At 37.2% G+C, this 144,179-nt stretch overlaps 8 protein-coding genes, 2 long non-coding RNA genes and 4 pseudogenes across 27 annotated transcripts in view; 3 read left to right on the plus strand and 11 right to left on the minus strand.

Moving 5' to 3' along the window:
* Positions 1 to 11,992: 11,992 nt before the first annotated feature.
* On the minus strand, positions 11,993 to 19,847 carry LOC112762653 (pentatricopeptide repeat-containing protein At1g71210, mitochondrial). Of its 3 annotated transcripts, none has more exons than XM_029294392.2 (4): positions 16,225 to 19,847; positions 12,796 to 15,703; positions 12,473 to 12,666; positions 11,993 to 12,380 (listed from the first exon to the last, which is right to left on the minus strand). In XM_029294392.2, exon 1 carries the CDS (start codon positions 19,657 to 19,659, stop codon positions 17,050 to 17,052), a length of 2,610 nt encoding a protein of 869 aa, XP_029150225.1. In that variant the 5' UTR covers positions 19,660 to 19,847; the 3' UTR covers positions 11,993 to 12,380; positions 12,473 to 12,666; positions 12,796 to 15,703; positions 16,225 to 17,049. The 3 variants fall into 3 exon arrangements, with proteins under 3 accessions (XP_029150225.1, XP_029150226.1, XP_025664302.1); XM_029294393.2 differs by having other exon boundaries at positions 12,796 to 16,776; positions 17,009 to 19,846; XM_025808517.3 differs by having other exon boundaries at positions 12,796 to 19,847.
* On the minus strand, positions 12,377 to 13,943 carry LOC140180456 (putative disease resistance protein At3g14460). The gene is made up of 3 exons (XM_072221627.1): positions 12,873 to 13,943; positions 12,473 to 12,666; positions 12,377 to 12,380 (listed from the first exon to the last, which is right to left on the minus strand). Exons 1-3 carry the CDS (start codon positions 13,941 to 13,943, stop codon positions 12,377 to 12,379), a joined length of 1,269 nt encoding a protein of 422 aa, XP_072077728.1.
* LOC112762652 (putative disease resistance protein At3g14460) lies at positions 13,966 to 15,198 on the minus strand. The gene has a single exon (XM_025808516.1). It carries the CDS (start codon positions 15,196 to 15,198, stop codon positions 13,966 to 13,968), a length of 1,233 nt encoding a protein of 410 aa, XP_025664301.1.
* LOC140180457 (putative disease resistance RPP13-like protein 1) lies at positions 15,974 to 16,525 on the minus strand. The gene has a single exon (XM_072221628.1). The coding sequence runs from the start codon at positions 16,523 to 16,525 to the stop codon at positions 15,974 to 15,976; it is 552 nt and encodes a 183-aa protein (XP_072077729.1).
* Positions 19,848 to 20,569: 722 nt separating the features above from the next.
* Positions 20,570 to 30,092, minus strand: LOC112766422 (proline iminopeptidase). 11 transcript variants are annotated; one of them, XM_072222204.1, is made up of 14 exons: positions 29,656 to 29,839; positions 29,515 to 29,564; positions 29,293 to 29,421; positions 25,857 to 26,213; positions 24,087 to 24,130; positions 23,902 to 23,961; positions 23,750 to 23,812; positions 22,793 to 22,876; positions 22,170 to 22,320; positions 22,022 to 22,081; positions 21,681 to 21,865; positions 21,412 to 21,469; positions 21,275 to 21,334; positions 20,570 to 20,815 (listed from the first exon to the last, which is right to left on the minus strand). In XM_072222204.1, the coding sequence occupies exons 4-9, from the start codon at positions 26,071 to 26,073 to the stop codon at positions 22,225 to 22,227; spliced, it is 564 nt and encodes a 187-aa protein (XP_072078305.1). In that variant the 5' UTR covers positions 26,074 to 26,213; positions 29,293 to 29,421; positions 29,515 to 29,564; positions 29,656 to 29,839; the 3' UTR covers positions 20,570 to 20,815; positions 21,275 to 21,334; positions 21,412 to 21,469; positions 21,681 to 21,865; positions 22,022 to 22,081; positions 22,170 to 22,224. The 11 variants fall into 11 exon arrangements, 10 of the variants coding, with proteins under 10 accessions (XP_072078305.1, XP_072078308.1, XP_072078304.1 ...); XM_072222207.1 differs by lacking the exon at positions 22,170 to 22,320 and adding an exon at positions 23,532 to 23,609 and having other exon boundaries at positions 20,570 to 20,797; positions 23,906 to 23,961; positions 29,510 to 29,564; XM_072222203.1 differs by having other exon boundaries at positions 29,510 to 29,564.
* Positions 30,093 to 39,221: 9,129 nt separating this feature from the next.
* Positions 39,222 to 41,826, plus strand: LOC112766647 (urease accessory protein F-like; annotated as a pseudogene).
* Positions 41,827 to 42,974: 1,148 nt separating this feature from the next.
* Positions 42,975 to 44,936, minus strand: LOC112765109 (probable receptor-like protein kinase At1g11050; annotated as a pseudogene).
* A 130-nt stretch (positions 44,937 to 45,066) lies between these two features.
* LOC112765107 (pentatricopeptide repeat-containing protein At1g15480, mitochondrial) lies at positions 45,067 to 46,976 on the minus strand. 5 transcript variants are annotated; one of them, XM_025810976.2, is made up of 4 exons: positions 46,904 to 46,976; positions 46,752 to 46,817; positions 46,356 to 46,675; positions 45,067 to 46,160 (listed from the first exon to the last, which is right to left on the minus strand). In XM_025810976.2, exons 3-4 carry the CDS (start codon positions 46,533 to 46,535, stop codon positions 45,168 to 45,170), a joined length of 1,173 nt encoding a protein of 390 aa, XP_025666761.1. In that variant the 5' UTR covers positions 46,536 to 46,675; positions 46,752 to 46,817; positions 46,904 to 46,976; the 3' UTR covers positions 45,067 to 45,167. The 5 variants fall into 5 exon arrangements, with proteins under 5 accessions (XP_025666761.1, XP_025666760.1, XP_025666757.1 ...); XM_025810975.3 differs by having other exon boundaries at positions 46,889 to 46,976; XM_025810972.3 differs by having other exon boundaries at positions 46,356 to 46,647; positions 46,904 to 46,971.
* Positions 46,977 to 69,265: 22,289 nt separating this feature from the next.
* LOC112765270 (cyclin-dependent kinase C-2) lies at positions 69,266 to 85,700 on the plus strand. 2 transcript variants are annotated; one of them, XM_072223333.1, is made up of 11 exons: positions 69,266 to 69,554; positions 70,177 to 70,258; positions 70,432 to 70,522; positions 70,599 to 70,628; positions 70,822 to 70,931; positions 71,013 to 71,085; positions 71,166 to 71,286; positions 71,393 to 71,508; positions 71,673 to 71,814; positions 72,834 to 72,906; positions 85,058 to 85,700. In XM_072223333.1, exons 1-10 carry the CDS (start codon positions 69,451 to 69,453, stop codon positions 72,901 to 72,903), a joined length of 939 nt encoding a protein of 312 aa, XP_072079434.1. In that variant the 5' UTR covers positions 69,266 to 69,450; the 3' UTR covers positions 72,904 to 72,906; positions 85,058 to 85,700. The 2 variants fall into 2 exon arrangements, 1 of the variants encoding a protein (XP_072079434.1); XR_003183581.3 differs by lacking the exons at positions 71,393 to 71,508; positions 72,834 to 72,906; positions 85,058 to 85,700 and having other exon boundaries at positions 69,278 to 69,554; positions 71,166 to 71,361; positions 71,675 to 71,803.
* A 15,693-nt stretch (positions 85,701 to 101,393) lies between these two features.
* LOC112762656 (F-box protein SKIP2-like) lies at positions 101,394 to 102,758 on the minus strand (annotated as a pseudogene).
* Positions 102,759 to 120,512: 17,754 nt separating this feature from the next.
* LOC112766503 (urease accessory protein F-like) lies at positions 120,513 to 121,359 on the minus strand (annotated as a pseudogene).
* A 521-nt stretch (positions 121,360 to 121,880) lies between these two features.
* LOC112766504 (uncharacterized) lies at positions 121,881 to 123,158 on the minus strand. The gene is made up of 2 exons (XR_003184402.2): positions 122,973 to 123,158; positions 121,881 to 122,524 (listed from the first exon to the last, which is right to left on the minus strand). It is a non-coding gene; the product is annotated as an uncharacterized lncRNA (long non-coding RNA).
* Positions 123,159 to 137,930: 14,772 nt separating this feature from the next.
* On the plus strand, positions 137,931 to 140,666 carry LOC112764463 (pentatricopeptide repeat-containing protein At1g71210, mitochondrial). Its single transcript, XM_025810089.3, has 2 exons — positions 137,931 to 138,581; positions 138,788 to 140,666. The coding sequence occupies exons 1-2, from the start codon at positions 138,348 to 138,350 to the stop codon at positions 140,558 to 140,560; spliced, it is 2,007 nt and encodes a 668-aa protein (XP_025665874.1). The 5' UTR covers positions 137,931 to 138,347; the 3' UTR covers positions 140,561 to 140,666.
* A 2,989-nt stretch (positions 140,667 to 143,655) lies between these two features.
* The window catches only part of LOC140181035 (uncharacterized), a 7,930-nt gene continuing 7,406 nt past the window's right edge, over positions 143,656 to 144,179 (minus strand). The window contains exon 4 of the long non-coding RNA XR_011875541.1: positions 143,656 to 144,179. This exon is cut by the window's right edge and continues 388 nt beyond it. This is a non-coding gene — a long non-coding RNA (uncharacterized lncRNA).

Genomic DNA, 144,179 nt, shown 5'->3' on the forward strand with positions numbered 1-144,179 from the left:
TTTCCTTCAAATCATAATTCATAATTAGTTAAAAAAGAATAATAAATAGCATATTAAAAGAAGTATAATTTTAACGATATTAAAATATAATTATATATAAACTATTATAAAATAATATAAAAAGTATAAAAAGCAAAAATAATTAAAGTATTTTTTTTGTAAATTCAATTTAAAAATATAATAAATATGTTTGTTTTGTACCTTTTCATCTAATATAATCATTTCTAAGCAAATAGACTCTTCTTCATTTGTGGGTGTTAATGTTTTTCATAGATGAACCACGCAAACTTTGATAAACTAATTGTCTTTTTGTTTAGTGATATTGTCCAAAGAATGATGCTCCATTGAGTAAGTTTGAGATGCTGTGTAATTCGGAAATAAATTTTTTATGCTAATTTGATGTCATTTGAAGAAATAGTGATAAGAGACTTATATAAGTAGTTCAAATAGTATGGAATTTGAATATTTGTAACGTAAAATTTATTATGATTAATAATATTATTATTACATTTGTAATATGAATGTTTATTATATTTAATGAGTTATTTAGAAAAATTAATAAATTAATTATTGGAGTTATAAATTTATTGTATTGTTTATAACGGTAAGCTATAATAAATATATGGATATGGATTCAATGTCTTTGTAGGTTATAAATTTGATTACAAATTTTTGTATATATATATATATATATATGTTACGGCCTGGCCCAAACTCACGCGGGTCAAACCGACCCGAGTTCTCGCCGGCCCAGTAATGCGCCCTCCACCCGACCCGGACACGCGTCCCGTACGGCTTGCACACAGCCGAAGAACAGCGCCCTTGAGGGTATGGGCCTGACCATTGAAGGGGCCCACTACTGACATGTATATAAGGGGGAGACTGGCTCTCCCCCCAAGGTACGTCACATTCTTACACCACCTCCTTTCCGCCTGCACATATTCTGACAAGAGCGTCGGAGTGTCTTTGCAGGTGGCACCCCCCCTCTACATACGAAGTGCTCGGGACCTCGCACACCCGGGACCAGGAAACCACGACCAGACGAGCCTCTCCACCATCCCAAGCGTTGACCTCAGGGTCCTAACCCGAACCGTCCGGTACCCGACCTACCGAACATTGGCGCCGTCTGTGGGGATCGTTCATGGATTTCGTGCTGGTCCAGACTGGGACAGGTTCCGAGATAGCGCCTCCCATACTCGGGGGAGGCGCCGTCGCGACGGAATCCCGGCAACAGCAACGGTCGCCCCCGAGGGATGCGACACAGACTCACGAGAGACGCCCCTTCGGGGGGACGGGTGATAACCACGCCAGGATAATGCAAGAACTACGCCATAGAATGCAGGACTTAGAGCGCCGGCTAGCAGAAAGAGAGCGCGACCAACGCTCCCCAGAACGGAGCCCCACCCATTCCCGTTCGAGGAGCCGCTCGAGGCGCACGCCGAGCCCCCAGTACGAGTCGGAGAGCACTGGGGGGCGAGTACGCCCCAGAAGGAGAAGTCGCGACCCCATCATCTACGCCCGACACGAAAGGCGGCGCGCGTCGAACAGGGGCGACGAGGAAGCCCACCGCGAGAACAATGAGTCGAGAAGAACTACCCGAGGACCCGTCATAATAGGAGCGACCCCTTTCCACCGCTCTGTACTCGAGGTCCGACTACCAAAACACTTCGACAAACCGACAGACATGAAATATGACGGAACGCAAGACCCCCTGGAACACTTGACGGCCTTTGAGGCCAGGATGAACCTAGAAGGGGTGGGAGATGAGGTCAGATGCCGCGCCTTCCCAGTCACCTTAGCGGGCCCAGCAATACGGTGGTTTAACAACCTCTCGCAAGGCTCGGTGACCCAATTTTCCGACATCAGCCACGCCTTCTTGGCTCAGTTCACAACCAGGATTGTCAAAGCCAAACACCTGATTAATTTGCTGGGGGTAACACAGAGACCCGGAGAGCCGACCAGGAAGTACCTGGACCGTTTTAATGACGAGTGCTTGGAAATTGACGGTCTGACGGACTCAGTGGCAAGTTTGTGTCTAACGAACGGACTCTCGAATGAGGACTTCAGGAAACACCTCACCACAAAGCCCGTCTGGACAATGCAAGAGATCCAGTGCGTGGCCAAAGAATACATTAATGACGAGGAAGTCAGCCGGGTTGTGGCTGCCAATAAACGGCAGCCCGCCTACAACCAATCCCGGCACTTCGAAGCCAGAGAAAGACCAAAGGAACACGCCAGGGACGGCGGTCCGAGTAAACCACCCAAACCATTCCCCCGAGTTGGGAAGTTCACCAACTACACCCCCCTCACGGCATCGATCACTGAAGTTTACCAACAGATAGCAGAAAAGGGGATACTGTCGAAGCCCCGACCACTGAAGGACAGGACGGGAGGAAACAAGAACCTCTACTGCGAGTATCACAAGGGTTACGGGCACAAGACCCAAGATTGCTTTGACCTAAAGGATGCCCTCGAGCAAGCTATCAGGGACGGCAAACTCGCCGACTTCTCCCACCTTATAACGGAACCAAGGAGACGCAACCGGGACAACGACAACGAAGACAGATCCCGACCAACAAGACGACGACAAGAACCAGAGGGTGACGACCACGGTCTCACAGTGGTAAACGTGGTGACGGCCAGGAATACCGCCCCGAGGTCGAAATCGGCGCAGAAGAAAGATGCCAAGGTCCTAGCGGTCTCCACCTCACCTGTTAGAAGTCTTAAAGGTCTCCCACCTATCTCTTTCGGCCCGGAGGACCAATGGTTTGACGAGGTGCCGGAAAGTCCGCCCATGGTCATTACGGCTAGGGTCGGAACTGGCCTCGTCAAACGAATCCTGGTAGACACGGGGGCAGACTCAAACATCATGTTCCGAAACGTTTTCGATGCCCTGGGATTGAGAGATTCCGACCTGACGACCCACCAGCACGGTGTGGTAGGGTTAGGAGACCACTTCATCAAGCCAGACGGAATCATCACACTCCCGACCTCTGTGGGACAAGGGCAAAGACGGAGGACAATCATGGCAGACTTTGTAATATTACGAGATTCGACGGCTTATAACATCATCCTGGGGAGAAAGACCATTAACGACCTGGGGGCAGCTATCAGTACGAAACTACTGGTGATGAAGTTCATCACCGATGACGGATCTGTGGGATCCCTCCGGGGCGACTTGGAAACGGCGGTCGCTTGCGACCACGCCAGCCTTTCTCTCAGGAAAAAATTCAAGGAAGCGTCAGGGGTTTTCCTGGCCGACCTGGACGCCAGGGTAGACGACAAACCCAGACCAGAGCCAGAAGGAGACTTGGAAAAGTTCAGAGTCGGCGAGGAGGACGATAAATTCACATTCATAAACAGAAACCTCCCGCACGGAATAAAGGAGCCTTTGATGGAGATGATCAGGGCTAATGCCGACCTCTTTGCCTGGACACCTGCCGACATGCCAGGAATAGACCCCCAGCTCATGTCGCATCACCTGGCCGTAAAGGCAGGAGCCAAACTAGTGGCCCAGAGAAGGAGGAAAATGTCGCAGGAAAGGGCGGACGAAGTAGCCAAGCAAACGGCCAGCCTCTTAGAAGCGGGATTCATCCGGGAACTGGATTACTCGACCTGGTTGTCAAATGTGGTTCTAGTTAAAAAACACAACGGGAGGTGGAGAATGTGCGTGGACTACTCTGACCTCAACAAGGCTTGTCCCAAGGACTGCTACCCCCTACCTAATATTGATGCGCTTGTCGACGCGGCGGCAGGGTACAGATACCTGAGCTTCATGGATGCCTACTCAGGGTACAATCAGATACTGATGCACCGACCCGACGAGGAAAAAATGGCGTTCATAACGCCAGGGGGCATCTATTGTTACAAGGTAATGCCATTTGGTCTAAAAAATGCAGGAGCCACATACCAAAGGTTGATGAATAAGATATTCAGCGAACTCCTGGGCAAAACAGTGGAAGTCTATGTAGATGACATACTCGCAAAGACCGCCCGACCTGACGATCTCCTGAGCGACCTTAACGACATTTTCTCGTCCCTACGACAACACGGCATGAGGCTTAATCCGCTCAAATGCGCGTTCGCCATGGAGGCCGGAAAGTTCCTGGGCTTCATGATCACTCAAAGAGGAGTGGAAGCCAATCCCGAAAAATGCCAAGCGGTCCTTCAAATGAAGAGTCCGGGTTGCATCAAAGACGTCCAGAGACTTGCTGGGAGATTGACAGCTTTGTCCCGTTTCCTCGGCGCATCGGCAGCAAGAGCCCTGTCTTTCTTCAATTTAATGAGAAAGGGAATGACGTTCGAATGGACACCAGCGTGCGAAGAGGCATTCAACCACTTCAAGCAAATCTTGGCGGCACCACCAGTCCTCGGGAAACCCAGAGCCGGAGAACCGCTCTACCTCTACCTATCAGTAACCGAGGAAGCGCTTGCCGCGGTCCTCGTTACAGAAGAAGCAAGGACACAACAGCCCGTCTACTTCGTGAGCAGGGCACTCCAGGGACCAGAGCTGAGGTATAGCAAACTGGAAAGACTGGCGCTGGCGCTCCTAGTATCCTCCCGAAGGTTAAGACAATACTTCCAGAGTCACCGTATAGTTGTGAGGACAGATCAGGCGATTCGGCAAATACTGCAAAAACCTGATTTGGCTGGTAGGATGATGACCTGGGCCATCGAGCTCTCACAATATGACCTACAGTATGAGCCTCGACACGCAATCAAGGCCCAGGCAATGGCAGACTTCTTGGTGGAGGTAACGGGCGACCCTCCCGAGGAAACGGGCACACGGTGGAGGCTTCATGTGGACGGAGCCTCCAACCAAACGTCCGGAGGAGCAGGGGTCATCTTGGAAAGCCCAGCAGGGGTCATCTATGAGCAATCGACCAAGTTCGAGTTCCCCGTGTCGAACAACCAAGCAGAATATGAGGCTCTCCTAGGCGGACTAATGCTGGCTCGGGAAGTCGGGGCGACGAGGGTCGAAGTATGCAGCGACTCCCAAGTCGTCACCTCGCAGATAAACGGAAGCTACCAAGCCCGGGACCCCCTCCTCCAAAAGTACTTGGAAAAGGTTAAGCAAATGACAAGCCAGTTCCAGGAGGTCATTATCCAGCACGTTCCAAGAGAAAAGAACACACGAGCAGACCTTTTGTCGAAGCTTGCGAGCACAAAGCCAGGATCGGGTAACCGGTCGCTCATCCAGGGCATGGTGAAGGAACCAACGGTCGCCCTCCACCTGACGGAGTCGAGCCCCTCATGGCTGGACCCCATTACCAACTTCCTGGAACTCGGCAAGTTGCCTGAAGATGAGAAGGCAGCCAAAGCTTTAAGAAGGGAGGCGGCCAGATATGCAATCATACAGAGACAACTATTCAAAAAGGGACTCAGCCAGCCCCTATTGAAGTGTTTGCACCCTGACCAAACGGACTACGTGCTTAGAGAAGTCCACGAAGGGTGTTGCGGACACCACATCGGGGGCAAAGCCCTAGCAAGGAAGCTCATCCGAGCAGGATACTACTGGCCAACAATGATGAAGGACTCGAAGGAATTTGTCAGAAAATGCACGAAGTGTCAACAAAACGCCAACTTCCACAAGGCACCAGCCTCCGAGCTAAGCTCGCTAACGACTACACGTCCTTTTGCACAATGGGGAGTCGACCTCTTGGGACCCTTCCCGGTCGGCCCAGGACAAGTCAAATACCTCATTGTAGCCATTGACTACTATACCAAATGGGTAGAGGCTGAACCGCTAGCCACGATATCGTCCTCCAACTGCCGGAAGTTCATGTGGAGGCAGGTGATAACCCGTTTCGGCATCCCGGAGGCCGTTATCTCGGACAATGGGACCCAGTTCACCGACAAGAAGTTCATGGAATTCCTCTCTGGCCTGGGGATAAAGCAAAAGTTCTCCTCAATAGAACATCTCCAAACAAACGGGCAGGTAGAGGCCGCAAACAAAGTCATCCTTCTTGGTCTAAAGAAGCGCCTAGACAGTAAGAAGGGAAACTGGGCCGACGAACTCCCCTCCGTCTTATGGTCCTACCGGACAACCGAGCAAAGCGCCACGGGGGAAACCCCCTTTCGCCTAACATACGGGGTCGACGCGGTGATACCAGTCGAAATCGGCGAACCAAGCCCCCGACTACTACTCGCGGGCATGAGCGAAGCGGTCGAGAAAGACCTGATCGAGGAAACAAGGGAGATGGCTCACCTAACAGAAACGGCGCTGAAACAAAGAATAGCCCTGCGTTACAACGCAAAAGTCCTCAAACGAGACTTCGAAGAAAGGGACCTCGTCCTGCGACGCAACGACATCGGCGTCCCGACCCCAGGGGAAGGCAAGCTGGCGGTAAATTGGGAAGGTCCCTACAGGGTAAGGGAGGTACTTGGCAAAGACGCTTACAAACTCGAAAAACTTGACGGCAAGGAAGTACCCAGAACATGGAACGCAGGTAACCTAAAGAGGTTCTACTCCTGACCCACCGGCTCACCGACCAGGGAGTCTAGCCAAATAGTTAATATTTGCCCTGTTCACATGATTAATTCATCTTGTTTACTTACTTTGTCAAATACTTGCCCAACTGACGAGTAATTTTCACTTGTTCAAATTTTTTACTTGTTAAAACTTTCTTACTTCATATCTGTTTCTCATTACCAAAACCTAAAACGGCACCCCGGGATTGATCACCCCGGGAGCCAGACGGCTCATAGGCCTCAACCAATTCGACGACTACGCGACCGAATCGGTCCAAACTGCTGCCAAATGCGAAAACGGCGAGACGGGCACAAGAAATAAGCCCGCCCAGAATAAACGGTAACACGATAACGGAAACACGACAAAATAATGAAACAAGCAAAAATCATAGCAATCAAACGACGATAACTTATAAAGCGTCAAAATACGGAACGGACAAGTAAATTGTTCAAGGCAAACAAAACGACAAAGTATCAACAGGTTGTTCAGCAAATGTATTACAAAATATCCTAAGTTACGAGACTTCATTTCCTCGGCATATCAACAATTTTCCCGTCCTGGATAGTCTTGAAAACACCAATTGACGACGTCTCGAAATCAGGAGCAGCAATCTTCAGCTGAGCCTTCAGGGCATCTTCGGTCATCAAGATGGCATTCTTCCCTTGCTCCTTGGCCACCTTAAGCTTCTTCTTAAGCTCAACGGCCTCTGCCTTAGCGGCCTTCGCCTCCGAGACGGCCTGCTCCCGCTCCTTTTCCAAGGCGACAACCCGACCCTGAGCGGCGTTTAGTTGACCTTCCAATGTCATCTCACGCTCAAGAAGCCGGGCCACGGTCTCATCGGACGCCTTCAACCTCTCCGCAACAAACGACGACTTCTCCTCAGCAGCATTAAGCTTTCCCCCCATCTCGGACAGCTGACCCTGGAGGAGTTCAACTTGAGCCTTAAAGTCATTGTTCGCCTTAACAGAAGACTCAAGCTTCCTCCGAAGCGCCTCCATACCGGATAACTCAAACTCGGCCTTCCGAGCTATCACGGCCCCACGAAGCAAGGTGCGATACATCCACCTCGCCTGCCCGGACAGCTCGGTTGCATGAAAATGCTCTTCTGTCCTGGGTATCAGTTGGGAGTCAATGAACTTGGAAGCATCAAAATTCCTCTCCATTACGGTAAGGGCCCCTTCCGGGCTGGAAGACATCTTTCGCTTCTTGGGAGTGTGGATAAGCTCCACGTCACTATCCGGATGAGGGGTGAGAGTCACGTGCCCGTCAGCGCCCCCTTCCTCATGGACAGGAGAAGCCTGACCCCTGCGGCCTGTTTTTCCGACGTTTCGGTTTCCCGGACAGGAGAAGCCTGACCCTCTTTCTCCCCTGAAGGACCCTCCGACTTGCCGACGTCCTTCTCTTCGACATTCTCGTCATCACTTACCTCAAAAAAGGTCTTCATCAGATTCTCAAGACCGGTCACGGTGGCAGACATTTCCACTGCAACAAACAACAAGCACGACTAGTCGTTAGATCGGAAAGAGAAAAAACAATGACAAACATAGGCAAACAAGGAAAACAACTGACAAACATAGGCAAACAAGGAGAACAACTCACGAATATAGCTCCTGGCGGCCTCCCGTTCACCCATAAGAAGATGGGGGTTCACGGGGTTCTTTTCAAAGATAGCAAGAAGGACGTTCGCTATCTGCTTATCTACAGCCGACAACCTTTTGTACGACACTTTAACAAAAGGATTCGACCCCGCGCCAAAGCTCCAGTAAGTCTGGATGAGACGCTCCCCCTCTAACGACAACCAGAAGGGGTGACGACCTTTGACGGGACGAACCTTGAAATACTTATCCTTAAAACCATGGTAGGAGTCCTCAAAAAGGCTAAAAATCTTCCTACCCTGGGCAGCACGAAAAGAAAGAAACCCTTTTCTCGCCTTCCCCTGTTTGGAAGGGTTGGTAAGGTTGAAATAAAAGAGAAAAACGTCCACCGACGCGGTAGCTCCAAGTACTCGCAGACCATCTCGAAGCAGCGGATCGAAGCCCAGCTGTTCGGATGAAGTTGGGACGGGGGGACGGATATCCGGTTCAGCAGCGCCATTTGAAACTCGGAGAACGGTATCCGAACGCCAACTTGCGTGAACATGGACTTATAAAACCAGATCCAATCGGGGACGCGGGGGGAATGAAAATTGAGCTCATAAATACGCTCATGAGGAAGCGGAACAATGGCCTCGTAGTTGGCCTCCTCGTCAGTACCCCCACACAAGTAGCCGGCTTGCCGGAACTCCGTCAATTCCTCCAAGTCCATCTGGTTGGGTGAACTCCTTATATCGTCAGTCACCCAAGCATACGGGTTGTAAGCCGCAGCAGATCCGGAAGACCGGGAGACAACGCGAGGCATACCTACAGCGGGGTACCACTCCGTTAGTCTATGAGGTCGGGAGCCCGAAAAAACTCAGAAACTACACCTTTTCAACTCAATCATGACCAGATACGGCTAAAAACTACGCCTACCTCACAAACCACCCAAAAAAGCCTATCCTGGAATGGTACCCCTTCCCTAACTCACCTACCCCAGCACTGAAAAACCTCTCAACAAAAATAAACCAGCCATGCAACAAACGCAAACAGCAAATCACACAACAACAGAACATAACACAGATACCAGAAGAAAAAAACCAGAAGATTACCTGGAACGATGAAGGAAATCTGGACTGAAAGTTGGAGCAAGAGGGAGTTCGCACAGAAAGCTTTGGATGTTAGGGAGAAAAAGAGTTGGAAATAGTGAGAGTGGGAGGTGGATAGGGAGAAAAACTGTTTAAAAACCACCCCCAAAAGCGCGAAAGGAAGCAGGGGCAAGATAGTCTTTGCGCACGGGTTTTTTCAAATCATTATGAGCATTAAATGCCCAGCGCGGAGAACGAAACGGCAAACAGATGCTACAGCAGATCAAGAGACACGCGCGCAAGAGACGCGTCCCTCCCACGATCAGCCGACCCGACGACAATGCACGAGTGTAAACATCACGCGCCACCAATGGCCCCCACGGCCATCGCTGACGCGTCGGGGGCACTGTTACGACCTGGCCCAAACTCACGCGGGTCAACCCGACCCGAGTTCTCGCCGGCCCAGTAATGCGCCCTCCACCCGACCCGGACACAGCCGAAGGACAGCGCCCTTGAGGGTATGGGCCTGACCATTGAAGGGGCCCACTACTGACATGTATATAAGGGGGAGACTGGCTCTCCCCCCAAGGTACGTCACATTCTTACACCACCTCCTTTCCGCCTGCACATATTCTGACAAGAGCGTCGGAGTGTCTTTGCAGGTGGCACCCCCCTCTACATACGAAGTGCTCGGGACCTCGCACACCCGGGACCAGGAAACCACGACCAGACGAGCCTCTCCACCATCCCAAGCGTTGACCTCAGGGTCCTAACCCGAACCGTCCGGTACCCGACCTACCGAACAATATATATATATATATATATATATATATATATATATATATTTTTGCTGATTTGGAAATAATAGTTGATTTGGCAAAAATTGAGTGGTTGATTCTAATATTTTGCAAGTAAGCGATGTTGCCGACTTGCCATTAATAGAAAGAAAAAGATGTTTCAAAAGTAATATGGGTAAACTTATGTATCTACTTTTATATATTAAGAATAGATAGATGCAGAAAATGTTGGCTATTTCTGGTTTGAAGAAATATTAGACAAAATGGCAGAGGAAGAAGAGAAGAATAGAAAAGGCAGAAGATAACAGAAAGCAATGAAAAATGAATCTGAAGTTTGATTTAGTATTTGGAAAATTATTACAAGTCTTGAGTCTTCTACAGCATATGTATATATCAGTTAGTCTTCAGCTGCCATAGTAACTAACATAACTGAATTACTATATATCCGGAAATTCATAACTAACTTCAACCAATTCTGTTTTGACAGCAGAATCTGGTTTCACATTATCTCTATCATGCTTCCAATACATCATGCCTAGTCCATCGACCAGATCAATTTGTTCAAGAAGTTAATACTTTCAGCATTTCAAAGTTTATCGCTTTTATTGTGTGTGTGGAATAATAATAATAATAATTTGTACATATTATAGTGAGTATTCGAAAATCGAAATAACTATTTTGGTTTTTCTTAGTCTCTCTTATATTTGGTTTTTTTGTTCTTTTTAATTATTGGATAGAGTTAAACCTGATTCTTTTAATTTTTTTACTAATTCTTTAACAACTGAGTTATAGTAATTTTTATCATATCTATTATCTTAAATAAAAAGAATAAATATTTTTTTTGGTCTTTGACCATTTATTCGAATGACAAAGTGTCTTTTTACAATTCGAAAATACTTGATCGGTCTCCAACCATCTCTATATTTGGTCAATTTTCTAAAAATATTTGTTATACAGAAAGTGTACAAAATTAAGAAAATTTAGACATCTGTTAACAATTTCTTTAAAAAAAAAGTAATGTTAAAACATATGTTAAAAAAAATAACATTACGAATTGTGAATTATATTAACCATTTTCTGATGATAAATTCCATGGGATGTTGTTTTGAATGATAAACAGTTGGTTGATGCACTTGTAAGTGTGTGATTTACATCCTTAGGAAAGAAATCTAAATATGTAATTCTTCATGATACTCAGTGCTGCCTTCACATGTCTTCCAATTTTTTATTTCTTCTCTAATTCGATGGTTTGAGGAGGAAATTTCAACTTTTATTCATTGTCAAAGATCTTATTGTTACTATTTAACTTTTCAGTTTTCACTTATATTTAGTGGGATAAACATAGTTGTTGCTGCATTATTGACTATTTTTTCTTTTATTTTTCTAATGAAACATACAATTCTTAATCAACAATGCACAATAAAATAGAGGGAAAAAAAATAAATACGTGTATGCAAAAGAATAATGGCCAAGGGATTAGAGTGGCTAATGATCTATGAAGCACAGACACTGAGTTGTCGTGTCCGAAAAACGACACTCACCGACACTCGTCCAATACGTGTGTCTGCTGTGTCCAACCGTTTCTTAATAAAAAATAAAAAATTCTTCTCCGGACACGCCTGGACACACCTAAATAGCATCACGTGTCAGCGTGTCCAGTCTTATTCTTAACATACATTCTTAAAATAAATTTAGATATAGTATATATTATTATTTATTAAAACAAAAAATATTTTAAATACTTGATATAATTAAAAAAAGACATTAAAATAAAAAATTTAATTTATATTTTAATATTAATAAAATATCAAAATATCATCACGATTTATCTAAAAAATACTTTATATTTTATATGTATGCGTGTCCCGTGTCATGTAAGATTTTAAAAATCGCGTGTCAGCGTGTTCCGTGTCATGTCCCGTATCCGTTTAAAAATCGCGTGTCAGCGTGTTCCGTGTCATGTCCCGTATCCGTGTCAGTGTCCGTGCATCATAACTAATGATGAATTAAACCCCAATAATACGTGTATGTAAGCGTGTGCTATGTATTAACCCCAATAACTAAAGCAAAAATAAATTTATCTGCTAAACATGAGTTCATGTGTCTGAAATTTCTTATCAAATGGTTTAGAAAAAAAAAATTAAAGAGTAACATACACATGAACCGAAATTCTAAAGGTAAATTTTATTTTGCCAATAAGAAGGACTATATCAATATGATAATGATCAATATTATGATGGCAATGAGGTCTGTTCCTGATATTCCTTTGGCACTTCCTCAAGCTGGAGCTGATTGACCCTGCAGCCATGTCCAACAACACTTGATGAAGCTCATTGGGGCTCCTTTCTTAATCACTCTCATGCCTCTCTTGAATATCTTGGATTGTGTCCATGATTGTGGTTCTCCCTTGTTTGCTCAATAGTTTTCTGGAAGAAAGTTTCACTCTCACCTGTTCCCATCACATCTAAGTTATCATTTGAGTAATCAATGTTATTCGAACATTATTCCTTCTCTGGGAATTGAGGTTTCTTAAGCACTTACATGGAAGCAATGATAGTGAGAAGTCCATTGTGTGTGAAAGTTTCTATCTTGGCAGGGGCCTTGAATCTTGTCAGCAAATTTCTTGTCTTACTTCTCAGCATTCCCCCACTGCATATTGCAACGATTGAATATACTTCATGCAGCAAAAGAAAAACCATAGCTGCAGAAGTTGTGATGTTGGTTCCATGGATACGCTGTATGAGAAGTTACAAAGTGTTAACTGTGAGTAAGGAATGAATGATATAAGACATTATAATAAGAATGAAGAATAAGAATATTGTAAACAGAATGAAGATTGAAAATATATATAAAGAAACAGTTACCTGTTGAAGTTGTTGGATTACAAAATCCATCTGTTATCAACTTGAATGCCGTGGATATGGGAGATTTTGGGCCAAACCTCTGGATCCTTCTTCTCGCACCGTCTACCCAGCAAAGGAGTTCCTTTGATGATGAGTTGTTTTAGAGAGGCAGGCAGCTTTTCTCCCTCAATATTCTTCAACTTGGAGCAATGATGAATACTTAATTGTTGTAGGGAGTTGAGGTGAGCAAGTCCCTTGCACTCCAATGTCTCCACACTTTGAATGTAAAAAAGTGTGAGAGACTCGAGTGAGGCAGGCAACCAACCTTCCTTTGGGAGGCACTTCACACTCTCCTTATATTCACCGAAAATGCGAAGATGAGTAAGTCCATTTAATTGCAAATTCATGAATGCTGCACAACTGATTAGTTTGGAGTAGCTGATAGTAAGAGATTTCAGGCTACAATGTGGATCCCCATCCCCTGTAGGAGACAATTCAATCTCTGGGCATTCCAGTATTGTGAGATCCTCTAGCTGAGGTGCTGCCATCCATAGCGTCGACACTGACTTCAAACTCCAACAACCGGATATATATAAAGAACGAAGACATGAAAGAGACTGTGACACCACAATAGACTCCATGCTTTTACACTCCTTGATTTGGAGACGCACGAGATTTGGAAAGGCATCCCAAGAGAAGGATGTAGCTGAATCATAGTAATTAATTATATTCAGTGACTGCAGGGACTTGTGATGCCCATCCATTTCGAGTTCTAATTTTACACAATCTGATATTGTCAACTCTTGTAGTGATGCAGGAATACTACTCACTGGAAATGATATGTGGAAGGAACAATCTGAGATGCATAAAGATGTGAGGCAAGTCAGTTGCATATGCCGAAAGGCCTTAACCACCGGCTCCACTTGATCAATTCCATGAACTGATAGTTTACGCAGTAAAGGAGGTAGCTCCCTAGTTCTCACTTCTCCAGCACCAACTATGTTTAAAGAGGTCATCACAGGAGCTCTTGGAAGACAACAACGGAGATACTTGGAATTGTCAATGGTAAGTGATTGCAAAGATGGTAGATGATTGGGCAAATCTCCTCTCAACATGGGAGAGTCACTTAAGGTAAGCTCCGCAAGTCGAGGGAATGCATTGAACTCCATTGAATGCCACTCCACCCAGTCACTAATTGAGCAAAATGTAAGTTTCAAGAACTGGAAATGGTGTCTCCAAACAAGATCCACCCTTGTAAAACTCAGCACCCACAGTTTTCAGACTTTTAAAATCTGAAATTGTAAGGTGCTTCAAAGAAGGCAATTGTCCAAATGAAGGAAGCACAGAACATTTCTTGCAATGTTGCAGGGTTAGTGTGGTGATGTTGTGGTAGGAAGAATTTCCCAACCAATCTGGAAATGTTGTGCCTCTGTAACCACTGATCTCTACTTCTTTCAAATTACTGTGAGGTTGTAACTTGTCAAGTATATCTCTTTCAATTTGGGAATCAGCTGCATCCTTCTTTTTGACACCAAAAGCAAAAACTCCATCCCTACTTTTATTTGATGACCAAATCAACTTCAAAGAGTCAATGCCATCCTTATCGAACATTCTTGCCTCCCAAGCTTCACTGCTGTCGACCACGTTCTCCAATTTGTCAATGGAAATTGATTTGCGCAGATTCGCAAGTGCTCCCAATTCTTTGATCTTGTTCTCTTCATGCTTCCCAACAACAAAGTCGCTTAAAAACTGCAAACTTTTCAATTTGCTCATGCCTTTCGGCATCTCGCGCAAACAAGTTGCTCTAATATCAAGATGCCTTAAATTTACAAGATTTTGCATGCCATCCGGAAGCATTTTCAATTTTTCACATCCAATCAGCTTCAAGGTCTGCAAATTGTAAAGATTACCCAAAGACTCGGGCAATGTCACAATGTAGGTTCCAGAGAGATCCAAGTAACGCAGATGAATCAACTCACCTATTGAATCAGGAAGTGATTCAAGAGGAAAGCATTTGAATGACAAAGCTCTAAGGCGCTTCAATTTTGACAACAAGATACAAGGTGTGTTTTCCATGTCAAATGGGATATTTGGTGACAAATTGATTTCAAGAAATGTCCTTGTATGTTCTACTCTATCACAAACTCCTAGAAGTTTTGAGATTGGATAATTGCCTGTAGCATTATGTGATAAATGACGAGCTTTAATATCAATCTCAACAGCATTTTCATGCTCTTCTGCTCTAAAACAGAATTCTCCAGCATAGATCATTGCCAAATCATGTACAAGATCATGCATCACAAATGTCTTGTCATTAGTACTATGAGGTTGGAAAAATGACCTCACAAATAATTCATCAAAATATTCGTCACCAACTTCTTCTAGAGTCTTTTCTCCTACTGGTTGTAAGAGACTCTCCGCCATCCATAACAAGATCAATTCATCTTTATCAAATTCACAACTCTCGGGATATATGGAACAATAAACAAAACACTTTTTTAGACACGAAGGAAGATAATAATAACTAACTCTTAAGGCTGGAACAATTTTTATCTTGTCATTGGAGGATTTCCAGATCTCGTTCTTCAATATATGATTCCAAGACTTGACTTCAGAATTTCCACGCAATAAGCCTCCGAGTGCTTGAACTGCCAAGGGCAATCCATCACACTTCTTTACAATATCTTTGCCGACTTTTTCCAGAGTTGGATTCATCATAGAATCAGCAGAAAGACTTGCGTGTTTTGAAAATACTAACCAGCAATCTTCATTAGACAACAAACTCAGTTGGTAATGTAGATCGGTAGTTGCAACCACAGAAGCAACCTTTTCACTACGGTTGTCAAAAGGATTTTACTTCCGTGATTGCCGTAGCGATAAGGTTTTAGAAGATCCTCCCAAATGTCTTGTTGATCATGCCAGACATCATCTAGAACAATTAAGAATATTTTTCCTATCAACTTTTGTTTCAGATGAGTTTGAAGTGAATCAAAATCATCCTTCTTATAAGAACTACAAGTTATTTTCTCTAGTCTAGTTCTTGTAAGGCTAATAGGATTAAAATTTTCAGCAACACACACCCATAAGGCCATACTCTAGTGTCAAATTTTCCCACTACTTTGGCATCACTGTAAACCAGTTGAGCTAGAGCAGTTTTTCCTATTCCACCCATACCCCAAATTGGGATCAGAGTAAGAGGTCATTCAGAATCATCTAGCAACAATTTGATTATCTCTCTCTTCTCTTTGTCCCGACCGAATATGTCAGAACTTACAACGAGAGATGTGGATGGAATTCTCCATGATGTGTCCAACTTGGCACTCTTTTCTAGACCAAGTTTAGCTTTTCGTTCTACAAGAGACTGTAGTTTGCCAACTATTTTTTTGATGACATTGACACCACTATCATCAATGTATGAATCAACAAGACGAGACCAGGAAGAAGAGTTACCTGAATCCCCTTGAGTGGCCGCGATGGCGGCCTTAGTGGAGAGTTCATCAAGCAAGTCATCAGCAAAATAAAGAGCATCTTGGAGATCAACAAGCCACTTCTTGACTCTCTTGTCAGTGAACTGCTTCTGCTCAGCATCATCAAGAACAGGTCCAGCATCATACAGACTATTCTGCAACCTTTCAAGCAACTCCAGGACAGAGTCGAGGACAGAGTCATCTTCAAGTATTGAAGACAACTTGTCTAAAACAGCATCAACGAAAGAAGTGAGATAAGCTCCACCATCAAGTTTTGCAGCCATGATTGAATTTCAAATACAGCAGCAGATCAGATTGGATCAGAACGAAGAAAGAAAGCTGATGGAAGAGAGAAGGGTTTGCAGTTTGCAATGTAGTCTCTGGATTTTCTCAAACAGAAGCTAAGGAAAGTGTTTGCTTTTATGTGCGGTGAGTGAAGTTGACTTCATGAGCTCATGATCTTCGTTTCATTAATAATGCATGTTTTTGGGATCTGCTTCCCTGGTTTAAGATCTGATATAACTTATAACAAGATCTGTCAAACGGGGAAAGAATAAAGATACACAATTGGTTACATGCTTAGGAAAGTCTATGTAACAAACTCTTCATGAAATCATGATACTTAATGCTACCTTCTTTCTAAAGGATTGCACAGGATGTAATATTAATAAATGATACAGAAACAAAAAAAAAAAAAACTAAATCCAATGCATCCAAGATAACTTTTTTTCTTTTGATAAATATGCAATTCTAAAAAATATCCTTACTAAAATTGGGTGGACCATTTTGGATATCTAACGCATACTGATCATTGTTCCTTAAAGAGGTTTCTCTGTTGGATAATATCCTTTTCCTTTCTTGAAACCACCTCTGAGCCTCGTCTCATCCCTTGCCCTTTGAAACCATCAACCATGGTGGTATAAGTCCACCGATTGGGCTCAAAGCCCCTTCTACGCATCCTTTCAAACAACTCATAAGCCTGCTCCTTATCACTCTTACATGCTATTCTCAACAACAAATTGTAAGTGTAAACGTCAAGTGGAAAGCACTTTGCTATTAATTTCTCCAAGTCCTCAACATGGCTAACTCTACGATGATGAAATGCACCAACCACAAAGCTAAGCATTGACCAACCAGTTTCTCCCTCCTCTTTCACTCCTCTTAAACGAACACAGGCATTGTAAACTTCCGATGAAGACATAGAGTGATAAAGAAGTACGTTACCGAGAAAAGAGGTTAATTGACGTCCCATTTTCTCATACACATTAACAAGTTTCACTGCCTCATGATATCTTTTCGATGAACAAAGCACCCGTACAAGATTCTCATAGCATTCAATGCTTGGATTTAAACCGTCTCTTAACATTTGTTGTAAGAGCAGATACGCAGGTTCAGGATTCTTGCTTTTGCAGAGAGAAACAACCAAGCAATTATATAACTTTTTAGTTGCCAATCCACGGGACCAAACATTATTAAAGAAGATAAGAGCATCATAAGTCCTTCCACTTTTCAAATAAGCTTTCAACATAAGAATTAGAGAAGATGAAGTGGGCTGAATGCCATTCCTCTGCATCAACTCAAACACTTTCCAAGCCAACTCAGCCTGCTTGGCATGCCCAGCCGCATCAATGAAACAATCATAAATATAATGTTGACGATCATTATGGGACAGCATCTCAAACAAACTGAAAAACCGAGACCTTGCATTGTCCATCTGAAGTAAACAACAAACAACAACTCTACATAGAGCCGGTGTCACTTTATGACCCTTCTCCTTCATTTCAACGAGAAGACGAGCAGCAATATCTCCCCTATTCAACTCTTTAAAACCCTTTATCATATTTGCATAGGCCCTGCTAGCAGACGCACCTTTAAGTTCCCCATGTATCAAATAACTATCTTCTACTCTTCCCGCCCGGCACAGTGCCGTTATAAAGTTGTCATATGTGGAAGCATCAGGCATAATTTTCCGTTCCAAGGCAAGATGGAGCAACTCTTTCATCTCATCAATCATGCACTCTCTACACAGGACATTGGCAAGCCTAGTAAAGGTCCGTCTATCTGGAAAATAATGGTGATCGATCGAGCTCTTCAACACACTGAATGCTTCCTTGGCATTTCCGTCCCAACACAAAGTAAGTATCAAGTACTTATAAGCCATATGATTTGGGGACAACATAAACTCTGACCTGGACTTGAACAAATCAAAAGCGACATCCACCATCCCAGCCTTGCAAAAGAAGCATAGCACGGCATTCATAGTAGCCGTATTCGGTGGAATAGCATTCTCATACACATCCATCAACAAATCAGACACCTCCTTGAGCCTGTTCTCCCTCAAGAGCCTGTAAATTAACACGTTGAACATCGCCAAACCAGGAATATATCCTTCATCTTTCTTCTTCTGTCTGAAAAACTCTAAGGCCTCGTCCAACCGGCCACCCTGGACAAGGCCCCTTATCCAAACCCCATAAGCATGATCCAACTGCACCAGCCCCGAATCCCCAAACTTTCTAACTAACCTAAAAGCATGATCAAACCTATTGCTCCCACACAGAGCACTGACAAGAACACTCACCTCGGAGCCATGAAGCTCCTTGCCACCATCCACCAAGCCAAACAAAAACCCTTCAGCCTCATCCAACCTCCCCTGATTGCACAACCTCTTCATAACAAGCACATTGGTATACCGATTCTCAAAACCCCTCATCCTAATCTGCCTAATAATGACATTAAAAGCATCGAAATAATCCTTCTCAACAAGGGCATTCAAAAGCACATGGTAACCAAAGGAATCCAAGTCCAAACCATGAAACCGCATTTTACCAAACAGGTGGACTGCAATCTCAAGCTTACCCGCAATAGCATATCCAATGACGAGAGTATCCTTGAACCGCACACGGGGGTTGAAGGCAGGGCCACGGCGATGGAAGGATTGGAGGAATTCGTCGAGTACTGATGGGGCGCGAGCGAGGATTCGGAAGATGGCGGAGAAGGTGCCGCGAGTGTGGTGGAAGTTGGGCTGGCGGCCGGCCCAATGGAAGAAGCGGAGACAGGGGTAGATGTGTGCAGCGGCGGTGCCATGGTGGAGTACAGTGAGGACGAAGGACTCGTCGAGACGGGGGAGTGTTAGGGAGGAGAGAGAGGCATCGAGGGCGGCGTCGTCGTTATAGGAGGAGGAGTCCGTCGAAGAGAGAATCTGGAAGATTCGGGTGATGAGTGGGTCGCCCGTTTTGAACCAGTCCTTGATGGAGGATGCGACGTCGTTTTCGTTTATTTTTCTTAAGACGGTGTGGCAGTTATGAGAAGAAGAAGATGAAAAAGAAGAAGAAGAAAAGGAAGCAGGGTTGTTGATGTGAATGAGAAGAGAAGAGAAGAGGGATCTGCGTTTGGTTACATGTTTTAGTGGCTGTAGCATTGTTGATCTTCCTTCCTCAAACCTAAGTTCTCAACATTATATCATCCTTGATTCACTGCCTTCAGTTCGAGGACGCTGTTGATGAACGGAGAAGGTAATGGAGGATTGGGGTAGCGTGACTCTTGTTGCTTCACGTTGCAAACACTCCCAGCAGTTACAATCCTAATTTTCAAATTTCTAATTAATTGATATCAATACCTTATTTATTTTTTTCCTATATTAAAATTAGGAAGTTTCCTATATTTTTCCTAACTCTACTAGTCAAATCCCCGTGCATTTGCACGGAATCATATACTCTATTTCAATAAATAAATTAAAAAAATCTTTAATATTCACATCTAATAATGTCAAATTGAAATGCATTGTACATGTAACCTTGATAAAAAATTTTCCTTGCATAATATCAGATTGATAATAATATGAAGTTATGAACACAATTAGTATTAATATCACTTAATAAAAAACAAAATAATTACAAACATAAATTATGTTGGTTAAAGTAATTCTATTTTTTATGTTCATTACATAATTGTTATAATATCATAAATATGTAGATATTTTAAAAATTTTGTTTTTGTTAGGCTTGTCAAAATAAAATGTCCTTGTATAGGATTTTTAACCAAATAGAAAAAGTCAAGTCAATATCAATTTTGATAGAATCAAGTAACTCACAAATGAGTGTTAATTTTCATTCTTAAATGTGAGAGAACATAAAAAACATCAAATCTAAATCAAACACAATAGGCATGAAGCAATACGAAGAAATGGTAAAAATAAAAAGTAATAATTATGAATTACTCTACATTACAGAAAATTGTGCCTATAGTTTCTTCCAGAATAAAATAATGAAACAACAAAGGTAATAAAAAGTAAAAGGGTAAACTGATTTTTTTTGTGGCAACACCCTTACTTCATCATTAATATTATTATGAACTTGAATCATAAAGAGTAGACAAAAGTATTGACATAAAGTTTGATAAATGCAATATGTAGCAAGATTTAAATATAATATACTATCAAGTATTTTACGACAATCCTCAAAATAATCAACACTGCAAGATATATAATTCTTTGTCTTCTGCCCCTTAACCCCTAGCATTTTCCATGTTGCGATCCCAGCCTCCATCCTCGTAATCAGCTGCAATAAAATCAATACCTGAAAGAAAATGTAACAACCATACCAAATATGTTCATAGAATAAATATTCTGTCAACCTATTCAATTCACATATCCTTCCTAACAGTTTTTAAAGGAAAATTTCAGACATGTTTCCCTACCATCTCTTAATGTAATTAATTGGTTGTGCAAAAGTTACATGAAAGGATATTGAAACACGCACAAGTTATCTAGATGCACTGATGACTACCTGAAAATCCCAGATTCTATGCATATAGCCATCACTTTTTCAAGTGTTATACATAACATTTAAGGCATTAATTTTAGATTGAAAATGAAAAACTGAGATAAGAAAAATATAATGGTCTAAGTAACTAAGTTAAAGGACTCGGTCATTACAATTAACAAATGATTTATCTAAGAGACACCAAAACCTACGAAGTTATAATTATAAATATAACATGGAATATAAAAATGAATGCAAGAACATGATATATACCTCTGGTCCTTTCTCTTCCTCATCCACCACGACCTTGAATTCGGCCATTTGGTGAACTCTCTGCAGAACATAAAGGTCATATAGATGGAGAGAAGGGCATTTATTTTTCGAGAACACCAATTTTCATATGAACCTACCTCCATAATCAAAATACTTGATGCCTTCACTTAGTCAACTGGTAATGGTGATCGATACCTAAAATGGCACAACAAATTAAAGATCATACCAAATACTCAATTTATATTGATAAAATTTTTTCAACACATGAAATCTTGGAAACAGCTAAAGAAGTGCAGAGAGTCAATCCACATATTTTTCTAACTTAATTAACAACTAACGCAGAAAATATAAAATAACTTATTTTCACTGCAAATTAAAACAATAATTGATCATTTGTGTTAAATACCTGTTAAATATCCAAAGTCCTCTGCATGTTGATAAAACCAAAGTGCATGAACAACTATAGTCAAAATAAGGAACTTCCAAAATGTTGTCTTGAACAAATCCACCATAACCACTTCTTGTAACCTACCCACAGATGATGTATTGTTTCCTTCTTTGAAAGGGTTATTGTTATCAAATGGTACATGCCTTGTGGTCCCCAAATTGCATCATGAACAGTATCAAATAAATAAATAAAATAAAATAAAAGTAAAACCTAAATGGAATACTGAACATTTTTAATTAAAATACTATTCAGAAACTGCACATATAGAAGGAGGCCTTCGTCTAGAGGCTCCCAAGTACCAATGATGTTACCGGATCCAATTTGTGTGTTCTTCTGTGTATTATTTGATTACTCCCCAACTGCAGAAGCAAACCCAACATATATAAATAAAAAACAAAACATAAAGGACTTATCAGAATAAAACAAAGTATCATGTATGAAGATTACATAGCCCAGCTCAGCCAATTACAAAATGATCAGACGTTGATCAACTCCACAATTGTTACAATTTTGTTGATAGCTCTACCCATTGCTTTGAAAATAATTTTATTGAAAACCTTTCCAATGAAGAGGCAAACAATATAATCTGAGCAAAAACCTGTACAAAATGGTCCTCACAACATCAATAGATACATAACATGTCAAATTCATCTAGATACATTTTCCACAATTTAAGTTTGATTTTGTTTTGACATTTTTTAGGTCCAAAAATGTTTACAATATAATGTGTTCCCGAAACAGGTTCTGAAAATAAAAAGAACTATTTGCCAAACATGTACTTAGTTTAGATTCATAATTGAATTTTAAATTAAAAAAAAAAAACACTCAATGTTCGCCCTGTAGTAGCTAAGCATGATTCTTTTCTTCTTGTAAATTCCCCAGATCATTTCAAGGTAATTTTTATTTTATCCAAGGAATAAAAGAAAGAAGTATAATCACAACACCAAACGTTCTAAACGAACAGAGGCGATAGTAGTTTGTTGCAAGATGTGCTAATGAAAGAGTAAATAGAAAGGACGAAGATAAGGAGCCTGAAGCAAGGTCATGGCATAAGTAATGTAGTTGCTCACCCTTCCCTGACTTGTGATACTGATCTCGTTTTTATCCATTGGCATTTCTGCCATTGACTTGTCTACCTTTTGGTACCGATCTATCTATTGAATGCCACACACCAACACCAAAAATAAAAATGAAAATGAAAATCACATGCTTCAACCACAACCATCACACAAAAACAATCAAGCTGTATATGGAATAATAAGTTAACATAAATACTAAAACAAAGGTTAATAATTGATAGCATTTTTAGGACAAGCCTAATCTTGGGATATAATATTATTGATTTTACATTTTCAAAATCTATCAAAAAAGCTTTTTATTATAAACTAAATGCTTCCATGTTGACTGAGGTGACCACGTTGTTGGAGATTGTATGTAAAGACAGTTAGAACATGGTGGTACGAATCTTATGAACAGAATTCCACAGCATCAGCATTGCCATCCAAATAGCAATGTGCTATATTCATAATAAAAAGGGTTTTGTCCAACCACCTTAAACACTAACCATGCATTAAACAACAACCAAGTCATGTGATTGAATCAATGTGTAAAATCATTAAAGAAAAATTTCCTCAATAGAAAAATTGAAATCTTTGACATGCAATGAAAGTGGCATAAAATAAAGTTTCAACATAGTTCCATATATTAAATAAGTCAAATTGTCTTCACTTCGAAATGAAAGTTCACTGTGCTAAAGATATTTAAACATAATCCCAGATAAATAAATAAAAAGGAATGCTCTAAATATACCAAATATCACGGAATATTGCAACAGCACCACCTTCATAAAACCAGTCAATATCTTTCTTCCTTAAGAGGAAAATTCTCCTGAGGATCATGCCAGTAAAACTTAAAAGATATTTTAAAAGATTAACAACAAAATATTGGGGAAATAAAAAATTATACATTACCAACCTAATTGGTTCTTCATAAAAAAGAATATGATTAATAATAACAAATTAGTACACCTTGTCTGGGTGAGCTTGGCTGTAAGCAAGAGCAAATGTGCTTTTATATGATCCTCCAAATACCTACATAATACACAGAGAAAAATATCATAGTCCATTACATAATGATGATAAAATGTATGATGATTAACAACCAGAGGGTGAAAAGAGACCTGCCATTCTAGAATCTCCAAGTATTCTCGTAGCTTTTCAATGTCGTCAATTGCACCCAGCTGACAGACAATAAATTTCATTATTCAAAAGAGTGGAGCATTCTTTGGCTAAAAGCAGTTCAAAACTTAACCTAATCAAATAGAATGATTCTATAAAATTCAGGATAAAAAAAATTTCTGATTACTTGGGTCAATTCGCCCTCCAAGGCTTCCATGAATGAAGACCCAGCTGCAACAAAATCATATAATAGAAATGATTAAATGATTGTTTTTGCATCAAATTATTTCTCTTCTTAACAAAGGTAAGTAATGAAAAATAACCACATAGCAAAGGCATAAAGCCCTGCTTCTAGTATATACATTTATAAAGAAAGGCTATAAGTCTCCACCAAAAACACATTGGATCTAATATTAACATTTACAGCTCATTCAATTACATTAATAATCAATCTATATAGAATTTAATCACTAAGTCAATAGTAGCCCGCTTCCTCCCATTCCAGATTTTGATCAACTAATGTAAACAAATAAGCATACATAGCTTAAAATTTTAGAAAGGAAAAAATTAAGAAAAGAAATACTGACTTTGTATAATTATCATCTTTCTATTCAATACTATTAGGATCTATATCAACAGATTGCCATCCATCATCAATTATAACAAACTTAGCAGGAATTCCACATTCCTCAAAACTGCATTAAAGAACGTAGAAAAATATAAGGAACATATATGATATAAAATTCTGATGATTATAACTTGAAGTAACAATTGAAAAGTTGGACAAAAATCAATTTAGAACTAATGTGTAAAAATAGAAATAAATTAGTTGAAAAGCTCCTCTATTTGTTTTTATGTTATTTGGTGTGTAAAAGAATATTAAAAAATTGATAACACAAGGCAACTATTTAGACCTTCAAATAAATTAAACCAGTAAAATAACATAGTAAGAACAACAGAAAAAAAAAACAGAGGAAGGCAAAGGATTATATAAACATAACCCATAAATTAATCAAAGAATCGAAAATTCAAAATCAAACTATAATTAATCATAGTTAACATGAAAGAAAAAATAAAATATGAAGCATGGAAGTTTGAAAAAGCATATGAAGACATTGCTAACCTCTAATCTAATCCATTGTTTTGGAAGAAGACCAGCATTAGCATAAGCTCATTTGAGATCATGGATTCAATGAAAAATAAACTAAAAAAAATGCAACAATTCTTAAAATAAGCCTACTTTTTTTTCATTCAATCAACTTCTTTTATTATTTTCACAGCAGGAATGGCACAATAAAATGGAAATATATATCAATATAATGTACAAATGGCATACGAATTGCATGAGAGAAACATAATCTAAAATATATAGAAAATAAATCTATTAAGAATTGATATTTGATTACCAAATACTAATATATCTTATCACAATAAGTAAAATAGAAAACTGAAACCAATAATATAACCAAAATAATGAAAATCAAATGAACAGATGAAAAAGACAAAAAAAATTTAAAAACAGCAGTAGAGTTTACAGGCGCAACAATGATTTATCTTCATCTTCAAAATCAACAACATCGCCAGTGAATGTATCCGTACAAATCAAACAAAGTAGAAGAAGAAATTAGAGGTCTTTAGATAAGAAATTAAGAATATAAAAAATAAAAGATAAAGAAAAGCAAAACCTATCTAATTCTAATCTAATATAATTCATTGAATATACAGCCGCATGTGTCTAATATAATATTTGTCGAACACATAAAAGGCACGAGTATGAGTAGTGGCTTCTACTTCAATTAAGCGAGAGTGGATTAAAGGCTAACAAACACAATAGCTTTAGGTTGATGAATGGTTATTACCAATGCCATTACATTATAAGAATAAATTAGTACAAACCTCATGAAAAAGCTCAAGTATAAGACCATGGTACTCATTGGAGTTCATGGAGATATAATACCTGAGTAGGCTAAATCTCTGGCTTCTTTAATGTGATCTGCTGTTATCATCTCCATCATGGACTCCCTAAAATTCTCTCTTGGATCATAAGAGCATTTCTCTATTGCCACCATAACAACAAATTTAGTTCTTTCTCTGATTCTGCTTTGCTGCTGCCTCCTGCATCTCTCTTCCAACCTTCTCTCCCTAATCAATTGTTCAAGTCTCTCTTGCACCATGGCTTGTGCAACGCTTGACACCGAAGGCAACTAATCAGAGGCTAATGAACTCTTTGCTTCCCCTATGGAAGACATACTAAGCCTCCTACAACTACTGCAGCATAAGGCCTTGAATCCTATCTGCTATGAGGATTTCATTGCTTCAAAACAAAGATAAATTAAAAGTCTTTTAAGGAATCAAGTTTAATTTATGCATTAACAGTAATAAAATCTTTTATTCACAATTCATCGGTAATAGTGGGACACAACAATGGATTAATCATTATGTTTGTTCTAAGTACATTTAGAAATTAAATTAGGTGTTAGCTTGGAGGGTAGATGGGGGACATGGTTATAGTTAATAGTTAATTAACTAACTCTGAATGAACATGGTAGTGGCACTTCTAATGTTCCTATTTTATTGAGGTAAATCTTTCTGGAAATGCATGCCTGAAGCATTTTTTCTCAGCGGGGGCAATGAGAAAATTGTTACTTTTATTTCTTTAGGATTGCAAGACTTTTCCAGTAGTTTTTAGTTCACCAATGTAACAGCCCAGATCACCCGCTAGCATGATATTGTCCGCTTTGGCACACAAGGCCTCACGGTTTTGCTTTTGACGATAGGGATGCTAGCCGAAGCCCCCCACACTCACTCGTCAAAACGCGTCATGCTAGGGAGAGGTATCCACACCCTTATAAGGCATGCTTCGTTCCCCTCTCCAACCGATGTGGGCCTTACAATCCACCCCCCTAAGGGAGCCCAGCGCCCTCGCTGGCACATCGATCCGGGTTCTGGCTCTGATACCATCTGTAACAGCCCAGATCACCCGCTAGCACGATATTGTCCGCTTTGGCACACAAGGCCTCACGGTTTTGCTTTTGACGATAGGGATGCTAGCCGAAGCCCCCCACACTCACTCGTCAAAACGCGTCATGCTAGGGAGAGGTATCCACACCCTTATAAGGCATGCTTCGTTCCCCTCTCCAACCGATGTGGGCCTTACAATCCACCCCCCTAAGGGAGCCCAGCGCCCTCGCTGGCACATCGATCCGGGTTCTGGCTCTGATACCATCTGTAACAGCCCAGATCACCCGCTAGCACGATATTGTCCGCTTTGGCACACAAGGCCTCACGGTTTTGCTTTTGACGATAGGGATGCTAGTCGAAGCCCCCCACACTCACTCGTCAAAACGCGTCATGCTAGGGAGAGGTATCCACACCCTTATAAGGCATGCTTCGTTCCCCTCTCCAACCGATGTGGGCCTTACAATCCACCCCCCTAAGGGAGCCCAGCGCCCTCGCTGGCACATCGATCCGGGTTCTGGCTCTGATACCATTAATGTAACACCCTACCACACAAAGCTTTACGCTTAAGTCGTAAAACAGAGGTGATGTGGTATTACGACCTCTAAAATAAAATAAGTACATATAATAGCAGAAGATTTATAATATGCTAGGAGCCTTGAAGAAAAGGGGGAAATAAAAATCGCATAATAAAGGCGCAACGCTCAAGGAACGAGTTAACTTACGTGCTAAGAAAACCATAACTATCAAACATAAGCTAACAGAAGTGGGAATAGAGTGCCAAAGATACAAAATATCAAGCTCCTAACTCAGCCTGCGAAGTCAAGACTGGCCGGAGAATATTTACACATATATATACATACATATCCAAAACCCAAAAGTACATATACACAATCCTGCCTCTCCATAAACCTCTAAGAGGATCAAAAAGAATAAGTCATGCGGAGAGAAAACTAAGTACATATATATACATCATAGCATAACAAAATATCCCAGTAACCACTCCGCTTCAAGAGTCCAGACGCCTAACGAGATGCCTCTCGACCTGCATCTGAAAAATAACAACATAGTATGGAATGAGAACCGGAGGTTCTCAGTATGGTAAAGGTGCCACACACATAATATATAAGGTCCTGGGAATGCCAGAGGCAATCCTAAAACGCCGACACTCAGATTATAGAGCTTAAAGTATTAAACAGAAGCCATAAAAGGTGGTTTCCTAAAAATATTTAATCCTAACTTAACTTAACCTTAAATCTAAGTCCTATACTGCCATTCCTCCATACCTCCAACTCCATCATGCATTTTCACGGACAAATAGACAGATAAAGGCAAACACAAGAAGGTTACAACTACTGCAGGTAACAAATACACATTTAGCATGGAAAATACAGATAGGCACACCCAATTAGAGCACAAGCAAGTGATTCAAGTAATATGCATATGATGCATGCCTGTCCTATGGCTGATGAGGCTCATCTGTCGGTTATCCAGCCAACCCGACAAGTCTGAATTGTCCTTAGACTGTCCCCCGACGTGCATCCCCAAGAGTCTATGCATAGATTTTTCTCAAATAATCAATATTGCTCAATGGGGGTAACATTCCCGGGAATTTATATAGTGCCCGGTCACACTTACGTCGTAGGGTCAACAGAGTATCGAGTTTTCAACCTGGTACACGTGGTGGCAAGCCACGGCACTTAATCCAGGGAATCTCGTATCTCAGATTATTCAAATTCATAAGCCATATAAATAATTCAATTATAATTCCTCAACATCCACATCATTCTCAATTGCATCTCATTCATCATCATACATTAAACATATTCAATCCTTATCCTTCATTATCACACCTCCCATTCCGTCCATCAATAGTTTCAATTCAAAACATAATTCATTCTTTTCTAAGAATCAAACTTCAAACTTAAAACATACTCACTTTCTTAATAACTCAAAATCAAACCATATAACATTTAAATCTAAATTTCTTTTAAATAATCATCTAAACAAAATCTCTAATTTTTATAAAATTTCGGCAGCACCTCCTCTAAAACTCGGACTTTGCCACCCTTTTCGGGTCCAAACCTGCTTTCTTTTCAATTCAACATACTCTTCCTCATCATCATAACAATCACCACAATAAATCTACTTCAAATCAACAATTAAACTCATACAATATTCAAATCCAACAACCAAAATTCAACTAAGAATCATAGTTCACAAATCCTAGGCTTTTAACACAAATACCTCAAATCAATAATTCACCAAATCGTTAGTTAATAACTAATTATCCAATAAACTTCAACCAAATATATATATTCATCGACAAATTACTAAACATTAAGCATACACCTGCATTCCAACTTATCCTATGGTCATCTAGCCTAAGTTTTCACAGAACATTATATATTAAATGCAAGAAACCTAAACCATACCTTGGCCGATTTCCACGTAACGACCAAAGCTATTTATTCAAAACCAAGACAACCCCTCAAAACTCAACTAATCCGCTTCCTCCAAGTTCCAGTATTCACAATTTCAAGCTCCAATTATTTATTTTCAACCTAATACACATTCATAATACATATATACCCAATTTAATACTCAAAGCTCAAATTTAATGAAAATAAAATAGAATTATCGTATCCTCACCTTACCCAAGCTTCACACAAGCAAGAGTGAACGTTTCTCTCAAGCTAATTGGATCCTAAAACATCAAAAATCAAAGAAATTCAATATTCCCACTTAAAATTCGAAAATTGGGGGAAGATGAAGCTGAGAGTGAAATAGCAAGTTACCTATGAAATTGTTCCGGTAGAAATGTAGAGCTCGACGCGGTGAACGCGTGGCCGCAAACGGTGCGGCGATCGGAGCTCGAACGGAGGAGTTACGGGATTTGGAAAGTAACGTGAGGGTTACGGGATTTTTTTTTTCTCGTTCTTCCCTCCCCTGGAAGCTGAAAGCTTCGCTTCTGTTGGAATGAAGGGGATGAAGGGCTTGGGTTCATTTAATAGGGCTGGTCCGGTTGAACCGACAACCCGGTTCGGGTCCGGTTCAACCGGTTCGGTCCTTTCGGTCCATTTTTGGACCGTTTTCTTCAAAATTGGTGTCAAAATTCTCGTTTCGATGAGCTCTACCCTATTTTGATATAATATTCGCATTTCTAATCCTCCTTATTAAAAAATAATTTATTAACTAATTATCTACTAATTTAACCGGGGTTTACATCCTACCCACCTAATAAAGAATTTTGCCCTCAAAATTCAAATATAGTTACCTGAAAAGAGATGTGGATAGTCCTTTCGCATATCTGATTCGAGTTCCCAGGTATGTTCCTCGATACCAGCTCGTCTCCAAGCTACTTTTACCAATGATACTTCCCTTCCTCGTAATCGTTTAACACTGGTGTCATCAATCCTCACCGGAATTACTAGGAGTGTTAGATCTTCTCTCACTTGGATTGGTTCTGGTTCTAGAACATGACTTGCGTCAGGATTATACTTCCGAAGCTGTGACACATGGAACACATCGTGCAAATTCAAAAGATACGGCGGTAAGGCAATTCTATAAGCCACTGGCCCAATTCTCTTCAGGATCTCAAACGGTCCAATATAACGGGGACGAAAATTATAAAAGCCCAGATATTGTCCATCTGTAACAGCCCAGATCACCCGCTAGCACGATATTGTCCGCTTTGGCACACAAGGCCTCACGGTTTTGCCCTCCATTCTAGGAGCCGAGGAGCCTTGGGCCTTCGCCCAGACTACCGGGCCCAACTCTCAACTTGGAGTGGGCAGACCAACAATTTGCCCTTGCAAGCCCAACCTAGCAGGCCAGAAGCACTTGTTCCATCACCTTAATTGCCCCCACTTGGGTTACAAGCTGGCGTTACACAACTCGGCAGCCTTGGCTCTTATTCCATCTGTAACAGCCCAGATCACCCGCTAGCACGATATTGTCCGCTTTGGCACACAAGGCCTCACGGTTTTGCTTTTGACGATAGGGATGCTAGCCGAAGCCCCCCCACACTCACTCGTCAAAACGCGTCATGCTAGGGAGAGGTATCCACACCCTTATAAGGCATGCTTCGTTCCCCTCTCCAACCGATGTGGGCCTTACAACCAACAGTGGAGTTTTCTACTATCAAGGATATGCTCTTGGTGGGGCAAAAATGATCACACTCTTTACCAAAATTTGGATTATGATAGAATCACTGGAAATATCCTAATACAGCAAATAAATTCTTTAGTAGACAACTTCAATAAATTTATGTGACCTACTAACCTACTTCAACTCCACACCTCTATATGTAAGTATATCAAAATATCAGTTACATGAAAAAATAGTCTAAAAAAAATAATAAACCAAAAATAATAACCTCAACCAAATCAAGTTTGAGCCTCATGATAGGATCCAATCCTTCAAATCTTGATATTATTGAATGATTCCTGTATATAAATAGAAAACAAAGATTATCTTTTTAAGTAGACATATATTCAAATTGGTATGCCCATCCTTAATAGATTTATGGATATCTACCACCTAAGCATGAGTGCATGACTCCAAAACACATTGTCATTCATAAAGCAAAACAATAAAACGGCAAGCCCAACAATAATGAGCTAGTGCAGAATAACCATTATGAAAAACAAACTAGCATTCCTTAATTTAAGCAATTAAGAATTGTCCCACCATGGATAGCAAAACTAATAAAAGCAAACTAATTCTAAACAGTTAAGATCCAAGACAATGATTTCGACAAATAACCTCGAGCACAGAAAAATGCTTAAAAAATTCTACCCAAAGGGAGCAGCAAAATAAAAAAAAGTCACGCTGTTAGAAGTGCTCCACTGGCGCTGTACCTCGGCACACCATATCTCTATCTACCTCTTCCATTCATCTTCACTTCACTCGCCAATCACACAAATCTTCTTCTCACATTCTTTTTTATATCATGGAGTAATAATAAGAAAGGAAAAACGACAAAGGAGAGTGCGAGTGAGAGTAAGCCACAAGTTACGATACCTACTCTCGTTGACCAAATAATTCTTCTAACAGAATAATAGAAGTTGATACTATTTGTTATAGCAGATGATGTCACTTCTCCCACCAGACCACCAAAATTTGATTTTCCATGTCAGTAATAATAAGAGAATTACTTTCCCCACCTAAGCACAATCAATTCATTTTTCCTTTTTGAAGAAAAATTCAAAGTGGGAGAAGAATTCACCTCAGTGAAGAATTGATGATGTTGCTAATTATTTATAGATATACTAAAGAAGTAATTTTGAACAAATGCATTCCAGAACATATGAATGAGCAAAATTCTGCATAAATGAAATTCAATATATAAACCACCATTGATGAAACAATAAAATGGATTTTGCAATGAAATAGTTAAATAGTTGAAACTACCGATTAATACGCGCATGACTAAAAAAAAGATCCAGAACCCCCAAACTCGCGGCAATTTAAAAATAAACAAAATTAAAACAAATTAACACAAAGTACTGACTACTGAGAGAAGATCATCACAACACCTCATCCACACCAGACCACTTACCAATGATGTCACGATAATGGGGTTGAAACCCATTTTGGCCCTTGAAATTTGGGCTCGGCCTTAATTTCGACCCCCAAATTTTTATTTACCCAATTAACACTCCCAAATATTGGATTGTGCCTCACGTTTGCCCCTGTAGTTATCTCCGTTAACGAAGAGCTGATGTGGCACGTTAAGTTGACACGGTGTGCATCTACGTAGCACCCAGCTTGCCAGAATGAATGCGCAATGAGTGAATGATGTGGCAAAAAGTTGTTTTCACTTAATTTGACTTCTACGTATATGTTAAAACCCTAATTTGCATGGACTCATATTGAGTGAAAACAACTTTTATCACATCATTCACTCATCACACATCCATTCTGGCAAGTTGGGTGCCACATAGATGCACACCGTGTCAACTTAACGTGTCACATCAGCTCTCCGTTAACGGAGATAACTATAGGGACAAACGTGAGGCACGATCCAATATTTGGGGGTGTTAATTGGGTAACTAAAAATTTGGGGGTTGAAATTGAGACCAGCTCCAAATTTCAGGGGTCAAAATGGGTTTCAACTCCACGATAATGCAAGAGATTAGCTGATCCCAAATGTTTTGAATGACTTCGGACTAACCAATCGCAGGTCGCGGATACCAAAATCAAGCCTTTGAAATTGGCACCAACACGCGATCCCCCAGAGAAACCTGGGATTTGACGAATTTCAATTTTGAAGAAACCCTAAAACGCTTGAAAATTCAACATCGGCGATGAAACTACATGAATTCTAGTTTGTATGGATGGATGGATAACTCACTAATCATATCCTAAGATATAATAAATAATCATCATAAAGCATAAGTTATAATTGAAGAAGCATACATTACTATAAGAGAATAATGTGATACACATATTATGCTCTGGAAATCTTTTTCTTTTCAATATATAACTTAGTAGTAGTGTATGATGGTTATCTATTTTTCATCAAAGAACACTTTTTCCAGCAAAGCCCTCTTGCATTCATCATTAAGATCATAAACCACCTCAAAATCAAAATAAGAAATAGTAGTATTGACATATACAATATCAAATCAGTAGCAAATATTCCTAACCATTTAGTTGCACAATAATTCAAAAAGGATGACACAATTGAACTAAAAACAAATTTAGTCATGAATACCTCAATCTCAAATTTTTCATTGAGTATCTGCACAGCTTCTTTTAGCATTGATATATCCACATCCCCATTTGGTAGAGGTAAAACCATATGTAATACTCTTCTTTAACTTCTTTAACATGACCTGGGTCAAAGACGCGTTCATTTGGAAAAATAATGTAATACTTCTTTAACTTCTTCAAGAATTCTGCAATCTGGTCTCAACCTGGTAAAAATGAAACAAACTATTAAAAAATTACGCAAGAAATTATAAAACTGAAAATTAACCAAAATAAAATAAAAAAACTCGTGAATTTTCCAAACAGAAAAAATACAATAGAATTTATTCATCAAGTGAATTAACATTGAGGAAAGGAGAAAGAAAAGATCACACCAAAGGAGGGTGGAGAACCCTAAACCCAGTCACCGGGAGAGAGAGAAATGATGGCGGAGCTGATGGAGTAAACTTCTCCAACACCTTCATACACCAACTGTGGGTGGCTTTGGCCTGACAGAATACAAGCCTTGTATTCTGTTAATGTTCGAAGGGTTTATGGGTGTGCATACATCTTTACACAGACATCATTCTCCTTCACTTCCACACTTGGAAACTCCACCAGCTTCGTCATGGCGTCGGGTTGCCCGTGCTCCTCGTGATCGCCTTCGACAACAGAGACACCGAGCAGCTCAACGGAGCGTGAATTCGCGAAGTGAGTTAGAATGAAGATGCGGCGTTTCTCTGAAGTAACTTCTGCGAGAGGTTGAAGAAAAAGAATTGGGACCGCGAGGTTTCAAAATTGAATGAAGAAAGGGGATCTGAGTTTTAGAGAAAAAAAATTAAGAAAGGGTAAGATGGGGAGGAAAAGGGAGGTTATTTCGAAGTATGATGTTGCTAGGATTTGGGGTACTAGTTCTGTGGGTTGGGAGTTTGTGGAGTCTGTTGGGACAGCCGAGGGGCTTTTGTTGATGTGGGATGACATGATGTTTAAGAGAAGTAACTGTCATAAAGGTGACAGGTGGGTGTGCATTGAAGGTTTATTAACAAAGAATAATTTTCAGTGTGCTGTTTGCTTGGTGTACGGGGCACATGGAAGGGAGGAAAAGAGGGTGGTATGGGAGGAGTTGAGTTATGTTGCAGGCTTGTGTCAGGTTCCATTCTGTTTGTTGGGGGACTTTAATGAGATTTTGCAAATTGAGGATCGCAAAGGGGCGACGAGTTTGTCGGTAACTGCGGAAGAGTTTAAGAGTTGGGTTCAAGACATGGAACTGGTGGATCTACCCCTTAATGATAGGAAATTCACATGGTTCAGGGGTCAATCTTGTAGCAAAATTGATAGGGTGTTGGTTACTATTGAATGGGTGGAGGAGTTTCCTGACATTAGACTAAAAGGTGGTCCACGGGGATTGTCAGATCATTGCCCGTTGATTATGGAGACTACAAGAGCAAGCGGGGGCCCTAGACTGTTCAGGAGTCTGGATTCCTGGTTTACCCATGAGGGTTTTCTAAGGACAGTAAAGAATGAATGGCAAAATTTGAGAGGTGGTCCGTTTATTGGTAAGCTGAAGGAATTGACGATACCTTTGAGAAAATGGCACAAGGAAAACTTTAGTGATATGGATAACAGACTGCAAAAGTTTGAGGATGAGATCATAAAGTTGGACGACCAGGTTAGTAATGGGATTTATGATGGTACAACAGAGGCCAGACGGAAGGCGTTGGTGAGGTTTTGTGAAAAGTGGTACATAAGGAAGGAAATCCATTGGAAGCAGATGTCTCGGTCTAAGCATGCTAGGGATATGGATAGGAATACCCGGTATTTCCATAACATTGCCTCGGCTAGAAGGCGGAATAACAGGATTGATGCCCTGATGATTCATGGACGGCTTGTGAGGAATCAGACAAGAATAAAGCATGTAATAAGGGGATTCTACAAGGAGTTGTATCGCCAGGAGGATGCTCCACGGATTGGGGTTCGAGATGGGCTGTTAAAGCAAGTTGGCAGAGCTGAGGCAGAAGCTTTGGAGGTTTTACCGACGGTAGAGGAAATCAGGGAGGCGGTTTGGGATTGTGATTCTTCTAAAGCACCAGGGAGTGATGGGTACAATATGAACTTCATTAAGAAATGGTGGGAAGAAATTGGTCCTGAGTTCACTGCAGCGGTGATGGAGTTCTTCCACAGTTCAAAGATACCAACGGAGGTGAATACCACATGGGTGGCCCTGGTCCCAAAATTTGTGGGTGCGAAGGAGATCAAGGATCTTCGACCGATCAGTTTGGTGGGATGTGTGTATAAAGTGATTTCGAAGGTCCTGGTCAGAAGAATGAGATCAGTTATGCCGGGGTTGGTGGGGGAGACTCAAACTGCGTTTGTCAAAGGCAGAAAAATTCATGATGGTGCTCTCATCGCCTGTGAGACGGTTCATTGGCTGAAGGCGCGGAGAAAAAAAAGCAGCAATCATCAAGCTGGATTTTCATAAAGCTTATGATAGAGTTCGATGGAGTTTTGTGGATATAGTGTTACAGAAAATGGGGTTTGGACAGCGCTGGAGGAATTGGGTGAAGGAGTGTGTTAGTACTGCCACTATGTCTGTTCTGATAAATGGGTCACCTTCCAAGCCGTTTCACATGGAGCGCGACCTTAGACAAGGGGATCCTCTTTCTCCTTTCTTATTTGTGCTAGTGGTCGAGGTGTTGCATCGGATGTTGGGAGAAGCAGTTAGGAATGGACGCATTGCTCCGCTACTGGTCGGAGGAGAGCATATTGAATTGTCACACTTACAATTTGCAGATGATACGATACTGTTTTGTCCACCAGTCACATACACAATTGTGAATTATAAGAGACTGCTGCGGTGTTTCGAGTTGATGTCGGGGCTCAGCATTAATTTTGATAAGTCAAATCTGATATCAGTGAATTGTGATCAGGAATGGGTAGATCAGGCGTGTGGTATGCTGGGGTGCAATGAAGCGGTTTTACCAGTGAGGTACCTTGGCATCCCATTGGGTGCGAATCCGCGCATGGTGAAAACTTGGAAACCGATAATAGATAAGGTGGAAGAGAAACTTAGCCTGTGGAAAGCGAAGGTCCTGAACAAAGCGGGTAAGCTGGTGCTCATCAAATCAGTGCTAAATAGCCTACCAATATATTACCTTAGTTTGTACAGGATGCCAAAGGCGGTTGCGGATAAACTTATTGTGTTACAAAGGAGATTTTTGTGGTCTAAGGGGGATGGTAATGATGGTATCCCGTTAGTTAAGTGGGAGTTGGTTCAGGCACCGAAAAAGGATGGGGGCTTGGGGATTGGGGATGCAATGCTTCGAAACACAGCCCTCTTATTCAAATGGTGGTGGCGGTTTTCAAAGGAGAAATGCCCATTGTGGAAAAAGATTGTATGCTCGTGTAACAACCTGAACTCTGATGAAATGCTAACAAATCAGCAGTTGCCGAGTAGAGGAGGGCCATGGAAAGACATTTGTCATTTGAACATTAAGGAGCAGCGGCTAAAGGACAAACTGCTTACTGGCCTGGCGAGGGAGGTAGGGAATGGGAGGAGCACCCTGTTTTGGGAAGATAACTGGCTGCAAGGTGAGCCCCTAAAACGGACTTTTCCAAGACTCTTTTCTATTTCAAACCAACAAGGGTATGTGATAGGGGATTGTGGTTTTTGGGATGAACTCGAGTGGATATGGAATTTTCAGTGGAGAAGGGAGTTGTTCCAATGGGAGTTGGAGCTTGTCAACCAGCTTCATGAGAGGTTAAGGACGGTGACATTGGCAGATGGGCAAGAGGATCATATAGTTTGGAAGTTTGATTGTAAAGGGATATTCTCTACCAACTCTGTCGTGAAGGTCCTACAATCGAAGACTCTGTCAGCGGAGGTAACGAGTTACAGTTTTACAAGTGCAGTCTGGAGAGAAGTGGTACCTCCGAGAATTGAGCTTTTTGGATGGTTTGTGCTTGTTGGTAGAGTTAATACCAAGGAGAGATTGAGTCGGCTAGGCGTTATTTTGCCAACTGATAATATCTGTGTACTCTGTAAGAAGGAGGTAGAATCGGTCAAGCATTTATTTCTTCTCTGTGACCTTACATGGCAGGTGTGGTGCAGTTGGTTGCAGTCCTTTGGTGAAGATTGGGTTATTCCTGGTACCATTAGAGAACTGTTTGAGAGTTGGACTGGTTGGCATAAGCGAAAACAAGAACAGAAGAGGTGGCTGACTGGGTTCTTCGCAGTGATTTGGAATATTTGGGTGGAACGAAATGCTAGGATCTTTAATGATAAGGAAACAGGTGTTGACTTCGTAATAAAGAGAACAATCCAGAGTTACAATGAATGGACTGCTAGTGATTCTGCAGGTTGTTGATGGCATTGTTGACTTAGACTAAAATGTTATGTTTTTCCATATAGTTTTGTTGTTTAACTTGTTTGCTCCACTTTACAGTGTTGAGTTTCCTTTGTTTCAAAAAAAAAAAAGAGAGAAGGAGGAGAGTGAACACTTCTCTGAAGTAACTCACCTACTCTCTTTGACTTCGCCCACTTCATGTGCTGTCTGTTTTTTATTTTAGAGAAAATTCTAAAATCCCAAAAGTTTCCACGTCGTTGATGATTCCTACTGTTTTCTAGTTTGTATAGATAGATAGACTGTTCTATTTTTATTTATGTTTTTAATCAGACATCAACTAGACTATAAGCACAGTCAAGATAACCAACTTCAGATTAAATCCAAAAAAATTTTTAACGGTTAGTCATTATATCAAATTTTAAATTATAATAAATCAGTATAATTTACATTTATATCACATAGAAATTGATATTTTTTTTACTTGACAAACAAATAAATTAAAAACTATACATTATTGTATTTTTTTTTTGTTATTCATAGTACTTTTCAATCCAACAGACCAATAACTAATTTATCGCATATTAGTCCAAATTTCACTCATTGTATCATCCAATCTCTGCAATCCGTCCAAAGGCAAAGGGATTTGACAAGGACTTAGGAGATGCTTTGAGCTTATTTCAGATCGCAACAAGTTGCCAAATACCACTTGGTCTGATATAATTTCGATACCTAACCAATTTTAGGTAATTTAGTTATTAATTTATTAATTTATTTAAATAAGTGTCAAAAGTTCAAATTCTATTTTGTGCATACAACAACCTATTAATCAACAACAAAGTGACAAATTCTTAAATGAAATTTTAATTCGCAACATATTAATTTTTAGTTCGTCGGTTAAAAAATACCATACGAAATCAATTCTCTAGTCTGGTACTCGACTCGACTTGGAGAGTATATTTGCAAGTATCTACTAACGAAAATATTTCATACACCAAGTGAGACTTAATCTTCTACAATGAGAATGGTTACTTCGTTAAGGGCGATAATTATTCGCCCAATCAACTCTTGGCTCTCTTATAGATACTCATCTCAGTAACTTCTCAATTCAAATAACTTACTCTGCTCATATACTCGCTAAATTTGACATTGAGATCTCTTAGAGATACCTCTCATGTCTGTCACTTTTATTGTTCATAAACTTTGGACGACTTATACTCCAAATCCATTCACCTCTGTTCCCTTGAGATAACACTTTAGAACATGAGTATTGGTCATATATTAATAGAAAATTTATTAATCTCCTTAAAATAAATTAGTAATCATTCTAATAAAACTTAAATTTCTTGTTATAGTAAACTTAATTAGGCATGGCCGCTCAGCTGAAGCAGGTGATCTCTCTCTGGTTTGGCCTCAGATTCAGTGTCACCACCTTTTTCACCTGGTAAACTTTACATATCCTTTTGATTCTTTTTTGTGAATTTTAATTGAATCTCAATACTTTTTGTGTCATGAATTCTGGAGTTAATTGCATATTTTCCTTACTTCAATAAGTATTTGTTACCAATAGAAAATATTAAGTACTATGATATTATCCAATAATGTTTCGATTTTGTTTTGGTTTATTTTTTGTTGCAAATTTATGATTTAATCCTCGAATATTTCATTTTTTCAATCAGCATAATCACAGATGATGCATTCGTTAGGTGAGTGTATAGTACAATAGAATAAATGGAGTACCATCGAGTTAAAGGGATGTAATGTTGTTTCAATATACACACTGTTAGGAACAGTCACAATCATGCCCACCAGATGTTTGAGAAAATGTTAAGTGAGTAAGAAGCCCGTTTGTTTCAGATATCAAGGGTCATGGTGGAGTAGATACTGGAAATATTTTGCTTGCTTAGATAGATGGCTATTGGGACCCTGAGTTTATTGACAATGGTTCGATTTGAGAGTGGGAGTTTCAATGGCCTACCTCCTCTTTGCTGCTCCAAGTTGTCACCACATAGTCACATCTCACTCACTAAGCCATCTTGGATTATGAGAACAGAGTCAAATGTTAAGAAGAAGAGAAAAGAAGCCGGATCCGCATTGTGTAGTATGTGAGGAGAGTGGACGAGTCGATTGCCACCAGTGTTGTGGGAAGGGAAGGACAAACCAGGTTCATTTGGAAATGCTCCCGAAAGGCAAATGGCCAAAATGGCGTAGAACTTGTGGCGGAAGCGGTCTTGGTTACTGCTCCCGTTGCCTTGGTACCGGAGAACATAGGTATATTATGGGATTCCATTTCATGAACAGGGACGATGATAAATCCCAAGAAAACAAGTCTTAGTCCCCCCCCCCTTTCTCTTCTATCTTTTCTTTTGGGTAATGATATTAGGGACAGAGATAATAGATAATGTGATAGCATAGGTGTATTGTCTTTAAGTTGGAACTACTGTCTTTTTATAACACAATGTAGAATCATCATTAATAGATTGTTCAACTCTTCCTTGTGCAATTTGATTTTAACATGCTGATTTGTTACGGTGAAAGATATGTTTCTGATTGGACTGAAAAAACATTTTTTGCAAATCCTTGTTTGGACACAGAACAAGATAGTGAGATCAAATTCATAATGAGATCTGATAAATAAATGTCCTACTCCCTCCGTAAGTGAATTATGGTTAATATTTAACAAGCATGGCATAGAGAGTTCAGAATAATTAAAGAATTGGAACCGAGGAAATTTTCACGGTTCTTCTAGATTTTAAGCATTTGTTTGAAGATAGGTTTGGAGCAACGATTGAGCTGTTTCCGTGTGACCTCAAGATCATGCTTTTGGGAGCTCAATTTTGGTCAAGACATTGAGTTTTATATCTTGTATGATATGTAATTCATATTCAAATGATGTCTGCAAGTATTTCAATTTCCTTGAAGAATTTGAATGCATAAGCCTGGTTTCTTCCTCTAGGCTTTTGTGGGAATCTGATATTTGTCGTCGATGCCAGCTGAGTATCATTTACAATGCAAATAAGTGAAGGGTGTGACAACGGACCTCGCCTTGCAGACTCCATTTCACAGTGGAGCCAATGGCAGTTGCTTGATTCTCTTCTACCTACCGGCGGCTTTGCTCACTCTTTCGGCCTTGAAGCAGCAGTTCAGTCCAACCTAGTCTCAAATCCAGATGAACTCGACATTAATTATCCATGTCTTGGAGAACACAGGAAGCTTACTCCTTCCTTTCGTGCACTCGGCTTCTGTGTTGCCCAAGTTGGAAACCTGGCACAATCTTAACAAACTATTGGATGCCACACTGACAAATGAAGTCAGCCGAAAGGCATCGATCTCACAAGGGTCTGCACTAATGAGGGTGGGTTTGGCTGTGTTTCGGAACTCCCTTTTCTGAAAACAATGAGAAATGCTTCTTTGGGATCAGGTACTGTATCTTTTCACCATGCTCCTATATTTGGACTTATATGTGGCACACTAGGATTAGATAGTACTGATTCTCAAAGAGCTTATATGTACATCACAATGAGGGATGTTATTTCTGCTGCTACAAGGTTGAATTTGATAGGTTCTCTCGGTGCTGCAGTTTTGCAGCATCAACTTGCTCCTAATGCTGAAGATATACTAGAGAAATGGAAGAATCGCGACGTTGACAATGCATGCCAAGTTGCACCTCTGCTAGATACAGCGCAGGGTTGCCATGGTTATTTATTTTTTAGGCTCTTTTCGTCTTAGAAGGCACAAACATAATACTGATGTTGTATTTTTCATAATATGAAGCACATAGACATGGTAGAGTTTTGAATGGAAGAGACAATGTTAGGGTGTGTTTGCAATTATTATGCCATTAAAAAATTATATGCTCCGATATATATTTATAACAATGTTGTATTGTATTATGCCATTGAAAATTGTAATTATTTTTTTATATGCCCTCAATCTCTTTTCCCTATCTTCCATTTTTTTTAACGGTGACATTTGAAAGAAATGTACACTAGAGGGAAAAAAAAAAGGAATGGTAGGGGCAGCAACTTTTGTGATTTGTAGCCATCAATGATGGTTTTAATGGTGTGAGATTGGTGTGAAATTTTATCCAATAACTCACTTTTCATTGCTGGTTATATGCTGGCCAGAATTTAACAAAGTTGTTGGTCCCTAGACTTTTCCAAAAAAAAAAAATACAAAATTAGAATTTAAAGAAAAAAAATACTAATTGCACATAAAAAAATCAGTTATCAATATTTATATATTTATATATATTAATTTACATATTTCTTTTAACTAAATAATCCGCTATTAGAATAATCAAACATATCACAGTGAAATATAAAACTTCCAATAGATAAAAAATCAAACTCGCTTAAATCTAGTAGTCTAGTAGATATCAAATACGTATTTTTATACATAATAATTAATTAGTGACTGATTTGTGTATATTTAATATGATTTTTTAAGTATAAGATTACAAAAATGAATATCATGTTAAGATCTATTAGTTAACCAATTACAGAAATAAATTAAAGAAATGTCGTGTGTGTGGTTGTATCTCTTTTGTGCCAAAATCTCAGACCATTTGTATCAAAACTGGTTATATAGTAGTTAAGATTAGGAACAATGATCCAGATCCTAACATGTTGAACTTGAATTGAATAGTAAATCACTGAAAGAGCTATAAAAATTTTTTGGAATTAAAATAAAGAGATATGTGTAATCAGAACAAGACTACAAGCTCAATAACTTACATGCGTTGATGTAGTTTATTTGTTGTTACTTGTTAGCAAATGGGTCAATAATATTTCTAATTTTAAAAAGAAATAATAGGCATCGTTTTAGAATAATTCTCTTTTATTTTTAGTTTTATTAACAATGTAATGTTTGTATCTGATACATTAAATTGGAAGTAAAACGTAGAGTTTAGCAAACATAGGTTAAAGTTATCAATTAAAAAAATATTAAAAATATAAACTTTAATTTCTAATATATTTATTTTATATTATCAAAATAAAAAAATTAAAAATTTGTATTAGTAATAATCTTAAGATATATATATATATATATATATATATATAAACTAAATCCTAACGCCTAAATTAAAAAGAATAATTATTTTGAAAGGAAAAAATATATGAAAAAGTATTTCTAGTTTTTCTTGTTGGTAAATAGTCAATAAGAAAATATGGAAGAGAACTCTTTATAAAAATCACGCACCTATATAAATCTACGGTTGGTCGAGTGGTGATAAAATTAGTATGACTCATGTTGGGTTTAAATCTTATAATAATTAAAAAAAGAATGAAAAAAAAAAAAGGCTCTTATGGCCTTAGAGGTGCAAGCAAGTTGAATAATATTAATAAAGTGAGTTAATAGTTAATTTCGTCCCTGAAAGATACCTCGATCTCCATTTTTGTCCTCGAAAGTCAAAATTAATCAAAATCGTCCTCCAAAGATACCTTACCTGATCACGTTCATCTTTCCATCATCTCCCTAGCTGAGTTGGCAAACGTCCGCTGACGTGGGCCGTTAACTGCCAAGGTGGCAAACGTCAGGCTGTAGCATGTTGTTGATGACAAGATAACTCTTGTTTATGACGTTAAATTAGTCCCTGGAGTGGATAAACCCTAATCCCAATTTGAACGATAAATACATCGCCGTGAACACATGCATCGCACGACAGATAAGCCAGCCCCTTTGCCACATCCAAGATTATGCTCTTCCTTTGAGGCCAAGTCAGCAATTTCTTCAACTTTTGCTGCTCACTCACCAGAAACAGATGGTCTTCAAGGTTTCCATTCGGCATGTAATCATAACCAAAAACCTATGGCTTCCCCTGTCATTAAATTTTTCATCATCATCACCACTACACTCTACACAACAGCCTCGAAGAGGCACCAGATTCCGGTGCTTCAGGTTGCTAATAATCTCCACCTCATTACAAAACTCCACATCCCCTTGAAAATCAGATTCCAAGATCCTCTTAACCGCCACGACCGAACCATCGGACAAAACCCCCTTGAAAACAAGGCCAAATCCACCCATGCCAATGAAAATCTTGGTTGAGAAATTATCAGTAGCCTTCTCAAGCTCATCAATCTTGAACCAAATAGGCCCCGTATTCGGCCTCAACCTACGCCTAGACCCTTGTTCCTCAGGATCAAAATCAAATTCATCATCATTAAGCTTCTTCCTCCTAACCTTCCTATCATACCAAATATAAACCCCTAACAAACAAGACATAACTAACAAAGCAACACCAGCACCAGTTAACCCAAAAACCAAACACTGGTGACTTTTTCCAACAGAACCACCACCCTGTGGGTAAAGTGACATACCAAAGATGCAACTCATGGCACCATTGCTTTCAGGTCCATACTGATTCACAAACGCAGCAGCATATAAAATAGTAAATTTGAAATAATTTTCAGAGTGAGAAGCATTATCATCAATGGAGACAAGTTTATGCTGCACCTGAAACCCCGCAATAAGACACACATCACATAGCGAAAGATCAGTGAGGTTTTGTTTGCAACTAGTATCAAGAGGCGTGATTTGACCAAGCTTCTTGTCCCAATCTTTTAGTTAGGGTTTCAATTCCTGCGCAGACGTTTCGGGACATGACGAACTGGTGAGGGTCAAAGCACAAGTCAACGAGGTTGTTTTGGATAGACAAGGAATTGAGCTGGAAATCATGGACGCATGAGGTTGAGGTTTCAAGGTTTGGGAGGTTAAAATTTGTAGTTGCTTTTATGGTACTGCGTGAACCCTATTCCGATTAGAGATAAGAGCGAGGTGCAACAGTTGCTCAAGTTTGATGATAAAGAGTGGAAATTCTCACATGCTGAAAGGTTCCATGGAACTCTCTTAACATAGCTGAAGTAGATGGGGCATGTTGAAGGAGAAGAAGGAGAAGGTGAAGGTGAAAGTGCTGCCATGGTGAAAGACAGAACGGGGGTAACGGATTGCAACGTTTGAATCCATCCCCTGAAGATAAAACGGCGACATTTCAATCCTAAGAATGCTTTCTACCGACGTCGTTTTTGTTCTCTGCTACCTTGGCAGTTAACGGCCCACGTCAGCGGACGTTTGCCAACTCAGTTAGGGAGATGACGGAAGGACGAACGTGATCAGGTAAGGTATCTTTGGAGGATGATTTTGATTAATTTTGACTTTCGAAGACGAAAATGGAGATCGAAATATCTTTTAGGGATGAAATTGACTATTAACTCATAATAAAGCACATACAAATTTAATAATAATTAAAAAACTTGAATCTGTTAATTTCCTCAATTTCGTACATTAAAGATACGCAAATCTAAGGTTTCAATCTTATGAAAAGGATCAACTTGAACCAACAAACGCCGAAGAACTGGGTTGAGAACTATGTTATCGGCTTTCATCATGTCCCTCATTCCATGTGCCGGAAGCTTGGCAATTAAATATGCCTGTAGTAGAATTTCGTATTGCCTCGAACTAAACTTGTAGCCCACTTCTTTCATTTTGTGCCAAATCATCTTTATACTATGGATATCACCTGTATTGGCATAAAGTTCCATAATAGCAGTATAAGACTTGATATATGGTTTCTCCTTGTTCAGCAGGATTGCCTCCTGTAAAACGGTTTCTGCCTTCTCAACGTCCCCTGCTTTGATATAAAGTTTAACTAGGTCGTCCCATGTCAATGGGCCTATTTGGATCCCATTGTCTGCCATTTGCATAACGAGATCGGTGCCCTTTTTTACCATCTTATTATTTGCATAAATCTTCAGCATAAGTGAGTAGTTTTTGGGTAGAAGCAGCCCTCTCTTGGACATAAACTCGAAAGCCGCCTCTGCTTCATCAATTTTATTCAATTCAGCAAGAGACTTAATTGCAGCCAGACACACTTCCCTTCGAGGGCTAACTTGACAAAGCTCCCAAATTCTTCTCACTTCATCTATATCACCCAATTTCACATAAGACAGAAGTAAATACCTACCAACCCGAGGATTCTTTTGTAGGTCTTCATCTTCCATCTTCTTCAATAAATCTTTGGCATCTTCTTTTAACCCAACGGTTATATAGTGTTCAACTAAAACTGCATTTCTTTTGGCCTGAGCGCCACGAATTGATAAAAGAATTCCAGCAAATTTCCCTTTAGAAGGTTCTGGATAACCCTCAAAGTACTTCTCTAATTCATGTAGCTCATAATCAGACAATTTAGCAATCAAACTAACATAAGTAGGAAGATATCTCTCCCTAAATTCACTCAGACTTTTTGCTTCTACCAACTTCTCAATCTACACAAAACCAACCATAAAAAGATAAATGAAAGCACACACGGTAAGACATTATTCATGTAAAAATGAAAAACAAAAGATAAGTATTTAGTATTTACAACTAGCTATAAATAAGTAGAATAAACATACAAAAAGCCAAAGTTAACACATGAACATACTTACAACAAATAACTGATGAGAAATTAATTTAATTACCAGTTCAGCTTTACACTCAGGGTTGTGAGGGTTAAGGTTAATCTTGCGCCATGCCCGTGAGATATTTTGTCTGATTTTTTCTTTCCTTTCTTTATCAAATTTATCCGTAAGCAAACCAAGAAGTCCTTCTTTCTCTGTAAATTCGCAGTGTGATTCCTCCAAACCATCCTGATCTATCATGCTATTGGCATCACCTTGCGAAGAAAGTTCGCGCCTACTCACAGCGAATTTCAGGGAGGCATGCCCGGAATGGTAAAACGTATTCGGCAACAACAAACGATCATATGTCCTTCTAGAAGACTCCAAAGTACCAGAATTGACTACGTTGCAATCACAATTAATTTTTTTTATAGCAGCGAAAAAGAGAGAGAGAAAAGACGATTAGGGTTAGGTTACCTGAGAAGAAGAGATGCTCGACCACTAAGAGACCACATATTTGAAGGTAACAGAGAAAGATCGCCGCTGGAAAGCATATTTACAACTAGTTAATAAAAAAACATATTTCACACACCAATTGAGACTTAATCTCTTACAATGAGAATGGTTACTTCGTTAAGGACGACATGTCACAGGAAGATCTCTCACGATCAATTCTTAGCTCTCTTATAAACCCATCTCAATAACTTTTTAATCCAAATAATTTACTCTGCTCATATACATGTAAATTTCAGTTAATTAATAAATAATTAACTAATAAATTAATTATTAGCCAAAAGAGATTAAAAAATTAAATTTTATAATTTAAAAAGTAAAAATATTTAAAATATAAATTAAGATACTAATTTTAAAAATTTTGGTCTAAAATTAGACTAATAGGCTAAAACAATTGAATTGGACCCAAGCCCAACTATTAAAGCTTTCTCCCACACTTAACAAGTTCCAAACATTTCTGATTTCATTAAGAGAGTGAGAGTTCTACGGTGATAGAGAAAAGAGAGGAATGAAAACCTAAAATACTATTCACTTTCGATTTCAATTGTCTGTAATTTGTAATTCCGATCATGAACCGGAGGCTTCATTATCATTATTCCTTACTACAAATAGTAAAGTTAGAAGAAAAGTTTCACAATTTGTCTGTATCCCTTATAAGTAAAAATAAAGTCTACAAAAGACAAGCGTTTTAGGAACAAATAAATAATAAAATACATATGATAGAATATAGCTACCCAAGAACTAGTAATAACCATATTATAAACATCCTAGAAAAACTAAAATTAAGAAAACACAAAAAAAAAGGTTATAATTTTATTCATATAGGACTTTTTCAAGTAGCTGCCAAGCCTAACTTTAGGCTAGGAATAAATATCCCTATTTTAATAATTTTACGAGATACAAGATTAAAAAAATTTAGAGATTCGCTGATTGCTATACTAAAAAGTAATTGTTATGATGGTCCAGTATTTTTTAACTGTTATCCAAATTTTTCTATGAGTCTTAAAAATGAATATACCTCTAAAACTCTTAAATTATATATTAAGACACCCAAAGACATTTTCGATGAAAAATATGATCCTTTTGAAGTAATTTATATAATATATTATAAAATTATAAGAGTAAACTATAATTTTAGGGTTAGAAGAGAATCGTCAAAAATGAAACTATCATTATTCACGCTAATTTACGAAGATCTTTTGTTCAAACACCTAAAAAATTCCAACATAAAAAACTAATAAAAAATATCCCGGAAGAATGGATTTTAGAGGATATAGTAGAAGAAGAAAAAATAGAAAACATAGATATTAGAGAAACTATTAAAGAAGGTCCAAACATTAGATTAAAAATGAATAAATCTCAATCAGTTAGAATACCAGATTACTAGAATAAAGAAGAAATTAGTTCTAGGCACTTTATAGACAATTCTATTATAAACGAGGAGGTTATAGAGATAAATAATATTAGACCAAATATAGCAACTCCTTTATATGAAAGAGAAACTAATTAGTCACCCGCTACCTCTCAAATCTTAGGAATCATAATAAAAGAACTTTTTGAAATTGATAAAAATTGGATTAGTAAAAATTTTAATGCATAATATAATACAAAACTGAGAAAATGATATTTTACTATATATTCTAAAAAAGAAACCATAGAAATAAGAAAAAAAATTTATGAATACTTAATAAAAAATAAAATCAATTTATACTTCTTCGACTGGTTTAAAAATTACTTTCAAGATTTTTAAAAAAAAAATTATCCTTTAAATAAGACAACTACTGTTTAAAAAATCAGCATAGGATAAATAGTAGAATTCACTAAAAGAAACTATAAAATTATAAGTAACCCAAAATTTAGAACTAGATCAAAAGTCACTCGATATAAAAACAATAGAATAGAAGAAAATATAGACAAAAGAAATATTAAAAAAGTACATCAATAGCTTAACTACATTAATATGGTTTTAGATGTTATGAAAAATTAATTAAAAAGATTAGAACATAAATATGATCAAATTAAATCCATAAAAAAGTTTATATATTAGTTTCAAAGTTATGATGTAATTAAACTAAGAACAAATATAAAAGCTAACCTTGATGAAGTAAAAAAAAAATAACTTAGATCATATATATATATATATAAAAGTACAATTACAACTAAAAAACTTAGATTTCCATAATTAAAACTGAAATTTTTTTCTGCTATAATTTTTCCAACTAAATTTATACAGGCTTAAAAAGATTCTGATCCCTGCATCTAATAGTGATGGTTTTTCTTTTTATAGATTCCGCTCCAAAGTTAGCCCTATGCTACGATTTCATTGCTTCCTGCTTATAACCAGTCTCATGACTAGGGCCCTCCATCTCTTATCTGTTGGTTTGAAATCTTGAAGATGAGACTATCGATTTTGGTAAGATAGTGTGGGTTAGATATTGGTTTAGTATAGTGGAAGATTTTTTTAAGAAATTACTCTTTATTGGAGTATTTTTTTTTTTAGTCAGATGAATTAGATAACTTTAAATCCTAGATATTACTCATGTATTATACATCCATACACTAAATGAATTCATTTAAAAGTTTATTTTTTTCTCATAGAACTTGAATCCAGGTGCAGCTTCTTGTAAAGTAGCAGATAGTCAGATACTGTCACTAACTCGAAGCTTCGTCTGCCTATTGGAGTAACCTTTTTTTTTTTGTCAGTAGATTGGACAACCCCCAATCCTAGGTACCACAATGGATTGGATAACTCCCAATTTTAGATACATAACACACCTACACACTCCTCACATATTTTATCACATTTTTCTTCAATTGCATTCTCTAGAATTTGAACCCTAGACCTTGAAATGGGGAGGAGGGAGAAATGCCATTAGAGCCAAGGCTCATTGGCGAATAACCGTAGAACTAAGTGCTCTCCGGTTGAGAGAAATGAGCGGTAAGAGCCCACATATATGAACCCTAGTTAAAATCCTTCTCTCTCTACTTTTGTACACTATAAAAATATAAATGGGCCAGTTTTTTGGAATTTTGCGTTTTGGTCCACTCCTTGAAAGATTTTTGTACTATTTTCCAAATTAAAAAAAGAAAGTGTATACTACATTAATAAAACATATTTGACTTATTTTCTATTACAAAAATTAGTAAAAGAAATTAATTCTCAAATGTATTCAAAAAAGGAACTGAATGAAAAAGCTAAACTAATTTTAATAATTATATATATGTAATTACTTTAATTTTTATATATAAGCTAATTTATATCAAAATTATTACTTTATATTTGGATGGTTTAACAACAAAAAATAGTTTTAAAATAATTTATTTTTATGAGAAACATTATTGTATATATGGTAAAGTTATTAAAGTGGGTATGAAATTATATTTTGCATTATTTGATATTTAATATTGAGGTTAGTTTAACATGATAATTATCATTTTGAAATAATCAAAGGTTGTTCATATTCATAAATTTCAAATTATTTTTTAGATTATTTTTCATCTTCAAATTATCAACTTTCAATTAATATCTTCTAAAATATATTTTAGATACATGGACCGATGATAGTCTATTTTTTTCAATAAATAAATAATAATATTTAAAAGAGTCAAGTATTGTTTTTGTCCCCAATGTTTAAGGTAAATCCTATTTGTGTTCCTAACGTTTAAATCGTCCTATTTGTATCCCTAACGTTTGTAAAAGTGACTCAATGTTATCCTGCCGTCAATTATACATCATGAGCGCTTTAGTTTGAATTTTAAAAATCTCTTCTTGAAGTTAGAATACAAATATTTGGGATAGAATCGATGATCTACTCCAAAAAATAGCTCATCAAATGTTGAAACTAATTCTTACAACATTTACATAATTCACTTTTCTAGGATATAATTGAATCTAAACACAAATAGTGGGTATAATATTAAAATCGACCACATCCAAGTGAGACCTAATTGAGAATGAATACATCCAAGTGAGAATAATTGAAAAATATAATCTGGTTTGTTAGTATAATTGATAGTAGGATAACATTGAATCACTTTTATAAATGTTAAGAATACAAATAAGACGATTTAAACGTTAGGGACACAAATAGGACTTACCCCAAACGTTAGGGACAAAAACGATACTTTACTTTATTTAAAAAATTCAGTTAATAATTAGCTTTCAAATATTATCCTAGGAGGCAATCAAATATTTAAAAGAAATTAATAAAACATTTTTTTGTGCATATAAAATAGAAGAAGAAAAGTATACTTTGTGAGTCAAAAGTGGAAAACGATGCAATGGATGCTCTAAAATTGGGAATGTGTGCAATAAATGAGTGCTAATAATATTAATATTTAGTTTGAGAATTGAATACAACAAGATGTTAGAGGAGTTATATAAACATAAATGAGGTAGATTATTCTTTACTATTTATTTAGATTATTTGACATAATAAAAATATAAAGATTGTTGGAAATAGAATGCTCAAGTTTAATAGTAGTTGGAAGCATGCTAAGGTACTTATAAATCAATGGAGTTAGGAAAAGAGAAGAAAACATATTAAGGTGATGAATTAAGCATGTTAATGGGGAGTGGTGTTGGTGGGAATGTGTAGTATATGTTTTTAGCTATAATAATTTTGTTGTTGGTGGAATACCTTAAAAATTTTCATAGTATAATAAAATATTTTATGGTGAAGACTGGTTGAATTGGGTGTTAAATCAAAAATCAAAATCAAAACATTATTTGAACAGATCATTTTAAATTGAAAGCTTGTATCGAGTTAATAATATTATGCATTACGCACAAATCATTCATATTTTTTCTTTTTAGGTGAGCTATATATATATAATCAACAAAATTAAAGCATAGCATAATACGATAAACAAAATCATAAAACCAAATACAAACTTACGAGTTATAGTTACTTCGATTATTTAAATATTATTTTTTGAGTTGGATTCTTAGTAATAGTGTTTTGTTTAACTTCTTACTCACTCGTCCAATTAAATAATCTCGTCCGGTACATGCAGTAATCTATTAACGAGTCCTTAATCTAACAGTTTAAAAAATATCATCGACAAAAAAAAAAGAATATCTTAATATATAATATCGGTGGTGAGCACAATAAAACATCGCTGTTTGGATAAGAGAGACTAAATATATATATTTTTTGGTGGATGACATCAAATATGTTAACTAGCTATTTATAGTTTACCTTTATGAATTGGATAAGTGATACATCTTAATATCTACATAGAAGAAAGGTTTCACCAAAACCAAACCATAGAAGAAAAGGGAGGGGATCAAGTCTAGTGATGAGGTTAGAAGAATAGTTCAATTCTAATGATGTTGACTATGCATAGATTGCCAGAGAGAAAGACAACATTGCCTCAAAAAGGATTTTCATGGAGAAGTTCACTTACACCAAGTTTAGGAGGCTATCAATATTTAGTCAATCATATGATCCACTACTATCTCCAAATCTCATCCAACATTAAAATTTCAAGGGTCAAAATTAAACAAGCTGAGTACCTCTATAGAAGGTTCATGAGTTCCTTTGAGTTTATCCCCAATGACATAGACAACATTTTAAGGAACAACATGTTATATGTATGGTAGTGTTTGCCGCAGTTTTTTCATTGTCGAGTTCAATAAACCGCTACGCGTTCTCTTGACAAATGTATGAGATCCTTTGAACCATGACTCCATTAAGTTTGGCAGTGCAAACACCAGAGAAAAAGATGCAATAGTTCAACGTTTTGCAAAATCCAGTGTTTCATTTTCTCCAATTTGAAATTTTGAAACACTTCTCACGTCTCCTCATCAACCGCTGGACTCTATATTCATCCTCCACCCTGCGTTTTCTTCTTCCTCCTTTCTTTTTCTTCTCGTCTCTCAGTTTCTTTCAACAATATCAGTTTGTTGAGTTTTCAATTAGATTCTTTTTGCACTAAGCAGTAGACCTTATACGAAAAGCTCTCCCAAACTACTCTTACAACATTGGCTTTCAATCTGTATTTCTAAGTAGCAAGTTTCTAGCAAAATGAGTTCTAAGAAGAGTATATATAAACTTGTATAATCCCTGACAAATATAGATACTAAGATCTCATAATAATTTACTAGTTTGGAGCTAGCAAATATGTTCATGAAAAGAATAAAAGAGGCCACCCAGAGATCAACATACTTGAATCCTGTTTTTGAAAATTTTGAGGCTAATCATTTGATGAAATATGAGGAAAACTTTGATGAATGGCAACCAGAAGTAAGAACTAAAATATGACTTCCAAGTGCAAAATCTAAATAAGGAAGGGAGTCAAGCACACAATCATTAAAGAAACCAAGGTAAAAAGGACAGATTAATTCTTCTACAAACCAAAATAAGAGCCAGTAGAAGAGAGAATTATTGTCAAATGAAGATAAACCAATATAGCTTATGCTCAAATAAGGATGCAATGAAGATGTTGCAGATTAATGAAGGAACAGCAATCCCCTATCTGAAGCTTCAAGTTTGTATCATATTTGATTTTTTATTTCTTGGGCAATGACTATTACCATCAAATGAGGTTAAGATGCAATACATCAAACTTGCAAAAAAAACTAAATCCAATGCATATCTAACGCATACTGATCAATTGTTCCTTAAAATGAGCATTCTGGTTTCTTTGTTGGATAATATCCTTTTACTTTCTTGAAACCACCTCTCAGCCTCGTCTCTCGTCCCATGCCTTTTGAAACCATAAACCAGGATGGTATAAGTCCACCGGTTGGGCTCAAAGCCCCTTCGACGCATCCTTTCAAACAACTCACAAGCCTGCCCCATATCACTCTTACATGCTTTTCTCAACAACAAATTGTAAGTGTAAATGTCAAGTGGAAAGCACTTTGCTATTAGTTTCTCCAAGTCCTCAACATGGCTAACTCTATGATGATCATAAAATGCACCAACCACAAAGCTAAGCATTGACCAATCAGTTTCTCCCTCCTCTTTCACTCCTCTTAAACGAACACAGGCATTGTAAACTTCCAGTGAAGACATAGATTGAGAAAGAAGTATGTTACCGAGAGAAGAGGTTAATTGACGTCCCATTTTCTCATACACATTAACAAGATTCACTGCCTCATGATATCTTTTCGATGAACAAAGCGCCAGTACAAGATTCTCATAGCATTCAATGCTTGGATGAAAACCGTCTCTTAACATTTGTTGTAAGAGAAGATACGCAGGTTCAGGATTCTTGCTTTTGCAGAGAGAAACGACCAAGCAATTATATAACTTTCTAGTAGCCAATCCACGGGACCAAACATTATTAAAGAAGTTAAGAGCATCATAAGTCCTTCCACTTTCCAAATAAGCTTTCAACATAAGAAATAGAGAAGATGAAGTAGGCTGAATGCCATTCCTCTGCATCAACTCAAACACTTTCCAAGCCAACTCAGCCTGCTTGGCATGCCCAGCCGCATCAATGAAACAATCATAAATATAATGTTGACGATCATTATGAGACAGCATCTCAAACAAACTCAAAAACCGAGACCTTGAATTGTCCATCTGAAGTAAACAACAAACAACAACTCTACATAGAGCCGGTGTCACTTTATGACCCTTCTCCTTCATTTCAACGAGAAGACGAGCAGCAATATCTCCCCTGTTCAACTCTTTAAAACCCTTTATCATATTTGCATAGGCCCTGCTAGAAGACGCACCTTTAAGTTCCCCATGTATCAAATAACTATCTTCCACTCTTCCTGTCCGGCACAGTGCCGTTATAAAGTTGTCATACGTGGAAGCATTAGGCATAATTTTCCATTCCAAGGCAAAATGGAGCAACTCTTTCATCTCATCAATCATGCACTCTCTACACAGAACATTAGCAAGCCTAGTAAAGGTCCCTGTATCTGGAATAAAACAGTGATCGATCGAGCTCTTGAACACACTGAATGCTTCTTTGGCGTTTCCGTCCCAACACAAAGCAAGTATCAAGTGCTTATAAGCCATATGATTTGGGGACAGCATAAACTCTGACCTCGACTTGAACAGATCAAGAGCTACATCCGCCATCCCCGCCTTACAAAAGAAGCACAGCACAGCATTCATGGTAGCCGTATTCGGCGGAACATTAGTCTCAGACATGTCTGTAAACAAATCATACACCTCGATGAGTCTGTTCTCCCTCAAGAGCTTGTAAATCAACAGGTTGTAACTCCCCAAACCAGGAATGTATCCTTCATCTTCCTTCTTCTGTCTGTAAAACTTCAAGGCCTCATTTAACCGGCCACCCTGCACAAGGTCCCTTATACAAACCCCATAAGCATGATCCAACGGCACCAGTCCCAAATTCCCAAACTCCCTAACCAACCTAACAGCATGACCAAACCTATTGCTCCCACACAAAGCGGGGCCACGACGATTGAAGGATTGGAGGAATTCGTCAAGGCCTTCCACTGATGGGGCGGGAGCGAGGATTCGGAAGATGGCGGAGAAGGTGCCGCGAGTGTGGTGGAAGTCGGGCTGGCGGCCGGCCCAATGGAAGAAGCGGAGACAGGGGTAGACGTGTGCGGCGGCGGTGCCATGGTGGAGTACGGTGAGGACGAAGGACTCGTCGAGACGGGGTAGCGTTAGGGCGGAGAGAGAGGCATCGACGGCGGCGTCGTCGTTATAGGAGGAGGAGTCGGTCGAAGAGAGAATCTGAAAGATTCGGGTGATGAGTGGGTCAAGCGTGTTGAACCAGTCCTTGATGGAAGATGCGACGTCGTTTTGGTTTATTTTTCTTAAGACGGTGTAGGAGTTATGAGAAGAAGAAGATGACGAAGGAGAGAAGGAAGAAGGGTGGTCGTTGTGAACGAGGAAAGAAGAGAAGAGGGATCTGCGTTTGGTTATATGTTTTAGGGTGAATTATACAATACAGATCTAAATTTACAGAGATTCTCGTAGAGTAGCTTTCCTTGCAACACGTGTATTTTGTGGAGCAGTTTGGCATGCAGTGCTGGCGCAGAAAATTGGCTTAACTAATTGGCTAGGCATAAGCGATTTTCTTTCTTAACGCAGGAGAAGGGGGTACAAAGAAGGGTGTGAACCTACAAACAAGTGGAATAATATTTTTCTTTTTTTTTTTATAGTGTAAAACCTAAAATTTAAAGAAAAATATTTGTTGTTTATTCTAATTCTTAGTAAAAACTTGAAAGTAGAAATAGATAAAACACTAATAGTTGAACCAAATAAGTATATTAAACAAGGCTTGGTTTTGTCTAAGATATCTTGTGTGATCATATGTAATTTTAAATATTTTAATTTTGAATTTTTTTCTGTCAAGATTTTTGTTTTTTTAATTATATTATTTTTATTTAAAAAGTAAAAAAAAAAACTTCACTTTATTTTAAACAAGTAACATGTTTTTAGAAAAGTCAAATTCAAAAAGGTTTTAATAAAGAGAAAATGATGCTTTTCTCTTGTAAGATATTTAAATATTCAAAAATATTATTTATATACTAAAATTAGTCATTAAAATTAGTCATTATATATTTATATATAAATATATTATTTATTTTACTTTCAATATATATTTTATATTTTAACATATATTTTATATTAATAGCTAATTTTAGTGTACATCTAATATGATTATTAAATGATATATTTTTTTCTATAAAAATTAAATAACATTTATTTTAGTCTCTTTGATTAAAATTCACTTTTATAACTAACATTTATATGATTAATAAAAGATTTCAAATAAAAAAATTAACTATCCAATTTTATTTAACTTTTTTTAATTACTTTGAACTTTTTACAAATTATAAAAAGTATAATTCAGAGTGCACTATATTAGCTATAATTTTCACCGTAATAAATTGTATTTAATGAGTTAAAAAAATAAATTAAAAAAAATTCTCAATTTGTCATGTCAATCTTATTATTAAATGTATTACCTCAATTTTTATATAATACTGGTGTATGTGTTCGTGTAATGTACGAAAAATATTTAATTTTTTATTTATATTTAAAGTATTTTTAATAAAGTGATTTATATGGTACAGAAATATTTTTATAGAGATAAAATAAAAGCAAGATTGACACATAGCAAAAAGAACAAGGGACAGATTTCTAAGTCACAAAGTAGAAGTAGATGGCTCCATAGTTGAGCTGTGCAGCGCATGAAAGATATGTTAGAAGAATGAGAATATGAGATCACGTCATTAGTAGGTGGAAAACAGTGCTATAATAACATTAAAATATAATAATATATAAAAAAATAATCATAACTGTTTAACTATAATAATATAGAATATATATGAACTAAATATATTCTAAAATGTATAAAAATAATCATTAAATATATTCTAACATGTAAAACAAACGTCAAAGCTAAAATAGCAAATAAATACAAGTATAAAATAGGAAAGTTTGAAATTTATAATTAATCCAAGAATATAAATTTATATATAAAAAAATAATTACAGATATAAAATAGAAAAATTTAAAAGATATAATTAATGGCTATAATTAATATAATTTTTGAGTTAGATAATATTTTGATTTATTTAATTTTGTTTTGTTTTTTTTTTTATAAAAGATTAATTCAAATGGTATCACAACAAGAAAATTTTAAGAGTATAATTAGGGGTGACAACACTACTCGAATTCGCGGGTATTCACTCCCGTCCCTACTCCCGCTCTAGACGAATTTTTAGTGGAACGGTGCGGGACAGGGTCAAGTTTAAGTAATACTTGCTCCGGTATATATATATATATATATATATATAATCTATTTAAAATAAATTATTAATAATATTGTATCATATTTAAATTTTTATCTTAATTTATATTATGTATGTAATCATAGTTATATAAATTTTAAAATATAATTTTATTTGTTGGATTTTAATAATTATAGGAACGAGTAGGGATGGAGTGGATACCCGTAAAGCGGGTTAGGGTTTAACATTTTACTATCTATGGGTAGAAGTGGGACAGATTTTATGCGGGTTATTGTAGGGTGGAGCAAAATCGATTAGGGCGAAAATCCTCCCTTACCCGTTCCACTGCCACTCCTAAGTATAACGGCTGACACAAATAGGCACAATGCTAAACAAGCACGGTGGAGAAGAAGACTGGTTATTGGACAAAAAAAAAAGGATATCATATTCTGATTTCATAGTGATGTATTCCAGAGGTTTGAAACAATTCTATTTACTTGAAGACATAGATTAAATTTTTTGTTATTTAAAAAAACAAGGATGCTACACATCCATGTAACTATGTAATCAAGTTGGCCCAACACTAAAAAAATCCAATACCATTAAATGAAACGTGAAATACACGCGCCCAATACACACGAAATCGCCCTTGCCCGACGCTTCTTCTCTTCTCCCCCACGCTTCTTCTTCTTCTTCTTTTCTCCCCCACGCTTCTTCTTCTTCTTCTCACACTTGTTTACACACGGAGCTTCTTTCTTCTTCTTCGCCTTCTTCTTCCTCCTTCTTCTCCTCCTTCTTTTTCGCGTTTCTTCTTCTTTACGTGTTTTCTCCTTATCGTCGTTCTTTTGTTGTTGTTGTTGCTGTATTTTTTTTTCTTTTTCTCTTTCTTTACGTTGCAGGCTTGCAGCAGAAAATTTACGTTGAGCTTTAAATTGTAGCACGTTATATGTAGCACATATATGACAAACGAATGAGGGGTGGGGGACGCGCATGTGGAGAAAATCACTTGGTTAACAACCATGTAAAAAATACATGGATGCTGAGCTTTTCCGTTAAAAAAAATAGGTACACACATTTTCTAATAAAAATTAAGACATTAGTTTATTGTATATTATATATATATTTTAATTATTTTAATTATTTTGTGAATTTCTTTGTTATGTACTTTTGGTTAGTATTCACATTAATAAAAAAATAAATTGAGCTTAATTTAAAGTTAAATATATTAATTTTTATTAAAAATATTTTAGATATAAATAAAAAATTAAATATTTTTTGTACACGGGTACATACACAAGTATACACCAATATTATGTAAAAATTGAGGTAATACATTTAATAATAAGACTGACATGACAAATTGAGAATTTTTTTAATTTATTTTTTTAACTCATTAAATACAATTTATTAATATAAAAATTATAGCTAATATAGTGCATTCTGAATTATACTTTTTATAATTGGTAAAAAGTTCAAAGTAATTAAAAAAAGTTAAATAAATTTGGATAGTTAATTTTTTTATTTGAAATCTTTTATTAATCATATAAATGTTAGTTATAAAAGTGAATTTTAATCAAAGAGACTAAAATAAATGTTATTTAATTTTTATAGAAAAAGAATATATTATTTAATAATCATATTAGATGTACACTAAGATCAGTTATCAATATAAAATACATATTAAAATATAAAATATATATTAAAAATAAAATAAATAATATATTTATATATAAATATATAATGACTAATTTTAGTGTATAAATAATATTTTTGAACATTTAAATATCTTACAAAAAAAAGCATCATTTTCTCTTTATTAAAACCTTTTTGAATTTGACTTTTCTAAAAACATGTTACTTGTTTAAAATAAAGTGACGTTTTTTTTTTACTTTTTAAATAAAAATAATATAATTAAAAAAACAAAAATCTTGACAGAAAAAAATATTCAAAATTAAAATATTTAAAATTACATATAATCACACAAAATATCTTAGACAAAATCAAGCCTTGTTTAATATACTTATTTAGTTCAAGTATTAGTGTTTTATCTATTTCTACTTTTAAGTTTTTACTAAGAATTAGAATAAACAACAAATATTTTTCTTTAAATTTTAGGTTACACTATAAAAAAGAAAAGAAAAATATTGTTCCACTGTTTGTAGGTTCACACCCTTCTTTGTACCCCTTCCCCTGCGTTAAGAAAGAAAATGCTTATGCCTAGCCAACTAGCTAAGCCAGCGCTGCATGCCAAGTTGCTCCACAAAATGCACGTGTCGCAAGGAAAGTTACTCTACGAGAATCTCTGTAAATTTAGATCTGTATTGTAGTGTGCACCATGTTTTAGTGGCCGTAGCATTGTGGATGTTCCTTCCTCAATTCAAATGGCACTAATTCAAATTTAATTGAATTTTATTTTTTGTAGATATAGATCACATCAGTAGATCTATTTTTTATAATTAATTTAAATCGTATAATATGTTATAATATTATTATTTTATTATTATATTTATAATTATATTTATAATATGTTTAATTTTTTTATATATTTTTATATTATTCGTATTATTATTATTTAATAAATATTTTATATTTAAAATATTATTTATTTATTTTAATTAATTTATAATTTTATTTCTATTGTTATGTTATTGTTATCTTTTTAAGATATTATTGAGACTTATTATGTTATTGTTGATTATTTAAAATTTAATGTTGAGACTTGTTATATGTATTAAATTTTTTTAATTTATAAAACCGTAAATCCAATCCGATCCAAACCGCTTGAAATTAGATCAGATCGGATCGGGAATTTTTTTAAAAAACATCCAATCTAAACCGCACCACAAGTAAAATTAGTGTTCGGATCGGATGAGTTTTTTACTCAAAACCGATCTAAACCGCACCGCGAACACCCTTAATTAACAATAGCTAGATGTTCAATTCACTAAAGGTGCATATGGTTAAGATTTAAGAGGTAATTTGGGGTGGAGTATTTTTTTATTTTATTGGATCAATTGTAGAGCCCATTATTCACATTATTTAAAAGAGTCATTGACTACCTAACAAAATCGCTCTAATTTTACACAAACCTAACTTAGTTCTCAATATTACGCATGTATTTGGCTTAGCGTTTGGAGTATTAACTTTACGTTTAGTTTTTTTGAAAGTTTTATTTTTTAGTTTGATTGTTTTTTCTTCTTCTAAACGCAAACGTGATTTTACTCTCCAACCCAGGTTTATCTAGGGGTGGCAAGCAGGGAAATCCGCCCCCACCCCGCCGAAAGCCTGCCCCGCCCCTCCCAGTAAGTCGGTCCTAAAATCTCACTCCGCCTCGTCTAACTGCGGTATGGCAGGCTAAATCCGTCAAGTCTCCTCTTTTTTTATGTGCTACACATACAAGTCATTTTGGTTTACAAGTCATACAAATCGAATCAAACCCAACAAAAAGGACACTCTTGCATACGAGCGTGTCAACACGCGCGCTACTCAATGGTTTCCATAACGAGCTTCGCGTTCCTCCTCCTCCTCTTCCTTCTTCTTCTCTTTCTTCTTTGCGTTTCTCTTCCTTTTTCTTCACGTGTTTCATCTTCATCGTTTTTTTACTACTGTTGTTGTTGCTGTATTTTTTTCCTCGTTCTCTTTCTATTGATTTTGCAACATTATGTATTTTTTCTTTTTTGTTTGATCTTTTTCTCCTAAAAAAATTATGATAATACACCCAAATATCTTCGTGTTACATCCAAATTTGCTGCAAATACAGAAAAAAAATTTCTCTAATGCTACATTTTTTTCTTTATTTTTCTTTCTTTCTTTTAATTAAATGAATGTAAGTTCATCCTCTTCCAAGTAATTTTACAGCATTATGTGTTTCTTCTTCGTGCTTATTTGGGCGCCATGATCTTGATAAAAAATATCTTTTTTCAATGAAAAAAGATTTTTTTTTTATTTTTTCGGGTGTTTGGCAAATTTTTATTAGTAAAAGTAAAAACACTAGAAAAATTAAAAAAACATCTTTTTTGAGAAACTGTAATTTACATCTTTTTTTAAAAGATCTGTTTTCCTTAAAAAAAAGATATTTTTCATATAATAAATAAACAAAAATGTACTTTTATATTGTTATACATAAACATAATTTATAGATAAAAATATCTTTTTACATGAGATACCCAAACATAAAATTGATTTTACTTTTTCACAAGATCTTTTAAAAAAAGATAATTCAAAAAAGATCTTTTCTTAGAGCTCATCCAAACAAACCCTTCTTCTTTGTTTGATTTTTTTTGTTTTTATTCTTATTAAGAGAGTAAAACAAGAAGAAACTTGAGAAGGTAAAACAAAAAGGAAAAATTAATAAGAAAAAAAATAGCAAAAGATGAGAAGGAGGAAGAGGAAGAGTTTTGAATTATGCAGAACTTATCAGAATAAAAATGCACCCAAATATCTTCGTGTTACACCCAAATATGCTGCGAACCTCGGGGACGAAGGAGAACTATGGGCGCAGATTCTGGGGCTGTGTTTACTATGGGGTTTGTTTTTCTTTCTTTTCTTCTGAGTTGAGTTATTTGGGTTGAGGACTGGAGAGTGAAGACGGTGATTATGTGTAGGTGCATGAAGGCTGCAACTTCTTTCGTTGGGCAGAGCCAGAGACAGAGGTGAAAAATCTAGAAATTGCAAGGATGAAGAAGAAGGTTGCTTCCCTGAAATCAAGGACGAAAGCGGCAGAGTGGAAGTTAATGGTCGTTGCTGTGTTAGGGTTTGTTGGGTGGGCTGGGTTCATGTATCTGCTGCTGCAGAATTTTTCTATGTCTAGGCCTAAGTGTGTAATTCCATTGAACCTGGTATGAAAAGGGTGTTTGGGTATGATGATGTTGTTGTTGTTGATAAATTCTTTTAGGGTTGGTTTTGTTGAATGTGGTTTGGTGAAAAGTGTTTTGATGGTAAGTTATTAGGTGACAATTATGTACCTGGTATGAATGTGTTCTGTTGAAATGGTTCTCAACATGTATAAATGACAATTATGTATGCATGGTTGGTTGTTGTAATGTGAGTATGATTTCTGCTTGGTAAATACATGTTTTCCATTACTGACTAATTTTCTAACAATATAACAAAATTGAATCAAAGACAACCTCAACTAAATATGGTAAATCATAGTAACATATATAATAAAAAGTGTTTTAGACACAGAGGTAATCCCAAAAGGGTTGGCTGGTCCAATCCAGCAATCAAGTACAACACATAGATGCTCATAGGCAAAATATCACCAAAAAAAAGGAGCTAACAAGTCATACTGCACTTTTCCGGCAAAGTTTACATAAACATAACCCAAAATAAGACAACATGCACAAAATACAATCATGACAATAGGATGCTAATTTTTCCATTTTCCTAAAGCATTTCCCATTTTCTTGGAGGCAACTTTGCCATTAACTTCAGTTTCTTTGGAGAAATGTGAGGTGCTCCAGAAAGCCTGGCAGAGAAGTGACCAACAGGTTGACTTGAAGATGTGGTAAGGGTAGGCTGAGATGAAGGAAGAGTTCTGGTGGCTTGCTGTGAGGAGGATGAAGGAGGTGCTGAACTTGTTGGGCTGGGAACCTTGTTGGGCTGTGGAGCAGGTTGGGTTGAGCACTTGGGCTTAGAAGTCCTCTTGGGCCTGCCTCTAGGCCTTTTGGCAGTGCTGCATTGTTGGATTGGACTGCAGATGGTGGCTGTGTTGCTGAAATAGCTTTTCTCTTGACAGATTGCTTGGGATTGGGATGGGAAGAGGCAGTCTTCCTTCCTCCCTTGGCAGCTAGATGGTTTGATTTGGTGCTTCCCTTCTGCTGCTTTCCTTTGTTCTTTGACTGCTGGGCCACACAAACATATACAATTTTATAATGGGATAGCAATAACATATGACAAACCAATTAATAGAAGGAAGACAAATTAAAAATCATACCAACTCCTCAATAGGTTTAGGGCATCTGCTTTTGTTGTGCCCAACAGAACCACACAGAGAGCACCTTTGTTTCTCTCCCTTCCTTGATAGGTGAGTGCGGCTGCTCTGTTCTTCATCTCCAGCAGCTGCTCTCCTCTTTTTCATTGGCCTGTGACTAGGCTTTCGATAGGGGGGAGGCATAACATCAGGGTGTGAAGTTCTCTCCCAAAGATCTACTCCATTCAAGGGATGTATGATTGAGTCATAGCACCTCATGTGAGCTTCTTTCTTATAACACCCAGCCACAAAAGGTTCTAAGTCAAGTCCCTTGAACTTGATGCAACTGATAGCATGGACACAGGGTATGCCACTCATCTGCCACATTCTACATGAACATTCATGGGATCCTAAGTCGACCGTAAACTTGTCTAAACCGTTCATCACTTCATACTTCGAGGCTGCAGACCAGTATGGCCGCCAATCCCCAGCTGACCTAGATCTCTTCTCCAACCTGAATCTAATCCTAGGTAAGATTGTCCTTGAATAATTATGTGCAAGTTCCCTATTTTCTGCCCACCTAGTCATTTAACCCTGATTTCCTCTAACATGGTGACTATAGGCTTCTCTCTGGCATCAACAATGGCAGAATTAAAGCTCTCGGACATGTTATTAACCAATGTATCTACCTTAGAGTTATAGGTGAACCTAGATCTAGACCAAGGTACCTATAGGCTTCCTGATTCACAGCTTTCAACTCGGCCATGTGCCTCTCCCAATCCCTCCAGTGAGTTGCCTTAGCACACTTCCACATTAGTTTCTTCAATTGTAACCCTGGAAACCTTTTTCCGAAGTTGCTGTACAAGTGTCTCACACAGAATCGATTATCCACACCAGGTATAACCTCCTCATATGTTGGCAACAAACCCTGCACGCATGAAATCAAGGAACTTGTAATTAGGGAAAATTGAATGGATGTCATTCATGTTGTAAAATTAGGAAAATTTGCTTACTTTTTGTTGGTCAGACATGAAGGTAGATCTTCCCATCTTATCCAGCCCAACATCATATGCAAGATGACTTAGAAACCAACTCCATGAGTCTTTCGTCTCGGCCTCGACAACCGCATATGCAATCGGCAGCATTTGATCATTGGGATCCCAACCAATTGCAGTGAGCAGTTGTCCTCCCTGGGGTGTCTTCAAAAAGTAGCCATCTAGGCCAATGAAATCCCTGCAATGCTGGAAGCTCTGCTTGCATGCTTCCAAGCACACATAGATCCTCTGAAAGATGCAGTAAGTGGTCCTGGATGATGCTGGTGCTTCATTATCAAGATCTGGGGACCTCTGCACTTGTATGCAAACTGAGGATCCTGGATTTGCCCTCATCAGCTCCTGTCCATAATCATAAATTCTTTTATACTGCTCTCGGAAGATTCCCTGAATTTGATCAAGTGCAATATGCTTGATCTTAGTTGCCAATGACTTAGTGACAGTCAAGTTCCATTTCTTCTGTGCCTTCGTTACCAACTCCCTTATTTTCACCTTCGGATTTGATTCAACCTTCTTCTTAAACGCATTGCCGAGCCATTTCGAGTGTAAGATCCCCACCCTGTGTGCTTGTGTGCATGTGTGTGTCAAGTTCATGCTGCATAGCTGCCAAGTTTCCTCACCTCTGATTTTTGCAGCATACACCCAAAAAGGACAATCACCCGAACAAACAGCCCTAACCCTCTGCAAATCACACTTCCTAAACCTGATTGACCTTGCCGTATGCACAGCATACGCAGTTACAGTGTCCTTGAACTCCTCCCGAGATCCATACAGTGTGCCAACTTCCCATTTGTATTGACTCATATCTTTTTGAAGCTTGTTAACTGGAAATCTGAAACTCTCATGCTCCGAATCAGACCCATCAGCCCCAACCTGGTGATCGAAATCTAAGTCATCACTGTCTCCTCCCTCATCCTCTTCAAACTGCTCAGTTGCTCCAGCATTCTTTTTCACAACCCTAGGTTTTTTACTCATCACATTCACATGTTGAAACCCACTTACCTCAAGATCAAGCTCATCGTCACTATCAGTAAAGTGCACATCATCTTCACGATCGTCCTCTTCCCCAGATGGATTATACTCTGAATCGAGACTGTTACTATCACTAGAGTGGTCATACTCAACTTCATTGTCGTCCTCTACCCCAGAGTAAGCAGCAAATGGTTCAGATTGCTTTGGCCCCTCATCTACTCCACCATACAGAACCAGCTCTTGCCCCTCACTAATGTCACCCATCCCATCTTTATCCCCAACATCAATGTAGCCATCATCAGGAAACAACTCTTCGTCCTGAACCTTATGGACAACATACAACTCTACATGGTCTCTCAACTCTGCTATTCAACACATCTCAATGGAATCCGCATCAGTTTTAAACAATTTCAGATTTTTTTCCATGTCTTCAACAACTGGATCCTTGAACCACAACGATGGAATATTCTCCTTGACGTAACCAAGTTGCTTTAACTCAGCATACGCTTCAAATACAGACCACCGATCACCATCAATCTCTTCTATCACCATTGTTTCTCCTCCCACATACTCTATTGGACCGTTCTTATACGTAAACCATCCTCCATGGTAGACCTTCACTTTAAAATAACCCATCGTCTTCTACAACACCCTGAAACAGAGTACAACAACACATAGAAATTAATATAAAAGATGAAACACACGTACCTTCCTATTTCACACCGATGCTAATCCCTACTCCCCACACACATGGCCTCATTTCAACGATAAACAGACCACCAAACCCTAAGTAATCTAACCCGACACTAACCACTGCAGCGAGAGCTACCTTACTGAAAAGAAGGAAGAAAATCATACCTACGCAAACGCTATCAGTAATGCTTCAGCGACTCTTCACGTCCCTTCCTTCCAGTTCCTCGATCTCGCCTCCTCTCTTCAGTTTCAGTCCATCAACATCTACGGTCCTTTCCGATTCTTGGTTAGGGCTCAATGTAATGGATTTGGTTTAGTGTGCGTTGTGAATAAAGGGTGCTGTTATAAACGTTAAAGGTTTTTCATCCAAGTGAAGAAATCAAGTGTTTCGCGCGAAATGAAAAGGGTAGAATTGTCATTAAAAAAAAATTTTAATTAGAAAAGACGAAGTTAAATACAAATGCAACATTAAGGACGATTTTAAATCCAAAATTAGAAGAGGAACGATTTCGATTCTGGCACAAAACTTTTGGGACCAAAATCGTACTTATCCCTTAACATTACTTTGATGCAAAGACTAAAGTCAAACAAAATAATTATAGAAATTAAATTTAATCCAATAAATATTTTTGTGAATGTTTGAACTTCAACCAAAGTAAAAGAAAACTTACAATATTTTCAGGATAAAAAAATGAAAAAATTCTATTTAAACAACCAAATCCTATTACTACAAAAAATAAGTCATACATTTTTTTTATGTTTTTCAAAAAAAGGTTTTATAATTCTCTCTATGTATATATAAAAGCACTATTAACATAATTAGTTGAAATTGACCTTTCAAAAAAAACTATTATGAAACTTTATATATATATATATATATATATATATATATATATATATATATATATATATATATATATATATATATATATATATACACACGTTATCGGTGACAAATTTAAAAGATTTTGTAATCAACTTATGTTAATCACTATTATATATTATTTAAAAAATATTCAAATTCCAGTAGAAATACTTGCTTCCATAATTTATGATTATGTTAGGTGTATATTAAAATTAAGGGGTAAGTACGATTTTGGTCCCTTAAGTTTAGTGCCAGAATCGAATTCGTCCCTCTTGTTATTTTGTCATTAAAATCGTCCTTAATGTTTTTTTTCGTATTAAAATCGTCCTTTTCAATAAATTTTTTTATTTTATTCCTAAACTACCCCTATCCTATTTTAATAATAAAAATTATAAAATTAAAAAAAAAAAAGAAAACGCGTAAAAACGCGTTGGGGGTGGGGGAAGAAAAGGGTATACGAAGGGGGGAGGGGAAGGGGGAAGGGGGGAGGGGGACGGCGCCAGGGAGCCTCCGTCGTCGCCGCCGTGACCTCATCGTCGCCGCCGCCTCTTCCAGAACTCTGATGATGATGACGATGAAGAGAGAAGAGAAGCCGCCGTCCCGCCGCCGCAGTCTCGCCGTCCCGCCGCTGCAGCCGCTGCCTTTCTTCGAACCAGATCTGTTCTTTGTGCTTTGAATTTATGTTTCTCTGTGTTTGTCTGTTTCTGTTTCTTTGGCTTTGTGTTTCTCTGTTTCTGTTTGGGGGTGGGGGAAGGGGAGGCGGGACTGGCGATGGGGGGTGGCGGTGAGGGTGGGAGTGGAGGAGTGGGATGGGTTGTGGTGGTGCCGTGGGTTGTACGGGTGGCGGTGAGGGTGAGGGTGAGGGTGCGGGGTGGGGGTGGTAAGGGTGCACGGTAGGGGCGGGGGTGGGAGGGTGGGGATGTCGGGGTTGTGTGGGGTGGCGGTGAGGGTGCGGTGTGGGGGTGGGCATGGAGGTGGGAGTGATGGGTGTGGCGGTGCAGTGAGTTGTGGGGGGGTGGCGGTGAGGGTGCAGGGTGGGGGTGGGAGTGGTGGGGTGGGGATGTTGGTGGTGGTGTTGGTGGAGGTTGTGGCGGTGGTGTTGGTGGAGGTTGTGGCGGTGGTGTTAGTGTTGGTGGTGGTGGTGGTGGAGGAGGTAATTATGTTGGTAGTGGTGAGGGTATTTTTGTCCAAAAAAAATAAAAAGGACGATTTTAATACGAAAAAAAACATTAAGGACGACTTTAATGGCAAAATAACAAGAGGGACGAATTCGATTCTGGCACTAGACTTAAGGGACCAAAATCGTACTTACCCCCAAAATTAACTATCAATATTAAATATATATTAAAATATAAATATACATTGAAATTAAATTAAACCACACATATTATACACAAATATATTGGTGGCTGATTTTAGTATACGAATAATATTTTTAATTCACTAAATAATCTAGCTGGACACCTGTCACTTAAGCTGTGTTTGTTATAGGGACACAAAGATGCAAAATTATATTTAACAAACAAAAACATTGTATGCAGAGATACTGAATTAATATATTTTGTATTCACAAAAGACACAGAGACACTAAGAGACAACTTATTATTTATTTTTTTTATTATTTTTGTTAATTTTTTATAATTATATTTTTCTTCCCAAATTTTTTGAATGAAAAAAATGAAAATAAATTGAACATTTATAATTTATTCTAGTTTATTACCAAACAAAATATAAGAATATTAATTTTTGTGTTTCTATCCTTTATATTTTTTATCATTGTCTTATCTTATCATATTTTTAGAACTAGTATTATAACTTTCCTTTTTTGGTCTTGAGCTTGACTTATAACTTCTATTGGTTCATTTTGTAGGTTTTATTTTGGACATGTGTTCATTTCGTAGGTTTTTTTTTTTTTTTGTCGGGGATTCCGTAGTTTAGTTGGAGCTATCCAAATAGAAAATCTAAAATATATGCAAACTCATGAGTAAAAAAAAAAAAGCACATGCAGACGTTTTTATTTTACATATTTTGTTTTCACTGGTTTTTGGTCTTTTAATGTGGACCTTACCCTCCTACTTTTCTCAGACCATGATGCTCTAAATTCAGACTAAAAATCTTCCGCAAATGGACTTTAGAAACTCTTCTCAACTATGGGCTGACATTACACTAGACCCAATTAATTTGGGCCTAACGAGCCGAAGTTTAAAAAGAATGAAAAAAAGGAAAGCACCCTCAAGAATTATAATTCAGACAAAAAACCGAAAAAAGAAAACAGAGTAAGAAATAGTAAAGAACGCTTTCACGTCCGAAAAAAAAAAAAGGAACGCTTTTATGCTCTCTGTTGTTTTTGCTTTTCTTCTCTCAAATGTTTTTCAGTGAAGACGTCAACAAGGAAAAAAATTCCCTACAGAAAACCATAAAAATTGGATTGAGGAATTTTAGTTCTTCGGAAGGATTAGGGTTTTTTTTTTCCTCAGGTGGGAACAATGTCGATTGCAGGGCAACTGAACGTGAACGAATCCCATTCTTGGGGATCCAGAAGTGTGGATTGCTTCGAGAAGTTGGAGCAAATTGGCGAGGGCACATACGGGTTAGTTTCACTTTCATTCCTTTTAATCTTTCGGCAATCAGAATCTTTTTTTTTTAAAAAAAAAAGGAATAAAAATTCCCCCTTTTTTTTGGAGTGTGTATGAAATTTGTGGATTCAGTGGTAATTACTTGCACCACTTTACCAAGAACTCTTGAGTTTTGGGTCGCCGATGCTTCCCTGGAGAATCGTGGCACTTTCCTCTATCGAGAGGACGATGGTATTTGACACGAGATTGAGCTGCCGGAGCCATAATTCTTCAAGTGCTTAGAGTAGTGTTTGTGTGCTAGTATGCTGATTATTTATCTGTGTTACCATTATTGGAATGTTAATGTGTAGTACTAAAGCTTAGTTGTAACTTTTCAGTAATTGTTGTTAGGCATTTTGTATAAGCATAATTGTAATTGGTTTGATTGATTTTTGTAAGTTTTAAAGTTTTTAAATCATGATTTGTATGAAAAGGCTCTTTTTCTTTTCCCTTTCCGAAATTTGTTATTGAGATAGTTGAAATGTGTAACATTTCTACTTTCAGATGAAGATTATTTACTTGTTAACTTACCATAAAATCCGTTGCTAATATTATCATAAGGTAATTGATCTTTGCTTCCATATATTATACTTGCAGTCAAGTTTACATGGCTAAAGAGATCAAAACTGGTGAAATTGATGCTCTGAAGAAAATTCGAATGGACAATGAGAGAGAAGGGGTATTTCTATATTTAATTTGTTGTTTATTATGTTATAGGTGCATAACATTCTATATTGGTACTTCCTTTCACTTGTGACTTACTAGCTTTGTATCTTCTCTAACAAACTCATACATGCAATTCTGTATTATGAATTTATCGTCTGACTTGTATTGTAAATTTTGCCATGGCAGTTTCCTATAACTGCTATACGAGAAATCAAAATTCTTAAGAAACTACACCATGAAAATGTGATCAAGCTAAAAGAAATTGTCACTTCTCCAGGTACTGTTTTAAAGAACTATTCACTCGAGTAAAGATTGTTTTGTTTTGATCTAACATTGTCTGTTTCTTCTTTCAGGCCCTGAGAAAGATGAACAAGGGAGGCCAGGCAAGGTATTCACTCTCATGTCATGTTATTAGCCAATTACTTTATTTACAACCATAAAGTTGCGCATAATCTGCTATATAGTTTTGTTTGTAAGAATATATTTATCAACTTCTTTTGGATATCCTTAGTTTATCTATTTAGTAAATTAATTCATCTGCTATTCATATTTGTTTTGGCCTTTTGGGGGCTACAGATGGTAACAAATATAAAGGGGGCGTCTATATGGTCTTCGAATACATGGACCATGATTTGACTGGTCTTGCTGACTGTCCTGGGATGAGATTCACAGTTCCCCAAATTAAGGTATTGCTGTTAATACGAGTGTTACTTTATACTGTTAAAATTGTTTATTTCATGTTTCCTGAGTTACTTTTCCTTCTGAAGTGTTACATGAGACAGCTGTTGACGGGGCTTCATTATTGTCATGTAAATCAAGTACTTCATCGAGATATTAAAGGTCTGTGTGTGGCCAAAGTTTCGTCTTTAGATCTAGTTGAATATGTCATATCCCATTTGATGTATTATGTTCTGTTGCAGGCTCAAATCTCCTTATGGACAATGAAGGAAATCTGAAGCTTGCAGATTTCGGACTGGCATGGTCATTTTCTAATGATCACAATGCAAATCTTACAAACCGTGTCATTACATTATGGTACAAGTAAATGTTGTGACCTGTCAATGTTTTCATGAGAGTTCAGTGGGGAAGAGGGGGTTGGACTCTTGAGATTGACTGGTACGTATATGGATTTTGTCATTGTAAATTTAGAACCTGAGTTGCTGCTAGGGACAACAAAGTATGGGCCAGCTGTAGATATGTGGTCTGTTGGGTGCTTTTTTGCCGAACTTCTTCATGGGAAGCCTATCTTTCCTGGAAAAGATGAGATTAGCGATATTCTGTGTATGATATATGAGTGGATTAGAGGGGCATTGGATCACTAATGTGAAATTGTTACAGGGAAGATATGATCTTATATTGTATATCTTCACGGCAACAATTTCTTTGTATAGCTTAGATGTAATGTATGTTTCCTTTGTAATTATTGCAGCCTGAACAACTAAATAAAATATTTGAGCTGTGTGGAGCACCGGATGAGGTGAACTGGCCTGGGGTTTCCAAGACTCCTTGGTATAATCAATTTAAACCAACAAGGCCAATGAAAAGACGTTTGAGGGAAGTTTTCAGACAGTAAGTAGATAACACGAGTTTCACTGATGAGTATATACTTATTATTTTTTGAGTTGTGATCTGGTAGTGTATAATGTTTGCTCATGTTAGTCTAACTATTTCTTTTCTTTTAATTAATTAGCTATAATTTTTTTGACTTGAGATTCAGAAATTAAAATCATGTTTTATGTTTAGGACAATATTATGGTGAAATTGAAGCTAAGATTGTGTCATTCACATAACAAACATCTTTTGAGTTGTTAATGTTTCCTTTAACTTCTTTTCAAAATCTTTATTTTTGTTGTTTGTCTGTTGTTGCATCCAGTAAGCTTATATCTACTTTCAATTTATTTTTTTAGAAACATTTAGGAGGATGAGAAGAAACAACTAAGCTTTCCATGCATTATTTGCAAGGTGCTGCCGTTTTCAAAATCTTTCCTACATGTACCTATTGATTTTTAATTAAGTACCCCCTTACATTGATCATTCATTGCCAACAATGTTTCTTTTCCTGGCATTTTTCTTTTGTTCAATGAAAAATTCAGAATCAATTCAAGAATAAGGAAGTTTATTAGAGTGCACAAAGTGAGTTAAATAAACACTTTTATGAGAAAATTGTCACTTTATATAAGATTAAATTTTTTCTCTTAATATCTTGGTGTAATTTTTTTTCCGTAATGATTTGATCTTGTGAATTGTGAGTATTCTTCTATTGATTCTTTAAAATTTTTACATCATACTTTGTCTCACTTTTTTTATTTGTTTATTTTTATTCTTCCCTCCTATTTTTGCATTTCTCTTAAATTTCATTTTTTATTTTTACCAAATTCTCTTTGGTATAAGCTTTTACTACTATTAGCAGCATTTGGATTCTCAAAACAGTTTTTGGTTCAGTATGATTCTCAAAAGTTAATGTTGTACTAGAGTTTGTTGTAAATACTCTTCAACTCTGGTTTCACCAATTTCTTTCTCTCATATCAATTTGTTTATTTGATAATTTATTGGATAAATCTTACTCTTATATGATTTTTTTCGTTTAGCTGGAGTTGTGAATTTGTGGAGGAGACTTTGTGTCCTAGATGCACAATAGATTTACTGGCACTATTCTAAAAGGTATGGTCCTTTTTACCTATTCTCTTTGGATACTACATTATTGATTGTGTCCTCTTATTTATTGTTTCCTAATTTCCTTGCACATATCTCAGAATTTTCAATTATGTTTAAATAATGAGTCTTTGTTTATGGTCATTGTTTTGGCTCTGATAACCTCAACTATTTTTTGTGACAGCCATTATGTCATGCTTATAATTCTACTGTTAATAACCATCTTTTTGCCTTGTGGGTTAAATCTTTTGTTTATTGCTAATATAATCAAAGTTACTAAAGTTTATTATGATGTCAAAAGATAATTTGAGCCTCTCATTATATAGGTGTTAAACGATTGATTCAAAGTTGCCAGAGAACTTTATTAGTATTTCAATCAGCATATTAATCTGTTTTTGGAAATTGAATATTATTTTAGACACTTCTAAATTTTTAGATAGTTATTTTTTTTTACTGGTGAAGACATTGATGATTGCCTATGTTATCAAGCTCTGAATAGTTTAAAAATATGCTTCTTTAAAGATCAATTTTATAAGCTGATCAAATATGCAGATTTTTTTCGATTTCTTTTGGTTTCATGATAAAGGGAAGAAAAAATACACGAAATTTTGATTTGGGATTATTCTTTTGTACCATAACTTTATTTTTATCACAGATGTGGTGATGTATAATTTTGTATTGTAACCAATATTTTGGAAAACATCTCTTTTTTGTGATAAATAATCTATTTCAGGGATCACTACTATGCAAAAAGAAAAAGTGTATAAATACATCTATTATAACATGAACTGTTGGAAGATTGTTTCTACTTTTTTGGTTTGTCTTATACTTTGAAGTTCAAGTCATGTATTTATATTTATTTAGCTATCTTTTTATATCTAGAAATGGGATATAGATGTGTTCTTTAATCTTATTAAAGAGCTTGGGACAACGGCATTAAAAATCTGTTGAGAAGGTGAAAATTTTGACCATTTCGAAAAGAAATTTTTTGTATTTCCATATGGTTTTTCTCACTATAGGCAGAATTTTTTGTTTCCAAAGGCTATTAAATTTTGATTCTTTATGTATTACTTATTTCTATTCATTTGAAGTTTACTAATCATATTTTGGATTTTGTTACTGTTCTGAATAATTGGTGTTTAATTAATTTTCTACATCTTATTTGATCCTTACTTTTGTTTAACATGTGATCCGTGATTGAGTTGTTGAACATTTTAAGGGGGTGGTTTATTGGTAGCCACCGAAAGAAGCCATTGAATAAGGTGCACAAACTTGTGTGGAACCTTCTATTAATTGCTATAATGATTATGATGGTCTTCCTGAACTTCAAGCAGCATTAATGCAAAAGGTAAACAACAACGTTTTAGACTCAATCTTCTTTTTACAACATATAAATGTGTGTTAATTTATGTGTGATATCCATGTATTGAGTTATTCTTCTTCTTTTTCTAGGATTTCTTTGATTTTGTTTCAAATAAATATGAATTCAACTTTTTTTAATAGTGACTTGTTAGTAAAAAAATTTGAAATCTTTTTTTAAGTGTTAATTTTTTATTGATATAACTGCGTATTTGTGTAATTTAAAAATATATTTTTAGATTAAAAATCTCGGATTAGATATAGGCTGCTAGGAGGTGTAACCTATATACTATTTTGATGATAATTTTTTGGCCTTCCATTATTTTTTTACCGTTGTTTTAATTCCTTTTAAAGAAACTACATAACAATGCATATCTAATTATTTTCTTATTCTTTTTATTTTTGTTTTTGTTTTCTTTATTTCTTAATTTATTTTTTTTAATAATCTTAAGTGAATAATTGTTTATAATGTGCTAATGAGGATTAAAAAGAGAATAGTTGAGAAATCAGTCTCTACTAGGATAATAAGATTCTAAATAAATTGTCTATATCTACTTTTTCTAAAAGAGATCACCTTGGCATATTTTTCATTGGGAATATACTCTATCTTGCATTAAATATAAAAAATATGTTGTACGCTTATTAAAATTATAATATTTAAACTAATACTAGATGTACTCATTGTATGCACTTTCTTTTCCTTCCTTTTGGTCTTCTATCTCTCTTTCTTCCTTTCTGTTTCTCTTTTCTTCTGCTATCTTGAGAATTGTAATTTTTTCTTATCTTCATATTCTGTCCCTGTTATCTTATGTGGAATTTTTGCTATATCTCTCTGAGGTGACACTATTAGGTTATGGTTTAAAGGGAGCTGTTTTGATTTACGTGCTATTTTTCACCCCCTCTTTGCTATATTTCTCTCCTGCCATTAGGTTAGGGGGTATAGGGTTCCAACTTCTAAGTCTGTCCTACTGATTCTTTGATCGGATAGTGGTATTCTTTGATCGGATAGTGGTGGCCATAAAGATCTTGGATTAGATATGGGACGTTAATAGGGTAACCTATAAATTATTTTGATGATAATTTAAAACAATTTTTTAGCCTTCCATGATTTTGTAACTGTTGTTTCAATTCCTTTTAAAGAAATTAAGTAACAATTCATACCTAATTATTTTCTTATTCTTTGTAGTTTTGTTTTATTTTCTTTATATATATATATATATATATTTTTTTTTACTAATCTTAAGTGAATAATTGTTTATAATGTGCTAATGAGGATAAGAAGAGAATAGTTGACAAATCAGTCTCTGCTAGGGTAATAATATTCTAAATAAATTGTCTATATCTACTTTTTCTAGAAGAGATCACCTTGACATATTTTTCATTGGGAATATGCTCTATCTTGTATTAAATATTATAATTTTAATAGGCGTACATCATATTTCTAATATTTAATACAAGATAGAGCATATTCCCAATGAAAAATATGTCAAGGTGATCTCTTCTAGAAAAAGTAGATATAGACAATTTATTTAGAATATTATTACCCTAGTAGAGACTGATTTGTCAACTATTCTCTTCTTATCCTCATTAGCACATTATAAACAATTATTAACTTAAGATTAGTAAAATATATATATATATATATATAAAGAAAATAAAAATAAAACAAAACTACAAAGAATAAGAAAATAATTAGGTATGAATTGTTACTTAATTTCTTTAAAAGGAATTGAAACAACAGTTACAAAATCATGGAAGGCTAAAAAATTGTTTTAAATTATCATCAAAATAATTTATAGGTTACCCCTATTAACGTCCCATATCTAATCCAAGATCTTTATGGCCACCACTATCCGATCAAAGAATACCACTATCCGATCAAAGAATCAGTAGGACAGACTCGGAAGTTGGAATCCTATACCCTAACCTAATGGCAGGAGAGAAATATAGCAAAGAGGGGTGAAAAATAGCACGTAAATCAAAACAGCTCCTTTTAAACCATAACCTAATAGTGTCACCTCAGAGAGATATAGCAAAAATTCCACATAAGATAACAGAGACAGAATATGAAGATAAGAAAAAATTACAATTCTCAAGAAAGCAGAAGAAGAGCAAACAAAAAAAGAGAAGAGAAACATAAAGGAAGAAAGAGAGATAGAAGACCAAAAGGAAGGAAAAGAAAGTGCATACAATGAGTACATCTAGTATTAGTTTAAATATTATAATTTTAATAAGCGTACAACATATTTTTTATATTTAATCCAAGATAGAGTATATTCCCAATGAAAAATATGTCAAGGTGATCTCTTTTAGAAAAAGTAGATATAGACAATTTATTTAGAATCTTATTATCCCAGTAGAGACTGATTTCTCAACTATTCTCTTTTTAATCCTCATTAGCACATTATAAACAATTATTCACTTAAAATTATTAAAAAAAATAAATTAAGAAATAAAGAAAACAAAAACAAATATAAAAAGAATAAGAAAATAATTTGATATGCATTGTTATGTAGTTTCTTTAAAAGGAATTGAAACAACGGTAAAAAAAATAATGGAAGGCCAAAAAATTATCATCAAAATAGTATATAGGTTACTCCTCCTAACAGCCTATATCTAATCCGAAATTTTTAATCTAAAAATATATTTTTAAATTACACAAATACAGGTTACACCTCCTAACAGCCTATATCTAATCCGAAATTTTTAATCTAAAAATATATTTTTAAATTACACAAATACGCAGTTATATCAATAAAAAATTAACACTTAAAAAAAGATTTCAAATTTTTTTACTAATAGGTCACTATTAAAAAAAGTTGAATTCATATTTATTTGAAACAAAATCAAAGAAATCCTAAAAAGAGAAGAAGAATAACTCAATACATGGATATCACACATAAATTAACACACATTTATATGTTGTAAAAAGAAGATTGAGTCTAAAACGTTGTTGCTTACCTTTTGCATTAATGCTGCTTGAAGTTCAGGAAGACCATCATAATCATTATAGCAATTAATAGAAGGTTCCACACAAGTTTGTGCACCTTATTCAATGGCTTCTTTCGGTGGCTACCAATAAACCACCCCCTTAAAATGTTCAACAACTCAATCACGGATCACATGTTAAACAAAAGTAAGGATCAAATAAGATGTAGAAAATTAATTAAACACCAATTATTCAGAACAGTAACAAAATCCAAAATATGATTAGTAAACTTCAAATGAATAGAAATAAGTAATACATAAAGAATCAAAATTTAATAGCCTTTGGAAACAAAAAATTCTGCCTATAGTGAGAAAAACCATATAGAAATACAAAAAATTTCTTTTCGAAATGGTCAAAATTTTCACCTTCTCAACAGATTTTTAATGCCGTTGTCCCAAGCTCTTTAATAAGATTAAAGAACACATCTATATCCCATTTCTAGATATAAAAAGATAGCTAAATAAATATAAATACATGACTTGAACTTCAAAGTATAAGACAAACCAAAAAAGTAGAAACAACCAACAGTTCATGTTATAATAGATGTATTTATACACTTTTTCTTTTTGCATAGTAGTGATCCCTGAAATAGATTATTTATCACAAAAAAGAGATGTTTTCCAAAATATTGGTTACAATACAAAATTATACATCACCACATCTGTGATAAAAATAAAGTTATGGTACAAAAGAAGAATCCCAAATCAAAATTTCGTGTATTTTTTCTTCCCTTTATCATGAAACCAAAAGAAATCGAAAAAAATCTGCATATTTGATCAGCTTATAAAATTGATCTTTAAAGAAGCATATTTTTAAACTATTCAGAGCTTGATAACATAGGCAATCATCAATGTCTTCACCAGTAAAAAAAAATAACTATCTAAAAATTTAGAAGTGTCTAAAATAATATTCAATTTCCAAAAACAGATTAATATGCTGATTGAAATACTAATAAAGTTCTCTGGCAACTTTGAATCAATCGTTTAACACCTATATAATGAGAGGCTCAAATTATCTTTTGACATCATAATAAACTTTAGTAACTTTGATTATATTAGCAATAAACAAAAGATTTAACCCACAAGGCAAAAGATGGTTATTAACAGTAGAATTATAAGCATGACATAATGGCTGTCACAAAAAATAGTTGAGGTTATCAGAGCCAAAACAATGACCATAAACAAAGACTCATTATTTAAACATAATTGAAAATTCTGTGATATGTGCAAGGAAATTAGGAAACATGCCAGTAAATCTATTATGCATCTAGGACACAAATTCACAACTCCAGCTAAACGAAAAAAATCATATAAGAGCAAGATTTATCCAATAAATTATCAAATAAACAAATTGATATGAGAGAAAGAAATTGGTGAAACCAGAGTTGAAGAGTATTTACAACAAACTCTAGTACAACATTAACTTTTGAGAATCATACTGAACCAAAAACTGTTTTGAGAATCCAAATGCTGCTAATAGTAGTAAAAGCTTATACCAAAGAGAATTTGGTAAAAATAAAAAATGAAATTTAAGAGAAATGTAAAAATAGGAGGGGAGAATAAAAATAAACAAATAAAAAAAGTGAGACAAAGTATGATGTAAAAATTTTAAAGAATCAATAGAAGAATACTCACAATTCACAAGATCAAATCATTACGAAAAAAAAAATTACACCAAGATATTAAGAGAAAAAATTTAATCTTATATAAAGTGACAATTTTCTCATAAAAGTGTTTATTTAACTCACTTTGTGCACTCTAATAAACTTCCTTATTCTTGAATTGATTCTGAATTTTTCATTGAACAAAAGAAAAATGTCAGGAAAAGAAACATTGTTGGCAATGAATGATCAATGTAAGGGGGTACTTAATTAAAAATCAATAGGTACATGTAGGAAAGATTTTGAAAACGGCAGCACCTTGCAAATAATGCATGGAAAGCTTAGTTGTTTCTTCTCATCCTCCTAAATGTTTCTAAAAAAATAAATTGAAAGTAGATATAAGCTTACTGGATGCAACAATAGACAAACAACAAAAATAAAGATTTTGAAAAAAGTTAAAGGAAACATTAACAACTCAAAAGATGTTTGTTATGTGAATGACACAATCTTAGCTTCAATTTCACCATAATATTGTCCTAAACATAAAACATGATTTTAATTTCTGAATCTCAAGTCAAAAAAACTATAGCTAATTAATTAAAAGAAAAGAAATAGTTAGACTAACATGAGCAAACATTATACACTACCAGATCACAACTCAAAAAATAATAAGAGTTAGAAAAATAAGAAAAGTAGAACGGCAACATTTTACCTCACTCCACTAATAAGCCTCTTTAGCAGTACCATAAACCTACATGGGAAGTCGGGGCTCCAATTAATTTCGCTGTTGCAAGAAAATGTCTCTGAAAACCAAGAACAACTGCTGGATCTTGGACTCGGAGAGCTGAATCTCCTGTCGGGGTGTTCCATCCTTAGAGAGCGAGACCAAGAGCAGCACTTTGGGATCAGTGTAATCGGACCCCAATATAAAAGAACAAAAGAAATAGAAAACAATTAGTTCATGTATATTTACTCAAAGCACATCGAGTAAAATATTAAGAAAACACAAAGGATCAATAAGCATAACCATATGCCAAAAGAATTGCAACTAAAATAATAGTATATCCATATAGATTTAAAAGAAGATGGAAAGGAACCTATAAAACAAATTAATGGTAACAATGACAGTAACCAAAAATTACACGCTCAACACGTCACAGATGGAAAAACACTCAACCTAACCCAAAGATTCTCATCAAGTCAGTTCAGATTTAAAAAATATTATTTCTTCTCTTTTTTTCAAACGAAGCAACAAGGCATTTTTAAGATAAAATCCTTAAGCAAAGCAAAGCTAAAGTCATTTATCCACAACATAATGATACAGATCTGTCATGACATCAATTTTTTCTTTCTTAGGTTACGATAACGACACAGATTTGAATAGATCACATAAACAGCTAAAATCAAGACCTCTGACAAACCCCATTATTAGAATTCGAAAGGGAGATACCGAACAATGTCTCCAAAATAATAAGAGTTATTGAATATCAGTGAATAATTTATTGGAAATATAAGTTCAAGAGAAGTCATGTGAAAATTCAAATCAATATTTTAAAACATGTTGAAAACACATTGAAAAATATAACAGTGAAGTCACTCTCAAAATTAAAAGAATATAAAATCACAAATAGGAAAAAATAAAATCAATAAGACAATAACCCATCAATAAAATGCCAGTTTAAAAAGGACAGGAAAAAGACCGAAACAAAAAGGGTTGCAAGAACGAAAGCAGTACAGTTAGGGATTGCGAGAGGTTAGAGTTCCACAAACCTAAATGGAAAGTTGGAGGTACAATCAATTTCGCTGTTACAATAAAACATCTCTGATAACCGAGAAGAACTGCTGGATCTTGGACTCTGAGAGGTGAACCTCCCTGTCGGGATACCCACAAACTCAGTCAATAATTTATTGAAAATATAAGCTGTAGAGAAGTTATACGAAAATTAAAATCAAGAATTTAAAACACAATGAGAATACATTGAAAAATATGATAGTAAATATCTCTCTCAATTTGGATGTTGCAAAAAAGTGTACCTGGAACATAATCATATATTAAAAATGATTGCAACGAAAATAACACTAAATTCACATAGATTTAGAACACAAAGAAAAGCCACCCATAAATCAAATGGATAATAACAGTGACACGAACCCAAAATTACACTGTTAACACGTCACAGACAACAAAACAGTAAATTTAATCCAAAATTTCTCGTCAAATCAGTTCGGAATTCAAGAACATTAATCTTCGTTTTTTTAACGCAACCAGCAATATATTTTTATTTTTTAGAAAAAAATCCTTAAGCAAAGCAAAGCTAAAGTCAATTATACACAAGGTAATGACATAGATCTATCATGACATCAATTTCCTTTATCTCACGTTATGATAATGATACACATGAACTAAGAGATCACACAGACAGTTAAAATCCAAGACTTTTACCAAACTCCATGATCAACAATCAAAACGTAGATACCGACACATGTGAAAGTAAACTTTCAAAATTTACCAACATCTCAAGAAAAAATAACTTAACCTTCTGCAGATTTTCTGGACCCATAATTGCGATGCAGCCTCAGATCAGAATCCACCAGGGTGTGCAATTGATCTCTTATAAATCATCATATACCAACAGATCACAGTATAAATAACAGTGCATTAATATTTATTTGAAATATTATCAAAGAAATCCTAAAAAACACGATAATGATCCATCCGGTATCTAACCTGAGGGGTAGTGCCCGACAGAAAACGGGGATGGAACTCCGTAACCTTCGACTTTGGTAGGGGTGTGCAAAAAAACTGATTTCACTTAATTGAAACTGAACTGAAACCATAGTTTGTATGAAAAATCAGTTTATTAAAAACCAGTTTTTATGGTTCAGTTTAGTTTTAAACCAAATTAAAACTGGTTTTATTTAAATTCCAAAATTAATTTTACATACTCTTTTTTTCTCTTTCTCCATTCATTCTCTCTCTCTCTCTCTCTCTCTCCTCTTTCTCCCCCTTCTCCCCCTTCTCTCCCTTCTCTCTCTCTCTCTCTCCATCTCCCTTCCCATCACTCTCTCTCTTTCCTTTCCCCCTCTCCCTCTTCCTCTCCCTTCCTTCTCCTCTCTCTTCCTCTCTCTCTCCTCTCCCTCCTCTCTTTCTCCCCATCCCCTCTTTCTTCTCTCTCTCTCTTTCTCTCACCCCTTTCCTCTTTCTCCCTCTCCCTCCTTTTCCTCTCTCTCTCCCCCCTCTCCCTCTCCTTCCCCCTTCCTTCTTCTCTCTCCTCCCCCCTCTCTCTCTCTCTCTCCCTTTTTTTCTCTCTCTCCTCTCCCTCCTCTCTCTCTCTCCCTCTCCCTCTCCTTTTTCTTTCTCTCTCTTCTTCTCCTCTTTCTCCCCCTTCTCTCTCTCTCTCTCTCTCTCTCTCTCTCTCTCTCTCTCCTCTCCTTCTCTCTCTTTTTCATCTCTCTCCCTTCTCTCTCTCTCTCTCGCTCTCTCTCTCCCTTCCTTCCCCTCTCTCTCCTCTCCCTCCTCTCTCTCCTCTTTCCTCTCTCTCTCTCTCCCCCCTCTCCTTCCATTTCCCCTCTCTCCCCTCCTATCTCTTTCTCTCTCTCCCCCCTCACCCTCTCCTTCTCCTTCCCCCTTCCTTCTTCTCTCTCTCTCTCTCTCTCTCTCTCTCTCTCTCTCCTTTCCCTCCTCTCTCGCTCTCCTCCTCCCCTCTTTCTTCATCTCTCTCTCTCTCTCCCCTCTTTCTCCCCCTCTTCTCTCTCTCTCTCTCTCCCTCCCTTCCCCCTTCTCTCTCTCTTCCTCTTTTTCCTCTTTCCCCTTTTGTTTCTCTCCTCTCCGTCCTCTCTCCCCCTCCCCTTTCTCTTCCTCTTTCTCTTTCTCTCATTTTTTCTTTCTCTCTCCTATTCCTCTCTCTCTCCTTTCCTTTTTTCTCTCTCCTTTTCTCTCGCTCTCCTTCCTTTCTTTCTCTCTCCTTTTCTCTCTCTTTCTTCTCCTTTCTCTCTCTCCTTATTCTCTTTCTCTCCTTTCTTTCTCTCTTTTCTCTTTCTCTCTCAGCATTTTCTCACTCTATATCCCTCTTCTCTTTCTCCCCCTCTTTTCTCCAAAATAAGAGAGAAAAGGAGAGAGAGATAGAAGAGAAAAAAAGAGAGGTGGAGGAAAGATAGGAAAAGAGGAGTGAGAGAAGGAGGAGGAGGAGAGAGAGAAAGAGAGAGAGGGAGAGAAATTGAGAGACAGAGAGGAGAGAGGGAGAAAGAGAAAGAAAGGGGAGAGAGAGGGAGAGAGAGACACAGAGAGGGATAGGGAGAGAGAGAGAGAAATGAGTGAAAGGGATAGAGATGGAGATGGAGAAAAGGGAGAGAGAAAGAAAGGGGAGGGGAAGAAAGAGGGGCAGTGGGAGAGAGAGAGAGAAAGGAGGGGAGAGATGGAGATAAAGAGAGAGAGGGAGAGAGAGAGAAAAGGAAAAGGCAGAGAGAGAGGAAGACAAAGAGAGGGAGGGGGAGAAAGAAGGAGAGCGAGAGAGAAGAGGAAAAGAGAGGAGAGAGAGAGAGGGGGAGCAAAGAAGAGAAAGAGAGGAAGAGGGGAATGAGAGAAAGGGAGAGAGAGAGAGAGGGGACGGAGAGAGAGAAGGAGAGAGGACGGAGAGAGAGAGAGAGAATGAGAGAAAGGGATAGAGAGGGAAAAAGGGAGGGAAAAAGAGAGAGGGAGAGAGAAGAGAGAGAGGAAGACAAAGAGAGGGGAGGGGAGAAAGAGGGAAAGGGGGAGAGAGAGGGAAAAGGAAAATAGAGAGGAGGGAGAGAGATAAAGGAGGGGGAGAGAGGGAGAGAAGAAGAGAGAGAAAAAAAGAGAAATGAGAGAGAGGGAGGGAAGAAGAGAGAGAGAGCGGAAGAGGGAAAGGAGAGAGAGAGAGGAAGAGAGAGAGAGAGAGGGGGAGTGTGAAAACTAGTTTTAGCCTATAAACCAGTTTAAACTGGTTTTTTTAATTAAAACCACTTTTATTTTTATAAACTAGTTTAAACTGGTGCACTGTATTATAAACTAGTTTAGAACCAGTTTCATGTGACAAAGCAGTTTGGTTCAGTTTCTAAACCATTTAAAATGGTTTAGTGCAGTTTCAGTTCAATTCATAGAAAAACTGAACCATGCACATCCCTAGTTGTTATTAGGGAAAGGATATGATGAAGAAGAAGAAAAGGAAGAAGGGTGGAAAAAAGAGGTACGCACAGAAGCTTGAAGTACCCTAAACATGGCTGGAAGTTTGATTATTTCTTTGGTGGGACGCCATTTACGGATTTAGTGTCCAAAGATAAATAGGTAAAAGTGTCCAAAGATAAATAGGTAAAAGAAAGAGTAAAAATTTATCTTTTTGAGTGTTTTTGCCCAAAACTCAATTTTAGATTTGACGATGAAAAAGATGTGAATATAATTGTTTAAATAATAATTGTTGTGTTCTTATCTTCTTCTCTTTTGTCCTCACTTCTCTTTTTCTTATTTTCTTTTTTTCTTTTCCTTATAATTAGAAAGATATATGAAATACTTAATTAAGGTGATTGAATATTTAAATATATATTATTATAAAAAAAATTATTGCTTGTTTTTCTTGCTACTAGATGTATATACACCACTGTTCATTAATAAGGAGGTATATATATGTTTGGGATTGAAGTTCTCTCTTCTTCCATTTTTTAATTTATATTTATCTTTCTTAATATTAATGCACATATTTGTTTTTCTCAAATTAAAATAGTTTTGGCTTCCTTATTTATATTTACTAATAAATGGTTAAAAGTGAATATATATATATATATATATATATATATATATATATATATATATATATATATATTGTAATAATAAAATTATATAAGGTAGTCATGTTATATGGAAAGGGAGTCTTTTTTTTTTGTTTATTTGTTTGTGGTGTCTGAAATATTTATTTGTCAAGTTGGGACTTTAAAGAATGCCATAAAGAAAATGAATATGAAAAAGTGAAGTAATAATCTAAATAAACAAATTGAATATATAAAATAGGAGATACGGATTGATAGAATTTTCAACTTATTTTCACTTTAGCCAAAAAAAATCAAGTTAATTAAGTAGGATCAACATGATACGATTGGGTCAACGTTATAGATACAGTACAGAGATGACTAAATAATAGCACGGACTAAAATCCAATTAAGTTTCTAAACTTAAATTGAAACATTTGACTAACTCGCAGCTGTTAGATGTGCTGCAACTTCGTCCTTCAATAAAGCAGATTCCCATACCAAAGTTATCTTCTCTAGGACGGCAAGCACCAGACGAGAACCTCTGAATCCTGTCAACAGTATTCATGCTCGGCAACTTGTCAAGACCAAGCGGTTCCTCCAAGCTCGACATGGTGAAGTGGATGAACTGAAGGAAATTGGCAAAAGATGTGTTAGTGCAAGCAAGGATATCTAATAACATTATAAGTATATGCAAAATTTCATCTACAAATTATGTGTCTACTTATCCTCATACAAGATATACAGTTCTGATTTAACATTCTCCTTTGCAATCAGTTAAATTTTTTAGTTAAAATCATTGCCCCTATATATCATATACAAAGTAATGAAATAACTTGTAATGCAAATTAAAACTCCGCGAGCGGAAACAGAAACATTATGAGCTGTAATTAAACTCAAAGGCAAGAAAATCACTTTCAACTCACTTTCATACTTAGTAATGACCAAAAAATTGTGGTGTGGAATGTAAATGAATCACATTCTTCCACTCACAACTTCCCCAAATTTGTGTTGTACTAAGCATATATAAAAGTGAATTCTTCATTCCCCATTTTATAAGATCAATATCAATAAAATTTCAACAAATAAACAGCATTGTCTGCTAAATTATCATGCTTTATTAGGGGGATTTTCAAAATTGCATGTGATCACAATTGACTCCAACTGTGGTAGCAATACCAAGTTAGCAACCAACAAAAACTTTTATTCTTTTTATTGAAAAAAAAAAACGCAAATCTCACAGTTAGAGGTTGAAACATAAGCTCAAATCAGAAGTAATTAATTCAACATATAAAAGAAATTTAGGGAAACAGTCATAATCAACGAAACCACCAAAAAAAAAAAAAAGAAAGGAGGGAAAAAACGAACTTGGTATGTGATATTTATGTGGCATGTTTTCTACCCTAACAATAGAAAAGAAACATAATATAAATATAATATTTGGTTCATTTATTTATTTTTCTCTTAAGTATGTGATATTTATGTGGCATGTTTTCACTCAATTTCCGTAACCAATAGATGGCCCTTTTTTTATTGGTCAGTGATTGGTAAGAGTTCTTCTCAACCACCAACTTAACCAAAATAAGACATATAAGGCCTAACAAGACAAGCCAATTGTTCAAATTATTATTATTATTATTATTATTATTATTATTATTATTTGGGAAGAATTTATTTGCTTAATTGTGGCGGATAACACTTATTTCTATCTCTTTTACGTGTGTGTTTGTTTTTCTTTTTTTCTTTTGTCGTGAGTTGTATATAAATTTTTTGAGTTTAAGTAGGGAGTTAATTCTTTATAGTTAATATTAGTGATTTTTTCAAATTATTTTTATTCTAAATTTTAAATCTTAAATTCTAATCTTAACTCTAAATCTTTCAAAAAATAAGGCTTAAAAAATAATTTCATAATAAAAAATTCATTAATATTGACTAATTAAAAATTAATTTTTTTATATTTAGTCAAAATAGTTATTAACATAGATATATAAACGTAAATTAAATAGTTTATAAACTTTTCTAGTTTTGTTTAAACATATTCCACCCCTTGAGTAACAATTAATTAACAAAACCCTTTTTTTGATGGTAAGAACAAAATTATGATTAGGGATGTTCAAATTTAAACGGAACAAATTAAATTGTTCATTCAATTTAATTCAAATTGAAAATCGATTAAAACTGCACTAATTTGAATTTGATTGGATTTTATTTTTTACAAACCGTAGGATCGGATTAGATTTCAGATCTATTTTTCATAATCAATCTAATCCATTCCAAACTGCACAGTGTGCTATAATATTATTATTTTATTATTATATTTACAATTATACCTATAACATATTCATTTGTTATACATTTTTATATTATTCATGTATTATTATTATTTAATAAATATTTTATGTTCAAAATGTTATTTATTTATTTATTTTAATTAACCAATAATTTTATTTATATTGTTATGTTATCGTTGGTTTTTTAAGATATTGTTGAGATTTGTTATATCATTATTGATTATTTAAAATTTGATGTTGAGATTTTGTTATATGTATTTAATTTTTTTTACAAAACCGCAAATCCAATCCGCTTGAAATTGGATCAGATCGAATCGAATCAGATTTTTTTTTTAATTTATCCAATCTAAACCGCACCACAAATAAAATTAGTATTCAAATCAGATAAATTTTTTACTCAAAATCGATCTAAACCACACCACAAACACCCTAATTATGATTCATTTAAAATTTTAAATGGGTCAATTAGTCAATCTTGATTTTTGATGCATGGATCAATAAGCCACGACACATGTATTCTAGGTTAAAGTAATACCATATTTTAGCAATAAATTGCACTATAACACACATTTAGTTTTCCTAATCATAATAATTTAATGGCATAAATTCTACGAAGCACAAACACTGACACAAAAATAGAACACGATACGATATGAAATATATCGATATACAAATTTTAAAATCTTATAAAATACTGAAATATATATATATATATATATATAATAAAAATCATATGAAATTTTTTTTATATTATTAAATCAATATTGTATGTCTATTTCAGGAAGGTAGCATGAGCCTATCACACAAACCTTTGTGCTTTCAATGTAGACATTTTTCTTGACGTATAGTTATAGCTACCTTAATTGATATAAGTAGTGAAGTTTAAGAAACATTGGGGTGTCATGATCATAGCAAATAAATAATAATTAAGTCAAATAACAATACTGCTCTTCTAATTTCTTACAATGAAAATGAAGGTTAATATCTTTTTTTTATGCATTTAATATAGGAAAAGTTCAGAAAACTTGTCAAAACTAAAATAGTTAATTGAAATAATGAATAAATATTTACTTCTTAGACAATAGAAATGGTTGAATTGATTGCACTCAACGGAGACAATTGCAACAATGATTGATTGGGTTTGCTTGAAACAGAATAAAAGTAATTTAGTGTGACATCTTCATAATGTTATTAAATACATTTATGAACTGAACATGACGTGAAACTAATTTTTCTAGAAATATCTGTCATATTTAACCTTAAAAAAAAATTCCAATTACTATCTTTGGTATAAAATAAAATAAAATAATTCAAAACAACAGTCAACAAAAGTTATGCCATGTAATAGGGAAATCAATTTAAGCAAATTCTTTATTATCTATAAGCAAGTTTGGTGGCGAATTTTCCGAATTTACTTTTTTATAGTAAATTTTAAATATTTAAAAATTATTTATTTTTATATTTTTAAATTAAATATTAATATTTATTTTTTTAATAAATTAGGCAACTATCTACCGTCAACATAACAAGCACCATAAATTTAAATGGGCAATCAATCTTTTTTAATAGAAAAAGATACCCCATGACACCCAGTTATGTTTTTCTTTTTAAATAAAAAATTCATTATATGTATTATTTTGATTATTTTAGTATATAAAATATTATAAAGCTTGTTAAAAGAGACTTGTAACTTTTCTGTTTAAATTTTTTTCCAATGAAAAACTCAAAATACATAGTTGTTTTAAGAAATGGATAAAATAAAAAATGCTATTCATAGTTTAAAATAATTATTATATTATAATTATCAATCATGTTGTGTATAATTAAAAAAAAAAGTCACTATGTCAGGACGGACCTAGAGGGGGCGAGTAGTGGCCTCGGTCCCCCAAAATTTTAAAAAACTATACTTATATATAAGATATGTGTTTTTAAAAAATAAAAAAATCTATTATCTATTATATATCTCTAATTTTAAGGCCAAAATGTGCTACATGTCACTCTCTCATTACAATTGAAATCAAATTTTTTCCTCCAAAATCAAAGAACTCTCCTCTCATCTTTTTTCCTTTTTCTATCTCTCTCATTTCTTCACTCACTCTATCTCTCTTATATATCATTATCAATGACTAATTACAAATTTGACAATCAAAATATACAACATAACATTCTCTTATTGTATTTAAATTAAATTAAAATTAAAATTAAAATACTAAAATTGAAATATAGCTATATTATATATTATATTTAGATATCTATTATATCTATTATCTATTATCTATTATTCTATTATATATTTCTAATTTTAAGGCCAAAATGTGCCACATGTCACTCTCTCATTACAATTAAAATCAAATATTTTCCTCCAAAATTAAAGAACTCTCTCATCTTCTCTCTTCTTTTCTCTATATATCTCTCATTTCTTCACTCACTCTATCTCTCTTATATATCATTATCAATGACTAATTACAAATTCGACAATCAAAATATACAACATAATATTCTCTAATTGTATTTAAATTAAATTAAATTATAATTAAAATTAAAATACTAAAATTGAAATATAGTTATATTATATATTATATTTATATATTACTAACTAATTTAATAACTAAAATGTGTCACATGACACTCTCTTATTAAAATTTAGAGAAAATATTTTTCTCTAAAAATAGTAAACATCCTTCTTATATTTTCTTATCTATCCCTTTCTTTTTTTTTCTATTTCTCTTTATCCTTCTCACTCTATATATAATTTATAATTCATATTTTATATTAGTAATTTGACAAATCAAAATGTGTCACCAGATATTTTCATTATGAATAAAATAAAAAATTTTCTTAACTTCCAAAATTAATAAACTCCCTCTCTCATTCTTCTTCTTTATCTTTCTCTCTCATTTCTCTCATTCTTTATTTTTCTCTACCTTTATGTTTTATAAAAAATAAAATTAACAATATAATATAATTTAAATAAAAAATATTATTATATACATATTTTATTTAATTTTAATTTTTTACTGCTTATCTTTTTAATATATATTTTTACTTTTTTTTTAAATATTTATTACATATAATTTTAAAAAATACTAATGTTGTGATTAAAAGTTAAAATTAAGATTCAATTGTTTTAAAAAAATAAGTTAATTTTATAACTATCAATATAAATTTTTTTATGTTAATATCTAATTATATTTTTAAATAGCAAGCATAAATTAATTATTTCTATTTGTGCAACAAACTTAATTTTTAATCAAATATAAAAATAACACGTTAAATTCTTTCAAATTTTAGATAACGAATATTAAAATTAAGTAAAAAAATTAAACTCTTTCATTTGAAAATAATAACTAAAAAACTTATTATTTAATTTTGTTTAAGACTTTGGTCTTCTTAGCCGATGGGGACTTTTGTCCCTTACGACTGTAACACCCTCACTATCAGTAGTCACGCTTCCGGCTGCGCCGCTCTGATAGCAAGAAGTATTACGACTACTTTACATACTAAATACTAAAATAGGAGCCTGTGACTCGACACTGTATCGCTGATTTCTTTGAAAACTAGAAATAAATATTTTATCTTAAGAACAATACAAGCAGGCATAGATTCATATACAAAACTCCTTACATAATAACTCAATATATTACATATTTAAAACATACAATTCCTATCCCTCTTACAAACTTGTAATAACAAAGACGAGGGGAGAAAATAATCTAATGAATACAACAACATATAAGACAAACGCAGTGTAACTCTTCATAACGCTTCTTCCGGTTCCTGAAAAGGTAAAGCTGTAGGGGGTGAGAACCTAACCACACGGTCTCACCACGCAGTTTCAAAGTTGTCATAAGAAGATATTTAATAAGAAAACTGTTTTCAAACTCAGTGATTATCATCGCCTTATGAATCTTTTAAAAACCAGTAGGTAATCGTTCAAGACTTTTTCAAAGAAACAATGTTTAATCTAATTGAAATCCGAAACCTTTCTTTTCTTATAAGAAAATCTCAATCAAAAACCAACCACGCAATCAAACAACACAATCATTAATGCAGCACCAAAGTTCATTCTCAAATGTAGCACGCCAGGACAAACACAGGCAAGACAGACAAGGAAAGCACAAGTAGGTAGCAATTACAGCAAATAGTTCAAGTAGCAGTTAAGAACAGTTTAGCAATTAGGCAAACCAAAACAAGTTCAAACCCAAGCAAAGCATACAAATGAATATGATGCATGCCTGTCCTATGGCTGATGAGGCTCATCTGTCGGTTATCCAGCCAACCCGACAAGTCTGAATTGTCCTTAGACTGTCCCCCGACGTGCATCCCCAAGAGTCTATGCATAGCTTTTTCTCAAATAATCAATATTGCTCAATGGGGGTAACATTCCTGGGAATTTATATAGTGCCCGGTCACACTTACGTCGTAGGGTCAACAGAGTATCGAGTTCTCAACCTGGTACACGTGGTGGCAAGCCATGGTACTTAATCCAGGGAACCTCGTATCTCAGATATTTCAAATTCATAAGTCAAATGAACAATTCAAAGATCGTATCTCAACATTCTCAACTTCATAATCATTCATTAATCCAAATCTCATTTCCAAATTCATTCAAAAGCCATATTTCAAAGAAATTCTCATCATCTTTCTTTTCATTCCGTTCACTAACAATTCTCAATCCAAAACATGACTTTTCCTTTGATAAATGAAGTAATCTTAAATTATATAATGCTTACAATTAAACCTTGTAAAATAACTACTTCAAATGAAACTTCTAATTTTATAAAATTTCGGCAGCATCTCTAAAACTCGGATTCTGCCACCCTTTTCGGGTCCCATCTAAACATTTCTCAAACCTTTTCTCATCCATTTCCAAATCTCATTCATTTTTCCAGAGTTGAACCAGCTCCAATATCAATTTATTTTCAAATCAAACCAATTCCAACAATAAAACTCTTTTTAAAATCAAATCAGCTCAAATATTAAATCATTTATAAAATCAGACCAATCCAAAATCAAACCGCTCCCAGAATCAATTTATTTTCATATCTCAAATTATTTCCTAAAATCGATTCATTTATATTACCAAGTAAACTTTAAAACCAAGAAGATCCACCTTTCATAATAATCGAGTAAATAACATTTCAAACCGGTTTTTACCAACAACCATAAGCCACTTACGCAATCAAGCACCAAATAATCCAATCCAACAGATCATCACATCCACAAGACAAATGTAACCACAGAAGTTTATCCTTTTGCGTCAATATCTATTTATCACAACTCTGTAATGTAAAATAGATTTTAAGAAAAACCCCTACCTCGTTCGCGATTCAACTACACGACAAACCGCATTTCTATTCTTATCCCACAGCAACAACATTAATACTGACCGTCCCCGCAGCAGTCACAGCCTCTAAACACAGTCTTAGCCCAATCCTAAAATATTAATGTCGCATAAAACTCAATAATCTATAACATAACAGCAACTAAAAGAGTTTGGAACAAGGAATGACTTACTGGGCTTACAAATAATCAAGAAAACGGAGCAACAGTAGCTCCGGTGACGACGCAGCACCTTGATGCTGTATGCAGCAGCCATAGAACACAGCAATCAAGACCCGTAACTCGATCCTATGACACCAAGACCTCAGATCCTCAAACAACTTAAAACAGAAATACCAATTTAAAGGTTTTGGAACGCATGGCTTACCTAAACAAGGATGAACGGCTGAACTGAAATAACAGTAACTCCGATGGTGGTTCCGGTGATCACCCACGCCACACTTGGTGACCAGAACGGCGGCAACGACGGTGCAGCAGTTCAGAACAACAAGCAGCGGGGGCAGGTGACTGAAATAAGCATGCAGTGACGATAAAGGTTCCCGGAATCCAAAAGAACATAAACCAAACTTTAAAACCCTTACCGACAGTGCGTTCTCCGGCGGCGGCAGCAGGATTTCGAGCGGCAGAAGCGGCGATGGCTGGCGCGGGTCTCTCTTTTCTCTCCTCTGCTCCCGAGCTCGCTCTCTCTGGCTCCTCCATAAGTGGCGGCAACCGACTCCGGGACGAGGACGACGACGACGCGGGTACAGTAGCGGCGGCGACGGCTTCACGGTGTGGGCGACGCTGGCGACGCGAAAAGGGTTCTGACACGGTGGTTGGACCTCAGCTCGGCTTGAGATCCCGCTCTCTCTCCCTCGCGCGTCTCTCCTCCCCGCGTGGTCTCCTCGGCGCTGGCGCCAACGGCGACGCGACGGCGGTCCTGAGCTGCGCGGCGGCTTCCTCGCGGTACTCTCCTTTTCTCTCAGATCTCCTCTCTCTTCTGTCAGTAGCGGCGGCTACGGTGGCAGTGACACCCACTGCGCCGCCTCCCTCTTCTTCCTCCCATTTCCTTCTTTCTTTTCTTCGTTCTTTTGCTTTTGCTTTTCTTTCTTTCTTTCTTTCTTTCTTTCTTTCTTTTGATATGTTTACTGAAGGAAAGAAAACAGGTGTGGCGGCTAGGGTTAATTTAGGGGGTTAGGGTTAATTTGGTTAAAGTTAGGGTTTGGATTTAATTTAGCAAAATTTGTCTTTAATAATTTTTAATCAAATTAGGATTTGTTTTATTAATTTCAAATCTAATTTAATTGTCAAAACTTGATTTAATTACTTCTAATAAAATAATTTCTAAAATAAAATCTTTAATGAATAAATAAATTGAAATTAACTCATAATAATATTTTTTAGAAAATTATGGGTCTTACACCCTACCCACCTTATAAAAATTTTCGTCCTCGAAAATTGATACAAAATAAAAGAGATTTTCATATTACTTCACTCTTGAACTTATTTAAAGAAAAGGCAAAAAGTTCTTAGTATATATATATTCATATAGTTTCAAATACCAGAATTTTCATATGGCATAAAAATATAAAGGGTATAAGTATGATGTGAAACAAAGTTACAAGATAGACTTGATGCACAAAATAATATGTTTCAAACGTGTGATAGTAAAGCAAGGTGACAAAAAAGGTATAAAACAAGCTGGGGTCAAAATGATGTGCTCAACGTCCGGATACTAATCTCATACCAACTGCAAAGACTCAACTATTCGAACTTCAATATAACTTATCTCCACCATTCTTAACTGTACTTCATTGAGCTCTCATCCGAAGGTTTTCAACCTCGTCATCACTTCGTAAATCTTAATGGTCACAAACCCAACATCAACAAAATTCTTTCACATGAAATAAGGTTCCACAACTCCCTGCAACATCGTATATTTACAAATTTTCACCTTTTGAATTCACCAAACGTGTCCTAAAGAGCTAATGTGTTGTTTACTAAGCGTACGGTCGCACAAGACATCAAAACTAATCTCGAGTATACTCAGAAGGATCATAAACCATAGAAAAGAAAGAACAGTGACAAAGACCGTGTTCGCGAGAATTTGAAAGAATTGTGGAAATCACAAGTAGACAAGGATGAACAAGTAATAAAAAGTGCTGGAAAGAGAATCAACTGATAACTTTAAAGGTAACTCTTGAATCGAAGGAATTTAATAAGATCAATAAGATGAAAAATAATGTAGTATTTTGAAACGAATTCAAGCTGAGTCAAATAAATATGAGGTTTACAAAGAAGAATATCTAAAACCAAAGACAAAATTCATAGAACCCAAGAGTATGATTTAAAGATACTCTCGAATGCATTGCTCATAAGGAATGAAAAACTTAAAGAAAAATCATTTTGTGTTCTAAAAGAGAAAATGAGTAACAAACATCCTTCAAAAGATTAATAAAAATGTAAATGTGGCATTATTTCAATATAAATTCAAGCGGAAATAGATTACACAATTTGTAAATGGAAAGATTAATTTGGCTAAGAGCAAAATTGTATTTTCTCTTCTTTTTTAAGAATGTATGAAAACTATAATCTTGTTGGAAGAAAATCTGAGATAAAATTTTACTCATAAAAGAAAAGATGATGCATTACAATCAAACAGGTTTAAATCACATAGAAATTTTCAGAGTATAAGGTAAAGGAGTGTAAGCTAAATTGAAAGCGATTTTATTAAAATTTCAATAGATGTATCGCCCCAAAACAAGTTCAAATCACACCAAAGAGAGGCACTGCTCAAGTAAAACAATTCTAGTCAGGGACAATTTTGCATAAAAATAAATCGAAACTTGTTTAAAAAGGTTTAAATTAAAACAAAACTTCAATAATATACTTGAAGTCACAACTTTATAAGGATGTTCAATAATATTATTATGTGCTAAAAAGGAAACTAACTCATTTTAAGAAAGAAACTTAAATTAAAGGATTTCAATTAGGATTCATAAAGCATGTCACTCAGAAACAAAAAGCTTAAAAAGGAACTTAACAACTTAAAAAAATTGATTCAAAACTTAAATTCCTTCAAAAGAATTCAAAACCTTTTCAAAAATGGTTCAAAACAAAATTCTGAAAGTATATTTGAAATAACCACCTCGCAAGTATCATTTAAGAAGATTACGATGTGCTTAAAATGAAATCAACCCATGGAAGATAGGACCTTTAAATTAAGGGAATTCAAACAAGAACTCATTGGGTATGGATTATCAAATGAGTTTCCAATTGGTCTAAAGGAATACAAAACGCGCCAGGAAGACAACTCAATCAATAGAAAATTCTCAAGAAAGAACCTTTGACTAAAGAAAGACAAATAAAAGGACAAATGGTGCATTAGATGGAAACGAATTAAAGTTGACTCGGATGAGAATGAGATTCACAAGAAATGGAAAACTAAGACTAATAGTGACGTTAAAAAAATAAAAGAGTAGTTAAAAACAGAATTAAATATGACATCCACAGAAATAAAAGTTTAAGAAAGAAATTGATCCATTCATGATAATAAAGACATGAGTCCAACATTTTTTTTTGTAAGAACAACAATTGCATAAATAATATAGTATGCTAAACCAAATTCGAATAAAAATAAATTAGGTGAAGCTTACCAAACAAAACCAACTGGAAAGAGACAAAAACCTTTCTTTGAAAAATATCTAAATATATAGTCAAATCAGGATATTCGTAAAAACTGTAATAAAATTGTTAAAAAATCAAATTGTATTTAAAGTATATATACATTTCCATAAATCAGTGAAGAAACAGGCGAGGTATTAGAAACAACTAGTTTTAAACTGTATAAGAAACTTTCAACGTTTATATAAAGAAGTACATATCAAATTAAAAGTGGTTGTATATTTCCAATCAAAAACGGTTTTGTTAAGATTTAAAGAATGGCTGTAATTGTTATCAAATAAGAGGAAAACTAAATTACAATTTATTTACAAAGGACTCGAAAAATGAACTTAAAAAGGTGTCCTGCATCAAAACAGATTCGAATGTATATATAAAAAAAAATACATGATTCAAAAAGAAGTGCCTAAATAAAGAAGGTAAATACACCAAGGATTTTAAACAGGCATATGCAGTTAGGATCAAACAAAAGCGTACGTAAACAAGAGAGTAGGATTGAAAGATAATCTGTTCACTTTCCAAGAAAAGTATCGCAGACAAGAACCTTAGAGCATACCAAGCAGGAATAAGATACGTGATATTTGCAGAGTTCAAGACACCTAACCGAGTAACCTCAAGAATTAACTCCTAACGTTTCTAAAACCCGCGATTCGCATTACCTATGACTCGCATATTGTCTATGATAACCCATTAGTGCTTACATAAACATAATTCACTAGTGTTAAGCTGGCCAAACTTAATACCAGGGATTATGCAATGCAAGACTAATGGCATTAATCAATAGACCGTCATGTGCATAAGCTCTAATTCTCATTATTCAAACAAGACTTACTACATGACAGACTCTTAGAGTATGCAATTGAAGCATAACTGGTCCATTCCTCAGGCTCTACAAGAAAGACTGCTCTGATACCATAATGTAACACCCTCACTTACAGTAGTCACGCTTCCGGCTGCGCCACTCTGATAGCAAGAAGTATTACGACTACTTTACATACTAAATACTAAAATAGGAGCCTGTGACTCGACACTGTATCGCTGATTTCTTTGAAAACTAGAAATAAATATTTTATCTTAAGAACAATACAAGCAGGCATAGATTCATATACAAAACTCCTTACATAATAACTCAATATATTACATATTTAAAACATACAATTCCTATCCCTCTTACAAACTTGTAATAACAAAGACGAGGGGAGAAAATAATCTAATGAATACAACAACATATAAGCCAAATGCAGTGTAACTCTTCATAACACTTCTTCCGGTTCCTGAAAAGGTAAAGCTGTAGGGGGGTGAGAACCTAACCACACGGTCTCACCACGCAGTTTCAAAGTTGTCATAAGAAGATATTTAATAAGAAAACTGTTTTCAAACTCAGTGATTATCATCGCCTTATGAATCTTTTAAAACCAGTAGGTAATCGTTCAAGACTTTTTCAAAGAAACAATGTTTAATCTAATTGAAATCCGAAACCTTTCTTTTCTTATAAGAAAATCTCAATCAGAAACCAACCACGCAATCAAACAACACAATCATTAATGCAACACCAAAGTTCATTCTCAAATGTAGCACGCCAGGACAAACACAGGCAAGACAGACAAGGAAAGCACAAGTAGGTAGCAATTACAACAAATAGTTCAAGTAGCAGTTAAGAACAGTTTAGCAATTAGACAAACCAAAACAAGTTCAAACCCAAGCAAAGCATACAAATGCATATGATGCATGCCTGTCCTATGGCTGATGAGGCTCATCTGTCGGTTATCCAGCCAACCCGACAAGTCTGAATTGTCCTTAGACTGTCCCCCGACGTGCATCCCCAAGAGTCTATGCATAGCTTTTTCTCAAATAATCAATATTGCTCAATGGGGGTAACATTCCCGAGAATTTATATAGTGCCCGGTCACACTTACGTCGTAGGGTCAACAGAGTATCGAGTTCTCAACCTGGTACACGTGGTGGCAAGCCACGACACTTAATCCAGGGAACCTCGTATCTCAGATATTTCAAATTCATAAGCCAAATGAATAATTCAAAGATCGTATCTCAACATTCTCAACTTCATAATCATTCATTAATCCAAATCTCATTTCCAAATTCATTCAAAAGCCATATTTCAAAGAAATCCTCATCATCTTTCTTTTCATTCCGTTCACTAACAATTCTCAATCCAAAACATGACTTTTCCTTTGATAAATGAAGTAATCTTAAATTATATAATGCTTAAAATTAAACCTTTTAAAATAACTACTTCAAATGAAACTTCTAATTTTATAAAATTTCGGCAGCATCTCCTCTAAAACTCGGATTCTGCCACCCTTTTCGGGTCCCATCTAAACATTTCTCAAACATTTTCTCATCCATTTCCAAATCTCATTCATTTTTCCAGAGTTGAACCAGCTCCAATATCAATTTATTTTCAAATCAAACCAATTCCAACAATAAAACTCTTTTTAAAATCAAATCAGCTCAAATATTAAATCATTTATAAAATCAGACCAATCCAAAATCAAACCGCTCCCAGAATCAATTTATTTTCATATCTCAAATTATTTCCTAAAATCGATTCATTTATATTACCAAGTAAACTTTAAAACCAAGAAGATCCACCTTTCATAATAATCGAGTAAATAACATTTCAAACCGGTTTTTACCAACAACCATAAGACACTTACACAATCAAGCACCAAATAATCCAATCCAACAGATCATCACATTCACAAGACAAATGTAACCACAGAAGTTTATCCTTTTGCGTCAATATCTATTTATCACAACTCTGTAATGTAAAATAGATTTTAAGAAAAACCCTACCTCGTTCGCGATTCAACTACGCGACAAACCGCATTTCTATTCTTATCCCACAGCAACAACATTAATACTGACCGTCCCCGCAGCAGCCACAGCCTCTAAACACAGCCTTAGCCCAATCCTAAAATATTAATGTCGCGTAAAACTCAATAATCTATAACATAACAGCAACTAAAAGAGTTTGGAATAAGGAACGACTTACTAGGCTTACAAATAATCAAGAAAATGGAGCAACAGCAGCTCCGGTGACGACGCAGCACCTTGATGCTATATGCAGCAGCCATAGAACTCAGCAATCAAGACTCGTAACTCGATCCTATGACACCAAGACCTCAGATCCTCAAACAACTTAAAACAGAAATACCAATTTAAAGGTTTTGGAACGCATGGCTTACCCAAAGAAGGATGAACGGCTGAACTGAAATAACGGTAACTCTGATGGTGGTTCCGGTGATCACCCATGCCACACCCGGTGACCAGAACGGCGGCAACGACGGTGCAGCAGTTCAGAACAACAAGCAGCGGGGGCGGGTGACTGAAATAAGCATGCAGTGACGATAAAGGTTCCCGGAATCCAAAAGAACATAAACCAAACTTTAAAACCCTTACCGACAGTGCGTTCTCCGACGGCGGCAGCAGGATTTCGAGCGGCAGAAGCGGCGATGGCTGGCGTGGGTCTCTCTTTTCTCTCCTCTGCTCCCGAGCTCGCTCTCTCTCGCTCTCTCTGGCTCCTCCATAAGTGGCGGCAACCGACTCCGGGACGAGGACAACGACGATGCAGGTACAGTAGCAGCGGCGACGGCTTCACGGTGTGGGCGATGCTGGCGACGCGAAAAGGGTTCTGACACGATGATTGGACCTCAGCTCGGCTTGAGATCCCGCTCTCTCTCCCTCGCGCGTCTCTCCTCCTCGCGTGGTCTCCTCAGCGCTGGCGCCAACGGCGACGCGACGCGACGGCGGTCCTGAGCTGCGCGGCGGCTTCCTCGCGGTACTCTCCTTCTCTCTCAGATCTCCTCTCTCTTCTGTCAGCAGCGGCGGCGACGGTGGCAGTGACACCCACCGTGCCGCCTCCCTCTTCTTCCTCCCCTTTCCTTCTTTCTTTTCTTCGTTCTTTTGCTTTTGCTTTTCTTTCTTTCTTTTGATATGTTTACTGAAGGAAAGAAAACAGGTGTGGCGGCTAGGGTTAATTTAGGGGGTTAGGGTTAATTTGGTTAAAGTTAGGGTTTGGATTTAATTTAGCAAAATTTGTCTTTAATAACTTTTAATCAAATTAGGATTTGTTTTATTAATTTCAAATCTAATTTAATTGTCAAAACTTGATTTAATTACTTCTAATAAAATAATTTCTAAAATAAAATCTTTAATGAATAAATAAATTGAAATTAACTCATAATAATATTTTTTTGAAAATTATGGGTCTTACAATAACCATTTTATAAAATTAGTTTAATGCTATAAATTTTTTGTGTCATAATCTATAATACCAGGATCGACGTAATTTTAAAAGATTTATATTTCCGTAATAGTATTACGGGTAAAAATACTAGTATTATGTAATTTAATAGTTTTATATGTATTATTTTTCACTATGTAATGGATTTATGTCTTAATTGTTTAATTCACTAATATTTTTTAGTTAACTAATTTAATATCATACCCTCAAGTCTTTGTACCTTTCAAATTAGTTTTTATATAATAATCTCTGTATTTATTTTTAAAAAATATTTTATTTTTAAAAAAAATATTTTATTTTTTTATATTAATATATTTAACATTCATATTATTATATTAATAATAACTTACGTAGTTATATTTTGGTAATAACATTATGTACTTTAAATATTATTTTCTTGTAAAAAATACTCATTTTTCTTTTAAATTTACGTTGTTAAATGAAAAATTTTATAAAGATATCTTATATCTTGTACTTTATAAGGGTACTATGTCTTTCAAATAATTAAAATTTATAATTTATTTTCAAATTTTTTTAAATTTTTGAAAGAATTAATTTTAATTAATAAGATATGTGATAATTTTTATCTAAACACGCTATAAATTATTGGTATTTTATAATTTTATAATGTACTATTGATATTGTTATATTTTATGATGTAATTATCATATTAAAAATAAAATTGTGAAAAAAATTCTAATTATAATTATATATATATATATATATATATATATATATATATATGTTTTGATAAATCTTTTAAAAAACTAACTCTAATAACTATATGTTAATTATTTTTATAGAAAAAAATTATTTAAAATTCGGCCCCTCCATATTAAAATTTCTGGATCCGTCCCTGGCCGTATGCATCCCCCACTTTCATGCCCATCATCCGAGACCTCTTCTTCTTCTTTCTTCCTCTCTCGTCTCATAGACCTCTCACTCCACAACCCTCTCCACCTTCCAAATAAAACAAAAAAAATAGATTAATTATAATACAAAGTTAGTATCACCATCAACACAAATAATAAGAACACTCGAACAGAACCAATAGAGATTATTAACAAATGCAGCTAGCTAACAGCAATAGCAACAAAGCTACTAGCTACTCAGGAAATTGAAACTCCCAAAAGGCAAATTGAACCAAAGAATTCACCTTCTCATATTGTCAAATGAGGACTTTGGCAAGAACGCGTTTGCTTTCTTACTAAGGTCATGAAAATGCTACTATTGAGCGAAGACATTATCATTGTTATACCACCTTCTCAATGCTGATTGCACTACACTTCTATTAGCAAAAAACCCAAATGTTGCTCTCAACATTGCCAATCCATTGTAACCATTTGATGCTTCTGCTGCTGCAGCTACAGCAGCCACCCCCTCATTTTCTCTGTGAAATGCTATCACATCATTCGCTGCATGATCATGATCAATTTGACTCGCATTCAATGTTTCATAATCACTATTATCAAAACTAAACGCCAAAGACTCCCCATGTTCATGCACCCACTCCACAATCATATCAGTAACCTTTCTGTATCTCCTCACCTTAAACTTAATCAAATTGGGGCAATCAGAAGTAAGAGCTAAAATCCCCACATTGGATATAGGGCACCCCTTAATGCAAAGCTTCTTGAGTGCAACACACTTGTTGGCAACACACTCAATCTCAGCGTCACCAATGGTATTAAGCCCACAAAGTGCCAATCTCTCCAAAGCCTTGCATTTGGAAGCAATTGCCTCAAGGCTCGAAGATGTTGGATAGATACCAATCAAAGCAAGCTCCTGCAAGTTAATGCAGTGTTTGGCAACAGAAATCAAACCATCATCACCAATCCTATTGGTTCTCCACCCATCAACGTGAAGCTTCCTCAACATCTTGCAGTTCTCAGCAACTAGATTGAGACCCACATTTGAGCACTCAGCGATTTTCACAATGTGAAAAGTGTTTCAAACTCAAACACTTAGACAAACCCACAAGACCCACATCGCTAACTTAAATCTTCTCAAGGTGAACATCGACCAATGCAGCATGGAGGTTCCCAATCTTTTCAAGGGTGTCATCCCAATCCCTCCAAATAGCCAATTACCTTCAAAGATCGAAGCCTTTTCGACCCAATCATAAGGGGGCGTGAAGCTCTGGCAATTCACGATCTCCTTCGAGAAAACAGAAGTCATCGACGTCGTTCCGGAACCAACCACCTCGCCACACAGCCGCTTAACGGAGAGCTCTTCCAAACCCTGGCAACGACTGGCGACAGCGTTGATTCCCTTAATGCTAAGCACGCACGAAGCGCAAGATAGCTTCTTCAACGCCTTGCAGTTTTCACCAGCAGCGGCCATTCCTGCCTCCGTTATCTCACGGCATCCACAGAGCTTGAGCCACGTTAGGTTAACGCACCGGAGCGAAATCAAGATCAAACCTTCGTTGTTCACGCTCGTTTTGGAGGGTGGAGAGGGTTGTGGAGTAAGAGGTCTGTGAGACGAGAGAGGAAGAAAGTGCGCGATGAAACTGGCATGGAAGAAGAAGAAGAAGAGGTCTGGGATGATGGGCATGAAAGTGGGGGATGCATATGGCGTCGTTTTGGCCATTAAGGACCAATTTGTCCTCCAACAATTTGTTTTCCCATTCACTTCAGCAACCGTAACGGACACATCACTCTTCACCCCTCCACCTCAGCAATCTCCGTTACTGTTTCGGACACCAATTTCATGGAAGGACATAATTGTCACGGAATTTACATGGTGAGAGATCGAAATGTATTTTCCAATCTTAAAAGATGAAAATGTTCGCATTTTAAAAGGTCAGAGACCTATTTGTCTTTTACTCTAAATTTTTCTTTTTGGAATGTGAGAAGGACAAAGGCAAAGTGCCTGAAAAGTACAATTAAAAAAATAATATTTATATAACTATTATTAATCCTAATCTCACCTTAGTTTTGATTCCTCTTTTTTATTTTTATTTTTTATAGTTACATAAATGTTTTTTCTTTTTTTTTAATCATTTTCTTTAATTTGTCTTATAAATTATCCAAACCGATCCCTTTCATATTTCATTAATTTAAATCAGTTCGGTTTCGATTAGGGGTGTTCATGGATCGGATCGTATCTGCAGATTCGCGGTAAATATCCGCATCCGATCCGAAAATTGCGGATATGATCCGATCCGTAAATTGATCGGATCGGATCCGCACCCTTTGCGGATCGGATCGCGGATATCTGCTCTACATCCGCGTATCCGATCCGCGTATCCGATCCGCGGATCCGCAGATCCGCATTATAATAATTAAAAAATAAATAAATATATATATGTTTGGTATTATATTTACTTGTTTGTATGTTTTAATTAGTAATTAATATTCATATATTGTATTATTTTATTTTTGTTATTTAGAGAGAGTTTAATTAAAAATATTTTAGGAATAAATAAGTTTAAAAGTATGAAAGAAATATTTTTATCGAATTCTTTTACATAGAAATATGATTAAAAAGAGAAGATTTAATTATGCGGATATATCCGATATCCGATCCGATCCGATCCGCAAATGTGCGGATCGGATCGGATCTGGCACTAAAAAATGTGGATATCATATCCGATCCGATCCGATCCGCGGACACCCCTAATTTCAATAACAAAAGCGTATTAACTCAATTCAACCCGACCGATCAAATTTAATTGAGTTGATTCTCAAATTCACCCAAATCCAACTCAACACAATTATACTCATAGCAGCCAAGCAATGACATGCAAACATTTTTTTTAATGAACGTATTTATATCCCCCTGCAGTCCTACATAATACATATATATGGGTCATTTGAAATAAGAGTGGCAAAGCAGGTCGGTCTACCAAACTCGCCTAAGTCCGCATCATAAATGCCCGTTCCGTCAATTAAGATGGATTTAAAATATTAGCCTGTCTCTTTTTACGGTGGATTGGCGGATTGGCGGTGGCGGATTAGCGGCTTATTTTTTTTTAAATAAAATTCATTAAAATTAACCAAAAAATAATAATTAAAAAATCAAATACAAATAAAAAATAGTCAAATTATAATATAATTTTTTATTATTTTTTTAATTTTTAACTTCAATAAAATTGTTTAAAATAATATTTGTTGATAGAGTCATCTTTATTTTAAAAAAAAAGTCACATAATTTGAGCATATATACGAAATTATAAAATAAAATAAATAAAGTTAATAACTAAAAAAAGAATAAAACAAAAAATAAAAAAAAGTGTTTAAAAATTATATAATTATTGATTTTATAGTAGTAATGACTTTTTTATTTAATAAAAAATAAATAAAAATCATTGACCCGACCCGCCAAAATCTACAAATTTAGCAGTGCGGAGTTGGTGCTTTTTTTTTTTCAATTTGACGAGTTTTAAATCATAATTCGACCCATTTTTGTAGCGGGTCAGCCCAACAAATTCAACCCATTTTGCCCCTTCTAATTTTAAATTGGTGTTTTAAGTTGAATCACAACTTCACAGGTGTCAATTATTGAACCTACATCATCACCTATGGCCAATTATAGCCATTTTTTAAGTGAGTTGCCACCTCATACCTCACAAGAAAGAAGAAAATTCAATTAATCAAAAAACTCAACATGGTGTCTTTTCAAAACTCTACTATTTTTGTGTGCTTCATACTATGAAAAATACAACACGGTAATTATTGTTATTTTTATTTATTATTAAAAATTATTTTTAATTTAATTTATCAAATGTATGTATAATAATTTTTTTAAAAAAAATTTACAAAACCAAATGTAAAATATAACCACCAAATCATTACTTATATAAGAGTTTCTCTTATAAAATAGTTACCTTGTACTCTTTTTTTTTTCTTGAATATGGAGTACTAAAATTTTATATATTAACGTTTTCTCTTTCTTATAATTAAAGAGTACTAAAGAGTACTAAACCAATGAATTATAACTCAAATAACATAATCTTTCAGTACTCAATTAAAAAGTTATGGGTTTAAATATTCTATTTTTGACCAAAAAAAAAATTAAAGAATACTGAAATTCTATATTATTTTAGAGTATATTCTCCTTAAAATTTTGGAATTTGGAGTATTAAAATTATTTTTAAAGAATTAAAAGAAATTAGCATTTATATTTATTTTATGTTTTTGTATTTAAAATTTATTTGGACTAAGATTAATATTTTATTTTGGACCAATCTAAGTTTATTATATTTTTTTAATTAATATTACTCATTTTTTTCTGTTGGCGAGATACTTGTTGATTTATAGGCTCTCAAGGAAGAATAAGTTAAATGAATTGTATGATTTGTTTAAGTGGAGGTTAAAATTGATGCTCACCTAGGTTCTTTTTCTTTGTGCATGCATATTCTTTTTTTCTTTTCTTTTGCGCACGTATATTTTTAGATGGCATAATTATTTTTTTTATTGTGTTTAACTCTCAAATTCTTACTCTCCTTTTTCCTTCACTCGTTCTCTTTAAATATGAAGTACGTATTCTTTCTAAAATTAACACTAAAAGCAATTGATAAAAATTTATCACTTATTTAATTTGTATGTATATATATGTATTATTTAATTATTATGTTTTGAGTTTTCTATTATTATTTCGGCTACACAAATTAAACATTATTTCCAGTGTAGTATGATTTAATTATTGTCATCACGTACTCATATTTATATTGTTGTATTAAACATTGTTATTATGATTGCATTATTGTTGTCACGTACTCATATTTGTAGTTTTTAAAATTATGAGTATTTTTAAAAATACTTAAAACAAATTTTAAAATAAATTTGTATTTATTAATATTTAAAATATCATATATAACTTTATATATTAACAAATATCTCATTTTACTCTTATATTCATATTTATTTATAGTCTTTTTAAATTTTATAAATTATTTTTAATTTAATTTATTAAATATAGATATTATAATTAAAAAAATTATCTTTTAAAGTTAATTTTAATAAATTATTTTTAAAAAATAAAAATTTTATAAAACCAAATCTAAATTATAACCACTGTTCATATCCTGGTCCAATGCTAGAACCCAGGATCCAAGTAAGAAGGCCCAACCCAAAGGTTGAGCCTCACCCTGCACCAAATCAACCGCTACAAAGTTGGTTTGCACCACGACTTGCTCTAAGGAAGTCGGGAACGAGGATTAGCTGGCAGATAAGCACTCATTTGAATGGGTAACCGCCACTAGAATCTCTCTAACCACTTCCACGAGCCATATCTTAACTTCCCTAAGATAAAGGGACGGTTAACACCCTAGAAAAGTGGCACTACTCCAACGGTGGTTATTGGTTCACCACTATAAATACACTGACACTCCTCAGGTATCTCTAAGACCCAATACACTCTAAACCTGCTCACGCCCTTGCTAACTTAGGCATCGGAGTATCTTTGCAGGTACCACCCCCCATTCCTCCGCGCACTCACAAGTCGGAGGACACCGAGTTGCGGATCCACCAGGAATTCTCCTCATTCATACGTTTGGGCCAACCAGCACCATCCAGCCCATCAATCTCTGGTTACCCATCGTAACATTGGCGCCGTTGCCGGGGACCCGAGAGATCAACCAGTGATGGCGGACAGATCCCCTGAGGAGGGTCATGTGGAAACAGATTCTGAACAAGAGAATTTGGATACCGGAAATAATGACGCGGACCTAACCCTCCATCAGGAAACCAATGATCAACACAAAGAAGGAACCTCCGAAGTCAAAACCCCGAAGGTGAATTCCTCTGAAGGCCGTGAGTCAGAGAAAGACGGACAGTCCCACGCAACTGAGCTTATGGGATTAGTCCATGTCCACCAAAGTCGTTTGGAACAACTAGAACAGGAACGGGAGCGACAAAGGGAAATAGAAAAACACCTAAGAGAGGAGATGGATCGACGAAAAGAGTTAGAGGAAAAACTCTTAAAGTTAGAATCCTCCCTCAAAGGTCGGAACTCCCGTGACGGTAGGGAAGATTCGCCCCTAGGGGGGAAGATCCTTTTAGTGAGGACATAATGAGGACAAAAGTTCCGAGAAATTTTAGAAGCCCCGATATGGACCTCTACGACAGAACCACTGATCCAAAGCATCATCTGAGCAACTTTAAAAGTCGGATGTATCTGGCTGACGCTTCTGATGCTACGCGATGCAAAGCTTTTCCGACAACCTTGTCAAAAGCAGCGATGAAGTGGTTCGACAGCCTCCCCCCGAGGTCGGTTACCAGTTTTGAAGACCTCTCAAGGAAATTCTTGATGAGGTTCTCTATCCAGAAAGACAAAGTTAAACATGCACCAAGCCTCCTGGGAATAAAACAGGAGGTCGGAGAATCCTTACGAGCCTATATGGAAAGGTTCAACAAAGCATGTTTAGAGATTCAAGACCTGCCCACCGAGGCAGTCATAATGGGATTAGTCAATGGGCTCAGAGAAGGTCCCTTCTCACAGTCCATATCCAAAAGACATCCCATTTCTCTAAGTGATGTACAGGAAAGAGCTGAAAAGTACATCAACATAGAGGAAAACGCTAAGTTAAGAGACCTGAGTTGGCGACCTGGGCACCCTCCCTCAACAAAAGAGAGAGAGAGGGAAACCAAAAAGAAGGAAGAACTCGGTCTCAATAGACCAAGAAAATATCACTCTTATACTCTTCTAAAGGTCTCCATAGTGGATGTTACAGAGAGATTTGTAATACTGAAAAGCTGCCACCCCCTAGACCCATTAAAAATAAAAAAGGGGGGAGCCGCAGCGACTACTGTGAGTACCATAAAATATATGGTCACTCCACAAACGACTGCTACGACCTTAAAAATGTGATAGAAAAGCTGGCTAGGGAAGGTCGGCTCGACAGATATCTCATAGAAAGGTCGGACAGTCATGGGAAGAGAAAGCGAGATGATATGGATAGAAGAGACCCACCACCGCAGACTCCGGAGAGACATATCCACATGATCTCAGGAGGGTTCGCGGGAGGGGGACTCACCAAATCCTCTCGCAAAAGACATCTCAAGAGAGTCTACCAGGTCGGAGAAGATTCATCCGACCTCCCTACCATTTCATTCACAAAAGAAGATGGGCAAGGAATAATCCCTGGACACGATGATCCAGTGGTAATAACTATGATCCTAGCAAATGCTCATCTCCACAGAACCCTAGTAGACCAAGGAAGCTCAGCGGACATCCTTTTTAAGCCCGCTTTCGACAAACTAGGGTTGGATGAGAAAGAATTAAGAGCCTACCCCGACACCTTATATGGACTAGGCGACACGCCAATAAAGCCACTAGGATTTTTGCCCCTTCACACCACTTTTGGAAAAAGGGAAAAATCAAAAACTCTGAGCATAGACTTCATAGTCATCGATGTAGGGTCATCATATAATGCTTTAATTGGCAGAGCTACCCTTAATCGACTCGGAGCGGTGGTATCCACTCCTCACCTTTGTATGAAATTCCCGACTTCAGCGGGGATAGCAACGGTAAGGGGAGATCAGAAATTGACAAGGAAATGCTACAATGAAAGCCTAAACCTGAGAGGAAAAAGCCGAGAAGTTCACACAGTAGAGCTCGGAGGCGCAAGGGCTAGAGAGGAGCTGCGTCCACAACCGGGAGGAAAAACCGAGGAGATACAGGTCGGCGAAGAGGAGGGAAAAAATACTCACATAGGGGCCAAACTAGGGGAAACCCTAAAACAAGGGTTGACTAAGCTCCTAAGAGATAACTCCGATCTCTTCGCCTGGAAGGCCTCCGACATGCCTGGGATAGATCCCGAGCTCATGTCCCATAAGCTCTCGGTTTACCCGGGGTCCCGACCTGTACAACAAGAAGACGCAAGCTCGGCCCCGAGCGAGCCCTAATAGTAGAGGAGCAAGTACAAGTGCTCCTAGAAGCCGGCTTCATTAGAGAAGTCAAGTACCCAACATGGCTAGCCAATATAGTGCTAGTCAAAAAACAAAATGGCAAATGGAGAATGTGTGTCAACTACACCGACTTAAACAAGGCATGTCCCAAGGACCCTTATCCACTGCCAAGTATTGACACCCTAGTGGACTCCAGCTCGGGGTATCAATACTTGTCGTTCATGGACGCCTACTCGGGATATAACCAAATCCCGATGTATGAACCAGACCAGGAGAAAACATCATTCATCACGCCCAGAGCTAATTTTTGCTACGTGGTCATGCCATTCGGATTGAAAAATGCAGGGGCCACATACCAGAGGCTGATGAATAAGGTGTTTGCCTCTCACCTTGGAAGCTTAATGGAAGTGTACGTCGACGACATGCTGGTAAAGACCAAGAAAGAAGTCAATCTCTTGGTAGACCTCTCACAAGTCTTCAACACCATAAGGCTACACGGGATGAGACTAAATCCCTCAAAGTGTGCCTTCGCAGTAGAGGCAGGAAAATTCCTGGGGTTTATGCTAACACAAAGAGGGATTGAAGCCAATCCCGACAAGTGTAGAGCTATCCTGGAGATGAAAAGCCCGACTTGTTTAAGAGAGGTCCAGTAGTTGAATGGCCGACTTGCAGCCCTTTCCAGATTTTTGGCAGGATCGGCACTAAAATCCCTCCCACTGTTCTCCTTATTGAGAAAGGGATGTCAGTTTGAATGGACTCCTGAATGCGAGGAGGCGTTCCAGGAGTTCAAAAGATTCTTAAGCCAACCTCCTATTTTGACCCGACCAATAGCTGGGGAAGACCTCGTCCTATACTTATCTGTAGCAGACAAGGCCGTCTCGTCGGCCTTGATAAGAGAAGACGAGGTCGGACAACACCCAGTATATTTCATCAGTAAAGTTCTACAAGGCCCTGAGCTAAGGTACCACAAACTAGAGAAGTTTGCCTACTCCTTAGTAGTAGCCTCACGAAGACTACGGCCTTACTTTCAAGCTCACACAATAAGAATCCGCACGAACCAACCCATGAAGCAAATCCTCCAAAAGACGGATGTTGCAGGGAGAATGGTTCAATGGGCAATAGAGCTCTCCGAATTCGACTTGAAGTATGAAACTCGGATGGCGATCAAAGCCCAGTGCCTCACCGACTTCATTGCGGAATACGCGGGAGACCAAGAGGAAAAACCAACTACATGGGAACTTTATGTAGATGGATCCTCGAACAAAACAGGAAGCGGTGCAGGCATAATATTGGTGGACGAAAGAGGGACCCAAATAGAGGTTTCCCTCAAATTTGAATTCTCAGCTTCAAATAATCAGGCAGAGTATGAAGCCTTGATTGCGGGATTGAAGCTAGCGGAAGAAGTTGGTGCTACAAAAGTGATGATATACAGCGATTCGCAAGTAGTAACCTCCCAGATAAGTGGAGAGTATCAGGCAAAGGACCCAAATATGAAAAGGTACTTGGAAAAAACTCTGGAACATCTTGGGCGCTTTGCAGAAACCGGGGTCAAACACATAACTCAGGATCTAAATAGCAGAGCAGACGCCCTATCCAAATTGGCAAGTACCAAGCCAGGAGGGAATAACAGAAGCCTGATCCAGGAAACTCTCCAGAAACCCTCCGTAGTAAAAGAAAAAGACAAACAAGAGGAGGTCCTTGAGGTAGTCGGATTAAACCTCGGTTGGATGAGCCCCTTGGTCGAATACATAAAATTCGACATCCTCCCCAAGGAGGAGAAAGAGGCTAAGAAGATCCGAAGGGAAGCACAACATTACACTTTGGTGAGAAATATCCTCTACAGAAGGGGGATATCAACACCATTATTAAAGTGTGTACCGACTTCAAAAACCACCGAAGTGTTGGAAGAAGTCCACAGTGGGATCTGCGGAAATCATCTCGGAGCAAAGTCACTAGCCAAGAAAGTAATCCGAGCTGGATTCTACTGGCCGACCTTGCAGAAAGATGCCACGGAATTTGTGAAAAAGTGCCAACCATGCCAAATGCATGCAAATTTCTATGTGGCTCCCCCGGAGGAGCTAATCAGTATAACTTCTCCATGGCCTTTTGCAAAATGGGGAATGGATTTGTTAGGTCCTTTTCCCCAAGCGCCAGGACAAGTCAGATACCTGATTGTGGGAATAGATTATTTCACAAAGTGGATAAAAGCAGAACCATTGGCCACCATCACCGCACAAAGGAGTCGGAGGTTCCTCTACAAAAATATCATCACAAGGTATGGGATACCTTATTCCATCACTACAGATAATGGAACTCAGTTCACCGACTCTACCTTTAGAAGCCTAGTAGCCAGTATGAAAATCAAACACCAGTTCACCTCGGTGGAGCACCCGCAAGCCAATGGGCAAGCCGAGGCGGCCAACAAAGTCATACTAGCAGGGCTAAAGAAAAGATTACAAGATGCAAAAGGAGCCTGGGCCGAAGAGCTCCCACAAGTACTATGGGCTTATAGGACAACCCCCCAATCCGCCACTGGAGAAACACCCTTCCGACTAGTCTATGGCGTAGAAGCCATGATCCCAATAGAAGTCAACGAACAAAGCCCAAGAGTGATTCTCCATGACGAGATCGGAAATATACAGGGGCATAAAGAGGAGCTCGACTTACTTTCCGAGGTCCGAGAAGAAGCCCAGATAAGAGAAGCAGCGTTGAAACAAAGGATGACTACAAGATACAACAAGAAAGTCATTCGAAGAGCATTCACCCCAAGTGACTTAGTCTTGATCAGAAACGACATTGGAGTCAACAAATCAGGAGAAGGAAAGCTCGCTGCAAACTAGAAAGGACCATACAAAATCAATGAGGTCTTAGGAAAAGGCTATTATAAGGTGACCGACTTGGACGGCACCGAGTTACCAAGGTCGTGGCATGCTTGTAATATGAAAAGGTACTATAGCTAAAAGCGAACTCTATTCCCTGATGTACTCTTTTCCCAACTTAATGATTTTTTCCCAAAACCAAAGGGTTTTTTCTGGAGAAGGGTTTTTAAGGAGGCATCATAGTAGAGACTAAGGGAAATAGATTGTCAAAAACCCTTAGTAGCAATAAGGTACCTCCCCAATTAATAAAAGATCTTTTTCATATATATCTCTTGCAAATTCCTTTTTTGTTTTTTCTTTCAACGAAACGCGCCGACTTAAGCTCGACAAAACGTGAAAATCCCATGAACCGACCTAGATGGTCGTCAGGATAAAACGACGAGGTACAAGTCGGTGTAAAGAGGTTATAGAAGTTGATCATGATAAACTTGGAAACATCCCGACTCATAAGTCGGAATGGGAAACCGAGTAAAACAAAAATGAATCACGAAAATAGCCTAAGTCATAAAAACTCAATGAAACGAAATTGAGTACTAGGAATAACCAAAGAGAGATAGGAAAAAACCTAAGAAAAGATTAAAAGGCTGTCCTAAAGATCCTTAAAATAAAAAGGTTCAGAAAGGCAGACAAAGCCAAAGAAAGGGTTTTTTCCAGAAAAGATCAAAGGGAAGTTCAAAATCAGAGAAACATGCACGCATAAGGTAACTTAAACCCTTATCCAAAAAAGGGTATTTATTTTTTAACTTAAACCCTTATTAAAAAAGGGTATTAAAAAGTGTTTTGTTTACGGCCTTAAAAGGCCAAAAAATTGTTCACGCACTACCAAAATTAAATAAAGAGTTTAAAAAGAAGGGACCCACAGGCCGGGCCCCCATATAGCCAACAAAATTATTTTTTAGGAAGGAGAGTAGACGGATCACCATCACCAGAGCCAGGAGGAACACCACCAGGACCGGAAAGAGAGGCATCCATAGGAGATGAAGAGGAAGTCGGAGGAACTGTGGAGGAACTCGGGGCGTCCTTAGGGCGAGGAGGAGACTCTATAATCCTTTGCCCCCGAGTCTTCAAATCTGACTCGGAAATAATCTCGGGGACAGGGGGATCCACAATGGCGCCATCGATGACAACCTTATCAGGATCTAAAGGAGAGAGGTCCAAGTTAGGAGCAATGACTCCGACTTGCTCCTTAAAGATCCTCCAAGCCTCCTCAGCGCCATCAGCAATAGAGTCCTCCAACTCGGCGTATGCCTTCCGAGAATTCAGCAGATCATTTTTCACAGACACAAGATCATTAAACAAACTTTGATAGCTATCATGTGCTGTCTTCCTCAAACCGACCTCCATGTTGCATTGGGCTTGCAACTTCCTCTCCCTCTCCTGGAGGTTATCTCTCTCCTCCCTCAGCTTGGCGACTTCCTCCTTCAACTTCCCCTCATGCTCCTGATATATGAGAAGCCTTCCTTCCAGCTCTTCAACCCTCGAGGTCATCCCTAAAGAGCTGAGAGGAGACTTCTCAAAAATATCTAAGAGTTTGCCACAAACCCCCGCCGCCTTGAGGCTCTTCTCAACCAGAGTGGTAAGGTGGCGCCGAACAGAAGCATCATCCATGCTTATACGAGCATGGGGATAGATGTTCTTTCGGACGAATGCAAGAGCATCCGCCTTCATCTCACCAGAAGAGCCAGACTCTAAGGTCTTGCGCTTCTTAATCTCTGGCTCAGGAGAAGGTTGAGCAGAGGGGGGCGGCTGAGAGAAAGTTGAAGAAGAAATCACAATGGGCTGAGAGGGAGTCCCAACGTTCCGAGGAGGAGGAGGAGGAGAGACAACTGCCCTGGCGCCACCAGTCCTGGCGCGAGACCTTGCTTTAGTTTCCTGGACCCTTTGGTAAGACTACTGAGCGTTTGCCTTGGCCATCTCTGAAAGGACAATAACAGATAGATCAGACAAGTCGGAAAAGTCAGTCAGACAAGTCGGAAATCTAACAAACAAATAAAAGCTACCTAGCTGTGCCTGGACAAAGGTCGGAGACCCCTGGAGAAACTTTTTTGTGTCCAAGTATGGGGCCCTCCCCCACACTTCTCGGAGGAACCCCACAATGGCTGCTTCTACCTCATCCAGGTCATCCAGACCATATTTCTTGCAGGGGGAGGCCTCCAGCCAGTATAAAGGAAATCGGGGAGAAGAATTATCATCCAGAAAAAAGGGATGGTGACCCTCTACGGCTTGAACCTTGAAAAAATAATTTTTAAAGTCATGGAAGGATTCGTCAAAAAGGGTAAAAACTCTCCGACCCTGTATGGCTCGGAAAGACACCCATTGTTGCTTATTGTTTAGCCCACTGAAGGGTTTGGTCATATGGAAGAGATAGAAAAAAATCTTCAAAGAAGTCGGGAACTCCAAAGCCTGGCTAATAAATTGATAAATTTTCAAAAAACCCCAAGAGTTGGGGTGAAGCTGGGTAGGGGCAACTCGTCAGTGATGCAAAACAGATATCTCAAAGTTTGAAAAAGGAAGAAGAATACCCAAACGGGTGATCATGCACTCATACATAAAGAAAAAATGAGGGGCCGCCTCATTGACCCTCCCAAAGCAAACCCGGTCTTCAGGACCCGGGACTACCAATTCATACTTCGGCTCGTCATCCTCAGAAGTACAAATTCTGTGGTGAGTGCGAAGGTTGGTGATAAACTCAGTATCGACCGAGAGTTCCTCCCCTAGGACCGTGACATCAACCCATTGAGAAAGGATATCTACGGAAGCCATTTCTTTTTCTTAAAAAGGTAGCAAAAAACCTACAAGGGAAAAAGAAAAGGAAAATAAAAAACACGGTCTCTAAAGGAGGAAGTACGGAACTGAAGTCTACAAACCAACCTATCTACAAAATGAAGGCATGCAAATAGAAAAGCATGTTACAAAAAGAACTAACCTTTATCCGAAAATGAGGGTTGAAGGAAACGAAAAGCCTTCGAAGATACAAGAACACAGCACGAACGAATGAAGGGGAAAATTTGAAAAATCGCAGAAACGAAACAATGAAAGAGAGGGAAAGTATTTATAAGTACGTTAGGGGCACGATGGTAAAAGCGGAGCAGTCATTAATGAGAGTGCACCGTTACCAAGGCCATCAATCCCTACGCACATCCCTAACGGACGCGACGCTTGATTAGACGTAACTGTCAGAACCAAAAGGTCACGAAAAGTCACGTCGGTCCTCCAATAAGTCGACCACAATCCCGAGTAGAATACTCGAACCCAAATCTTAAAGAGAAATTGGGCTCGAGTAGGGGCACTGTTCATACCCTGGCCCAACGCTAGGGCCCAGGATCCAAGTAAGAAGGCCCAACCCAAAGGTTGAGCCTCACCCTACACCAAATCAACCGCTACAAAGTCGGTTTGCACCACGACTTGCTCTAAGGAAGTCGGGAACGAGGATTAGCTGGCAGATAAGCACTCATTTGAATGGGTAACCGCCCCTAGAATCTCTCTAACCACTTCCACGAGCCATATCTTAACTTCCCTAAGATAAAGGGACGGTTAACAGCCTAGAAAAGTGGCACTACTCCAACGGTGGTTATTGGTTCACCACTATAAATACACTGACACTTCTCAGGTATCTCTAAGACCCAATACACTCTAAACCTGCTCACGCCCTTGCTAACTTAGGCATCGGAGTGTCTTTGCAGGTACCACCCCCTATTCCTCCGCGCACTCACAAGTCGGAGGACACCGAGTTGCGGCTCCACCAGGAATCCTCCTCATTCATACGTTTGGGCCAACCAGCACCGTCCAACCCATCAATCTCCGGTTACCCATCGTAACAACCACCAAATTAATGTTTATATAAAATATATATTAAAATATAAATTATATATTAAAATAAATTAAATAATACATATATATACGTACAAATTAAATAAGTGACAAATTTTTATCAACTGTTTTTAGTGTTAATTTTAGAAAGAGTACGTACTCCACATCCAAAGAGAATGAGAGAAAGAAAGAGTGGGAGCGAGAGATGACCATGCCATGTAAATATGTTAGCAAAATGTTAGTGTTGTTGGTGATGACAAAAAATATGCGTGCACGAAAGAGAAGAAGAGAAGGGAAGAAGAATATGCGTGCACAAAGAAGAAGTGCGCGAATTCAAAAGAAGAAGAAGTGCGCGAATTCAAAAGAAGGAGAAGAAGGAGGAGGAAGAAAAAAAACAGAGAAAGAGAAGGAGAACGAAACGAAGAAAAAGGCGCATAATTTAAAAAACAGTTATAACAATTTTGTTAGACTTGATTAAGTATTTTTGTTTAAATGCAAAGATTTATTCTTATCAAATATCGATATTATAATTTAAAAAAAAAATTACAAAACCAAATCTAAAATATAATCACCAAATTATCACTTATATAAAATATATATTTAAAATAAATTAAATAATACAGATTGCGTGTGTTTGAATGACTTAAATGCAGGTAAAGAAAAATTAATTTCTCTCCATAAATTCTAGTAATTAATTTTGATCATTTTGACAGCATCTTATACATACATGTTGGTCAAGATGTATGCTATATCCATCCTCTAGTATGGGAAAATATGGATAATAAACATCTTTCTAAAAACTTAAATTAATTTTCGAGTTCACCAAGGATAGAGCGGATGGAAAAAAAATAACACTAATGATTATATCTCTAATACTATCTAAACCTCCATTGTATACATTGTATAAATATTTCATTGGCTCCTCATACTTTCCCATTATATATAGACCTTTATTATAATAGATTTTCTTTCCATTAATAAGTTTTTCTTCTGATTTTTTTTTATTATTAACTCCACACATATAATAAAAACTTTACTTTTCTCCTTTAATTATATATATACACATTAAGTTTCATTTCATATATCATATAATATATGTATAATAGGCTTCATATATTTTGTTCAATCAGATTTCTTTGCATCAAATAAAATAATTATGGATTCTAGCTCAGAAGAAATAGTTTCATCATCATCATCACCAACTAAAAAGGTTTGCAAGCATTGCAAATTTGCAATAGGAAATTCACATGTGGAAGAGCTTTGGGGGGTCACATAAGAACTCATAACATCAAAATAAGATTCTCCAACAACAACCACAAGTCACCAAGAACAACAACAAGAAAAAAGAGTATTAGTAATAATAATAATTTTTTGTTAAGTTGGAAGGTTCACAAGAAGAGAGGAAGCAACTGTTGGGAATAAGACACAATTCCCCCTTGAGAAAACACCTTTGACAGAGAAATAAAATAGACACAATCACAACACAAGAATTTAACGTGGAAACTCCAATTACCGGAGAAAAAACCACGGCCGTTGTCAAATGACAACCAGAGAATATCACTATGTGAAAATTGTTACAACACATAGACTTCTTTCTCTCACCGGCACCCCAGTACACCCACACTCTTTCAAAGCAAATATCTAACTACACCTCACAACACTCTCTAATCAAAGAGTACAGAGGAAAAGAAAAATCAGATACAAGCTTAAAGTGTTTCTGACTGGTGCAAAAACAAATGGAGAACTTAGCCTCATATTTATAGCCTAGGCCACCCACTCCATTTGCTATCCTAAGCAATGTGGGACTAATTCAACCAAATCCTAACAATCTCCACCTTGATTGAAATAGTCACACATCTTCAGCTTCCATTGTCAACACCGACAATTCTTTGCTGCCATTGTCTATACCGACAATCATAGTTCAGAGAACTATCATACTCCACCATGAAAGTATACTCACTTGGAATTAGACCACTCCAAGAATTTCGCCTTGGTACAGATCGAAACCTTGCTGAAAATTCATGGTGCAACTTCCAAATTGGCTTTTCCTGGAAGTTCTTCAGCCATCGACCTAACTCCGCCACACACCTTGCATCTCAACGCCAACCAATGCCCGTGTGCAATTGTGGACCTGATTGCCACAACTCATCCTTATCCATGGCAGTGCGGTAATACCATGAGGATACTTCTTGTCTTCTAGAGAACATCATCTTCTCTCATAGAGAGAGCAACCAGAGATCTTCTCCTTCAACGCCTTGTGCAAACCTGATTGTATCAACACATCCTTGACTTGTACTTGCCACAAGCCAAAATTGATTCTTCCATCAAATTTCTCTATTTCAAGCTTCACAGCACTTGAATATCCTGACATTGTTGCAACCGTATACTGGAATATTATAACTCAACTGTAGACCGTGCACTAGGAAGGGTCCCCAGGAAAGAGAGGTGGGTCACAATGGACACACTTAAATACCAAGTCTTTCCTTAGCCAGAACCTTTTCCAAACTGCACTCTCACAGAGTCACACTGCCTTCCAGCAACAACAACAGCAACCAAAGAGATTAGACTAGGCTGCAACCACAGAGCATACTAAGAATAAATCCCACCGAACCGAAGCTCTGATACCACTTGTTGGGAATAAGACACAATTCCCCCTTGAGAAAACACCTTTGACAGAGAAATAAAATAGACACAATCACAACACAAGAATTTAACGTGGAAACTCCAATTACCGGAGAAAAAACCACGGCCGTTGTCAAATGACAACCAGAGAATATCACTATGTGAAAATTGTTACAACACATAGACTTCTTTCTCTCACCGGCACCCCAGTACACCCACACTCTTTCAAAGCAAATATCTAACTACACCTCACAACACTCTCTAATCAAAGAGTACAGAGGAAAAGAAAAATCAGATACAAGCTTAAAGTGTTTCTGACTGGTGCAAAAACAAATGGAGAACTTAGCCTCATATTTATAGCCTAGGCCACCCACTCCATTTGCTATCCTAAGCAATGTGGGACTAATTCAACCAAATCCTAACAGCAACCAACAAGTAGTGGAAGAAAGCATCAAGAAGCCAAAGACACAAGAAAATGATGATGATGAAGTTGAAGAAAGTAATGGTGATGATGATCATGATGATTATCAAGAAGATTCATCAGAGAAAAGGTTATTATTAGAGAGGTTGAAAGAATTTGATAAAACAAAGCACAAGATCTCAAGAAAGATTAGAGAAAGATATGTGTGTCACACTTGCAAGATGGTGTTCCCAACATTTCATGCAGTGAGTTGCCATGTTCATGATGAGAAGATCAATAATTCATTATCATCACCATCTCCAACAACAACAACAACCGTTAATGACAACAATAAAGTTGGTAAGTTAGTTATTAATAATTTTAATGATGAACATGTCAAAAATAATAGTGAGTCTAAATTCAATAAGGGAGTAGTGGTTAATGATCCTCCTACTATTAGAAGAGTGCTAGATTTTGATCTCAATGAGTTGCCTCATGCGGAGGAAGATAAATAATAGTTGTGAAATGTTCAACATAATCTCTTGTCTTTGTTTTCGTCATCATTATTATGATTATTATTATTATTATTGGTCTATTTTTTTTTAATTTTAAATTTCTTGCATATACATATACATGATGTGTTAAAACTTATGCTACCAAGTAATGGGGTTATAAACATACGATTAATTATATGCTGAATAATAACAATATTAGTATATTACCGCAGCAGCAATGAAATTTAAAAGAAAATAATAATGTTCAAGTCTCAGAAAATGGTCAATTATATCAAGTCAAAATTTTTAGCCAATGTTTAGGTGGCAAAACAAAACCATACAAAAATAGTTTAATGAAAAGGTCTTAAATTTAATTAACTTATGAAAAATGTTGTAATCCTCTTGATATAAGTCATGTCGCATGAGTCACCAGAAAAGTTTAAGCAGAAGACAATAAAAAATAAAATCCAACCTGACTCAATTATATTGGTATTGTACCGACTTTAATTGGTTCGGATATTGGATTTAAAATCGTAAAATTCAATTATCCAATTATCTAATATATTATATTAAAAAAATAATATTTATATAATTTTTACTAATTTTAATCTCATTTTAATTTTTAATTTTTAATTTTTTTTTATTTTTATTTCTCATAGTTACATAAATATTTTTTTTTTTCAGTTTGTCTCATAAATTTAATTTTAATTGGATACTTGATTATCCAAATCGATCCAACCCATATTTCATCAGTTTGAATTAGTTCGATTTCAATAACAAAAACACATTAACCCAATCCAATCCAAACCGATCAAATTTTTTTTTGGTGTGTACCAGGGTATCCATCAGGCCGGAAGCCCAATGACTAATCCCTCGGGTACTGCAGAGGCACACAAAGTGGGCGACCCTCCCAAGCAAGCAAACTCCATTCCCATCCTCCAGTGAGTATCGAACCCGGGAGAGATGGTTAAGGGACACAGACCCTCATCCATCTGTGCCAACTTGCGTTGGTCAAACCGATCAAATTTAATCGGTTTGATTCTCAAATTTCCCCAAACCCAACCCAATCTGACTTGATTACACCCATAGGAGCCAAGCAATGACATGCAAACATTTTTCTTAATGAACGTATTTATATCCCCCTACAGCTCTCTATATATATATATATGGGTTACTTAGATTGGTATTTCGATTGAACTCCAACTTGACATGTGTCAATCGTTGAACCTACATCGTCGTGTAAAACCAGTTGAAGCCATTTTCTGAGTGAGTTGCCACCTCAAACCTCACAAGAAACAAGAAAATTCAATTTACCAAAAAATTTAACGTTGTCTCTTCCAGTCAAAACTCTACTATGTCTATGTGCTTCATATTATGAAAAATACAATATCAGCCTTATGTTTGTGCCTTCTAAGACGAAAAGAGCCGAGAAAACAAATAACCATGGCAACCCTGCACTGTATCTAGCAGAGGTGCAACTTGGCATGCATCGTCAACCTCGCGATTCTTCCATTTTTCTAGTATACCTTCAGCATTAGGAGCAAGTTGATGCTGCAAAACTGCAGCACCAAGAGGACCTATCAAATTCAATCTTGTAGCAGCAGAAATAACATCCCTCATTGTGATGTACATTTAAGCTCTTTGAGAATCAGTACTATCTAATCCTAGTGTGCCACATATAAGTCCAAATATAGGAGCATGGTGAAAAGATACAGTACCTGACCCCAAAGAAGCATTTCTCATTGTTTTCAAAGAAGAGTGTTCCGAGAACACGGCCAAACCCACCCTCATTAGTGCAGACCCTTGTGAGATCGATGCCTTTCGGCTGACTTCATTTGTCAGTGTGGCATCCAATATTTTGTTAAGATTGTGCCAGGTTTCCAAATTGGGCGACACAGAAGCCGAGTTCACAAAAGGAAGGAGTAAGCTTCCTGTATTCTCCAAGACATGGATAATGAATGTCTTGAGTTCATCTGGATTTAAGACCAGGTTGGACTGAACTGCTGCTTCAAGGCCAAAAGAGTGAGCAAAGCCGCCGGTGGGTAGAAGAGAATCAAGCAACTGCCATTGGCTCCACTGTGAAATGGAGTCTGCAAGGCGAGGTCCGTTGTCACACCCTTCACCTATTTGCATTGTAAATAATACTCAGCTGGCATCGACAACAAATATCATATTCCCACAAAAGCCTAGAAGAAGAAACCAGGCTTATACATTCAATTCTTTAAGGAAATTGAAATATTTGCACACATCATTTGAAAATGAATTACATATCATACAAGAAATAAAACTCAATGTTTCGACCCAAATTGAACTCCCAAAAGCCTGATCTTAAGGTCACACAGAGACAACTCAATCATTGCTCCAAACCTATCTTCAAACAAATGCTTAAAATTCGGAAGAACTTTGAAAATTCCTCGGTTCCCATTCTTTAATTATTCTGAACTCTTTATGCCATGCTTATTAAATATTAACCATAACTCACTTATAGAGGGAGTAAGATATTTATTTATCAGATCTCATTATGAATTTGATCTCACTATCTTGTTCTGTATCCAAACAAGGATTTGCAAAAAATTTTTTTTTTTTCAGTCCAATCAGAATCATATCTTCCAACATAACAAATCAGCATTTTAAAATGAAATTGCACAAGGAACTAAGAGTTGCAACAATCTATTAATGGTGATTCTACATTATGTGATAAAAAGACAAAACATTCAGTAGTTCCAACTTACAGACAATACACCTATGCTATCACATTATCTATTATCTCTGTCCCTAATATCATTACCCAAAAGAAAAGAGAAAGGTAGGGGAGGGACTAAGACTTGTTTTCTTGGGATTTATCATCGTCCCTGTTCATGAAATGGAATCCCATAATATACCTATATTCTCCAGTACCAAGGCAACGGGAGCAGTAACCAAGACCGCTTCCGCCACAAGTTCTACACCATTTTGGCCAGTCACCTTTCGGGAGCATTTCCAAATGAACCTGGTTTGTCCTTCCCTTCCCACGACACTGGTGGCAATCGACTCGTCCACTCCCCTCACAGACTACACAATGCGGATCCGGCTTCTTTCTTCTCTTCTTCTTAACATTTGACTCCGTTCTCACAACCCAAGATGGCTTAGTGAGTGAGATGTGACTATGTGGCGACAACTTGGGGGAGCGAGGAGGAGGTAGGCCATTGAAACTCCCACTCTCGAATCGAACCATTGTCAATAAACTTAGGGTCCCAATAGCCATCTAATCAAGCAAGCAAAATATTTCCAGTATCTACTCCACCATGACCCTTGATATCTGAAACAAACGAGATTCTTACTTACTTTAACATTTTCTCAAACATCTGGTGGGCATGATTGTGACTGTTTCTTACAGTGTGTATATTGAAACAACATTGCATCCCTTTAACTCGAAGGTTCTCCATTTATTCTATTGTACTATACACTCACCTAACTTATACATCCTCTGTGATCATGCTGATTGAAAAAATGAAATATTTGAGGATTAAATCATAGAATTTGCCCTCCAAAAAAAAAGTCGAAACATTATTGAACGATATCATAGTACTTGATCTTTTCTACTGGCAACAAATGATTATTGAAGTAAGGACGATATGCAATTAACTCCAGAATCCATGACACACAAGTATTGAGGTTCAAACAAAATTCACAAAGCAATTTCGAGTTTTTAACATAACGTAGAGTAATTCAGAGAAAATCAATCAAAAGGGTATGTGAAAGTTTACCAGGTGAAAAAAAAGGTGGTGACTCTGAATCTGAGGCCAAACGAGAGAGACCATGCCTAATTAAGCTAAAATTAGCTTATGATCTTTAAGATAATTATTTTGAAAAATATATGTCTATCTAAAAAACTTATGCGGTTATTATTTATGTGCATCACTTTGGTCCATAAAACTCTACATCTAAGTGATAATTCTAACAAAGTTGTTTCAAGTATTTTAAATTCTGCATATATTTTTTTTCTTTTTTTGGTTATTTTTCTCTTTCGTTATCATTATCAGCAACAATATCAATATTTTCCTAACATTTTTAATGGATCTGATTTTTTTTGTGTTATTATTAAATAATTTCAGTTCAATTTTTAGTTTTTTTGAGGTTCATTTGGATCTAAAAATGAATTCGATGTATTTTTGTTGATTATTGAGTTTTTTTACTGCTTGTTCAAATTTAAACTAATTTCGGTTCATTTGTGAATTAACTAAGGTTCGCTTGATGCAACTGTTAAGTATTAATCAAATTTTTTATTCCTTAAAAAATTTCAGTTCACTTCTTAGTTTAATTTATATTCATTTGGTTTCGTTTTACTTGAATTTATCCTCCTCATTTTCTGCTTAGCTGTCTTCTTCTTTTTCATCTTTTTTTTAATCTTCTCTTTCTTATTTCATTTTTTTAAAATTATTCTTGAATCTTGATTTACTCTTTTAAGAGAAATAAAACTAAGAAAAAAATCAAATAAAAAAGAAGAATAAATGACTGCAATAACATAAAAAGAGAAGGAGAAGAAGAAACAAAAAAAAAAATACAGCAACGCTAGAAGAAGAAGGAGGAGGTGCGTGAAGAACAAACACAAAGTGAAGCAGGTTTTGTTTGCGTTAGTGAAATACATGTATACATATTATGACGCTACATATAATAAAAGTAGTTTTTGATGAGTTTGAACCAATTTAGTTAGATTTAGTTATCAAAAATATTTGAGTGTATAATAGTTCTCCATTGAAAAATGCCGAATAATTTTTCCCGGCTTGTAAGTACTTAAATAATAGGATAATTTTTTTGTTTGAATACGGTATCACTCAAATCAATAAATCAAAGACTAATTTATTGCTGATATAGTTTTATACAAAATGAAATTAAAAAAATGATCACTAGATCAAGTTGGTTGAATAAAATTTGTCTAAAAATATTTTAAAAAGTAGTTTGATTTATACATTTTGCAAATTGATTTGTTACTAATTTGTGACCTAATAATTATATGTTTGAATTCCATTATAATCTAGTTGATGATTTGACCTGACTGGTTACTAGGTGACCGAATTTTATAATAAAAATTTTAAGTTTATTTAATCAGCATTAAATATCAATTAAAAAATTATTAGAATGATTACTAATTCTTTTTTAAGGAGATTAATAAATTTTCTATTAATATATAACCAATACTTATATTCTAAAGTATTATCTTGAGGGAATAGAGGTGAATGAATTTAAAATAGAAGTCGTCTAAAGTTTTTGAATAATAAAAGTGACGGATACTCGTATCTGTACGAAATTTTAATGTCAAATTTGATAAATATAGGAGTAGAGTAAGTTACTTAGATTGAAAAGTTACTTGAGATGAGTATTTATAAGAAAGCTCATAATTGACAGTGAAAAATTTTTCTTTGGTATGTCGTGCGAATAATTACTCATTCTAAGAGATTAAGTCTCACTTGGTATGTGAAATATTTTTGTTAGTAGATAGTTATAAATATGCTCTCCGAGTCAAGTATTATATTAGAGGATCTCTTATGATATTTTTTAATCCGACAGACTAAAAAATTAATCCATCGCGAATTAAAATTTCATTTAAGAGGTTGTCGTTAATCAATGAATTGCTATATATACAAGATATAATTCGAACTTCTAATACTTACTTAAACGTACTAATAAACTAATAATTAAACCACTTAAAATTGGTTAAGGATCAAAATTATATCGGACTAAGTTATATTTGAGTATTTGACAACTTGTTGCGAACCAAAATAAGCCCAAAGCATCTCCTGGGTCATTGGCAAGTTCCTTTGCCTTTCGATGGATTACAGAGGTTACATGATACAATGAGTGGGATTTAGATTAATTCATGATGAATTATTTTTTGATTTATCAGATTAAAAAAATATTATGAGCAACCAAAAAAATATAACAATATATTGTTTAATTTATTTGTTTGTCAAGTAAAAAAAAATGATCAATTTCTATGTGATATAAATATAAATTATTTTGATTTATTATAATTTTAAATTTGATATAATGACTATCCGTTAAATTTTTTTTGGCTATTTAAGATTGGAAAACTTTTAAATGTACCATCCACTTTATTGGTATTCTGGTGAACCATGGATGGGTCACTAACGAAAATAAATTTTGTCCTGTTTTACTATGTGTAATGTCAAAAGATTACAACGAAGAATATGGGAAAGACAGTTCAGTGTAGTTGTTTTGGCTGCCATGAACTAAGCCATCCAGGTAAGTGTGTGATTGCTTATTGAACAAAAAATTGAGTTGAGGATCCTTTCAGCATGCAGCCCGGTCGTTGTTGGATTCTCTAACCCAGTTGAAAAAAAATTTGCATTCTTAGTTTGTTCAAAGACGGATGTATGAGAAAATAAAAAAGAGTTATATTTATTGTTTAATTTTGACATTAAAAAGGGTCATATTTTAAATAACTAGTGAGGAAACAAAATTTAACTATCCTAGCATTTTTACTAGTTTAAAAATTTATAATTGGATTTTTATGGTAAATAAAAAATTTGTAATTAACTTTTTACTAGTTATTTTTTTTAGCAAAAAACAAAATACTATAAAGTTATTCTTTAGAATATTTCATAATAAATTTTACATCAAATACAAAAATAAAATTCTTAAAATATTTGTATTTTTTAATAAAAAATAACTTGAAGAAACTTAATTTATAATTTTTATCTAGAGTAAAATACTAAATTAGTTTCCTACATTTAGGCCTAATCCTATTTTGGTACCTAAAGTTTAAAAGGTCCTATTTGAATCCAAAAAAATTTTATTTAACTTCAATGTAGTCCTACCGTGAAGTTAATGTTAAATAATTAATGAAACCTTAATTTTTAGATATGAAAAACTTATATAACCAAACTTTTCAGTTGTTGAGGGGAGTTTCTTGCGGTAGAGGTGACAATAGCCTTGTTCTTGTCGCCACCAGCGAACTTCCCCGCGAAAAGCGAGTTCTCGACAATGTTCTCCATGTGCTTGAACTAAGACTAGTGGCTTATGGTGATACATTTGTTGCTGATCCTATGCCTCTCGAGTTTGTACCTCTTTTTCAAAGAATGAGACATTAATATTTGGTGGAACGGTGAGGTTAATTATTTAAGATTGACTTCGCAGTAGAACTACCTTGAAGGTAAATGAAACATTTTTTATTCAAATAGGACACTTTAAATTTTAGAGACTAAAACATGATTAGACCCAAATGTAGGAGACCAATTTAATACTTTATCCTTTTATCTAATATAAAAATTCAATTATAAATTTTTAAATCATAAAAATTTAGTTAAATATTTAATAAAAATATAACAACAAACAGAATAATTAAACCATGCACAAAAATTAAAATAAAAAATACTGTAAATTTTTCAAAAAATTAATAATAATTACTAATTACAAATTAAAAATTTGGTCCTCCTAATATTAAGTTCTGGAATTAGGTGCATTTGTTGAATGTGGAATCATTTTGCCCACCCATAATATAACCAAAATAATAAAATAAAATAAACTTAAAAATGATTGTTCTACATTGTATTGTGCAGTTTCGGCCCAAATAAAGACACATAGTTACACCAAAATTGCTAATCCACATTTCCCTAAAGACCGTTGGCCTGCAACACCTAGTCACAACATAGAAGCATTAAAGGCTTCATTCTCAGCGAGCACAACCACGAGAAACTAAGCTACCCAGGAAACCAGCTGCCAAACCGCCAACAAAGGAAGCCTGCGCCAGGTGCGGGGGCGGCGGGGAATACTCTTCCTGCAATCATGCAATCATACCTCGGTTAACAAAAAAATCCGTACACCTTATGATGCTCCTCATTTTAAGTAAGTACACCCAAAAAGCTACACCCACAATCTCGACCATTAACATATTTATATCAATATCTTTAGGGTTCAGATTTAAAGTGTTCGGTAGGTCGGTTACCGGACGATTCAGGTCAGGATCAGGGGTGAAGGAAGGGGCTCGTCTGATCACGGTCTTCCAGTCCGGGAGCGTGAGGTCCCGAGCACTTTGTGTGAGGGGGGTGTCACCTGCAAAGACACTCCGACGTTCTTGTCAGAATACGTGCAGGTGGAGTAAGTGTAGTGCAGAGATGTGACGTACATCGGGGGAAGAGCCAGTCTTCCCCTTATATACATGTCAGTATTGGGCCCCTCTGGAGGGCAGGCCCATATTCCCAAGGATGCGGTCTCATAGCTGTGAGAGAGCCGTACGGGACGCATGTTCGAGTCGGTTGAGAGGCGTGTAGTCGGGCCGGGTGGAGCTCGGGTCGGGTTGACCCGCGGGAGTCCAGGGCCGTAACAGTGCCCCCGACGCGCCAGTGATGGTCGTGAGGCGATCGATGGTGCGTGATGTCCTTGTTCGTGTGTTGTCGCCGAGTCGGCTGACCGTGGGAGAGGCGCGTTTCTTGTGCGCGTGTCCCTTGGTCTGCTGAGGCGTTCGTTCGCCGCTTCGTTCTTCGTGCTGAGCATTAAATGCTCATAATGGGTTAAAACCCCGTGCGTAAAGACCATTTTGCCCCTATCTCTTTTCGCGCTCCTTGTGGTGGTTTTTAAACAGTTTCTTTCTCTTTTTCTCCTACCCTTGCCATTTTCACTTTCCTCTCTCCCTGATATCCAAAATTTCCTGTTCGAGCCTTCTCGTGCCTTCTTTTTCCTCTCAAGTTCCTGCAACCAACTCAGGTAATTTCTGCTTCCTCTTCCCTTGTGTTTATACTATGTTTTATTGCTGTGTAGTTGTTGTTTGCGATTGTTGCATGCTTGGATTACTTTAGCCGAATGGCCTTCCAATGGTGGGGTAGACGAATTAAGGGAGGGGTACCATTCCTGGGTAGGTTTTAGGTGATTTGCGTGATAGGCGTAGTTTTTAACTGTTCTTGGCCATGATCTGAATTTGAAAAGGCATAGTTTCTGGGTTTCTGTGGACTCCCGACCTCATAGTCTAACAGAGTGGTACCCCGATGTAGGTATGCCTCGCGTCGTTTCTCGGTCTTCTGGATCTGGCGCGGCCTACGACCCGTACGCCTGGGTGACTGACGATATCAGGAGCTCGCCCAACCAAATGGATTTGGAGGAGTTGACCGAGTTCCGGCAAGCCGGCTACTTGTGTGGGGGGACTGACGAGGAGGCCAACTACGAGGCCATTGTCCCTGCCCCCCATGAGCGTATTTATGAGCTCAACTTCCACTCTCCTCGTGTCCCTGATTGGATTTGGTTTTACAAGTCCATGTTCACACAAGTTGGCGTTCGGATACCGTTCTCCGACTTTCAAATGGCGCTGCTGAACCGGATATCCGTCCCCCCTTCTCAGCTTCATCCGAACAGCTGGGCTTCGATCCGCTGCTTCGAAATGGTTTGCGAGCACCTGGAGCTGCCGGTTTCGGTGGACGTCTTCCTCTTCTATTTCAACCTTACCAACCCTTCCAAACAGGGGAAGGCGAGGAAAGGGTTTCTCTCTTTCCGTTCTGCTCAGGGTAGGAGAATTTTTGGCCTTTTTGAGGACTCCTACCATGGTTTTAAAGATAAGTACTTCAAAGTTCGTCCCGTCAAAGGTCGTCACCCCTTTTGGTTGTCGTTAGAGGGGGAGCGCCTTATCCAGACTTATTGGAGTTTTGGCGCGGGGTCGAATCCTTTCATCAAGGTGACGTACAAGAGGTTGTCGCCTGTAGATAAGCAAATAGCCGACGTACTTTTTGCCATTTTTTAAAAGAACCCCGTGAACCCTCATCTTCTTATGGGTGAACGGGAGGCCGCCAGGAGCTATATTCATGAGTTGTCTTCTTTGTTTGCCTATGTTTCTTTGTTATTTTTCTTTACCCGATTTAACGACTAATGCGCCTGTTATTTGTTGCAGTGGAAATGTCTGCCACCGTGACTGGTCTTGAGAATCTGATGAAGACCTTTTTTGAAGCAAGTGACGACGAGAATGCCGAAGAGAAGGATGCCGGTAAGTCGGAGGGTCCTTTAGGGGAGAAGGAGAATCAGGCTGTGCCTTCTCCCCAGGATGTCGACGTGTCGGGGAAACAGGCTGAAGGGGTCCAGGCTTCCCCTACTCATGAGGAAGGGCCCGCTGGAGGGCACGCGTCTCTCACCCCCCAGCCGGATAGTGACGTGGAGCTCATCCATACTCCCAAGAAGCGAAGGATGTCTTCCAGCCCGGAAGGGGCCCTTACCATAATGGAAAGGAACTTTGATGCTACCAAATTTATTGACTCACAGTTGATACCCGGGACCGAGGAGCATTTTCATGAGACCGAGCTGTCCGAGCAGGCGAGGTGGATGTACCGCACCTTGCTTCGTGGGGCCGTGATAGCTCGGAAGGCCGAATTCAAGTTATCGGGGATGGAGGCACTCCGGAGGAAGCTTGAGTCCTCTGTTAAGGCGAACAATGACTTCAAGGCCCAAGTTGAGCTCCTCCAGGGTCAGCTGTCCGAGATGGGGGGAAAGCTTAGCGCTGCTGAGGAGAAAGCGTCATTTGTTGCGGAGAGGTTGAAGGCGTCCGATGAGACCGTGGCCTGGCTTCTTGAGCGTGAGATGACCTTGGAGGGTCAGCTGAATGCCGCTCAGGGTCGGGTTGCCGCCTTGGAGAAAGAGCGGGAGCAGGCCGTCTCAGAGGCAAAAACCGCTAAAGCCGAAGCCGCAGAGCTTAAGAAGAAGCTTAAGGTGACCAGGGAGCAAGGGAAGAACGCCATCTCGATGACCGAAGATGCCCTGAAGGCTCAGCTAAAGATCGCAGCTCCTGATTTCGACACGTCGTCAATTGGTGTTTTCAAGACTATCCAGGACGGAAAGATTGTTGACATGCCAAGGAAGTGAGGTCTTGTAACTTAGGATATTTTGTAATGCATTTGCTGAACAACTTATTGCTCGTTTTTGTTTTGACTCTTTGTAAGTTATACTTATTCAGTCGTTTGGCCGCGTTGTCGTTTGCTATGTTTGTTGTCGTTGTTTCTTTCAGGGTTGGGCTCGCGCCCGTTTTCCCGTTTTATGTTTGTTATGGCTTGGATCGCCGTGGTCGTGTTGTCATCGTAGTTGGATTTGGCCATGAGGAAGATGGCCCCCGGGGTGATCAGTCCCGGTCTGCCGTTTTAGGGGCGCTCGTGCGCGGCGCACGTGGGAAAGTAGTGGACAAGTACGAAAATTTTTGACAAGTGTGAGTTAGTCGTTAGCTAAACAAATTAATCAATATGGCGGGTATTTGATAAAATAAAAAATAAAAAGACAGATCATCATGCGAACAAGGCGAGTATTTACAATTTGTTTGGGTTCTCAGGTCGGCGAGTCGTCTGGTCATGAGTAGAACCTTCTTAGGCTACCCGTATTCCATGTTCTGGGTATTTCCTTGCCGTCGAGTCTTTCTAGTTTATAAGCGCCTTTGCCGAGTACCTCCCTTACCCTGTAGGGACCTTTCCAATTTACCGCCAGCTTGCCTTCCCCTGGGGTCGGGATGCCGATGTCGTTGCGTCGCAGGACGAGGTCCCTTTCCTCAAAATCTCGTTTGAGGACTTTTGCGTTGTAACGCAGGGCTATTCTTTGTTTCAGCGCCATTTTTGATAGGTGAGCCATTTCCCTTGTTTCCTCAACCAGGTCCTTTTCGACCGCTTCGCTCATGCCCGCGAGTAGTAGTCGTGGGCTCGGTTCGCCGATTTCGACTGGTATTACCACATCGACCCCGTATGTTAGGCGAAAGGGAGTTTCCCCTGTAGCGCTTTGCTCAGTTGTCCGGTAAGACCATAGGACGGAGGCGAGTTCGTCAGCCCATGTTCCTTTCTTATTGTCTAGGCGCTTCTTTAGACCAAGAAGGATGACCTTGTTTGCAGCTTCTACCTGCCCGTTTGTTTGGGGATGCTCTACCGAGGAGAACTTCTGCTTTATCCCTAGGCCAGAGAGGAACTCCATGAACTTCTTGTCCGTGAATTGGGTCCCGTTGTCTGAGATAACGACCTCCGGGATACCGAAACGGGTTATCACCTGCCTCCACATGAACTTCCGACAGTTGGAAGACGATATCGTAGCCAGCGGTTCAGCCTCCACCCATTTGGTGTAGTAGTCAATGGCGACAATGAGGTATTTGACTTGTCCTGGGCCGACCGGGAAAGGCCCCAGGAGGTCGATTCCCCATTGTGCGAAAGGTCGAGTAGTCGTCAGAGAGTTTATCTCGGAGGCCGGTGCCTTGTGGAAGTTGGCGTTTTGTTGACACTTTATGCATTTTTTAACAAATTCCTTTGAGTCCTTCATCATTGTCGGCCAGTAGTATCCTGCTCGGATGAGCTTCCTTGCTAGGGCTTTGCCCCCGATGTGGTGTCTGCAACACCCCTTGTGGACTTCTCTAAGCACATAGTCCGTCTGGTCGGGGTGCAAACACTTCAATAGGGGCTGGCTGAGTCCCTTTTTGAATAGTTGTCCCTGTATGATTGCGTATCTAGCCGCCTCCCTTCTTAAGGTTTTGGCTGCTTTCTCATCTTCAGGCAACTTGCCGAGTTCCAGGAAGTTGGTGATGGGGTCTAGCCATGAGGGGCTCGACTTCGTCAAGTGGAGGGCGACCGTCGGTTCTTTCACCATGCCTTGGATAAGGGACCGGTTACCTGACCCTGGCTTTGTGCTCACCAGCTTAGACAGGAGGTCCGCCCGTGTGTTCCTTTCTCTTGGGATGTGTTGGACGATGACCTCCTGGAACTGACTCGTTATTTCTTTAACCTTTTCCAAGTATTTTTGCAGGAGGGGGTCCCGGGCTTGGTAGCTTCCGTTCACCTGCGAGGTGACAACTTGTGAGTCGCTGCATACTTCGACCTTTGTCGCTCCGACTTTCCGAGCTAGTATCAGTCCGCCCAAGAGAGCTTCATATTCTGCTTGGTTGTTCGACACTGGAAACTCGAACTTAGTCGATTGCTCATAGATGACCCCTGCAGGGCTTTCCAGGATGACCCCTGCTCCCCCGGACGTTTGGTTGGAGGCCCCATCAACGTGGAGCCTCCACCGTGTGCCCGTTTCCTCGGGGGGCTCCCCCGTCACTTCTACCAGAAAGTCTGCCATTGCCTGGGCTTTGATTGCATGTCGGGGTTCATATTGTAGGTCGTATTGGGAGAGCTTGATGGCCCAGGTCATCATCCGACCAGCCAAGTCAGGTTTTTGCAGTACTTGGCGAATCACCTGATCCGTCCTTACGACTATACGATGGCTCTGAAAGTATTGTCTCAACCTTCGGGAAGAGACTAGGAGCGCCAGCGCCAATTTTTCCAGTTTGCTGTATTTCAATTCTGGTCCTTGGAGGACCCTGCTCACGAAGTAAACGGGTTGTTGGGTCTTCCCTTCTTCTCTAACGAGCACTGCGGCAAGTGCTTCCTCGGTTACTGATAAGTGGAGGTAGAGCGGTTCTCCGGCCTTGGGTTTTCCGAGGACCGGTGGTGCCGCTAAGATCTGCTTGAAGTGGTTGAATGCCTCTTCGCATGCTGGGGTCCATTCGAACATCATTCCTTTTTTCATTAGATTGAAGAAAGGCAGAGCTCTTGCTGCTGACGCGCCGAGGAATCGGGATAAAGCCGTTAACCTCCCGGCAAGTCGTTGGACGTCTTTGATACAACCCAGGCTCTTCATCTGGAGAACTGCTCGACACTTCTCGGGGTTGGCTTCCACTCCTCTTTGAGTAATCATGAATCCCAGAAACTTTCCGGCCTCCATGGCAAACGCGTACTTGAGCGGATTAAGCCTCATGCCGTGTTGCCGTAGGGAGGAAAAAACGCCATCAAGATCGCTCAGGAGGTCGTCGGGTCGTGTGGTCTTTGCGAGTATGTCATCCACGTAGACTTCTACTGTTTTGCCTATAAGTTCACTGAATATCCTATTCATCAGCCTTTGGTACGTGGCCCCAGCGTTTTTCAGGCCAAAAGGCATTACCTTGTAACAATAGATTCCCCCCGGCGTTATGAACGCCATTTTTTCCTCGTCGGGTCGGTGCATCGGTATCTGATTGTATCCTGAGTAGGCATCCATGAAGCTCAGATACCGGTACCCCGCCGCTGCGTCGACGAGTGCGTCGATGTTAGGTAGGGGGTAGCAATCCTTGGGACACGCCTTGTTCAGGTCAGAGTAGTCCACGCACATTCTCCATCTCCCATTGTGCTTTTTAACCAGGACCACGTTCGACAACCAGGTCGAGTAGTCCAGTTCTCGGATGAATCCTGCTTCTAGGAGGCTGGCCGTCTGCCTGGCTACCTCTTCTGCCCTTTCTTGGGACATTTTTCTCCACCTCTGGGCCACTGGCTTGGCTCCCGCCTTAACGGCCAGATGATGCGATACGAGCTGGGGATCTATTCCGGGCATATCGGCAGGCGTCCAGGCGAAGAGGTCGGCATTAGCCCTGATCATTTCCATCAAAGGCTCCTTCATCTCGTGGGAGAGGTTCCTGTTTATGAATGTGAACTTATCGTCTTCCTCGCCGACCCTGAATTTTTCCAAGTCTCCTTCTGGCTCTGGTCTGGGTTTGTCGTCTATCCTGGTGTCCAGGTCAGCAAGGAAGACCCCAGATGCTTCTTTGGATTTTTTCCTGAGAGAGAAACTGGCGTGGTCGCAAGCGACCGCCGTTTCCAAGTCGCCTTTGATGGATCCTACGGATCCGTCGTCGGTGACAAACTTCATCACCAGCAGCTTTGTGCTAATGGCCGCCCCCAGGTCGTTGATGGTTTTTTTCCCGAGAATGATGTTATAGGCCGTGGAGTCTCGTAATATCACGAAGTCCGCCATGACTGTTCGTCATTTTTGCCCCTGTCCTACAGAGGTCGGGAGTGAGATGATTCCATCCAGCTTGATGAAGTGGTCCCCCAACCCTACCACACCGTATTGGTGGGTCGTCAGGTCGGCGTCCCTTAGTCCCAGGGCATCGAAAACGTTTCGAAACATGATGTTCGAGTCTGCCCCCGTATCTACCAGGATTTGTTTGACGAGGCCCGTTCCGACCCTGGCCGTGATGACCATGGGCGGACTTTCCGGTGCCTCGTCAAACCATTGGTCCTCCGGGCCGAAGGAGATGGGTGGAATACCTCGGAAACTTCTAACAGTCGAGGTGGAGACCGCTAGGACTTTGGCGTCTTTTTTCTGTACTGACTTTGACCTTGGGGCGGTATTTCTGGCCGTTACCACGTTTACCACTGTAAGGCCGTGGTCGTCACCCTCTGGTTCCTGTCGTCGCCTTGTCGACCGGGATATGTCTTCGCTATCGTGGTCCCGGTTGCGTCTCCTTGGTTCCCGGATAAGGTGGGAGAAGTCGGCAAGTTTCCCATCCCTGATAGCTTGTTCCAGGGCATCTTTTAGGTCGAAGCAGTCTTGGGTCTTGTGTCCGTAACCCTTGTGGTACTCGCAGTAGAGGTTCTTGTTTCCTCCCGTCCTGTCCTTCAGAGGTCGGGGCTTTGACAATATCCCCTTTTCCGCTATCTGTTGGTAAACTTCGGTGATTGGTGCCGTGAGGGGGGTATAATTGGTGAACTTCCCAACTCGGGGGAACGGTTTGGGTGTTTTACTCGGGCCGCCGTCCCTGGCGTGTTCCTTTGGTCTTTCTCTGCCTTCATAGTGCCGTGCTTGGTTGTAGGTGGGCTGCCGTTTATTGGCAGCCACGACCCGGCTGACTTCTTCGTCGTTGATGTACTCTTTGGCCACGCATTGGATCTCTTGCATTGTCCAAACGGGCTTTGTGGTAAGGTGTTTCCTGAAGTCCTCATTCGAGAGCCCGTTCGTCAAGCACAGGCTTGCCACCGAGTCCGTTAGACCGTCAATCTCCAGGCACTCGTCATTGAAACGGTCCAGGTATTTCCTGGTCGGCTCTCCGGGTTTCTGTGTCACCCCTAGCAAATTGATCGGGTGTTTGGCTTTGACAATCCTGGTCGTGAATTGAGCCAAGAAGGCGTGGTTGATGTCGGAGAATTGAGTCACCGAGCCCTGCGGGAGGTTGTTGAACCACCGTATCGCTGGGCCCGCCAAGGTGACCGGGAAGGCGCGACATCTGACCTCGTCTCCTACCCCTTCCAGGTTCATTCTGGCCTCAAAGGTCGTCAAGTGTTCCAGGGGATCTTGTGTTCCATCATACTTCATGTCCGTTGGCTTGTCGAAGTGTTTCGGTAGCCGGACCTCGAGTACGGAACGGTGAAAAGGGGTCGCTCCTATTATCACTGGTCCCCGGGTAGTTCTCCCCGGTTCGTCATTCTCCCAACGGGCGTCCTCTTCGCCTCTGTTCGACGCCCGCCGTCTCTCGTGTCGGGCGTAAATGATGGGGTCCCGACTTCTTCTTCTGGCTCGTCCCCGTCCCTCGGTGCTCTCCGACTCGTATTGGGGGCTGGGTGAGCGCCTCGAGCGGCTCCTTGAACGGGAGCGGGTGGGGCTCCGCTCCGGGGTGCGTTGGTCACGTTCTCTCTCGGCTAGCCGGCGCTCTAAGTCTTGCATCCTATGGCGCAACTCTTGCATTATCCTAGCGTGGTTGTCGCCAGTTCCTCCGAAGGGGCGTCTTTCGTGAGTCTGCGTCGTGTCCCTCGGAGGCGACCTCTGCTGTTGTCGGGTTTCTGTCGAAACGGCGCCTCCCCCAAGCACGGGAGGCGCGGCCTCGCTGCCGGTCCCAGTCTGGACTAGTACGAAGTCCATGGACGAGTCCCCACAGACGGCGCCAATGTTCGGTAGGTCGGTTACCGGACGATTCAGGTCAGGATCAGGGGTGAAGGAAGGGGCTCGTCTGATCACGGTCTTCCAGTCCGGGAGCGCGAGGTCCCGAGCACTTTGTGTGAGGGGGGTGTCACCTGCAAAGACACTCCGACGCTCTTGTCAGAATACGTGCAGGCGGAGTAAGTGTAGTGCAGAGATGTGACGTACCTCGGGAGAAGAGCCAGTCTTCCCCTTATATACATGTCAGTATTGGGCCCCTCTGGAGGGCAGGCCCATATTCCCAAGGACGCGGTCCCATAGCTGTGAGAGAGCCGTACGGGACGCGTGTCCGGGTCGGTTGAGAGGCGTGTAGTCGGGCCGGGTGGAGCTCGGGTCGGGTTGACCTGCGGGAGTCCAGGGCCGTAACATAAAGTATACCAATGTACCTGTAATTCTGTAAAGTAAATTGGTACAGTTGAAATTCTTCCTTCAAGATTTCTTTCGATCTAATCTATCTGAAGTTGGTTATCTTATTGGAAAACTTTCACATGTACCAATTATTTTTTTGGTACAGCAATATAGCAAGTACGGTCTGATTAGCAGTCAACTTTTTGTCATATAGTGATGGATAGAAAACCTAAAATGTCCTTAGTTGTACAGTAAAATTATGGAAATGACAGACTGGCTTTGTGCTTCATGGTTGTAGCTAGTAAGAAGCTAACGTGAGAAAGTTTGGCTCCAACGGCTGAAAGCTGGTGGGCTCTTTGTCTACCAACTCAAGAGACATTATAAATGGGCTTGGATTACTAAATAATAATGAAACTGTTGTAAATTTTGTATTTTATTAATGAAAATAGTATATTTGACATAGTTAGAAAAAATGGTGATGGACCGGTTTAAAGAACTCGGATCCGGTAGTAATATTTTTTTTTGTTTTGTTAAAATTTTAAGCCGTGCCATTTTCAGGTAAAACAACCCCGCTCATATAAATTTTTTGTTTTGGTCAATTTTTAGCCCTATATAATTTTTTTAATAGAACTTTTTTGTGACTCTATATATTTTTTATTATATTTTTAAATTAGTATATATTTTATTTATTATCATTAATTTAAAAATGGTGATGGACCGGTTTAAAGAACTCGGACCCGGTAGTAATATTTTTTTTGTTTTGTTAAAAATTTTAAGCCGTGTCATTTTCAGGTAAACAACCCCCCAACCAGCTCATATAAATTTTTTGTTTTGGTCAATTTATGTTTACAATTATACTTATTATGTCATTGTTAGTTATTTAAAATTTGATGTTAAAACTTGTTATATATATTTTATTTTTGTACTTTACAAAACCGCAAATTCAATCACATTCAAATCGCTTGAAATTAGATCGAATCGGATACTTTTTTTTTTAAAAGCTCATCCAATCCAATCCACACCGCAAATAAAATCAGTATTTAAATCGGATAAATTTTTTACTTAAAACCAATCTAAAATCGATTCAAACTACACTGCAAACACCCTATATTATGTTAGTACATGAATAAGGGTTAGTTCTATTTATTGTCTGTGGATTGAATTTTTCAGACCAAACTATGAACCTAATAATAAATAAAAAACGATGCAAAATTTAACAATTATGACTTTACGGTTTTTAACCCAATAGTATAATACTGGCCAAAAATTATACAAAAATAATACACCCAACAACAATCTATTACTCTCAAACTAATGTAAGCAACAACTATGCGCCAAAAAGGTCCATTGGCCACACAAAAAGGAAACTACCCAAATCAAAACATAAAGTAAGTCGTCTAAGGAAGTAGCCACTAAACAGAAATTACATAAAAAAAAATGTCATTCATTCATATTTTAAAACTAATATTTTAACGGTGCAGATTTATTATATACCAGTGTATCAGTAAAGTATACTGGCACAGGTGAAATTCTTCCTATCTTATTTGGGCTAAATAGTCTAGTTGAGGTCTGATTAAAAAATAAAAATAAAAATAGAACGGTCCGTAAAGTTATTAAGACAGGGATGATATAATGTTCAGATTTCAGAACTTAATATGTAAATCAAAATAAAAGATGAGGTGCTAGGTTAGGTTTATGTAAAATTGAAGAAAGAGCGTTGAAATGGGTTTGAGGAAGGAAGAGGAATGAAAATGAGAATGGCATCGGAGAGAGATAGGGAACATCCATAATGCTACAGCCACTAAAACATGTAACCAAATGCAGATCCCTCTTCTCTTCTTTTCTCATTCACATCAACAACCCTTCTTCCTTTTCTTCTTCTTCTCATAACTGCCACACCGTCTTAAGATCCTCCATCAAGGACTGGTTCAACACCCGCGACCCACTCATCACCCGAATCTTTCAGATTCTTTCTTCGACGGACTCTTCCTCCGACGCCGCCCTCGACGCCTCTCTCGCCGCCCTAACACTCCCCCGTCTCGACGAGTCCTTCGTCCTCACCGTACTCCACCATGGCACCGCCGCTGCCCACGTCTACCCCTGCCTCCGCTTCTTCGATTGGGCCGGTCGCCAGTCCGGCTTCCACCACACTCGCGGCACCTTCTCCGCCATCTTCCGAATCCTTGCACGCAACAGATCAATGTCAACCATCATCGAGTTCCTCCAATCCTTCCGCCGCCGTGGTCCAGCCTTCTATCCCCGTGCACGGTTCAACGATACTCTCGTCATTGGATATGCTATTGCGGGTAAGCCTGAGATTGCACTCCAACTATTTGGTAAAATGCGGTTTAATGGCTTGGACTTGGATACCTTTGGTTACCATGTGCTTTTGAATGCCCTTGTTGAAGAGAGTTATTTCGATGCTGTTAATGACATTATTAGGCAGATTAGGATGAGAGGTTTTGAGAATCGGTATACCAATGTGCTTATTACGAAGAGTTTGTGCAAGCAGGGGAAGTTGGATGAAGCTGAAGTGTTCTTGTTTGGCTTGGTGGATGGTGGCAAGAAGCTTCATGGCTCCGAGGTGAGTATTCTTGTCCGTGCTTTATGTCGGAGCAATAGGTTTGATCATGCTGTTAGATTGGTTAGCGAGTTTGGGGATTCGGGACTGGTGCCGTTGGATCATGCTTATGGGGTTTGGATAAGGGGCCTTGTGCACGGTGGCCGGTTGGATGAGGCCTTGGACTTTTTCAAACAGAAGAAGGAAAATAAAGGATACATTCCTGGTTTGGCGAGGTACAACGTGTTGATTTACAGGCTCTTGAGGGAGGACAGGCTCGACGAGGTGTATGATTTGTTCATGGACATGTATGAGACTGCTGTTCCACCTAACACAGTTACCATGAATGCCATGCTGTGCTTCTTTTGCAAGAAGGGAATGGTGGATGATGCTCTTGATTTGTTCAAGTCGAGGTCAGAATTTATGCTGTCCCCAAATCATATGGCTTACAAGTACTTGATACTTACTTTGTGTTGGGACGGAAACGCCAAGGAAGCATTTAGTGTGTTGAAGAGCTCAATTGATCACCATTTTATTCCCGATAGACGGACCTTTACTAGGCTTGCCAATGTTCTGTGTAGAGAGTGCATGATTGATGAGATGAAAGAGTTGCTCCATCTTGCCTTGAAATGGAAAATTATGCCTAATGCTTCCACGTATGATAACTTTATAACGGCACTGTGTCGGGCGGGAAGAGTGGAAGATAGTTATTTGAATAGGGGAGATATTGCTGCTCGTCTTCTCGTTGAAATGAAGGAGAAGGGTCATAAAGTGACACCGGCTCTATGTAGAGTTGTTCTTTGTTGTTTACTTCAGATGGACAATTCAAGATCTCGGTTTTTCAGTTTGTTCGAGATGCTGTCCCATAATGATCGTCAACATTATATTTATGATTGTTTCATTGATGCAGCTGGGCATGCCAAGCAAGCTGAGTTGGCTTGGAAAGTGTTTGAGTTGATGCAGAGGAATGGCATTCAGCCCACTTCATCTTCTCTAAGTCTTATGTTGAAAGCTTATTTGAAAAGTGGAAGGACTTATGATGCTCTTATCTTCTTTAGTAATGTTTGGTCTCGTGGATTGGCGACTAAAAAGTTATATAATTGCTTTGTTATTTTTCTCTGCAAGAGCAAGAATCCTGAACCTGCGTATCGGTTCTTCCTCCAAATGTTAGAAGACGGTTTAAATCCAAGCATTGAATGCTATGAAATTCTTGTACAGGAGCTTTGTTCATCGGAAAGATATCACGAGGCAGTGAATCTTGTTGATATGTATGAGAAAATGGGACGTCGATTAACCTCTTTTCTCGGTAACATACTTCTTTATCGATCTATGTTTTCACCGGAAGTTTACAATGCCTGTGTTCGTTTAAGAGGAGTGAAAGAGGAGGGAAAAACTGATTGGTCAATGCTTAGCTTTGTGGTTGGTGCATTTCGTCGTCATCATAGAGTTAGCCATGTTGAGGACTTGGAGAAATTAATCGCAAAGTGCTTTCCACTTGACATTTACACTTACAATTTGTTGTTGAGAAAAGCATGGAAGAGTGATAAGGAGCAGGCTTGTCAGTTGTTTGAAAGGATGTGTCAAAGGGGCTTTGAGCCCAACCAGTGGATTTATAGCACCATGGTTGATGGTTTCGAAAGGCATGGGATGAGAGACAAGGCTGAGAGGTGGTTTAAAGAAAGTAAAAGGACATTCTCCAACAGAGAAACCAGAATGCTCATTTAAGGAACAATTGATCAGTATGCGTTAGATATCCAAAATGGTCCACCCAATTTTTGTAAGGATATTTTTTAGAATTGCATTTTTGTCAAAAGAAAAAAGTTATCTTGGATGTGTTGGATTTAGTTTTTTTTTTCTCCTTATCATTTACTAATATTACATCCTGTGCAATCCTTTTATGTTGACTATTCCTCTCCCCCACCAAAAAAAAAACATTCTTTTTATGTGTGGAAGCAATAGGAAATAAAATAGTTTCCACATTGTGTTATTTATCAGTTATCACATTAGATTTACAATAGCTGTGATATTTGATTTAACTTCATTTTTATCTGATACTGTTTTTTTTGCAAGTTTGATGTATTGCATCTTAACCTCATTTGATGGTAATAGTCATTGCCCAAGAAATAAAAAATCAAATATGATACAAACTTGAAGCTTCAGATAGGGGATTGCTGTTCCCTCATTAATCTGCAACATGCTTGTGACCTGTCATCCTTATTTGAGCATAAGCTATATTGGTTTATCTTCATTTGACAATAATTCTCTCTTCTACTGGCTCTTATTTTGGTTTGTAGAAGAATTAATCTGTCCTTTTTACCTTGGTTTCTTTAATGATTGTGTGCTTGACTCCCTTACTTATTTAGAATTTGCACTTGTAGTCATATTTTAGTTCTTACATCTGGTTGCCATTCATCAAAGCTTTCCTCATATTTCATCAAATGATTAGCCTCAAAATTTTCAAAAACAGGAATCAAGTATGTTGATCTCTGGGTGGCCTCTTTTATTCTTTTCATGAACATATTTGCTAGCTCCAAACTAGTAAATTATTATGAGAGCTTAGTATCTATATTTGTCAGGGATTATACAAGTTTATATATACTCTTCTTAGAACTCATTTTGCTAGAAACTTGCTACTTAGAAATACAGATTGAAAGCCAATGTAAGAGTAGTTTGGTAGAGCTTTTCGTATAAGGTCTACTGCTTAGTGCAAAAAGAATCTAATTGAAAACTCAACAAACTGATATTGTTGAAAGAAACTGAGAGACGAGAGGAAAAAGAAAGGAGGAAGATGAAAACGCAGGGTGGACCGGTGGAGGATGAATATAGAGTCCAGCGGTTGATGGGGAGACGTTACTTGAGAAGTGTTTCAAAATTTCAAATTGGAAAAAATGGAACACTGGATTTTGCAAAACGTTGAACTATTGCATCTTTTTCTCTGGTGTTTGCACTGCCAAAATTCATGGAGTCATGGTTCAAAGGATCCAAGCTTCATATATTTGAAGATGTTGACAAAGCTGCTTTGAGGGTTTTTTTTTTTATTTTTATTTTTTTGGGTGATATATGAAAGTGAAGGAATTGAAAAAGAATGCTGAAAATAAGCGCACTTGATTATTTTCATCATTAGGTGGCTACTGGTTAAGATTATACTATTGTTTTGCATCATCAGAAAATCATAGAACCTTAGAAAGGTGGTCTATGGCTCTATGCTAACTATGTGGAAGAAATTTCATCCAATGAAAGAACCTCATAAAGGAAGTTGTCTTGTTGATATTGCTATAACTAGGAGTGATTAGAGCATGTAACTGAATTACATGTGATGCAACTAGGTAAGATATTTCAGTCTATTTTCGGATTTTCTTATTCCCTGGTCCAAATTTACTCTAGACTTGAATATGATTGGTTGAAAAATGAGATTCCATTGTGAAATGATGCATCATGACAAAGCCACAAAGGCAAAGACAATACAATAGTTGATGCATGATGCTGAAGAGAGTGGAGTTGCAGCTTCTTGAGGCTACTTGCACCATCTCAACAGAGCCATGATCAAACTAGTTCTAATTACTAAATATCAGCATTTGAATGCCATGAACAAATGCTTTGAATGTGCAACAGTGCATGCTCCCTGAAAAAAGAAGTGCTTGGCAGAAGATCTTATATTAGCAACTATATAAATAGCTAGTTAACATATTTGATGTCATCGACCCAAAAAAAGAAAAAAGTCTATTTTATCCAAACAGTGATGTTTTATTTTGCTCAAGACCAATATTATTTTCACAGGCATAAGTGGGTTAGTGATTCCCTTCTAAGATTGGGATTGTAATAGATTTTTGTTAGTGCCATCCATTCCTTTAAATTAAACCTCGCCTTCCCAAAAACGTTGTTTAAAAAAATATACAAGGTTTAAATTTTTAATATATATTTTGTATTTATTAAAATAAAATGTTCAAAAAGTATTTAGTTATATAATCTTAATTATATATTTTAAAGTCCCTACAACATAAGTATTTTGATTTTGCGCCATTAAACATTGATGGTATGATATTTATTGATCGGATGTCTTAAATTAGCTTTTTTTTTTTATTATTAGGAATGGATCTTTTTAATTGTAAAAAAAATGTAAAATGTGATTTTTAAACCTTCATTGTTCCAAGTAAAAAAAAAATCTTTATTGTTTTTTTTTATATTTATTTTTTGTCCCATTTATAAAATTAATAGTTAAAGATTATACGTTACTTGTTAAAAAAATTGAAAAAATTCATTTTCGGTTATCTATGGTATTCTTTAGTCCAATAGGTCAATGACTAATTTGTCACGAATTTAAGCTTCATCTAAGGGTCTGCTATTAGCCAATAAGTTGTTAAATGCAGCGCAACCAAGCGAGATTTGAACTTACGATGATTGTTTAAACGGATGAGTGAATTGAACAAGACACTATTACTAAGGATCAAACTCGAAAAATAATATTTAAACAATCTAACTAATGATTAACTTTAGTTTACCCAAAAAGAAAAAATATGAATCACTTACGGCTAATGCATAATATTATTAACTTGATACATGCCTTCAATTTAACAATGAATTCTTTGTTATACATTATCATTTAAAATGATATGTTCAAATAATGTTTTAATTTTAATTTTTGATTTAACACCCAACTCAACCACGTTCTTTAAAAGTGATGTACAACTAGAAACCTAAATAGATTTCAATCTCAACTATGACTTAGGTCAGAACCTGAGATTAGAGTGGAAAGATTTTTCATGACCACAACTTGGTAAACTTGGAGATAGAGGAACCAAGAATTTTTTAACAGACCATATCAGAGACCAACCAATGTAATTATTGTGATTGAAGACTATGCCAAAAAAATTAGAAATGCTTTCAACAGTTATAGCATGTTCAATAACAACTAAATTCCTATACATGTCAAACAGTATCCACCACCGCAAGAATGGGTCAAATTCAATACAGATGCATCAATCACAGAGGGGGATGACAGAGCTTGGTGTGGGGGATTAATCAGAACAAGCATGGGAGAATAGGTAAGTGGTTTTGTTGCTAACATGAATACCTATAATATAACGGAGGCAGAGCTCTCGGCCATTCTTCAAGGGATGCGATTGGCTTGGAATTTAGGCATGCGTCGAGTAATCTTCGAAGTGGATTCTCTGAAGGTAATTGAAGGAATCGAGAGAGCACGAACTAGAGGAGCTAGCTTTAGTCCAATCATTCAAGAGATCATCAGTTTTGAACAAAAACTTTGGGAGATTCGTTTCAACCACTGCTACAGGGAAGCTAATCAAGCGGCTAATTGGCTTGCCCAAAGGAGATTTCAATACCAAGT

Source organism: Arachis hypogaea, chromosome 17, assembly GCF_003086295.3.
Source record: "Arachis hypogaea cultivar Tifrunner chromosome 17, arahy.Tifrunner.gnm2.J5K5, whole genome shotgun sequence".
Classification (NCBI taxonomy): domain Eukaryota; kingdom Viridiplantae; phylum Streptophyta; class Magnoliopsida; order Fabales; family Fabaceae; genus Arachis; species Arachis hypogaea.

What these genes read in the sequence shown, in the direction of transcription:
- LOC112764463 (XM_025810089.3), top strand. Translation starts at nt 138,348, where the DNA reads ATGGCACCGCCGCTGCCCACGTCTACCCCTGCCTCCGCTTCTTCGATT. An exon ending in CATTGGATATGCTATTGCGG is followed by an intron (nt 138,582 to 138,787) that starts GTAAGCCTGAGA and finishes TTGTGCAAGCAG; the next exon opens with GGGAAGTTGGATGAAGCTGA.
- LOC112766422 (XM_072222204.1), bottom strand. Translation starts at nt 26,073, where the DNA reads ATGGTGCAAGAGAGACTTGAACAATTGATTAGGGAGAGAAGGTTGGAA. An exon ending in TGGAGGGCGAATTGACCCAA is followed by an intron (nt 23,962 to 24,086) that starts GTAATCAGAAAT and finishes ATTGTCTGTCAG; the next exon opens with CTGGGTGCAATTGACGACAT. An exon ending in GTATCACAAGTCAGGGAAGG is followed by an intron (nt 22,321 to 22,792) that starts GTGAGCAACTAC and finishes CATTTTGTACAG; the next exon opens with GTTTTTGCTCAGATTATATT.
- LOC140180456 (XM_072221627.1), bottom strand. Translation starts at nt 13,943, where the DNA reads ATGGAGTTCAATGCATTCCCTCGACTTGCGGAGCTTACCTTAAGTGAC. An exon ending in GCGAGAAGAAGGATCCAGAG is followed by an intron (nt 12,667 to 12,872) that starts GTTTGGCCCAAA and finishes CTTCTCATACAG; the next exon opens with CGTATCCATGGAACCAACAT.
- LOC112762652 (XM_025808516.1), bottom strand. Translation starts at nt 15,198, where the DNA reads ATGGCGGAGAGTCTCTTACAACCAGTAGGAGAAAAGACTCTAGAAGAA.
- LOC112765107 (XM_025810972.3), bottom strand. An exon ending in CGAGCATCTCTTCTTCTCAG is followed by an intron (nt 46,648 to 46,751) that starts GTAACCTAACCC and finishes GGAGTCTTCTAG; the next exon opens with AAGGACATATGATCGTTTGT. An exon ending in CTGAGTGTAAAGCTGAACTG is followed by an intron (nt 46,161 to 46,355) that starts GTAATTAAATTA and finishes GGTTTTGTGTAG; the next exon opens with ATTGAGAAGTTGGTAGAAGC.
- LOC112765270 (XM_072223333.1), top strand. Translation starts at nt 69,451, where the DNA reads ATGTCGATTGCAGGGCAACTGAACGTGAACGAATCCCATTCTTGGGGA. An exon ending in ACTTCATCGAGATATTAAAG is followed by an intron (nt 71,086 to 71,165) that starts GTCTGTGTGTGG and finishes GTTCTGTTGCAG; the next exon opens with GCTCAAATCTCCTTATGGAC. An exon ending in TTGAGGGAAGTTTTCAGACA is followed by an intron (nt 71,815 to 72,833) that starts GTAAGTAGATAA and finishes TTTTTCGTTTAG; the next exon opens with CTGGAGTTGTGAATTTGTGG.
- LOC112762653 (XM_029294392.2), bottom strand. Translation starts at nt 19,659, where the DNA reads ATGCTACAGCCACTAAAACATGTAACCAAACGCAGATCCCTCTTCTCT.
- LOC140180457 (XM_072221628.1), bottom strand. Translation starts at nt 16,525, where the DNA reads ATGGCTGCAAAACTTGATGGTGGAGCTTATCTCACTTCTTTCGTTGAT.